At 50.2% G+C, this 139,860-nt stretch overlaps 6 protein-coding genes across 11 annotated transcripts; 4 read left to right on the plus strand and 2 right to left on the minus strand.

The window, feature by feature from the left end:
* Positions 1-10,239: 10,239 nt before the first annotated feature.
* DEFB124 (defensin beta 124) lies at positions 10,240-48,465 on the minus strand. Its single transcript, XM_084776084.1, has 3 exons — positions 48,444-48,465; positions 10,841-11,114; positions 10,240-10,442 (listed from the first exon to the last, which is right to left on the minus strand). Exons 2-3 carry the CDS (start codon positions 10,896-10,898, stop codon positions 10,285-10,287), a joined length of 216 nt encoding a protein of 71 aa, XP_084632210.1. The 5' UTR covers positions 10,899-11,114; positions 48,444-48,465; the 3' UTR covers positions 10,240-10,284.
* On the plus strand, positions 15,082-23,350 carry REM1 (RRAD and GEM like GTPase 1). Its single transcript, XM_084776039.1, has 5 exons — positions 15,082-15,191; positions 16,035-16,574; positions 17,528-17,607; positions 21,480-21,681; positions 22,457-23,350. The coding sequence occupies exons 2-5, from the start codon at positions 16,232-16,234 to the stop codon at positions 22,726-22,728; spliced, it is 897 nt and encodes a 298-aa protein (XP_084632165.1). The 5' UTR covers positions 15,082-15,191; positions 16,035-16,231; the 3' UTR covers positions 22,729-23,350.
* Positions 48,025-86,252, plus strand: HM13 (histocompatibility minor 13). Of its 4 annotated transcripts, none has more exons than XM_084776035.1 (13): positions 48,027-48,341; positions 55,387-55,485; positions 60,996-61,078; positions 66,389-66,477; positions 69,110-69,195; positions 69,289-69,414; positions 70,264-70,321; positions 72,250-72,333; positions 75,361-75,397; positions 76,301-76,403; positions 81,863-81,948; positions 84,942-85,141; positions 85,853-86,252. In XM_084776035.1, the coding sequence occupies exons 1-12, from the start codon at positions 48,159-48,161 to the stop codon at positions 85,090-85,092; spliced, it is 1,185 nt and encodes a 394-aa protein (XP_084632161.1). In that variant the 5' UTR covers positions 48,027-48,158; the 3' UTR covers positions 85,093-85,141; positions 85,853-86,252. The 4 variants fall into 4 exon arrangements, with proteins under 4 accessions (XP_084632164.1, XP_084632161.1, XP_084632162.1 ...); XM_084776037.1 differs by having other exon boundaries at positions 48,071-48,341; positions 84,942-85,088; XM_084776036.1 differs by lacking the exon at positions 84,942-85,141 and having other exon boundaries at positions 48,029-48,341.
* Positions 67,201-68,367, plus strand: MCTS2 (MCTS family member 2). The gene has a single exon (XM_084776080.1). The coding sequence runs from the start codon at positions 67,677-67,679 to the stop codon at positions 68,220-68,222; it is 546 nt and encodes a 181-aa protein (XP_084632206.1). The 5' UTR covers positions 67,201-67,676; the 3' UTR covers positions 68,223-68,367.
* Positions 86,253-123,256: 37,004 nt separating the features above from the next.
* Positions 123,257-124,545, plus strand: ID1 (inhibitor of DNA binding 1). Of its 2 annotated transcripts, none has more exons than XM_084775988.1 (2): positions 123,257-123,777; positions 124,114-124,545. In XM_084775988.1, the coding sequence occupies exons 1-2, from the start codon at positions 123,365-123,367 to the stop codon at positions 124,166-124,168; spliced, it is 468 nt and encodes a 155-aa protein (XP_084632114.1). In that variant the 5' UTR covers positions 123,257-123,364; the 3' UTR covers positions 124,169-124,545. The 2 variants fall into 2 exon arrangements, with proteins under 2 accessions (XP_084632114.1, XP_084632113.1); XM_084775987.1 differs by having other exon boundaries at positions 123,258-123,772.
* A 7,460-nt stretch (positions 124,546-132,005) lies between these two features.
* Positions 132,006-132,726, minus strand: LOC311594018 (elongin-B-like). Of its 2 annotated transcripts, none has more exons than XM_084775451.1 (2): positions 132,568-132,726; positions 132,006-132,410 (listed from the first exon to the last, which is right to left on the minus strand). In XM_084775451.1, exons 1-2 carry the CDS (start codon positions 132,694-132,696, stop codon positions 132,087-132,089), a joined length of 453 nt encoding a protein of 150 aa, XP_084631577.1. In that variant the 5' UTR covers positions 132,697-132,726; the 3' UTR covers positions 132,006-132,086. The 2 variants fall into 2 exon arrangements, with proteins under 2 accessions (XP_084631577.1, XP_084631578.1); XM_084775452.1 differs by having other exon boundaries at positions 132,560-132,643.
* Between the last annotated feature and the right edge of the window lie 7,134 nt (positions 132,727-139,860).

The following is a 139,860-nucleotide window of genomic DNA, read 5'->3' on the forward strand; positions in this document are numbered from 1 at the left end:
GGAACTATCATAAATATATGTTCAGGAAATGAGAATAAAAGATTGATAAAATGGGTGAAAGGACGGAGAATCTAAACTAAAGCATCAAATCAGGCCCAGTGTACATGCCTGTAATCTTGGCAGCTGGGAAGTATTAGCAGGAGGGTCACGAGTTCAAGGTCAGCTTCAGCTATACTGTCAGCGTTAGGCGAGCCTAGAAACTACACAGGAACTGACTTTAAAAAAAAAAAACCTAACAGTTGAGAGTAGCAGCTCATGCCTGTAATCCCAGCACTTGGGAGGCAGAAGAAAGCAAGGAATCGCCAAGAGTCTGAGGCCACTCTAAGACAAGCCAGGGCTACTGAGAAAGACCTTCTCCTAATGATAATAAGCAGATGCATTCCCAAGGGGCCGCTCTCCCACTGCTCCGTTACTAACGTGATCTAAAGCATGATACAATAAGATAGCCACTGTGTGCTACTTGACCTATAGCTCTGGACACTCACTGAGAAGTTCCCCTGCTACTCCCGAGCGACTGCATTGCTTGGCTTCCTCCATAGTGGCTTGGGTATCTCCAAGAGGCTATGCCCCAATGTACAGCACTTCTCAGACTTCTATTGCGTTTGCTAAAGTCCTGTTGGCCACAGCCAGGCAAATGACCCAGGATCGTTGTGAGAAAAAAAAAAAGCGCAGGACAGGAATGGGGGAGACACGATTCACTGGAGATTGCCACGTATCGACAGCATCCTCCGATGGAGCCCCTGAAGATAAATTAGGCAGTCTAAACCAGAGCTACAGTGTCTGAAGCAAGACTGCGGTAGGTGTGCTCAAGAGCACCCTGGATGTGCAGTAAAAGAAAGGATTCGTGAGCCCCAAGACAGATAAGTAGGAAATATACAAATTAGACACAGAGACACAGGGAGTGAAAGTGAGCACAGCCAAGCAATTGTGTGCTCAAGCGAAGTCCCAGAAGAAGAGACCATAGGGAAGGGAAAAATAACAGCTGAAAGAAAGCGGTCAGTCTACTGATTGCTCTGGAAGTTCGGTGAGCTGAAAGGCAGCAAGACACAGCGAAAACCAAACACAAGAGTCACAGTGAAACCCGAGCTTCGGACCCTGTCTCCAACCACAGACAGCTCCTGAGAAACGACACCTGAGGGTGACCTCTGACCTCCACACACCTAGGCAATGCACCTGCACACACGTGTGTGCTCATGCACGGGCACGTGCGCGCACACACACAAACACAGAAAATGAAAATCGAAGAACAAATCAATACCCATGGCCCATGCAGCCGGGTCCTGGAACACTGACTCGGGTGTGAAGGGAGTGGAGAAAGAACAGACGCACAGACACATACAGAAAAGCTGGGCGCCCTGGTGAGGCGTGTGCTCTAATGGAGCTACAGCTACCGCCAGCCTTCCTGGCGCTTCCAGCACAGGGGGAGGATCTTGCTAGTCAGGAGGCCTCTGCAGGCCAGCAGTCCCAGGCTCCCAGCAAGGAGGAAACTACGGCGGCTAGATTTTGTACCCGCTGATCAACTGTAAACACGCGTACTTGGACCAGAGGAAGGAAGCTTTGCCAATTTTGAGCCTTGGCGGTGCCGGTGCCAACAATACACATTCACTCAGGGCTTCCTGGGATCCCGACGATCAATAGCAAGAGAAATTATTCTATGCATGGGGGTTGAACCACTCTTCAGTGGTCAGTTTGGTCACTGAAAAAATAAATTAAGGGAGAAAAGAATTCTTCATCCTAGAACCAAATGAAAGCGTGACATAGCAGAACCTTTACAGGACAGCTAAGATAGTTCTGAGAGAGGAGTTCCTCATTTGGAGAACATACATTTAAGGATCAGAGTGGTGCCGGGCGGTGGTGGCACACGGCTTTAAGCCCAGCACTCTGGAGGCAGAGGCAGGCAGATCGCTGTGAGTTCGAGGCCAGCCTGGTCTACAAATCGAGTCCAGGAAGGCTAACACAAAGAGACCTTGTCTTGAAAAACCAAAAAAAAAAAAGAAAAGAAAAGAAAAAGAAAAAGAAAGAAAAAAGAATCAGAGTGGTTTCAAATAAATACCTTAATGATGTGCCTCAGGGTCATAAAAATACAAGAATGGGCCAAAACTCAAAGTTGGTAGATGGAAAACATAAAAGAACAAGACAAAGACTTAATCACACAGAGCTGGTTCTTTGAAAAAAAATAAAGAGGAGGCCTGGGGGCGGGGGTGACTCATTTGCTGCACAACTGTGGGAGCCCGAGTTCAAATCCCCAGAACCCATGTAAACGCTGGATGCAGAGCAAGAGCCTCTGTGATCCCAGCACTCTACAGAGAGATGGGAGGCAGGCGGGAGGATTCTCCAGAAGCACATGGGCTACCTAGTCCTGTGTGCGCAGTTGAAAAATAACCAAGATCTTGTCTCAGGCGAGGTGAAAGGTGAGGCGCCACACATAAAGTCGCCCTCTGACCTCCACACACACACACCAGGGGATTGTCAGACGTGAACATGCACACGCACACGAAAAGAAAAGATAAACAAGGTTGACCAATTGTCAGCCAAACTACCCAAGAGGAAAAACAGAAGACTCTGGTTAGAGGACCTCTGAGATGGCTCGGCGGGTGGAGGTGCTGGCCACAGAAGCATGGTGACTGACTCAATACCCGGAGCCCACATAAAGGCTGAAGGAGAAGAGCCAGGCGTGGTGGCACACACCTGTAATCCCAGCACTCGGGAGGCAGAGGCAGATGGATCTCTGTGAGTTCGAGACCAGCCTGGTCTACAAAGGGAGTCCAGGACAGCCAGGGCTCAGTTACACAGAGAAACCCTGTCTTTAAAAAAAAAACAAAAAAACAAAACAAAAAACAAAAAGAAGAGGAGGAGGAAGAGGAGGAGGAAAAAGAGGAAGAGGATAAGAAATCGTTTGAGCATCCAGGGAGATCTCTTATCAGCTAAGGGCGCTTGTTGCCAAATTTGGTCATCTGAGTCCAATCCTCAGGCCCCACCTGGTGGTAGAAAGAGAACCAGCTTTCTCTAGTTTTTTTCTCTGACTCCACAGATGTGTCATGGCATATATGTGCAGGGGGTGGTGACAGTGCAGGAGGGTAAAATTTAATAATTTGAAATGTTATATGCCAGTACTTTTTTTTACCAGTACATTCTAAAGTTGAGAGAAAAATTAATAAATTTCTAGGCACGTAGCATTTGTTTAAAAAAAAGTTAAGTCAAGAGGAAAAAAACTAAATCGATCTATAAGCAGCAAGGAGGGGCCAGACAGTTTCTCAATGGTGAATATTTTCCCAGCATTACACAGTCCTAGATCTGACCCCCGGAAACACAGAAAAGGAGGGGGGAGGAAGCAGCAGCAGGGGCAGCGGGAGCTAGAGAGATGGCCCGACGGTTGAAGAGCACTTGCTGTTCTTGCAAAGGACCCGGGTTCAGTTCCCAGCACCCACGTGGTGGCTCGTATCTGTCTCCACCTCCAGCCCCAGGGGTCTGATGCCCGTTTCCAACCTCTGCAGGAACCAGGTACAGATGTGGAGAAAACATTCCTAGAGGTAAAATAAAAATAAGTGAATCTTTTTTAGAATAGTGAATAGTAATAATAAAGACTCTCCCAGTGGCTGGAGAGATTACTCCAGCACTTGACAGCAGACGGCCGAGAACATTCGCTGTTCTTGCAAAGCGCCTGAGTTTCAGGTCCCAGCACCCCCATGGCAGCTCACAGAGAGCCTGTAAGTTCAGTTCAGGGAACACAAAGCCATTCTTCTGGGTCTGTAGGTGCACAGATACTCATGCAAGCAAACACTCAAATATATATATATATATTTTTTTTAAAAAGATATTTTAAAAAGAATCTCCCAGAACAGAGTATAGTGGTCCCTTGATTTGCACACTATTTTTGTTCCTGGAAAATACAGTTGGCAAGAAATACTTGCATCTGTATCTCTCACCTACAAGTCTTTGAAATAAGGGACTATTTCATTCTCCTGGACAGTCACACATAATTGCTTACCAATCCCTTCCATGCCAGTAGGGAGTCAACCGTCCAAAATGTGCCTAGTAGATTCCCCAAAGCACCACAAGGGGGCAGTATCTGCCTGTGAGACTCATTGATCTGGCCATTGACTGACGTCTAAAGCTCAGCCGGTTGTCTCCCGTGGAGCTGCCCAGGCTGGCCTAGAACCGGTGACCCTTCGGCTTCAGCTGTCCGGGCGTTGACCTTACGGAGTGCATGCTGCAATGAGCTCAAAGTGTCTTTGCCATACTACTGGAATTATAAAAAGTGAAAGATTTTATAATAACTTTGGAAGGTATTTTAGGTCTAAAACATCTTTTTTTTTTTTTTAACAATTTTACAGCCAGCCATGGTGGTGCATGCACCAACACTCAGGTGGGGGGTGGGTCAGGGCAGAGGCAGGTGGATCGCTGTGAGTTCAAGGCCAGCCTGGTCTACAAAACAAGTACAGGACAGCCAAGGCTAACACAGAAAAAAAAATCCTGTCTAAAACATAAAAAGAGATAATATGTAAGTATGCCTAGAAATATTCTGGAGTGACAAAAGCACAAGGACACCAAGTAAGTACCCACAGCTTGACTCCATTTTGTTTTTAAACTACATTTTACACATTTTTATTTGCTTTGATTTTCTGCACAACAAACATAGTGTGGGTTTCATTCTCTCGCTTGGGCTGTTTCGTAACTTCTCTCAGTGAGCTTGTTCTGTTTTACAGTTAGGAACAAATGCTGTTTCTGAGGCACTACGGGGAGCTAGAGAGAGGTGCAGCGGTTGGCAGCACGTGCTGCTCTTGCAGAGGACCAGGGCTCACTCTCAGGGCCCACATCAGGCAGCTCACACTGCATGGAACTCCAGCTCCAGAGAATCCAATGTCTTTGACCTCCAAAGGCTTTCACACATTCGTGTACACATAACCACATACGCACACTTACACATCATACACATAACACACACACACACACACATATTTTTTAAATAACTTTGAAAAGAAACATTTTAAAAGGTCTAGAAAAACCATATAATCTGTCGCCACGGCTTCATACATTGGAAGGCCAGTGGCTTTCTCTGATATGACCCATTAAGAGAGGCACAGCGTCACTTCTGGAATATTCTGACCTAGAATACGTGTGGCGTCTAATCCAGTCATAAGTAAACACCAGCAACTCAAACTAAGGGGCACCCCATAAAACAACCTGTTGGGGAGCTGGAGAGACGGCTCAGCAGTTAAGAGCACTGGCTGCTCTTCCAGAGATCCTGAGTTCAATTCCCAGCAGCCAAATGGTGCCTCCCAACCATCTGTGATAGGATCTGATGCCCTCTTCTAGTATTCATGAAGACAGAGCATTTACGTAGATTAAAATATAAATCTTGAAGGAAAAAAAAACCTGCTAGATGAGTGACAAATCAGTGCCTCAAAAGCACAGTGAACCCTCTTCCTCTTCCTCGTGTGCCCAGGCCGGAGTTGGCCTTTCTGTGTAGCTGATCCTGGCCACCGGCCGCCACCTTGCGCAGTGCTGGTGATCAAACCCAGGGCTTCACGCACAGTCGACAAGACGCTGTCCACTGAGCTGGCCACTGGCCCTGGCACTGCTAGCCTCGGGTCAAAGATAGCAAACAATCACTACAACTGAGACCTGGTGTTTTCTATATAGATAAGCTCTGAGGATTAAATAAAGAGATTTTTTTTTCATTGTTAACAGCTGGCTTTAATCATATACTATGTGGTTACATTTTTTTTAAAAAAGTACCTTTGCATTAGGAAAACAAAAAGGTGAAACAAACAACAAACTACCACACCTGAAACTTACCTGCGAGGGTCTCACAAAAGATGCACATGAGGAGCATTGTCTCAACTGAGGTCCCCTGCTCTAAGATGACTTTAACTTGTTTCAGGTTGACATATAACTGTCATAAAGCACAACTGATGCCTTGTCAGCTTGACACACAAATCACTGTTAAGCCACAACCTTTCCATTCTTGCCCATCCTCAAGACTACACATTAATATTGACATCACAATATAAATTATTACAGAAAAGTCCTACAAATTCAAACACTAAAAATTCAGTCTCTTGGGCTGGAGAGATGGCTCAGAGGTTAAGAGCACTGGCTGTTCTTCCAGAAGTTATGAGTTCAAGTCCCAGCAACCACATGGTGGCTCACAACCATCTGTAATGAGATCTGGTGCCCTCTTCTGGCAGCAGGCACACATGCAGGCAGAACATTGTATACATAATAAATAAATAAATCTTTTTTTTTTTAATTGGTCCCTTTAAAAAAAAAAGCAGGTATCTTTTAAAATCCAAAGTCTCACAACTGTGGGCTTCAATTTTTAAAAAATTAATTAATTACTTTCTTACTTCAGAATGAAAGAGCCAAGGAATAATCACAATCTGAACAAAGCAAAACCAAACGCCAGCTGTATAAATAACTTAGTATCTAATGTCTGGACTCAACTCACAGAGTCTTCTGGCCTCCTCCAAAGGGCTTGGGTCCCTTCTCTGGCACACACAGCTTGTCCTCTAGGCCCCCAGCCGGCTCCGCGCCACCACTGCCGCTGTTCCTCAATCAGGAGGTGCTGGCATCTCCAAAATGCTGGGGTCTCTTGCTGCAACTGGGCTGCACCTTCACCAATAGCTTCTCCTGGGCTCTCTTCGGGGACTCCGCCACACAGTGCCAAGCCCCCCAAAGCCTTCAAAGCCAGTACCACCTGGGTGACTCTTACACTGCCGAGCTCAGCTGCCAGCAGGAGGCACAAACGCTGGCGGCCTCTGGACCACAGCTTTAGTGGGTCGACTCTCAGGAAACACATTCCAGAAGGTTTCACCTTAGTGGTACTTAATCATAGCTTCATCCCAGCCGATTCTTCAGGCCCGACTGACCAGCATCCCAGTGTCCCAGCAAAGTACAAGTTTTACTTTAGTGACTTTGGTTTTGTGTTAATCACGGCCAATTCTTCACACAAAAGGCCTGGGAGAGTCTTTGCTTCCCTCTGAAACGTGACAAGCCGGGCCTCCGTCCTCTGCGCTGCTCTCAGCGTTCTTCTCCTCCAGGCTCCCACAGAGTGGCCCACTGAGCTCTCAGCACTCAAAGGCTTTTCTAGCCCAGAGTTCCAAAGTCCGTCCCCAATCCTCACCAAAACAACATAGCCAGGTCTGTCACAGCAATACCCCTGGTAACAACCTGCCTTAGGTAGGGTTTCTACTGCTGTGATGATACACCATGACCAAAAGCAGGTGGAGAAAGGGAACTTGTGTCAAGTTGACATAAAACTACTCAACACAGCATCTAAAGACACCATAGGAACTCTTTGTAGTGTACCTGAGGTTTACCTGTGAAAGAACTCCTCAGAGAAGGTGGCCAGGCCATGCCTTTTGCTCAGTATCAGTGACAGATCGCAGTGGCTTGTATTACTGGGTACTTTTAAAGCGCTGAGCCACCTGCTCTGACTCCTGCACCCTCCACAAGACACCCCATTGCAGGCTGTGGTTATTTCCACTTGACAACCAAGACACGTGACAATCAGGTTCAGGAAGTGACTGGCTCTGGGTCGCACAGCCTGTGGCATAACCAGGGTGAGAGCCTGAGTCTATCTGACCCCCACTCACAGAGGTCATCACCCATTCAACATAGGAGGCAGCTCGGGCGGAGCGTTGGCCTCGCCGAGCATTGGCTGCTCTGTTCTTTCTGACACACTGGGGGGAGTGAGGTCAGGGCACAGGGCTAAACTTAGTTAGGCCAAGTCCAGCTACTGTTTTAAGCCCGTGACTAAACACCTGTTCTAGTGTTGTTTCTGTCGCTGTGGCAGATGCTTTCACAGTGGGAAGCAGCTCGGGGAAGGAAGGGTTTACAAGGTTTACAGTTCCAGGCTGCAGCCTCATGCTGAGAAGTCGAGGCAGGAACTCAAGCAGCTGGTCACACGGTGTCCACAAATCGAGGGCACAGGTGACTGCACCCTCGCTGCCAGATTACTTGCTGCATCTCCTCAACTATTTTCTTCACCCTTATATAGTTCAGGGTCCAGGCCACCTACGTTCATGGTGAAGCCTCCTCACCTAAGACCCTCCCACAGGCCAACCTGGTCTAGGTAAGTCGTCACTGAGGGTCTCTTTCCAGATGATTCTATGCTGTGACAGGCAGACATTTCAAACTATCACAGCATCCCTTTGGGGTTTCTTTTTGGTTTTTTGTTTGTTTGTTTGTTTTGTTTTGTCTTTTCGAGACAGGGTCTCTCTCTCTCTCTCTCTCTCTCTCTCTCTCTCTCTCTCTCTCTCTCTCTCTCTGTGTGTGTGTGTGTGTGTGTAGCCTTGCCTGTCCTAGACTCACTTTGTAGACCAGGCTGGCTTCAAACTCACAGCGATTCACCTGCCTCTGCCTCCTGAGTGCTGGGATTAAAGGCGTGCGCCACCACGCCTGGCTTCCCTTTGGGGTTTCTTAAATGCAGAGGTGTCGTCTCAGTGAGAACTCAGTCTACCAGGGCCCCGTCTCCTCACGTTACCTCAGCCATGTGGGACAAGGCAATGAGAAAGACCAACGCTGCCTGGAACCCACTAAGGAAAGGCTGGTGTGGTCTCCCTCTGATTCTGCATGGCTGTCCCAGGCTAATGGCACCTCTGCGTCACTGCTGTGGCTCAACTGCCCTCCTGGAGTTCTTAGTGCTCCTGTTTCTAAGCTCTTCCGCCTTGACTCCACCACAGTGTGCCATGCCCTTGAGCAACCTGTCAACCCTCAGTTTCCCCTGTAGACCACACAGGAACAGAGGGGGGAGCCAGGTCACAGACCTCCATGCAGTTTGCTTTGCGACAGAAATGAATCAGCATTGGAGAGCTGTTCCTGAGCTCCATGGGCATGTCTGTCTGTCTGTCTGTCTGTCTTCCTCCCCAGGGGCCTTGTTACATCCACAAGTACCAAGGGGCCAGAAACTAAAGGTGTCACACTCGGCAGGACAGGTGTCCTCCAGGACTGGCCCTCCTTCACACCAGCACCTTTCACTGACACAGACTTCTCTTGGTCTGACCACTAAGAATCCACTCATGGCTCTCACCCGCCTTGCTGGGCCACCGCCACCCAGGCAATCTCAGGAACAATGGACACAAACCTCTGCTCTCGACACTGCGTTAAGTCGTTGTATACCACCGTGCCTCCCTCCGTGGCCTCAATCCCAGAGAAAAGACTGCAGACAGGGAGCTCCCTAACCCCCTTTCTCAAACGCTCACCTCTCCTCAGGAACTGAAAGGCAGAACTCTTCTTTTCCAGGCATCAAAGGCAGGAACTGCCCATGAGACAGTGCGGTAGCACAGCGGATGCAAGCAGAAGTGAGTCAGGAAGGTTCCAGAGAAAGAGTTACACTGCCAATGCTACTGCCAACGTTAGTTACTGATAGATCCCGGTGCTGTGTTATTGTTAAGAGCTGTGACTGTTATTACCTCTGATTACCAGCCCACCCTCCACCAGCCAGTCCCTTATGCCTTCTCTAAACAGGGCATGAGAGCCTCAAGTCTTCTTGGTGGTCATATAGTTAACAGAGGTGTGGGGGCAGGTGCACGCGCGCGCGCACATGCTACTGGGGATTGCACATACATCTGCATGTATGCTAGACAAGCACTCCACCACAAAACCCCATCCCCACACCTCCAGGTTTCCTTTATAGTGAGGAGGGAACCCTGCAAGGTAAGTGCCCTGTCTCCCATCCTAACACACCTCTAACAGGCCGAGAGGAACTGAACCCTGAGCCTCTCTCTGTACCTGTCTGACTGTGCCGGGGTTGCTTCCCCCACCTCCCTGCATCATCGGTCCTCATCCCAGAAGGGATGGACTTTCTCCTGTGCTCTCTTCCTATGCATATAAAAACTGCTTAATCTGCTTCTCAGTGCCCCACTCACCTGAGAGGATTCAGGAAATATTGGATAGAAAAAGAGGAAGGAGAAAGCCTTCCCCGCCCAGCCAGGTTGCCTTGCCTTTCAAGCCAAACTCCCCACCTCATCTGGAATGTTGTTGACCGTGTTATCCTTAACCCTTATTGGTTCATCGTGAGCTCCACCTTGCTTTTGGCGTTCTTCAAAGTCCTAACCATCCTATCTCATTATCATTTTTCCGGAGTTATAAGCCCGGAACATTTAAAATGACCATGAACACCCACTCTCCGCCGGCATCTCTTCCTCCAACCATCCCTCCCATATCTCTGACGTCATACCCCTCCCTGTCGGGAAATGAACTCAATCACGCAAGCAGAATACAGAGATAGCTGGCAGCATGGATTTTATTGGGGAGCAAGGGTGCCAGCCCCAGGGTGAGCTATTCTTCCTCAATCTTGGGGCGTGGTGGAGGCTTTAATGAGTAGGAAAGGCAGCACAGGGAGGCGTCTGGACACAGGTGCATGAAGGACTCCTGCCTCGTGCAGTAAGTTCGGCAGGCCCCTTGGCCGTTCCAGCACCGCTTGAATTCAGTGCTTCCTGTGTGGAAGAAGACCACAGATCACAGAGCAGTCTGTGGGTCTCAGGTTAGACCGCTGGTCACAAGTTGGACTACAGATTAAGCCACGCTGGTAATAGGTTAGCTCTTTGGCCATTGGTTTGACCACGTATTAAATGAGAGCACCGGGTTATAACGCAGGTTACAGGTCTCATCCTAGGTGAGCCCATATGTCACAGACTAGGCCACTGGTTAAGAGAATAATTTAGTGTCCAAGTCAAACCACCCACCAGGTACACTCTTAACACTTTTCTTAACTACACTCTATGATTGCAATTGGTCTTATTTCAGGGGTTAATAACCTTAATGAAATTATTATAGTTATGCTGGTGCTCACACACACACACACACACACACACACACACACACACGTGATTACCTGGTGGCACATGACCCAGGACCAGAAGGACCACAATAAGCAGAAGCCACTGTGCCATGGCCACTGCGCTCCTGGGGAGGCCACTGGGCAGAAGTCAGGAAAGGAACCCAGCATGTAGCCTTGCTCAATACCCAGCTTTTATGGGCTGCAGAGCCATGGGCAGCAAGCCCAGGTGGGAGGATGAGGTCACGTGGCTCCAAAGTTGTTTAACTCTCTTTAATAGCCAGCTCTACGTGTACTAGTCAGCCACATCCTCCAGAGGCTGTGCAAGGCCCTGGAGTCAGAGAGAGAGAGAAAGAGAGAGAGAGAGAGAGAAAGAGAGAGAGAGAGAGAGAGAGAGAGAGAACATGAATCCTCTCAGCCTGTGAGAGCAAGAAGATACTTGAGAAAGGCCTGCTTCTATCCAGTGGCTTCCCACACAATGGCCAATGCCGACTGTCAACTTGACAGCATCTGGGATCACCTAGGAAGCCACCATGTAGGTATGTCTGTGAGCCATTTCCAGGCTGGGTTAATGGAGATGGGGAGACACACCCTAAATGTGGACAACCATTCCATGGGCCAGAATAACCCCGGGCTGGAGAGAAAAAGAGAAAAGGAGCGGAGCGCGGCTATTTTTCTCTCTCTTTCTCTCCCCACCCCCCCCCCACCACACACACACACACAAAGCTGCAACATGACCAGCTGCCTCACATTCCTGCTGCCTACACTGATGGACTGTGCACCCTCAAACCACGAGCCAAGTAGACCCTTCCTCCCTTTAGCTTTTGTCAGGTACTCTGTCACAACAACGACAAAAGTCATCAACTCGCTCCCTAGTCACTGTGAGAGCTTTAGAAAGTCACCTAACTGCAGAGAGACCCAAGCTGCCATCTACAAAATGAAGACAAGAGTCCTTTTCTCTCTCTTTTAAAATTAATTTCTTTTTATTAGGTTTATTCATATTACTTTATGTGGTTTTTTTTTCTGCATGAGTGTGTGTGTGCACCGGGTGTGTTCGTGGTGCCCTCAGAGGTCAGAAGGTGAAACAGATTTTCTGGAACTGGAGGTAGGGATGGTTGTGAACCACCCTGTGGTCTCTAGGGACCGCCTGGGTCTTCTGCAAGAGCAGCCAGTGCTTTTTAACCACTGAGCTGTCTTTCCAGTGCCTGGGCCTACTCTGAAACTGAAAGAACACTTTCCTCACAGAAACCAATAACCACCTTTGGAGCAACTAAATGAGACAAGGTTTTCAGAGGGTGGTCCCCGCAGCAGCAGACCCTTATTCCTACCTGAGAGAAATGCAAACTCCCCAGCCCTACCCTAAATTTCTGAATCAAAGAGCCTTGGATGTCTTCCACTAAGACACCACTCCAGGCCACGCCCCCAAGAGGGACACATGCACAGGGTTTAACATTCCATCTGGCACATAAGCAGCTAGGTGACATCATGAAAGATGAGTAGGGAACAGGTATCCCTGACACAGGGAGCAGAATGGGCCTGAAAGGGCAGGTCACAGCACCAAGGCCTACGGGCAGGTCACAGCATCAAGGCCTCCTTGGAAGAGGCTGAAACGACTACTGACCATAATGTCTTAAATGCCAAGTTCACACTTTTACGTCACAGCCTGAAACATCTTCATTCGTTTGTATGTTTTAGCGAGGTCACCTCCAGTTACTTTTTCCTTGGGAGTTAAGATAGGGCCATGCTATACAGCTAGGCTGGCCTACAACTTACCATGTAGCCCAGGTTGGCCTGGACCTCAAAATCCTCCTGCCTCAACCCTCAAGTGCTAGAATTCATATGTGTGCCCCACCACATCTAGCAGATTATAATTTTTAAATCAAGAAACTGAAACCCAAAGAAGGGAGTTGACTTGCCTACGGTCACACGGTGACTGAGTCACAGGACTAGCTCTGGAAGGCAGGTCACCACACTCTCAGACAGTAGAGGGTGCTTGTCCATCCTGCACAGCTCATCCTGCAGGAGAACGTGGAGGTCGGCGCAGCCAAGCCTCATGTAAGAAACATGATCACATTTCTGTCTTTCCCCGGTGCTGGGATTTACTGAAAAAACAATCAATCCACAAGCTATGTCCAGCTCGTTAGCTGCAACTTACCAAGCAGTCCTAACTTGATAATTGGTCCTTGGCAGTCTCGGAGTCTTTTATTCTGATCTTAATTATTAATATTACCCTTCACACGGCTTTCTGCATGTATCTGTCTATACAGGTCTCTGTGTGTGTGTGCACGTGTGTGTGCAAGCACAGGTGCTCATGCATATGCATAGCACACAATATCTACAACAAGGGATTAAAGCCACCACACAGTTCAATTGATAGTACGGCAGGCAGAAGGCCATAGGACTGTAGGCGTCACTGCCAGTGGTTAGACAGGATATGAACACCACAAGTGGAGGAGAGCTGCTAGAAGCTCACAGAACCCAGACACAGGGTCGAGCCCTGAGCCAGAGAGGTGGGCAGGACCAGATAAGTATATGGGTGGATGACTCGTAATTCAAGCAGGCCGTGTCAAATAGTAGAGACTCTGCTGTGCTGAAGCCCTAAAATAACTGGGAGATCTGTTTGTCCCTTGACACACACAGCTGGTGATCACATGACAGGTCTGTGGGGGCACTGCCATGGCTGCATTACTTGTCCTTTTTTATGGGGTCCAGGTGAGGGTGCTGTGCCCTTTATTGATCTGATGTCCCGTGAGTCCCCCCTGTCTGTTTTCTGCCTGCAGTTTTCATACACCAATGACCCTAAATGTTCCCAGTCTGATTTGATAAGCCAATAAAGGGTGCTTTTTCCCTTCTAAAACTAAGTTGTCCTTTGCTCTCTGCTGGACGGGAGGTAGTGTCCACTTGCCACTCTGCATGTACAATCAAAATCTGATGCTTTGTAAAACAGGATCACCCAAGGCCAGGCACACTCTGGAGGCCACTGCTCGGCCAGCCGTGTACTGAAACCTGGGGCTGAGCGCAGCCTGATCTGCAGGCTCCGGAAGGAAGTCAGACCAGAGGGAGGTTGCCATTGTCCCAAGCCCTGCGGGGGCTGAGCCAGCCTACTCTGCAGCCTACCCTGGATCTGTTCCAAACCGGGAGCCCCTCAGCCATGACCGGGAGCCCCGCCCACAGGTACCACCTGACCTCCGTGCCCTCCATTCCCACCACCACACAAACATCTGAACCTCTCAAAAGCCAAAGGGGCTCTCCGCTCAAAGAGCTTGAATTCTGGCCTTGCGGCCAGCTTCTTTCTCCTTTACCAAGATCAGTATCTTTCCTGCTTCTGCACGCCTACGACAGTTTAAATGGTTAAATTACTGATGGGTAGACAGGGCCAGTGCGGTGGCTCAGTAAGTAAAGGCACTTGCTGCCAAGCCTGACAGCCTAAGTTTAATCCTCCAAACCCAAAGGGAGGAAAAGGAACAACTCCAGCCAGCCGGTGGTGATGGTGGTGGTGGTGGTGGTGGTGGTGACAACTTCTGCTGGCCGATGGTGGTGGTGGTGGTGGTGGTGGTGATGGTGGTGGTGGTGATGATGGCGGCCCATGCCTTTAATCCCAGCACTCGGAAGGCAGAGGCAAGTGGGTCGCTGTGAGTTCGAGGCCAGCTTGGTCTACAAAGCGAGTCCAGGACAGCTAATGCTACATAGAAAAACCCTGTCCCGGAAGAAAAAAAAAAAACAGAAAAGGACCAATTCCTGCAAGTTGTTCTCTGACCTCTACCTAGGTGCTAAGGCACGCTCTCCCCGCTTTTCCGTATTCGTTTTTTTAAGGGGACAGTAAACTAAAGGACAGATACTTTAGTCCCTACTTATGAGCAAACGGATGAGTGAATTTATGATAGCAGAACCAGACATTCTGAACCCTTTACTACAGACTACACACGCTCTCTCTTCTTCCAAGCCCTTTTCCAAAATTAACCCTTCACCCAGAGCTTTCTGAAAGTGTGTTGCGTGAGTTATCTGCATCTCTTGGGCATTTGTTTAAAACGCAGACTCCTTAGCCCAGAGCCCAGTCCTGCAGAATCGCCTCCCTTGGAAGGTGGAACCCGGGACTCTGAACGCTAAGTTCCCCCAGAGGCTTCCGTCCAGGGCTGAAGTTGGTGTGGTCAAAGGTGGACACAGCGACCAAGGAATAAACTCCCGCTCCAGCACCCACTTCCTACATGTCCACCCCCACCTCACAGGGAGGATTGGAGGAGGTCTTACAGGGCGGGAACCCGGCTGTCTTGACAGGGCGGGGCAGCACGGGGCGGGGTGGCGCTGGAACGGGGCGGGACCGGCCAGAGGGGCTGCATGCCGGAGGCCGGGGGACAGCGGAGTACGCAACAACTGGGGCGGCGGGGACTTGGAGCTCCGGAGCATCAAGGTAAACTTGCCTGTCCGGACAGAGTTCTCCCCACCCCTGTAAGCAGTGTGGTCATAGGACCGGGAGACTGGGAGCCTCGAACCCGCGTACCAGAGGGTGCGGGGCGGCGCGGAGCGGGGGTGGGGGTGGGGGTAGAGTGGGGGAAAGGGTGAGAGAGAGCCTGGCACAAGGGAAGCCACCGCCACCACCACCACCACCCCGCGTGCCCCAGGACTAGGGACTCACATCCAGGACCATGAGTCGGGAAAGTTCCAACCCGGAGACCCCGAAAGGGTTCTTGGGTCCCGAGCCTTGTGTACGCCTCTCCTGCACCCAGTTCTGTCACCAAACCTGTTGTCGGATCCCTCGCGGCCCCCACCGCTCCCCCGCCCCCCAACAACAGCTGGAGGCCATGGTGCCAGCGACTCCTGAATTTTTCACACAGGGGCGGGCCGGGCACGCCGTTCCCATGGTACCAAGGCACTCGGGTTACAGGCAGAGAGATCCAGGGAGCCCCTCGCCCTTGTGGGGCACTAACACATCCTCTACAGGCTGCGGGGAATAAAACTCCCCCGAGGCCTCAACTCTCCCCAGTGTCCCCAAACCCAGAACACCTTAAGGAGACTAGTGGGGAAGGGGGGAATAAGGCAGTCCGACGCTTTCTGTAGGGAGAGTCTCAAATACTGAAAGGTAGGGACTGGTCTGGGTAGGCAGGATGTGTGAGCTATGCTTTAGATGTCCCGACTTGCTGTAGGCCTCCCTCTTTGCCTGTCTGTGTCATGGGAAGGGGGGGGGGTCATCCTCGGAACTTGGGAATCTGCTTCTGGGTGCGCGCATCACAGCCTGTGCCCTCGGCTCTTCTAGGCGGACTCCGGTGGATTCTAGGCCTGAAACCAGCAACCCAACCCCAAGAAGCTGAAAAGCCTCTTCCCAGTTGAACCAGAGAGGACTCGGGAGGAAATCGGTTCCACAGTTTATCAGGACACAGAGAAGGTACTCCGGGCCCCAGACTTACTTCTTTTGGAAGGAAAGAGCCAAAGAAGGAAGAGATCTCCCTGAGGATGACCCTTAACTCCCAGCAGGAAGCAAAGACCACGCTGCGTCGTCGAGCCAGCACCCCACTGCCCTTGTCGGCCAGGGTCCACCAGCCTGGCCGCCTGTGCACAGCACCCCCTGCGCAATCCCAGCATCCACGACTGGGTCAGTCAGCCTCCCTCAACCCTCCCGTTCGGAAACCCTCCCCTGCCCAGGATGGGTGGTCCTCTGAATCCAGTGACTCTGAAGGCTCATGGGAGGCCCTCTACCGGGTGGTGCTGCTTGGAGACTCCGGTGTTGGCAAGACCAGCCTGGCCAGCCTCTTCGCAGGGAAACAAGAACCACGGGACCTTCATCAACAGCTGGGAGGTAGGAGCCCTGTGGGACACACCGGGTGTGGCCACAGGACTGGAGAGCCTGTGACTAGGGGCACAGGATTACAGGTCACACTGTTCAGCTCAAAGGGGCATCATTCATTCACACACACACACTACAAAGTAAACGATGCTGACCTAGGGCTGTGCAGGACACAGCCTGGATAGGGCCTAGAGGAGGGAAATTGGATAAAAGGTACATGATTTAAGGGGAGAAAAATCTGAAGCTATGGGTGTCAGGAAAAGATGGGCTTCCACCCAGCTCGGAAACTCCCCGCCCCAAATCCTCCTGACTCTCAGCCTCCCTCCCCCTCCCACCCCTGAGGCACCAAGGCCAAAACAAAACTAACATTCTTCCCAAATGGAGGCGTGCAGGCCTCCAGTTCCGAGCTCTGGATTGCTTAGCACAAAGGGTCAGGTGCCACAGGACCACAGGACCATAGGACCACAGGACAGTCAGACGCACAGGAGTAAGAGCTAAAGATAGGCCTCCACGGGACTGGCTTTGAAGACACAGGGTACACAGGGAGAGAAGATGGGAACCATCTGGCCAGGCCCGTTCTCCAGTCTTGATTTTCCTGAGAGTGACGCCCATTATGCAGACCTGTGTGTTACAGATGGGGACATTGAGGCTCAAAATAACACCATCTGCTTAAGCACACACTACGCTACAGTCAGAACAGCGTGGGGAGGATTCCCCGGGCTACCTCAGCAACCCACATTCATTCACCTGACAAGACCCAGTTCGCAGCACCTGCCTGCCACCTGCCAAGTGCTATGCTTACAGCTGGTGAGACACCTAATGGGGCTTTTGACTACCAGGAAGGACAGGATCTCCTACCCCAAAGAAATGTGAAGAAGTGACTGACAAGAAAGGGGAGGTAAGGGAAAACTGCGTCGTCCATGGCCTGCTCCACACTCAGACTCGCCCCTCCCACTTGATTGCAGATGTGTACGAGAGAACACTCTCAGTGGATGGAGAGGACACCACACTGGTGGTTATGGACACCTGGGAGGCTGAGAAACTGGTACGGCACTGTAAGCATGGTTAGGGTGATGGATGCTAAAACTAATACTATTAGATGCCTGGCTCCTCCTGGGGCACACAAAGCAGGGATTAGGGCAGGGACTGCCTCAGCATCCCTCCCCAAACCTATAGCTTTTTCAAAGGCCGAAGAACCTTCCAGCAGACATCCCAGAATGCACTTCTCCCTTTGCATGCTTCCTCATCCTTATGACCATGCCCACATTTTAAAGAAAGAAAGAAAACAAACAAACAACCACTACAATGAAACAAGAAAACAAACAAAACCACCAGTGGTACCATCTTTCCCGTAAACTTAAACCCCATAAAGGAAGTTTAGAGCATAGTGTTGGGCCAGGCCTATTGGCTCACATCTTTTTTTTTTCTTTTTTTAATTATGATACAGTGTTCAGCCTACATGTAGGCCTGCATGCCAGAAGAGGGCACTAGATCTCATTTGTAGATGGTTGTGAACCATCATGTGGTTGCTGGGAATTGAACTCAGGTCCTTTAGAAGAGCAGCCAGTGCTCTTAACCTCTGAGCCATCTCTCCAGCCCCCGCCCCCCCTCATGTCTTTCACTCCAGCACTTGGGAGGCAGAGGCAGGTGGATCTCTGTGAGTTTGAGGCCAGCCTGGGCAACATAATGAGTTCCAGGGCAAATGGGGCTGTGTAGAGAGACCCTGTTTCAAAACAATAAGTGGGCAGTGTTCAGTGGCTGAAGTGCTGCTGATAGAACCAAAGAATCAAATAAATGGCCTATGTGGACAGTTCCTTTTTATTCTTTTAGATAGGTCCTCATGATGTATACCTTTTTTTTTTTTTTAATTCTGTGGTTGGGGGAGGTGCAAGCACATGCAGAAGGCAGAAGACAATCTGCTGGAATCAGATTGAACTTGGATCCTCAGGCATGGTAGCAGGCACCTTTCCCTACTGAGCCATCTCACCAGCCCTGGCATCAAATTCTTGATCCTTCTGCCTCAGCCTCCCCAGTGCTGCAATTACATGCGTGCATCCCCATGTCTGGATTGGCCAATTCCTTTCAGCAAGTATAAAAGGAGGTCCAGATGGGAGTATGCCTAAGGATGATCATAAAAAGCAACTGGGGTTTATGGTGCACCCTTTTACCCTGATGCTGGAAAGCAATGGGCACATTATGATGTGCAGTTGATGCTGGAAAGCAATGGGCACACGTTATGATGTGCAGTTAAAGCTACACAGCTGCTTTTCCACTTCCCTTTCTGTCAGTGAGGAAACAGATGCTCTGAGGGTTGTGTCCAAAGCTCTTCAAGAGCAGGCAAGTCATGCCCAGATCTGTAAATTCCATAGCTTATACTGGGACTATGTCCCATCTGCCCTGGGAGCATCACTTTCTGAACCTTCAGCTTAAGCCTCATGTTGGTGTTTTTAGTCACAGGGGGTGGGTCGGAGAAGGAGAGATTACAGAATGTATTACAGCTTCCTCAGCAGCAGGGTGGAACAGGCTCTGATGGACTGAACTCTGAACTACCTTGCAGAAGGCTCTTTATTGATAAACAAAAGGCGCTTTTAAACAGTAAACTTCAAGCACCAAAACCTCTTATCTGATCTAGGGGTTGTCTTGTAGGATGCACCACCTAAGCAGTTCTCAACCGTACGAGACTTCCCGGTTTGCCTAGTATGTCTCGGGAATAAATCACACAGAGGCTCTGAGAATCCTTCAGGAAAAGCAGCTCCTCCATAAAGCCCAGATAATAACCACTATTTACTTCAAAGCCTTGGTGCCGTCACTCCAGAATTCGGGCCAGATACAATGGCGCTCTCTCTCGCTCTCTCGCTCTCTCTCTCTCTCTCTCTCTCTCTCTCTCTCTCTCTCTCTCTCTCGCTCTCTCTCTCTCTCTCTCTCTGGTAAATTCCCCGGTCTCACATCTTCACTCATTCACTCATTAGGAACGGTTGCTGGGCATCTGTAGTGAGGCAGGAGTGAATGAGTCAGCCCGCAAGATGACGAAGCCTAGCAAACGAGCCTGTCCCAAGCCTGACAACCAGAGATTTACCCCGCGCACGCACTGTAGAAGGAGAAAATCGACTCCTGAAAGCTGTCCTCTGACCTCACCACTGCACCTAAGCTTAGGGGTTGTTGTTGTTGTTGTTGTTGTTGTTGTTGTTGTTGTTGTTGTTGTTGTAATGTAGGTTCTAGGAATCAAATTCAGCCAAACTCAGACCCTCATGTCTGTGCAGCAAGGACTTTACCTGGTGAGCTCTCCTCTAGGCCCTGACTCTACACCTTCTGATTCTGCTCAAAGGTCATTTGACCCAAGAAATGATGGATGCAGCTGTTGAGCATACGTTCCCCCACCCCCACCGAGGACCTAGCTAACACCTGTCTGTTCATCTAGGCACTTGCCAGCATCGTCCTCCCTTTCTATACACGCAGCCTTTCCCTCCCTTCCCCTGGACCGCCTCCGCCCCTGCTGGGGCTGTTCCTCCTGTCAAACCCTGCCCATGGGCTCACAGGGGCTTCAGGCTCTGTCTCACACCCCACACCGACTCTCCCTCCTCCACCGCCATTGCAGTCCCTCCTGACGGCCCTCCCTACCCCGTGCAGAACATGAGCCTTGAGGACTGGAACTAGACCTCATTAAAGCCCTGAAATCTACACTCCAGGAGGGCTGTCTCTGTCCTTCTCGTTCTTTCCTTTACTTTGTCAGACAACTAGAAAGAGCTCTGCTTCTTAAGTGTCCCTTTCTGTCCTCACCCCCCGCCCCCCCCCTACACACACACACAGGTGACCTTTCAGCTCTCTCCAAAACTGTGCTGAGAAAAGCCTCGAGTGAATTCAGTTCTCTGTCTCTTTCTGTCTCCCTCTCTGTCTCTGTCTCTCTCTCTCTGACACAGACACACACACTTTGTCTTATTACCACCTTTTTCTTTCTTTCTTCTTCTTTTTCTTTCTTTCTTTCTTTTTTTTTTTTTCTTTTCTTTTTTTGGTTTTTCAAGACAGGGTTTCTCTGTGTAGCCCTGGCTGTCCTGGACTCACTTTGTAGACCAAGCTGGCCTCGAACTCACAGCAATTCTCCTGCCTCTGCCTCCCAAGAGCTGGGATTAAAGGCATGTCCCACCACGCCCTGCTTATTACCACTTTTGTAGCTTTGAATGAGTGTGTATTGTGCGGTGATGTGTGTGTATGAATGCAAGTGTGAGGACAACCTTCGGCGATGGTGTCCCCTCCCCCCGAGGTGTGAGGACAACCCTCAGCAATGGTGTCCCCTCCCCCCGCGGTGTGAGGACAACCCTCAGCAATGGTGTCCCCCCCTCCTCCCGCGCTGGGGTCCAGGCATCACGTTCAGGGAGTGCAGAAACACTAAAGAACTGTATCCCCAACTCTCCTCACAAACTAAATAGAGCAAAATGAGCCAGGTCTTATGGGGGACACACACAGTCCCAGCACCCCAGGAGCTGAGGCAGGAGAATTGCTTCAAGATCAAAACCACCTTGGGCTACAGTGTTTGATCTTGTCAGAAAGAAGAAAAGGAGGAAAATGGGGAAGAGGAAGAAGAGGGAGTAGAACAGACAAAGCTAGACCCTTCTTTAAGGAAAGAGCTCCCTACTCAGTTTCTGCCTCAAATCCCCAACTTGAAGCAGTCAGTGGAAGAGAGGGGGAACAAGGGAGTGTCTGTCAGTTTTTTCCCAGGAAAGAAACTGAGGCTCCGGGAACCAATGATTTTCCCAAGGGCGTTATGATAGAATTTGTCCCCGCCCCCAAAACTATTCAGAGTAGAACCTCTACCTGCTCTGCCCTTTAGACCAACAAAGCCTCTTTCTCAGCCAGGGCTAGGCAGCCTCTGAGGATGGGCCTGGGGTCTCCCCTCCCCCCAACCCCCCCCCCCCCCCGCAGGGTGAAAGCTGGAGCCAGGAGTCGTGCCTGCAGGCCGGCAGCGCCTACGTCATTGTGTACTCCATCGCTGATCGCAGCAGCTTCGAGAGCGCCTCGGAGCTCCGGATCCAGCTGAGGCGCACGCATCAGGCTGACCACGTGCCCATCATCCTGGTGGGCAACAAGGCCGACCTGGCCCGCTGCCGGGAAGTCTCAGTGGAAGGTGGGTCCCTTGCCCGATCCCCGCCTCTCCTTCAGCCTTACTGCCTCTCCTTCAATGCTCATCTCAGAGAAGGTCTGTGCCCTGCAGCCTAGCCTAATCCTGCAGCTGCCTACCTACCTGGCCTTTCCTCTCTCACCTGCAGGCCCCTCCTCTTCACCCCGCACCCCAAGCCTCTGTCCTCTCCTGGCACCCCCACTTTGTCCTTATATTTCTCTAACCCTATTCAGTCACTCCTCCTTGACTGCTGGCAGAGATTTCCAGAACCACAGCTTACCTTGTGACCTTTGCTTAAAATCCTTGCCCCGCAGTTCCCCAAGCTGATAATCAGCCATTCTACCCACACCATACGTCCACCAGCTTCTCTCAAAGATTGAAAATGGCCACTAGTGGCTCCAGTGTAAACAGGGGAGACTATAAATTCAGGTTTTGTATGAAGCACTTAGCGTGTTGGCCAGGACCTACAAACCAAAACGTTTAAAGCTAGGTATAAATTATATTTACAGTGGTAGAGGAATATTTTAATAAGTTTTATATGTCTAGTGGGGCCCGTAAAGATCTTAACTGGCCATAGTCATGAGATCAAATCTTCCCACCTTTATTCTTCCTGAGTATCAGTCCCTCGACTGAGCTGATGTCTCAAACCTCGGTATGATTTGCTCCTGGGTCCCCTGACACTTGCACTAAGTAGGCACCTGAGAAATTGTTTCCTGAGAGTCTGAACCGACCTCTTTCAACCTTTATCTCTGCCTTCTGGCTTTGTTTTCGCCCCACTCAGAGGGCCGCGCCTGCGCAGTGGTGTTTGACTGCAAGTTCATCGAGACTTCAGCCACTCTGCAACACAATGTGACAGAGCTCTTCGAGGGCGTGGTGCGCCAACTGCGCCTGCGCCGCCAGGACAGCGCGACCAGGGAGCCACCTTCCCCACGAAGACGGGCCAGCTTGGGCCAGCGTGCCCGCCGCTTCCTGGCACGCCTGACGGCACGCAGTGCACAACGCCGGGCACTCAAGGCCCGCTCCAAGTCCTGCCACAACCTGGCTGTGCTATGAGACCAGCACCTCTCTGGGGTGACGGAACACTTTGGTGCCACCAAGGACCAAAGGTGCATCTCCTGGAGTCCTCGTAGTGGACCTTACCGCTTACCAGGATGGCCAGAGCACTGTCAGGAGCCAGAGCATCTCCAGGAGCCGGGGCTTTGAGGACCTTTCCGGCCTAGGGAAGTGATGAATAGATTAAACCAGGCACAAGCAGGGGTTTTCTAGGTTTTTTGTTTTGGGGTGGGTGTCTTTTTGTTTAAAAAAAAAAGCAGGGCGGTGGTGGTGCACGCCTTTAATCCCAGCACTATGGAGGCAGAGGCAGGTGGACTGCTGTGATTTAGAGGCCAGCCTGATGTACAAAGTGAGTCCAGGACAGCCAAGGCTACACAGAAAAACCCTGTCTCGATAAAAACAAAACAAAACAAAATCTTTCTTGTCCCTGGGCTGTGACCAGCTCTCAGAATGTTCTACCATAAGCCAGTCCAGGACGGCATGTCTTATGCACGGGCCGCCCTCGCTGAACTTTTTCCAGGCAACTCCACCTCCTCAAACGTCTGACTTAACTGTTGACTGGTTTGACCTGCTGGCCTAGATGTCTTGGACAATCAATAATAAAGTCGGTGAATTAATTATATGCTCAGACCCTCCTCCCAACTGCTAGGTTTGGCCTACCCCAGGCCTTTGAGACAGACACACTGTGGACCACATGCATACAACCATTCGGAATGATCTGCTATTTTCTCCTTAATTCGTTTTTTTAGATTCTAGAACCACAACGTGTTGTCTGTCTGGACTCATCCTGGCACTGTAATCGCTGCTGATTGTGTGAGCTGACTGTGCCAAGCTGTCGCTCTGTCACACGTGCTAGGAAGCTCTCCCATGGAGCTGCACACCTAGCCCCTGGTGTGTGTGTGTGTGTGTGTGTGTGTGTGTGTGTGTGTGTGTGTGTTCTGTCTGCACAACACCTAAGACTGTGACCCCTAACCTCCTCTGGCTACTTAGGAAAAGGAGGTTCCGGGAGGGAAGGCGGGAGGCCACAATCACAGGCGCTCTGAGAGAGGCCATGGAGATTCCAGGGCCTATGAGCTCCTTGTCAGAGTTCTCTTTAGGAGGGGGTGGGGTGAACAGCTCAGCTAAGGAGAGGTCCTGAGTCCCACTCCCAAAACTCAAGCAAAGAGCCAACCTGCTGCTACAACCATATAATCCCAGCACCTAGGAGACAGGGACTAGGGGGTCCCTGGAACTCACAGGGCAGCCAGCCTGCTTTATTTGGTGAGCTCCAGGACAGTCAGGGGCTTTGTCTTTGCGGGGTGGGGAGGTGATGGGTAGATGACTCTGGTCTACACACACACATACACACACACACACACACACACACACACACACAGTGACAGGAGGTAGAGGTGTGACTGAGGGGCGGAGCTTCCTAACATATGTGCATCATAGATTTGATTCCAGCACTGAAAAAGAAGAAAAGAAGAAGAAGAAGAAGAAGAAGAAGAAGAAGAAGAAGAAGAAGAAGAAGAAGGAGAAGAAGGAGAAGAAGGAGAAGAAGAAGAAGAAAAGAGGTTAAAATTCTATGAGGGAGGTGGAGTAGTGGCACATGCCCAGAACCCCAGAACTCAGGAGGTTGAGTCAGAAGATGCCAGAGTTCAAGGCCAGTCTAGCCTATCAGGAAAGCAGGGTGGAAGGTAGGTGCATGGCCATAATCCTAACACTCGGGGAATGCAGAGGCAGGAGGAGCCGCTGGAACCTCAGAGCCAGCCTGGTCTACACAGCAAGTCCCAGGCCAGCGAGGTCTACACAGCCACATGCTATCTTACAACTAATGGGAGGACACACATTTTCTAACCCGATTTTGCATATAACTTAAGGGCGGGGGCATGAATTCCATGAAACACGGTCCGTTAGTCCCAGGATAGACACTAATTTAGTCCAGTGCACTCAGTTTCCAAATGTGGAATGCGAAGTCCTGAGAGAAACCGAGAGCACTCCAGGGTCACCGTCGTCAGTGAGCTCCAGGCCCCCAGGCCCCAGCTCCCTCCTCCGACCTCCCTTGGCTGTGAGGGATGGAGAATGTAGTGAGGCTTCCCCCGTGGCTGGGGACCCGGCTGGGTGTAGGGTCAGGTCAGGAGTTTCCATCTCGGGAGGATGGAGGAAGAGGACTGTCATTACTTTGAGAAGAGAACAAGATGCAAACTGTTTGGACCATCCTGTCTCAGACGCCTGACATCGCTGCCTCCAACCAACTGCCCTCCCGCCCCGCCCCGCCCCAGACTCCTGGACCTCACACAGGAGTCACCTGTGACCCCGGCCAGAGGAGGCGGTGCAGGAAAAAATAAAAATAAAACGTGCCCTGGGGTGCCCAGTTCCCCCAGGCTCACCAACTCACTGGTCACCAGTCATGCCCAGGAAGTGGAGGAGGGTCTCCCCACCCCCAAAGTTGTCTCCGGCCTGTGGTGGAGAGTGGGGGTGGGAGGCTGTAACTGTGGAAAGTTGGCAGAGGCTGCCGGCAGCAGCCGGGAGAGTGGAAAAAATGATATCAAACCCGGAAAAAATGCAGGCCGGATGGAAGGCCGGGTGCGAGGGCGGGAGGAGGGGAAGACAGCTGCCTGGACCGAGAACCAAAGGGGAAGGCGGACCAGAGGTTCCCAGCGGGAACCGTGGGCAAGCGCTGTCCTTCCCTCCGTTCTTGCACCACGGGTTTTATTGAGGCTTTACTACCAGCCAAGACAGAAAGCCAGGCCCAGGGGAGACAGCGCACCCCCCATCTCCCCCACCCCAGGTGGCAGGAAGGTACTAGAGAACAACCCAGTGGCTAAAGGGGTCACAGGGATAAGGGGCCGTCGGGGAGGGCTCCTCGATTCACCCATGAGGAAAGTGGAAAGGAAGCCAGGATGGGGACAGGGCATGTGGACAGCTGGGAGCCTCCCTCTCCCTCTTCTGTGACATTCCCCCCCCCCCATTATAAAATCATGCATGACAGTTGCCCACCCCAGACTTGATGCAAGGATTAGACGTTTTGTTTTGCTTGTTTGTTTATTTGTTTGTTTTGAGACAGGGTTTCTCTGTGTAGCCCTGGCTGTCCTGGACTAACTTTGTAGACCAAGCTGGCTTCGAACTCACAGAGAGCCACCTGCCTCTGCCTCCCTGAGTGCTGGAATTGAAGGCGAGAGCCACAACCGCCTGAAGGATTAGGTGTTTTGAGAAGTATAAAATGGGGCTGGGGAGACGGCTCAGTGTTACACAGGCTCAAGGACCCAGGTTCCAGCAGAACCCATGCAAAACAGCAGGCACCAGAGACAGAGACGAGCAGATCGCTGACCTTGCTAGCCCGCCATCCTAGGCTGCTTTGTGAGCCTTAGGTCCCAATGACAGACCCTAATCTCAAAACTACAAGGTAAACCGAGGTGGAACACACCTTTAGTCCCAGCACTTGAGAGGCAGAGGGAGGTGGCTCTATCTCAGGTCTAGGCCAGTCTAATCTACATAGCAAGTTCCAGGAGAGCCAGGACTACACAGAGAAATCCTGTCGTGAAAAACAAAACAAAAAAGGTGGAACGGACCAAAAGAGACTTGATACCCTATGAGCATATACAGGGGGAGGAGGTCCCCCTCAGTCACAGTCATAGGGGAGGGGAGTAAGGGGAAAATGGGAGGGAGGGGAAATGGGAGGATACAAGGTATGGGATAACAATTTAGATGTAATATGAATAAATTAATAAAAAACATGTGTGTGTGTGTGTGTGTGTGTGTGTGTGTGTGAAACGGATGTCCGCTGAGACCCAATACCTGACATTGACCTGTAGCCTCCTTGCATGTGTGTACTGCATTTTTAAGACCTTGGAGAAGTCCAGTGTTAAGGATAAGCGACTCAAACTGTGAGGAATTGCCTGGAAGTTTCTGTCTGGATATGCCACTGGAGGACTTCAGGAAATTTTCCTTAGGCCTCAGTTTCCCCATTCTGAGCCTGAGTTGTATTTATGTCCTCCCCATGTTGAGGTGCCTTTTATTGCCAGCCCAAGAAATGGAGGCCATTCTGGGTGTACAACACCAGAGGCTGTAACAGTGGCTGGCTCCTACAGACGCTCAGTGCGTGCTGACAGGATTGCCCCCACCAACCTGTAAAGTGTCCTTCTGAGACAGCATGGAAGAAAACCACAGCGCAGAGCAGACCCTGACTCAGGAAGGCCCTCCCCACCAAAACAACCCAGATGTGTCAGGGACGACGAGCCCTGTGCCTTGGTCCCTGTTTTCTTGCGTCATCACTGTTCCCACCCGCTTCTCAGCAGCTCCATTTACAGTCGATCACTGAGGCTAAAAGAACCTAAGAAATGGACCCAAGGCCAGTTCAACTCAGCCACTGTCAAGAGGCATCCTGGAGGGGCTGCCTTAATTATGTGGTTGAAGAAAAACTAAAGATAGCGAGAGGACAGGATCCAAGTTCAAGATAATGTGGTAATAACAGCAAATATCACTTTTGCTATGTGCAAGGTGCTACTTAATATTCTAGGTGTTTCCTATACAAAACTTATTAAGTCCTCAAGATGGGTGGGTGGTCACCACGCCAGGTGTGTTTGGATGGTTTCATTTGGGTTTTTTTTGTTTTGTTTTGTTTTTGTCTGTTTGTTTGTTTGTTTGTTTGTTTGTTCCGAAACAGGGTTTCTCTGTGTATCCTTGGCTGTCCTGGTCTCACTTTGTAGATCAAGCTGGCCTCAAACTCACAGATATCCTCCTGTCTCTGCCTCCCGAGTGCTGGGATTATAGGTGTGGGCCACCACGTCTGCCTACCATACTAGGCTTTTGTTTTGTTTTGTTTTTTGATACAGGATTTCTCTGTGTAGTCTTGCCTGTCCTGGACTTGCCTTGTAAACCAGGCTGGCCTCGAACTCACAGGGATCCACCTGCCTCTGCCTCCCGAGTGCTGGGATTAAAGATGTGCACCACCACACCCAGCATAACATGCTAGTTTTAAGGTGGAGAAATTGTAGCACGGAGAAGTTAGGTACCTAGCCAAGGTTGCACAGTTAGCAAATAGCACCAATATCCAAACTAATGCAGTCTTGTCTCCCAGTGGCTAGGGCTCACCTACATCCCACCATTGGCTGAGGAACGGCTAGCCTTCAGCCTCAAGCTGGGCCGCTGTCCCTCAAAAGGAAAGTACTGTTTTGGGAAAAAAATGATAAAGGGCTGGGAAGATGAATGTCTCCCCAGGGGCACCAAGGCTCCTCAGAGTCCCCATTTTGCTGTGGAGGAGGGTCACGCACTGTGCTGGCCTGATCCAGGAGATAAAGGCCACCTGGCCCCTGAGACAACCCAGCCGCTGTGCAGAATACAGAGGCTGCCTGTTGGTAAACCGGTTGGGTTTCTCAGCACAAATCATGAGGCTTCTGCCTGGAGCCCCCAAAGGGATCAAGTTCCTGTCTGTGGGTGGTGGGAAACACAGGGTCTCACAGACCCAGCTTGCCTTCATCTGTGCTGTGCAGAAAGGCCAGGGCCACAGAGGGCATCACAGGCAGACATAGAAATGTGCAAGTGCCTGGCTCTGGAGGGTAAGGGAAGGGGAGCTGTGGGGAAAAACAACTCCCAGGCGGCTCCTTCAGAGCGATTAAGTGTCTCTAGACTTGGGCCACTCATGTGACCTTAGACAAATCAAAATACACAGAAGGAAGAGATTCTGGTGGAATTTGTCATGTGGTGGATTCTGTCTCAAAAACTACTTGAACATTCAATTTTAACAGCTTGAAAAAATATACAAGTTCCATCTCAATTTAAGCCCTGTCCCCTTCAGTTCAGAGTTCAGTTAAAAATAACACTAATGATGGGATGCAAGCTCTGGGTTCACCAAAGTGTGTGGTTTCCCTCACTTCCATCTGGTCCAAGTTCAAGGCGAGGGGCGTGTGTGCATGTGTGTGCATGTGTGTGTGTGTGTGTGCATGTGTGTGCATGTGTGTGTGAGTGTGTGTGCGTGTGTGTGTGTGCATGTGTGTGCGCATGTGTGTGCATGTGTGTGTGTGTGCATGTGTGTGCGCGTGTGTGTGCATGTGTGTGTGTGTGCGCGCGTGTGCATGTGTGTGTGAGTGTGTGTGAGTGTGTGTGTGTGTGTGCATGTGTGTGTGTGTGTGTGTGTACGTGTGCATGTGTGTGTGAGTGTGTGTGAGTGTGTGTGTGTGTGTGACATTCCCATGCTTTGTGGATGAGATCAGTTGGTAGAGAGTACAGGCTTTAGAACCAGGAGAAATCAACACTGATTCCATCTCAGAAGCTTGGTCTCTTGCACCCCGAGGCCTCACTCAGCCTGTCTTTTTTTTTTTTTAAGATTTATTTATTTATTATTATGTATACAGTACTTTGCCTGCATGTACACCTGCAGGCCAGAAGAGGGCATCAGATCACATTATAGATGGTTGTGAGCCACCATGTAGTTGCTGGGATTTGAACTCATAACCTCTGGAAGAGCAGTCAGTGCTCTTAACCTCTGAGCTACCTCTCCAGCCCCCTGTCTTTTTTTTTTTTTAAGCGATAATTCCAATCCATAAAAATGAATGGGGTGCCAGGTGTGGTGGTGCAAACCTTTAGTCCCAGTACTCAGGAAGCAGAGACAAGAGGATCTCTGAGTTTGAGGCCAGCGTGGGCTACCTAGAGAGTTCCTGAACAGCCAGAACTACATGAAGACATCTCAAAAGATAAAAATTTCAATAGATGGAATGAGCTTTAAGTATTTGGAACCACTGGGTAATTTCCTTCGTCTCTCAGAACTGTTTTCTCTCCTGGAAAATGTGGGCACTGGCCTCCCTTCTCCCTCCCTCTTTTTGGGGTGGGGGTGAGGAGGCTTACTCAGCTTTATGGGTAACACAGACATCGTGCTGGCTACTGTTTTTGTCAGTTTGACACAAACTACAGTCAGCTGGGAAGAGGACCCTGGATGAGGAACTGCCTCCATCAGGCAACTTGTGTGTGTCCGCGGGGCGTTCACTTTTGTTTGTTGGTTGGTTGGTTGGGTTTATTATTTACTTATTTAGGATTTCCTACAATACATTTCCAGATCCCTCTCCCATCTACCCAACTTCATGCTCTTTCTCTCTCTCTTGAAAAAAAAGAAAAGAAAAGGACAAGCTGGGCAGTGGTGGCGCACACCTTTAATCCCAGCACTTGGGAGGCAGAAGCAGGCCGATCTCTCTGAGTTCAAGGCCAGCCTGGTCTACAGAGCGAGTTCCAGGACCTCGAGAGCTGTTACACAGAGAAACCCTCTCTCAAAAAAACCAAAAAAGAAAAAAGAAAAAAAGAAAAAAAGGGCAGGGGTGAGGGGAGCTGGAAGGTTGAGAGCACATGTTGCTGTTGCAGAGAACCCAAGTGTCACTCCTCACACCCACATGGTAACTTACAACCATCAGTAATTACAGTCCCAGGGGAACTAATGTCCTCTTCCAGGCATGCGTGTGGAGCACAGACATACACACATGCAGGCAAACCCTCAGACATATAAAATAATAATAAATAAATCTAAATTGTTTTCTAAACACACACACATACATATACATACACACACATACACACACACACATACACACACACATACACACACACACATACACACACACACATACACACACACATACACACACACACATACACACACACATACACACACACACACAGAGTCTGACTTGTGTTGTCTGACTATTACTAAGCATGGAGGCTGCCCTGGAGTATGACTGGGCATACTGATTTTTCCTTTTCTAGCAGCTACTAATTAAAAGTAGCTTCCTGTCTAGCGGTGAAGCTCTGTGTCACTTCTCCTTCTCCACGCTGGGATTGCGGGTTGTGTGCAGGTTGGTGGGGCTGTTTAGGAGGTGTGGCCCTGTTGGAGGAAGTACATCACTGGGGCATGCTTTGAGAGTGTATACCCTGCCCCACCGGCAGTCGGCTCTCTCTGAACCTCAGCTTGAGGTTCAGGATGTGAGAGCTCTGCTTCCTGCTCCAGCCACCGTGCCTGCCTGACACCGTGCTTCCCTGGCATAATGGACCCACACTCATCTGAGACTGTAAGCCCAAATAAACCTTCTCTACTGTGCCTTGGTCATGGTGTGAAACCACAGCTACGAAAAGTAACTGATCCACCCGCTCACAGGGAAGAGAGGATTGAGCAAAACACCCAAACACATAAAATAAAATAATACGAGTCCAACATCACAGATATTTCCATTTTACAAACAAACAAATACAACAAAACCTACACACATACCCCCCAAAAATAGCCAGATCTTTTTCTGAAATATCTCAAAACTTTTAATGTATTTATTTTACTTTATGTGTACGGGTGTTTTGCCTATATGTGTGTGTCTGTGCACCACATGTAAGCTGCCATGAGGCTGTATACTTAGTCAGGTCACATGAATCATGGGGTTCAACTCCATGTGGGGGTTGAACACTGGTCCTCTAGAAAAGCAACCTGTGTTCTTAACCACTGAGCTATCTCTCCAACCCTCGGGGCTTTTTTTTTTTTTTTAATTTTTGTTTTGTTTTGTTTTGTGTTTTGAGACAGAGTCTCAATGTGTATCTCCAGTTGGCCTGGAATTCACAATGTAGACCAGGCTAGACTTGAACTCACCAGAATCTTCCTGCCTCTGTCCTTTAAATGCTGGGATTAAAGATGTGTGTCACCATGTCTCTGTGGGCACCAGGCACACACACGATGCACAGACATACATGCAGGCAAAACACCCATAGCTATAAAGTAAAATTAAAATAAAAATTAAAAAAAAAACAAAACTGGACAAGACATGTCTACCAGCCACCAGTTAAACACATCCTTCATCTCACGTCTAACCAGAGGCTAGCATTTTACAACCTTTGATGAAAACCCAAACAGAGATGAGAAATGGATTCCCAGCTGCTCCCCCCACCCCCAAGTCTGCAAGGCCGCTCCTCACAAGTTAGGACATAATTACAAAGAACAGTATGTTCCTTTTATTCACTCCTCACTTGCTCTTCTCTTCCTGCCACTTGGAATACCAAGGATGCCCTATGCCAGGAGGTATATATTTCAAACTGGACTTGGAATTACAGCAATAATACGTTTTCATTCAAAGGATAAATCAAAACAGCAGGGAACATATGGTATGAAATTTCAAAGAGATGCCTTTATCTACGAAGCTGCCTATAGTCATTCATGACGGGAACCCTTCAAAGAACATTTTCTACCTACATGTTCTGAGGTGGGCAATTTCAGGATGATTTGTCAGCCCTAAAAAGTGATGACCCTGGTCTGCAACTCGGCAATTTTGCCGGGCTTTTCTCACAGCTGTAGTATGACTACCACAATTCCAAGCATCCCGTCCTTAGCCTGGTGTCCCAAACAACTAGTGGAAAAGAAGAAAGTCAGAAATCTCTGTCTCTCTCTCTCTCTCTCTCTCTCTCTCTCTGTCTCTCTCTGTCTCTGTCTCTGTCTCTGTGTCTCTCTCCCTCTCTGTCTCTCCCTGTCTCTCTCAGTCTCTGTCTGTCTCTCTCTCTGTCTCTCTGTCTCTGTGTGTGTGTGTGTGTGTGTGTGTGTCTGTCTGTCTGTCTGTCTCCTCCTCCTCTCCCTCCTTTCTTTCTCCTCTTTCTTTCTTTCTTTCTTTTTTTTTTTTTTCAAGAGAGGCTTTCTCTGTGTTGGCCTGGGCTGTCCTGGACTCACTTTGTAGACCAGGCTGGCCTTGAACTCACAGCGATCAGCCTGCTTCTGCCTCTCGAGTGCTGGGCTCTGCTGTTTTTTTTTTAATCAAGGAGGAAATTGTTTGCCAAGAGACTTTTATTTAGAGCTCACTAAGCAAAATGAATTTACTACCTCTAGCTGCAAGGGAAGCGGGAAAAACCACTATAGGGCAGAAAGGAATGGGAATAATGTTGTCACACCTGCTTTGGGCCGATCCTGCCTCATCCCCACTGTTCCAAACAAGATGGTTTCTGTAAGGAAGCGAAGGCCAGATACCTACTGTGGTAGTGTCCGCCACTAGCACTGATGCTCGTCCTTTCCCACACCCTCCATACATCCTTTAGAAGATGTTTGGCTTTCCCCCCACCCCCATTTCTTCGACATTACCAGCCGTGCAGTGTTGTTCTCCTCTGTGGGTCAAGAAGAAATTCTGATTACACCTTAAGGGGAAATCTACCCAGTTAGGTAGATGAGAAATGTGCAGAAAGGTTTTCTGGACAATGGTCTGGGGGGGCGGGGGGGCAGCTGACTACAAAACACTTGCTTGCTCTAAGAATTTCAAGCTGGAATCAAATTGACAATAATAATTTTGTGGTAAGAATAAATAAAACAGAAAATATATGGTAAAAAAATTGTAAAGGTGCTTTCATCACGAGGCTGCCTGCAGCTTCACGGAGAGCTACAACTGAAAGCCAGGGCCTCCTTCCCTCAACTGGTCCCCGGAGTATACGGATGTGATGCTGAGACCTGAACCCAGGGGTTAAGTCTACTTACTGCTCTTCCGGAGGACCCAAGCTCGGTTCCCAGCACCCATGTCAGGCAGCTAACAACCTCCTGTAATTCCAGTTCCAGGGGATCCAGTGCCTCTGGAGTCTGTAGGCAGCTATACGTGCATACACATACCGATGCCCCATATACATAATTAAAAATAATTTAAAAATTAATATCTTTAAAGTGGAGGAGAGAGCTGGCTTCATAAAGCTGTCTTCTGGCCTCCACATGGGCACTGTGGCATGCTGGCTAAGTCTTCCATGTGCCTAGTAATTACATACCTTCTTTTAAAATTCATGCTGTGGCGTGTTGAAATCTCCAACTGTAACTGTGGATATGTCTGTTTCTCCTTTCAGTTTGCCAGTGTTTTTCTTCACCGTGTTCTTTTTCATGACTGAGAAATACTTCACAGTATGGATGCACTATAACATACATCATTCACTATGGACTTTCCGGGCTGGTGAAAATGTGTGTTGCCTGACTGCGATTATTTTAGCATGCAGCTACGCCCACCTTACACAGCACCAGGTTCTTTCCCTTTTTCTTCCTTCCTTTCTTTCTTTCTTTCTTCCTTTCTTCCTTTCTTTCTTTCTTTTTTCCATCCTGTTGGAGAACAGGTTAAGAGATGAGAGTGGCTAGGAGGAAATGTCCCATTGCAACAACTGGGTAATATCCCTCTCAGTGGCTGTGCCCCTCGGCTACCCAAAAGCCCAGTAAAGTTTTGAAAGGACAGCTTCTAAAAGCTGGTTTGCACTTTATTGGGACAATTGCACTCTGTTCTCTGCCTAGCTAAAGAAGTGCTCTCCTACTTACCAGAGCCTCGGCCAGAGCAAGAAGCCTGCAGTCACCCAGTTTGGCCTGTGAGGACCTCTTACTTAGCCAAGTGCCAGACAAGAGATTAGGGGAGACTCTTTGCCTCTACAACGTGGGATCTGCTCAGTTTTACAAAGGAATGGAAACAGCGTGTGCCACTGTGTTTTAGTGGTGGCGCACGCCTTTAATCCCAGCACCCGGGAGGCAGAGGCAGGTGGATCGCTGTGAGTTCGAGGCCAGCCTGGTCTACAAAGTAAGTCTAGGACAGCCAGGGCTACACAGAGAAACCCTGTCTCGAAAAAACAAAAACAAAATAAATAAATAAATAAATAATTTAAAAAGGGAACAGAAGTTGGTTGTGATGGCGCATGCCTTTAATCCCAGCACACAGAAGACAGAGGCAGGTGGATCTCTCTGAGTTTGAGGTCAGCCCAGTCTATAAAGCTAGTTCCAAGACAGCCAGGACAGTTACCCAGAGAAACCCTTTATCAAAGAGAGAAGGAGAAAAGAGAAATGGATCAGTGGTCAAGAGCATTTGCTGCTCTTGTGGAAGACCTGGGTTCAGTTCCCAGCAATCACATGACAGCTTACAAACATCCTCAACTCCTGTTCCAGAGGATCAGGACCTTCTTCTGGCCTCCATGGACATGGGTACCATGTACACAGGCAGTGCACATACATGCATGCAGGCAAAACACTCATACACATAAATTAAAATGATAAGTCTTTTAAAAATTAAATGGCCAGACATGATGGCATGTCTAAATCCAGCACTGAGATAGGCAGATGAAGAGTTTGAGGCCAGCCTGCACTACATAGAACATTCCAGCCTAGTTAACCTCTCTAGTGAGACCCTGCCTCAAACATAGAGCTGAACGTGGTGGCACAAACGTGGAAGCCCACCAGCAGGAGGCAGAAGGCTCCTGAGCTCGAAGGCTAGCAACAACAGTTTGAAGCAGATGCCATTGAGCCCTGAGATGTGCACAACACAGCTATTTCATCAACTCCTACAGCAGTAAGAGATATGGATTTTTACAGATGAGGAGCGTGAAGACTCCACCCTTGTGCAAAGTCACAGGCAACATATAAAATGAAATACAAAATACAAAATGCCTGAGTTCTTGCCAGGTGTGGTGGTGCACACCTTTAATCCCAGCACTGGGGAGGCAGAGGCGGGTAGATCTTTGTGAGTTTGAGGCCAGCCTGGTCTACAGAGTTCCAGGACAGTTGGGGCTACATAGATAAACCCTGTCTCAACTGCTCCCCCAAAAAGAAATGTCTGAGTTCTAACTAGCCGCTTTCCCAGATAGCTCTCTCTCTCTCTCTCTCTCTCTCTCTCTCTCTCTCTCTCTCTCTCTCTCTCTCTCTGTCTCTCTCTGTGTGTGTGTGTGTGTGTGTGTGTGTGTGTGTGTGTGTGTGTGTGATATCTGTGTGTATGTACGTGGTAAGTGCGTGTCATATGCACATATTGTATATGTGATGTGTGCATGTGTACGGTGTATGTGGTATGTGTGTGTGTGACATGTGCATGTGTGTGGTGTGTGGCATATACGCAGGTATACATGAGCATGTGTGCCCAGGAATATGATGATCCAGATATCCTTCCTCTGTCACTCTCCACCTTTGTTTGTTTGTTTGTTTGTTTGTTTGAGAGAGGGTATCTCTCCACGGCCCTGGCTGTCCTGGAACTCACTCTGTGGACCAGGCTGGCCTCAAACTCACAGAGATCCACCTGCCTCTGCTTCTAGAGTGCTAGGATTAAAGGTGTGAGCCACCACGCCTGGCTTCACCTTTACTTTTTGAGGCAGAGTCTTTCACTGAACCTGCAGGTGTTTTTGTTTTTGTTTTTGTTTTTTCCTGAATTGTCCAGCCTATGAGCTTCAGGGTCTGTTCATCCCTGTGCCCTACCGCATGACTAGAGGTTCCAGGCCTGCGTCCTTGTGCCCAGCTTCTTATATACCTTCTGGAGATCTGAACTCAGTTCCTTGTACTTATGTAGCAGATACTTTACCAACTAAGCCCTTTCCCCAGCCCCGCTTCTTACGTGAATGTGTGTGTGTGTGTGTGTGTGTGTGTGTGTGTGTGTGTGTGTGTGTTGCTGTTGTTGTTGGTTGGTTCGTTGGTTGGTTAGTTGGATTTGATGAGTTCTTTTTTTCTTTTTTTTCCATGAATGTACCTGTGTGTATACCCATTCACAAACGTAGGGACAGATGCATGTGTGTGCTGGTGTGTCTGTGGCACAAGCTTATGAAGGCGAGAGGTTGACTTCAGAGGTTGGCTCCTGCAATCTCTCTCCACTTTATATGCTGAGGCAGGGTCCTGTCTCCATCCCCCTGAGTGCTGGAATCCTGGTGTGCTGTCAATGATGAAGGTCCAAATCTGGTCCTCGTGCGTGCACAGTAAGCGCTTTTCTGATACCCAGGCTAGCTAGTCTCAACTTGCTCTTCTTCTGCATCCTTCTCTCAAGTGCGGGGAGCACCACAGGCAGGCTGAATAGCTTACTCATGGATTAGAACACTGAGGCCCAGGGAGACGAAATGACTTCAAGCTAAGTAGTGGATGAATAATAGCAGGTTGACCAAACAGCACCCCCTCTTCCTGGGTGTGGGTCACTAGGGGGAGAAGAGTCTGGAGAGCGCCAACACAGCCAGAGGAGTCAAGAGCGTGGAAAATGTCTCTTCCAGCCAATTTTCCTGAGGAACCCTGGCTGAGGCTCAGTCTGGGAATGGAAAGTGTGCAGGGAGGAGGCGCAGCCGTGTCCAGTGTCCATCCGGGAGACTGTTTGTGAAGCCCTGCTATGAAAGGCAAGGGGCGGGGCCAGTGGAGCTGGAAGTGGGGAGGGCAGATCCTGGAGGCTACAGATCTGGCATCTGCCCAGCGAGAAGCATCCAAACTCCTTGCTTCTTCCTTGGGTTCCTCTGCCATTTCATGCTGTGTTCTGCCTGTTTCTCAAACTGCCAGCCATGCCTGGAAGCCAGACCGGCAAACCCAGGGTGGGTGGGGGAGACCAGAAAGAAGAACGGTGCATATGCTAGCATCTAGACCAAGGCTAGGCCTGAGAACCATCAGCTAAGCCAGATGCAACCTGATCTCTCTGACATCAGACAGTGCAGTGCCTGTAAATTCCCCACAACAGACATGAGCAAGGCTGTGTTAGCTTCGTGCTAGGATGCAAGCAAGGGATCACACTACGGGCTGGGGATGTGGCTAAGCTGACAGAGTGCTCACCTAGCATTCATGAAGCCCTGGTTTTGATTCCCAGCACCATATAAACTAGGTGTGACATACACCTGGACTGAGTAGGCTAAAACAGGAGGATCATGTTCGAGGCCAACCATGTCTATATAAACAGAGGATTCTCGAAAGAACACTTATAGGCAGTCCTGATGACGTTAATGTCTCTATCTGGAGTGCCTATTGCCTCTTACCTGAAACACATTGAACACTCCAGACTCTGAAAGGACCCCACTCCCAGGCCTCCTCCCAGCCCCAAAGAGGGCACTACCTGACACGTCAGTGCCATTGGGCCAGTACGGATCATCCTTAAGGGCCCTTAGAACAGCTGTCTCATTACTTTTGTAACAACGCTTTGGTTTCCAATTTGTTTTCCCAATCAAAAGCAAGCTTGATCTACAACTGGAGGGACCCTGTACAGTCTTTGAAAATATCCAGATAAGGAAACCAAAGCACAGACAATAGCCGTGGTTTTTACCCTGTTACACAGAATGCCAGCCTACACCCAGGTGTTAGTGCACCGGCTCCCTGGGTGCCTGACACCTCAGCTAAGCATCCCTGTATCCGGCCCCACACACACTCAGCTTTAGCTGACGGCCAGCTTTAGTTGGTGGCAGGAGGAGGAGGAGGGGAGGAAGAATCTGTCTCAAGGTGGAACGGATAGCCAATCACTTGTTTCTTGTACCTGGCAGCCATAGTCATGGCAACAGTCTCCTTGGTCCCTAGTGCGTAGAAATAGTTGCCATGGTAACCACCGCCCAGCACTGGGCAATGTCCTAACATGTAAGATCCTTAATAAAAAAAAAAATAATAATAATAATAAAATAAACCCAGAAGCAAATCAGCACAACAGCACTGACCTAAAGCCAGTTGGTGGTAAATCCAGGCTCCCTACATCCTCACCCCAGGCTCTCACAGCTGCCTGACCTTCCGAGGCCAACACACCCTCCCCGCCCTGCTGTTCTGCCTGCCTGGTGCTTCCCACACTCCTCAGGCCCCCAGTGGGGATCTTCTTCCCACGGCATCTCGCCCTTGGCTGCTGGTCAACCAGCTCATCCTCCTGGGAACAGGCTGACGTGGCTTATCAGAGGACTCATCACAGAAGTCTTCAGCACGACCTAGTTCTCCCTGAAGACTGAGAGGCCTACAGTTAGGTCCCTTTGCCCTCCAAAGGAAATGGCTTCCAATGCAGGAATTCCAAGCAATATGCTCAGAACCAGGAAGTTATTTGGGGCGGTCAGGCATACACACTGTGGTTGGTGGAACTGGGGGGGGGGGCTGGGAGGACAGAAGCTGAGAGCCTAACCCCTTCTCCCCACCGAGCCTGATCTCCTGTTTGGGTTTGAGGTTTTTTTTTTGTTTTGGTTTGGTTTTTGGTTTCTCGAGACAGGGTTTCTCTGTGTAGCCTTGGCTGTCCTGGACTCACTTTTGTAGACCAGGCTGGCCTCGAACTCACAGCAATCCGCCTGCCTCTGCCTCCCCAGAGCTGGGATTAAAGGCGTGCGCCACCACCACCCGGCTTCCTGTTTGGGTTTTTACCAAGCCCCTTCTATCTTGTGCTCCACCATCTCTCCACCAGAAACCTACAGATGAGGACAGCGGAAGACCAGTTGCGGTCTCCCGAACACTAGTATTATCAAATAAGAGCTGGCCTGCCGTCCTGGGTTCATTTAAAAAACTGAAACCACCCCTCGTGGCACATGCGAACAATCTCATGAGTTTAAGGCCAGCCTGGGCTACATAGCAAGAGCCTGTCTTTAAAGTTAAAAGTAACTAAACAGAGTGGGAGGCACCGCAGCCATTATGAGCACTCACTGCTCTGCCGGGGGATCTGAGTTTGGTTCCTAAGATCGCGTGGCTCACAGCCGCCTGTAGTTATAGCTCCAGGGGATCCAACGCCATCTTCTGGCTTCCACAGGCTACGTGCATGTGCTGCACAAATATGTACTAGGGTTCTCTAGAGGAATGGAACTTACAGAATATATATATATATTCTGTGTGCATGCACACGCACACATATGAAGGAAAGTTATTAGAATCGCCTTCAGGCTATGGTCTAGCTAGCCCAGCAATGGCTGCCTATAAACAGAAGGCCCAAGAATCCAGTAGTGGTCAGTCTACAGCTGGTTTTCAGAATATGCCAGAATACTGAAAAAGTAGGCTCTCATGCCAGTGAAGAATGGACTTGCCAGCAAGAGCAAGAGCTGCCAGCAGAAGGTGTGACCCAGATTAAACTTTGTTTTTTGTCGTCGTTGTTGTTGTTGTTTCCCAAGACAGGGTTTCTCTGTGTAGCCTTGGCTGTCCTGGACTCACTATGTAGACCAGGCTGGCCTCGAACTCACAGAGATCCTCCTGCCTCTGCCTCCCAAGTGCTGGGATTAAAGGCCTGCGCCACAACGCCCGGCTTGGCTTTTCCCACTTCTAATGCTTTAATTAAGAAAAAAGTCTCTCACTGATGTACTCAGGGACTTAGGTTTTAATTAAGTTGCAGATGTAGTCAGGTTGACAACGAAGAGTAGGTATCACCCCGTGTAAAGGTAAAAAGAGGAAACTGACTCCAAAGACTTTTCCTGTGGCCTCCACAGAGGCACCATGGTATAGTATACATCACACACACACACATACACACACACACACACACACACACACAAAACACACACAAGCTAAAAACTCTGGGGACAAGAGAGATCAGGCTAGAGAAGCCAAAGGTGGCATAAAAAGATCAACTACCTGACCAAAGGATGAGGACACTGTCCTGTGGACCTCAGAGACTCACCAAAAGTCTCTTGCCACCTCTAACCTGTACGAATTCTGTACCCTGAGACACAGCTGTGTAAGATGAGGAACCGAGGGAGGGATACGGAGACCGCGGTGCATTCTGGGAAATCGCCCTTTCATCATTTCATTTAATAATTATTAGAGGTAGAGAATATTTTAGTGGTTAAAAACCACGTGATACTCTTGCAGAGGCCTGAGGTCAGTTCCCAGCATGCCCCACAGCAGCTCAAACCATCCATAGCTCCAGTTCCAGGGGGGTTGATGCCCTCTTTCGACCTCTCCAGGCACCACGTATGAACATGCAGGGCAGGATCAAGATTGCTGGGTCTTTCAAATTCTCAGAGAAATTAAATGTTCCCGTTTTCACCCAGATCTGGCTAGACAAACAAAAACACCCTGAAGGTAAAGATGAGGCACACGCAGCCATCTTGCAGGCACACAGAATCACAGAAGGATTTGTAACAGCACTGCAGGCACCCTGAGAGAGAACTCTGGGAGAGGAATTAAGAAGCTGTTGAAATACCCCAGAGGAGTTCATGGGGCTTGAAATTCAGCCGCAGCACGGGGCTTGATCAGGCCCTGATTTCTCTGGCTAGATTCAGCCTAGCGTCTATAGTCTTAGAGCTGAATTCTCCATAGCCGAGTGTGGCCTTCCTTAGGGTCCGCGGTGCAAACAGCCACCCACCCCTCCGAGGCCAAAGCTGTCAACTGGCCTAGACTGCCCCCTGCTGGTGGGAGAGGACACTAACCAAGGGGCGCCTCTGCCTCCCAGAGACAGCCAGCCAGCCGTTTAGAAGGACTTCCCACTTCACTCCCAGCTAGTTGATTGTCACTTCAGAAGCCCATAGCCCAGCCAGGTAGGATGACATGCACCTGCCGTTCCAACACCCAAGAGGGTGAAGCAAGAGATCAAGGCTTCAAGGCTAGCCAGAAACCACACAGCAAGACCCCAGCCAGGCAGTGGTGGCGCTCACAGGGGCAGGTGAATCTCTGTGAGTTCAAGGCCAGCCTGGTCTACAGAGCAAGCCACAGCACAGGCAAGGCTACCCAGAGAAACCCTGTCTTAAAACAAAACAAAACAAGACCCTGGAGGGTGAAGAGAGTCTGCCAACACATTCCATTCACACACACACACACACACACACACACACACACACACACACACACACACCCAGGGGACCCGTTTCATTTTATTTCTTTTTTATTTTATATGTTTTAATCTTTTTGTATTTTATTTTGTGTATGTGAGTGCTTTGCTTGCATGTACGTATGCGCCCAGCATGGATGCCAGTGACCACAGAAGCCAGAAGTCAGATCTTTACAACTGGAGTTACAGAAAGCTTTGAGCCATCAGCTGAGCACAGGGAATTGAACCCAGTTCCTCTGTAAGAGCAGCAAGTGACCTTACTGCTAATCCACCTCTCCAGCCCCGAGATTCTTTTTTATTCACATGTATTTATGTGTGCGCGCCTGCATGAGTTTAGGAGCACCACATGTGTGCAGGTGCCCGCAGAAGCCGGAAGAGGGCACCAGATTCCCTAGAGCTGGAGTTACAGCTGTGAGGCATCATGTGAGTGCAAGGTTCCAATCCTGGCTAAGCACTGATACTCTTTTTTTTTTTTTTTTTTAAGAATTTATTTGAGGGGCTGGGCGTGGTGGCGCACGCCTTTAATCCCATCGCTCGGGAGGCAGAGGCAGGCGGATCGCTGTGAGTTCGAGGCCAGCCTGGTCTACAGAGTGAGTCCAGGACAGCCAGGGTAGTTATACAGAGAAACCCTGTCTCAGAAACAAAAAAAAAAAAAAAACGAACAAAACCAAAAAAAAAAAAAAAATTGAAAAAAAAAATTGAAAAAAAAAATTGAAAAAAAAAAAAAAAAAAAAAAAAGAATTTATTTGATTTTATATGCATTGGTGTAAGGGTGGCAGATCACCTGGAACTGGAGTTACAGACAGTTGTGATCCGCCACGTGGTTGCTGGGAATTGAACTCAGGTCCTTTGGAAGAACAGACAGTGCTCTTAATCACTGAGCCATTTCTCTAGCTCCAGCACTGATACTCTTGTCTGCTGAGCCATCTCTCCAGCCCTCGCTCTACTTTCTACGTAGGACTCTAGCAGAAAATTTCACCTACGTTTTCCCCCTACCTGTGTCTGTGTCCATTCTGCTTTCTATCTGGCCCGGCCACCACATCTTCCTCGTTTTCTTTCATTCATTCATTAATTCATTCATTCATTCACTTTCACTCTGATCCTGGCCAATGCATTTGCCACTGGACAAAACATGCATAGCTCCCTCTCGTTCCAAAATCCTTTCTCCTCTGTGTCTAGCTCCTTATACCACTTAAGCGAAAGGAAGCACTGTGGTTCTCAGGTGCCTCCCCCCCAACCCCCCCCAGGGAACTGGTGATGTGGAGGAAGCTGTAAAAAAATCTTACAATGAGGGTGTCATGAGCAAGTCATCCCTTCACCCCCTACACACACACACACACACACACACACACACACACACACACACACACGAACTCCCCCTCTCTCAGTGAAGTTCCTGCCTGCCTCGGGTCATCACACTGGTTCCTTTCTGCCTCTCTGTCTTTTCTCCCCTCCCTTCCCCCCTCCTTCCACTAATTCCTGTTTGCCTCTACTGCAAGGCAGAGTTGCCATTTCAGCACTGCCAGACAATGCACTCAGGGTCTTCCTTCCCGCCAGCAGGTTACCAAAGACACAATTCCCACACACAAGTCACTCCCTAGGAGACACACCAGCGCCGGGAGAATGTTTGCAACCTGGTGCATGTTTGCAACCTGGTGCGTGGGAGGCCAACAGTACATGACTAACACACTGTCACTCTGAGGCAGCATAGCGAGATGGGGGAAAATTAAAGGAACATAGGAAGGAAAAATATCCCCTCGGTCCAGAGGCTGGTGAAGCCTTTCACCGGCCGAGAAGCAAGAATTCCCAAGCAATTAGCACTTGCTGGGAAGGCTGACAATATAGACAATATTACATGGGGAGATATGGCAAATAAGAATAATAAAATAAAGATCATGCCTTCAATCCCTGCACCCGGGAGGCCAGAGCAGAAAGATCTCTGTGAATTCAAGGCTATCCTAGTCTACAAGAGAGTTCTAGGCTGTTCAGGGCTACATAGTGAGACTCAGTCCCAAAACAAACAAAACAAAACAAAACAAAAAACACTTTTTTAAAAGTTAAAATAGCAGTGGACCATGCTTAAGGCCTAAGTGTATATGACCAAGTATAGCCGTTCTCTTTTCCCAGCTACAAACCTGAAGCCTTGGAATCTGACTAGTAAGACTATAAACTCCACTCACAGTAAAAAGGCATGCTCTCGCTCCTTTGCAAACTTCCTGACTTGTGGTTTTGAGGCAAGACAGAAAGGCAGAAAGGCAATAAAGGGGACATGGGGAAGCAGAGAGGCCTTTCACCCTGTGCTCCGGTCTGCCTCTCCTGCTGCCAGGCGTGGGGCTCCAGACACCACTGAGAAAGCCAACCGCCAGCAGAAACGATGCTTTCCTCATGTCTTCCTAAAGACAGACATCTCAAACAAAACGTCGAAGACAAAGAACTGCCTTTCCTAGGGTCAAGAGGAGTATAACCCCCTTTCAAAATCCAAACCCCAGCCCCGGGCATCTACTTAAAACTTCGTTTACAAAAGGAAATCCTTTAACCTTTGACACTTGTTGCAAATGAAGAGAACTTAAAAGCCTGGCGGTCACCTGCACCTCTATCTCACCCACACCCATGGGGGAAACAACTGCAGGCTCCTTTCTCACATTTGGGTAAATCTCACTGGGCCCTCCACCTTGGAATCTAAGCTGTCACCTCTTTTAATAAACTCCAACTGTGTCTCACACTGCCTTGTTCTGAAATCCTTTCTGCAGTGAGCGTGGGCAGGAATCCACTTTCCACGAGTAGAGGTTTCTGAAAAGAACTGTTTAGGCAGCTGCCAGGGACACCCCTGGAGCTGTGTCTCCGAAACCCACCACTGCTAAGATCATTTCATCACCTTAGCTGTTTGTAATCCTACCCTCTGAGCTCATTACCAAAAAGATGAATGTTTTCACTAAAGTTTTGTTTTATTGTTTAATTTTGCGTATGCGGTAGGGGTGTATGTATATAAGTGCAGGTGCCAGAGGAGGCCAGAAGAGGGCATCAGAGCTCATGTATCTGAGTTACAGGTGGTTATAAGCTACCAAATCTTGGTGCTGGAATAGAATGTGGGTCCTCTGCAAGAACGGTGTGTGCTCTTAACCACTGATCCATCTCTTCAGATGCTAAAGGAGGAGGTCGGTTTTTTAAATTTTATTAATTTATTCAGATTACAACTCAATTGTTATCCCATCACTTGTATCCTCCCATTCCTCCCTCCCTCCCACTTTCACCCTATTCCCCTCCCCTAGGTCTATGACCGAGGGTGACCTCCTCCCCCACTCTGTGGTCGCAGGCTATGAAGTCTCATCTTGGTAGCCTGCTTATTCTTTCTTTGAATGCCACCAGGCCTCCCCACCAAGGGGAGGTGGTCAAATACGGGGCACCAGAGTTCATGTTAGAGTCAGTCCCCACTCTCCACATAACTGTGGAGAACGTCCTGTCCATTGGGTAGATCAGAGTAGGGGTTCGATGTTTACTATTTGTATTGTCCTTGGTTAGTGCAATAGTTTGAGAAGAACCCCCTGGGTCCCGATGCACCCTATCAGGGAAAAGTCTTTTTTAAGGGTTCCTTGGAGATCCTTTGTGCAATGTAACTTTAGATGCCACCAAACTTGTACGTATAGCTACTGCTGTGACACTAGGCAAGACTCTCTCTAGAAGTCATTACCCACACCTGGTCTTGTACCTCTTCCTGTTAACTCCCATACTTAAATCTAAGCTCAAAGTCTCCCATAATAAGCTCAAAGTCTGCTTCCTGCTGACTTGTCCTATCTGTATCGAACCAAGAATTCTAGTAAAAGAATGCCCGCAGCTGCTGGTGGTAGCAACATGGAGCTGTCTCTGGCTGCTACCCAACTGCAGCTGACAATTCCAGCATCTTACATTGGACCCACCCTCAATCTCAGCCCTGTAAGGAGACTTGCTCATCCCAAAGGACTTCCAAGTGAGGGGCATCCTGGAAACTCCCCTGACCCCTCAACTCAAATCACAGGGTCTGAAATTTGTAGCCCACAGGTTTTTCGTGAAGGAGAATAAATAGAGTAAGCAGACAAGGAATGCAGGTGTGCAGTCCTGGCATCACGGACACCCTGGCACCTGGGTGCTGCTGAGGCCCAGCTCCAGCTCTGCCCATTCTGAGTGAGAGTTTGACTCTTCACCTCTTCTTAGGAATTTACGTGCCAGCGCACTCCTGCCTCTGCTAAAATGCTTCCCTTTTCATGGCTTCTAGGCCTTTTGGACCAAAGCCCTGGCTCCCCACTTGCCATCACTGGCCTCTCAGAGAACAAAGTGTGTTGCTTAGCTTAGATTGTGGATTCGATTGGATTTAGAATCACCAGGAAAGTACCTCTCTGGAAAAGTATGTGAGGTCATCTCCAGTGAGGTTTCACTGGGAAGGGAAGAGCCTCCCGTATGTGGGTGGCACCATCTTGTAGCCAGACCCAGCCTAACTAAAAAAAAGAAGGTGAGTTGAGCATCCATCTCTTGTGGGGACAGCAGTCTCGAATCCTGTGGCCATGCCTTCCCCAGCAGTACCTGAGAACTGTGAGCAAGAACAGACCCATCCTTCCCTAAGTTGCGTCCTGCCCAGCATTTTGTCATAATATCCAAAAAAAAATTAAAAATAATCCAAAAGGGAACTCCTCTTTTGGGGTTTTGTTGTTGTTATTGTTGTTTTGTTTTGTTTTTTCAAGACAGGGCTTCTCTGTGTAGCCCTGGCTGTCCTGGAACTCACTATGTAGACTGAGTTGGCCTCAAACTCACAGAGATCCCCCTGCCTCTGCCTCCCAGGTGCCAGGATTAAAGGTGTGCGCCACCACTGCCAGTTTCAGGAAGTTTCATTGTTTCTCTTATATCATTCCAGTGACAATGCTGGCTCCACTCTGCTAGAAAAGGCTGTGGAAATAAAAAACATGTCACTAGAAGGAAAAATAGATTCATCCATTTGTACACAAATACTTGTCAAGCACCTTTAAAGGTCCTATGGACTTGGCAGATAGAACAGCAAACGCCTGTATGGAAATTTACAGTCATCCAGCCTGGCCTCACAGAATCAAGACCACCAGGTTTTCTGGGGTCTTAATGATGGCTCTACCTGCAAGACTAACTCCTGGCACAACCAAGGAAACCATCCCTGAGGAAGGAGCAGGCTGCCTACAGTCGGGAGTGCTCTTCTGTCTTCTCAGGAGCCACCTGAAGAAGGCTCTGCCAGAGATGAACACCTGGAAACAGAGCCTGCACCTTCATGAAGCCCAAATCACCCTGGAACTCCAGAGTGAAGCCAATTCAGCTCAGCTGGGAACTCTGCTGTGAACCTCAGGGTCCTAACAACCACAACACTGTTATCACATAGGAGGGTCCACCTTGATGCAGGAGTGCTGTTTCTAATTCCTGTAATCCATGACAAATTCTTCTATTTTATCTATTTCTTTGGGAGCCACATCTTTTTAAAACTCTAACTCTGCCGGGCACGGTGACGCATGCCTGTAATCCCAGCACTCAGGGAGGCAGAGGCAAGTGGATCTTTGTGAGTTCAAGGCCAGCCTGGTCTACAAAATGAGACCAGCCTGGTCTACACAGAGAAACCCTGTCTCAAACAAAAACAAAGGCAAAAACAAAAAACAAAAAACAAAAAACCTCAAGGGGCTAGAGATCTGGCTCAGCGGTTAAGAACACTGGTTCTTCTTCCGGAGGACCCAGGTTCAACTCCCAGGTCCCACATGACAGCTCACAACTGTCTGTAACCCCAATTCCAGGGCATCCAACAGCCTCACATAGACATATAGGCAAAACCACCAATGTACATGAAATACAAATCCTAATTTAAAGAAAGTGAAAAACCAAAATAAATAAATAAAACTCTTAACTCCAGGGTATCTGACACCCTCTTCTGGCACATAGGACACCCAAATACATGTAGCATACAGACACACAAAGCCATTCATAGATAGAAGTTTTAATCAAAAATTGACTGTTAAAGACATCCATCAATGGGCTGGAGAGATGGCTCAGAGGTTCAGGGCTCCTCCAGAGGTCCTGAGTTCAATTCCCAGGAACCACATGGTGCCTCACAACCATCTATAATGTGATCGATGCCCTCTTCTGGCCCACAGGTGTATTGCAGGGAGAGCACTGTATACATAATAATAATTTTAAAAGTTAAAAAAAAATCCAACAAACTTTACTCAACATTCTATCTTTGCACCACTTTCTGAAAAATAAAGAGATTAACTTTAATAAGACTGACTCTCATGTTTGCTGGTTTAAGATAGAGTCTTGCTATGTAGCCCTTACTAGCCCAGAATCCTCTATGTAGACCAGGCTGACTGGGGAATCACAGTCCTGGAACTAGCCTTATTGTTGGAAGCCACTAACGTGGGTGCTGAGAATCAAACATCAGCTTTCTATGAGAGCATGCTCTTAGTATCCTGTTCTTCAACTATCAGCCCCCAAAGGTTTTTATATGAACTGATGATCCTTGCTAGTTATTATATGAAACAAAAGTACATTTAAATACATTAAACAGGTCATGAAAGTGCCCATGTCTATGTAGATGAATACGTATAAGGAAGAAGGAGAATGAGGTCTGTTCATAGAGAAATGAAGTGTGGTTGTGCCTTTCTTTGCATGAAGGATGAGGATTTGTGGAGAGCTTTATAGCCTGGCACTGAAAAAATAGCCTACGACTAAGGGATGGGTCCTCAAATTTCAGGATGGATTACAGCCAGAGTGGTCCAGAGATCTTTTACTGTCGGCCGCAAGTTGCTTAGCAACAAGCCGCCCCCTCCCTCGGCGCCACTAGAGGGCGATCGGGCGCGGGTTAGCGTGAACGCGCGCGCGTTCACAGCGAGGCGCGGAAAGGCAAGGGAGGCGCGTCACTTCCTGTTTCTTTAGGGGAACGTGGCTTTCCCCGCAGTGCCTCGCCTTCCATCTGCGTTCGTGCTGCGGCGGCCGAAGCTGGAGTCGGAGCCCGAGCACAGCCTCGCCATGGATTCGGCCCTCAGCGACCCGCACAACGGCAGCGCCGAGGCAGGCAGCACGACCAACGGCACGACGCGGCCGCCCTCAACGCCCGAGGGCATCGCGCTGGCCTACGGCAGCCTTCTGCTCATGGCGCTGCTGCCCATCTTCTTCGGCGCCCTGCGCTCAGTGCGCTGCGCCCGCGGCAAGGTAGGGTCATGGTGAAAGCTGGCGCCTTCCACCCCCGTCCCGACCACCGCCCCCAATGACCTGTCCCCTCAGTCCCGATAGCCGCCCTCTCTCCCGTGTCACTCACCCGGGGCATCGATCCATTCCCTCCACCTGCGTTCACTTCTGTGTCTAGCCTTTGGGGGGGTCCCAGGATCTGGCCACTCCCAGAAGCGGGGATTAGCATTGTCCTCAGCGGCCCTCAGACAAATCCAACCACATCCCCTCCCCCAGAGCCCCCTCCTTCATGTCACAGCTGGGAACACTGTCGGCCAGATCCCAGACACAAAGGCAGGCACTGCCTCCTCTGAGCCAGCCGAGCCCAGCCCCACCTGATGCTATGGCTGTCAGCGGCCAGCTTTTTGCATCTCACCAGGGGTAATCGATCATACCATTCGATGGCTTGGGTCCTTTGAAACACAGCCCCAGTGTTCCTTACAGGTATGGCTCTGAAAAGGCACCATCTTTTGTCATCCTTCTGCCAAGAGCCATGCCTGGCCACACCCACAGTTAATTGTAGCATCCTGATCCATCCCTAGGCCCTGATTTCTGTCTCCCTGAAATCACAGCTGCGTGTGTACCCGCCAGGAACTCGTCTCGATCAAGACCCTTCTCTGGCCTTAAAAACAAAGCCCAGAGGCGGGGATGTGGCGCAGCCGTTAAAGGCTCTTGCCGCCAAGCCTGATGACTTGAGTTAAATTTCAGGGACTTCAATGGTGGAAGGAGAAACTCCAACTACTGCATGTTTTTTCTGACCTCACATGATCACACTAAATAGGTAAATGTAAAGTCCTTTTTTTTTTTTTTTAATAAAATGGAAACCTGGCATTATGGCACACATTTGTAAACCAGGGAGCTGAGGCAGGAGAATCAAATATTCTAGGGCAGCTAGGCTACAGAGACCCATTTGCCCAGGGGGATAGAGGGGGTGGGGGTCGGGGGGTAGAGCAGCAGCGCTGGCTTCTTTTGTTCATTATGGCAAGTGGAACCAATTCTAGCCATCCAGTGTTTTTGGAATGTAGTACCTTGGTCTAGACATCTTTGGTTGATTTCTTTTCCCTACTTAACACCCAGCCCTGGATCTACCCAGGCTAAAGCCCAGACTCTGACTGCCTCAAAGTAGCCTTCCTCTCAGGCCCCGTTAAGCCAAGTCCCTTTGCAAATTGAGCCTACTTGGCTGAATGATGGCCTCTGTTGGACGGTTAGTGAGACTGAAGTGGACCCTATCCTTGGCCTTTTGTGACATCTAACTCTGGATATCCAGGGTGACTCCAGAACCTTCCACCTCCCTCTCTCCCAAATCTCCCTGCCCTATATTGAGCCACTGTAGCCCTGTCATCCTCTTTCCAAATGCCTCATAACGTACAATTCCCCACTGCTCCTCCCCCACCAAACCTGAAGGTGGCCTGGAGAGGAAGCTGCCTTACCCTGAGGAGGGCCGACTCACAGGGCAGCTGGCACTCGTGAAACAGTTAAGATTCTCAGAACACAGAGAGGCTGAGGGCATACCACCTTCCTCTCTGAGAATAGGAAAGCTACTGGTGGCTCCTTCTGGGCACATAGAGCACTCAGTCTGGACTCAGGCTGAAAGCCTGGGTGTGACCCATTTTCTTTGCTCCTCTGCCTTTTCTAGGCAGATTTCTGGTGTCCTTAGCCTCTCCCAGTACAATCAGGCAGATGCTTGATGCCAGGGGAAATTCTGAAACACAGAACAAGACAAAAGAGAAACAGGACAGCATGGCATAAGGCTGAGCAGCCTCTAGACGTAGTGGTTCTCCTTGGTGCCTTCTGCACATGGATCACTCTCTGCAGAAAATACCTTCTAGGTAGCAGTGGTTTTTTGGATTGAAGCTATTATCGAAGATGAGGGATGCCACCTAGATGAGCCAATCAGAGCCTTGTTACCAAGGAGTTCGGGAAGAGAGGTAAGGCGGCGAGCATAGCAAAGTCGGTGATTTAAATGCAGCAGAGGCGCCTCGGTGGGCTAGAGAGACAGCACAGCGCATCTGTAACAGAGCAGGGCGGCATCCTGCCTGGATGAAATGTACAGTTCCAGCCAGGAGAGGGCATTCTTAAGCTGGGGAAAGCAGGAGTAGTAGCAAAGCAGGAAGAAAGGAGGCACTTCAGGAAACAGCAGGTGACTTGGTGTAGCTGGAGCAGAGGATGTAGATAGAAGAAAGGGAGCCATAATGGCTATTGTCGGTTCCAAGCATCCCACAAGGAGGCTTCCTTAGAAAGATTGCGACTACAAAGGACCTGCGCATTCACAAGTGGCTTCCCAGCCCCAGTAGCTAGGACACCTGCCTTGATGCTCATGCAGCAGGCAGAGCCAATTTATCGTGTCTGTTTGGAAAAAGAACTGAAAGTCTTTCTGCAATTAAGAGAATGCGTCAGGTGGGCCCCCTTCTAGACCAGGCCGCCATCCTTGGTGCAGATGCCTCTGAATACACACAAGTAGTGTTTTGTCCTGAGATACGAGCCAAATGACTCTTTTGTCCACCTTGCTCATTTGACAAGAGAAGACCCAGAAGCTTGGCACTTGCAACTGATACTCGACACCAAGGCCTACTGAGAAAGAGCACTCCAGGACAGTTCCCCTGGGGTCAGCAGCGTCCATAAAAGGCAGAACGTGTTGTGAAATCCTGGGCAAAAGGTGAAATGTGTAGGAGTATCAGAAGCCCGTGTCCCCCCCCCCCAAGGGGTCAATTCCTGCCAAGCAGGAGCTGCCTTGTACAGGCTCACTGGACTTTCACCTGTAGCAGAGAGGGATCTCTTAGCCACCAGGACTGGGCATCGGTTGTCAGGTCCTGGGCGAGGTGCCAGGGCTGCTGGGATAAGACACAGAATGTCCCATCAGCCAACTCGAGTGAATTCTGCTGTGTCTCCTGGAAGAGGCAGCAGGTGTCTTTGCACACGTGATTGAGAATTCAGCAGACTGAGGATCGTAAACAGTAAAAAAAAAAAAAAAGATAGCAAGAGTCCAGGAGAGGGACTCGGTGCTGTGACAGGATGCACAGGACCCTACAACCTTTCTGAGGAACAGACTCCAGAAAGTAACGTAACACCTAAAATGGGTAATTTGCCGCTCATGTGCAGCAGTCAAGTGGTTGCTGAAGCATAGAGGAAAGCCACCTCAGAACTGCTCCTTGGAAGTGACACACACCCAGCTACTTGTGCAACCTAGAGCTTTTTTGTTGTGACACTCCTGATCCAACCCAGGGCCTCACACATACTAAACATATGCTATCCCACCTGAATAGGCTATATCTCAGCCTGTGTTTTCTATGTGTATACGAATATATGCTTTTTGTATATACACACAGGTAAGTCTGTTACTATAAAGGGAGTTAGTTGTTCAGTACCTACTGCTCTGCACCCTGTTTTTCTTCAGCAGTGTAAATTAGTCATTTTCTATGTTGCAGCTGCCTCAGCCTTTTTGAAGTGAGGTAGCTCCCTGGTGCATGATGCAAAAGGCCATGGGCACATATGGACATCTCCCTCCCACCGTAGCTGCCCAACTTGGGACTTGTTTATCCATCCATAGAAAGTGTGTTTCTTTAGACATCCAACCGTATGGGTGCATCTGGAATGGTCCTTTTGGGGAAGTGGGGAGGGGGTTGGGTCTTGGTTTTGCTTTTGTCTTGATGGGGCTGGATCCTGCTGTGTTGCTCTGCCTGACTGTGCTCAGTCGGCAGCCCAGTGTGTCCTCTAACTCAGCACTCTTCCTGCCTCAACTTTCCCGGTGCTGAAACTGCAGGTGTGAGCAGGTGCCCAGGGTACCCGCAGTTTGTTCAGGGCACCAGTTCTGAAAGGGCGGAACTTGAACTTTCAGGAAATGCAGATCCAGAATCAGAAAATGAAGATGGGCCCTGAAGAATGTTTAGCAAGCCCTCCTGTTGATTCTGGTGCACACGCAAAAGTTGAGAGCCACTAATTTAGAGACCTCCGCAATTTGATTTAGTCTTTATCCACTACAAACCATGCTGAAATCAATATCCTTACACAAGGCAAGTTTCTTGAAATTGGTTTATTGAGTCAAACTCTGCCTTAATCTCGTCTTAGTGTCTACAAAAATGGCCTGCCCTAGAGGTTGTAGCCATTCACTGGCCCTGCAGGCAGGTGCAGGCGACAGAGAGTGTGCCCTGTCAGTAGGAAGGAGACACAAAATGGCCAGTGCAGTTGATGAAGCCAGCTTGGAGGGTGGGGGGCGACAGATGGGGAGAAGGTAAGCTCAGGGCATTGGCCAGGAGGGTGAGTGTGGGTGAGTGCAGGAGACCCCAGGGCCTCAGTCTGGATAGACAGTAGTAAAGTGGCCCAGGAATTCCAGGCTGTCTCTGGGGTGTGGTCAGGAATAAGTCCTTCTGGGGCTCTTGGCGATGCCAGTGGCCCAGAACTGGGCATTGGACTCCGTCTGTTGCTTTGGCTTCCACCCTGGTATCTGAATACCCAGGATGCTGAAAGCTAAATCTGTCTCAGCTGTTTGTGAAGCATTTTTCCCCATTAATTTTTTTCATTGCGTTTGGCTTAAAAAGCCAAATCAAATTGGTAGTGAATCTTAATAAGTTGTAGTATTTTTTTGTAACTACAAAGATGTTCAGCCTGGCAGTGGTGACACACGCCTTTGATCCCAGCACTCAGGAGACAGCGAGAAGCAGATAAATCTCTTGAATTTGAGGCCAGACTAGCCTACAGAGGGAGTTCCAGGATAGTCAGGGCTTCCCAGAGACACCCTGTTTCTAAAAACAAACAAAGAAGGAACTGTTCTAGCCGGCCGTGGTGGCGCACGCCTTTAATCCCAGCCCTCGGGAGGCCGAGGCAGGTGGATCACTGTGAGTTCGAGGCCAGCCTGATCTACAAAGAGAGTCCAGGACAGCCAAGGCTACACAGAGAAACCCTGTCTCGAAAAAACAAAACAACAAAAGAAAAGGAATTGTTCTTTTCTTCAGGATTCTGAGTCTTTGGAAGACCACAAGCCTTCTTAGCGTGACCATCAGTCTTCAAGCAGAACTCTGCAGAGAGGAAGGTAGAGGTCGCTAGTCAGGAGCAGCACGGCCACCACCTTGGCCTGGGCTTGATCCCTGGCTTGCTTATTCACTGTCTGTTTTACACTAAGCAAGAATCTCGTGTGTTAAAAGTATTTGCTGGGTGGCACTTTCCATAAGAAAGAACTCTCCTTATTTAAATTTTTAAAAAGTCCCTGTTGGGGACAGGGGCTTTGCACAAAGCTCCTGGGACACTCCTGGCTCATAGAAAGGGCTTAGTAAATGCTCTCCTTCTGTTACTACCAGTCAGATCGCAAGGCTCCCACTCTGACTCAACACTGCAGCATGAGGTATTTATAACCGGCACCCACAGAGGAGACCAGATTCCTCTGTTTGGTGAAGCATCTGTCCAACCTTGGTTTGTCATCGAATAACATGAAGCCTCTTCCTGCCCTGGGACGGGGCTGAACTGAAAGGCATTTGTGGAAATGAAGCCATAGCCCTGGTTTGCAGGGAAGCCACAAAGGCCTGAATGTGCTTTCGAGCTCCAGGCAGGCCTCTCTGTGCAGTCTGCCTGAGAACTGGCCCCCTGTGTACACAGAGCAAATGCCCCCACACAGATGGCCTTTATTGGGCCTCTGTTGCATTCCAGACCCTGTGTCTGGCTCTCAAGGCTTTAAAAGGCATCTGTTGTAACCACCTGTGGCACTTGCTTCCCTGCAGAAAGTGTTGGCTTACCCGCATATGTAGTGATAGAAATAGCAGATAGGCTTGAAGAATGACTTGCGGCTCTATGCTGAGTACTTCCACTGCAGGCACTGGAGCCCTGGTGTTGCAGGCAAGGGCAGTGAAGGCTCTGAGAGAGAGTCACCATCAAAATGCAGCTAGGAGGCTGCTGGGCCTCCTGGCCTTAGGACAGAACCATTTGGCGTTCATACCACGTTATCAGCACATGTATCCACACAGCATTGTACCAGTCTATTTAAGCTGTCAAGACTATAGCCCACTTGCCTGGGGATTCACTAGGGGGCGCTGTATAGCTGATTATGTACCCACACTGCTGCTATACAGGAAATGTATTCAAGGTGTGGAGGAGGTACACAGAGGCAAGGTCCTGCCCAGGTGTCACTGCACTGCTGACAAGAACAGAACAGAAGCCACGAGCTGGCAGGAAAGGTCCTCCCTATTGAGAGTGCCCATGTTTCCCCCATCCTGGTAAACTATGGGGAGATTCATAGGGCGATGGTTGCCTTTTAGCCTTGACAGCTTCCCGGCCCTGCGGGTGGGCGTGGGGCACATGTTCACTTCACAGGGTGACGGTTTGACTTTTTCCCCATGCTCTGTATGTGTCCTAGTCTCCACTCAGCCTCTTAGCGGGCGCACGCGCGCGCACATACACACACACACACACACACACACACATCACTCTGAGCTAAGTAAAGCCAAAGATTGTCACTGTTTTCAACAGAGGAGTAAATGGAGACTGAGCCACACATATCTGTAGGGATTCCCAGTCTCACTAATGTAGGCCAGGCTGGCCTTGAATTCACAGAGAATCAATCATCTGCCTCCGCTTTGCCTCTGCCTCCGCCTCGCCTCTGCCTCCTGAGTGCTAGGTGTACCACCAGCCCTGTGTTGAAAGTTCTTTAGTGTAAATGTAAACTAAAATTGTACTACTACTAGACTTTGACTTAAATTCTATAAAACTGATTTAATCCTTATGCTACACTATTACTCCATTTTCATTTATTTTCCATATTTACAATTCTAAAATGTTTTTTGTCTTATTTTCAGTCCTTTTGTGTGTAAATATTTATCTTTTGTCAGCTCCTTATTGGTGCCATATTTTTGCTAACTATAACATCTGTCATTATAAACCTCTGTGGTGGAGGGAATAACATTAGCAAAAGCCTTGAGATGGGGATTGTGGGGCCCCTTGAGACACCAGAGTGAACCAGCATGAAGGGAGACAGGGACTGCTGAAGCCTTGTGTTCCAGCAGTGCACGGCCATGGTGGCTCAGCTGCACCCTTCCTCTCTCTCTAGAGCTCTTCAGACATGCCAGAAACCATCACCAGCCGGGACGCCGCCCGCTTCCCCATCATCGCCAGCTGCACTCTCTTGGGACTCTACCTCTTTTTCAAAGTAAGTCTTTTGCTGCCTAGATGACTTTATTGAATGCATGGTCATTTATAGAGAACAGCAGAGATAACAAACAATCCAGACAGAAGTCCCCAACCACACCTGGCTTTTGCTCTTTCCCCCCAGCCAGCCCTTTGTGGTCTTGTTCTACAACCATGGCCGTATTTGGGTGGGTTGGTTGCCTGTATCAGCAGAGTCAAGTTGCCCAGTTGTTTCAGGTGCCATCAGGGTGTTTGGGTGTGCCCAGTGTTAGGGTTCACAGCATTGCGTTCTGTTCCCTTGCGTTTGTGCTGGAGTGTAGATTTTTATTGCAGGCATACCTCTACCATAATAATCGCTTTTTTGTTTTTTGTTTTTGTTTTTTGTTTTGTTGTTGAGGTTTATTTTCCCAATAAAAGTTAAACAGGCTAAGTGTTGAAATCTTGGAAAATGGGGTTGGAGAGATGGCTCAGAGGTTAAGAGCACTGACTGCTCTTCCAGAGGTCCTGAGTTCAATTCCCAGCAACCACAAGGTGGCTCCCAACCATCTATAATGGGATCTGATGCCCTCTTCTGTGTGCATGAAAAGCAGAGCACTCATATATATAAAATAGATAAATCTTTTAAAAAGAAAGAAAATGTGGAAGACACAGAAAAGTAAAAAGGAAGAAACAGCAGCCATTCAAAACCCAACTTCCAGATAGACTGCCCGCTCCCCTTCAGAGGTGTGTCTGCCATGGTCCTCCCTGGGCGTGCTCTCTCCATAGCTGTGGCCACACGTGACGCCCATCTGTAGCTGCCCGCTGGAAATGTCGTGAACACTTTCTCATGTAGCTAAATGCTCCTTAAACCTGTTCTGCTTCATGTACAGCTTTCCGAGTGTGAAAGTAATGTACATGAGCCACTTAACATTGCTCAGAGGAGTCTGGTGAGAGATCCCATGACAGGGTAGTCTCTGTCACCAACTAATGTGGCACCCTTTCAGGTTTTTGGTAAGCATACCTTAGTATCAGAAGGAAAATAATAAACTCTTGATATATCACAAGCTCTTTTTTTATATTTGTTGAAAATTAGTCAAGAGTAGCTTTAATTTGCAATTGCAAAGTACTTTTAAATGATTTTCCCCCCAAGGGTGGGAGTGTAGCTCAGTCATAAAATGCTTACCTAGTTGCCTGTCGTGTACGAGGCCTTGGATTATGTGTGTGTTCTTCAACCTAAGGAAAGGTAAAGCAAGCTGAGCCCTCTCCTGCAGTTTCTTGAGACTCTGTAATGACAGAGCTGGTTGTGTTAGGTGTTTGAGGAGTTAGAAGGGTTTATTTGGGCTGGTTGGTTGCCTGTATCAGCACAGTCAAATTGCCCAGTTGTTTGCAGGTGCCATCAGGGTGTTTAGGTGTGCCCAGTGTTAGGGTATCACAGCATTGCTGCTATGAATATGTTCACTCCACACTGGCACAGAAGGCTTCGGTGCCCAGATATATCTTCCTTGAGTATTTGCCGTAAGGTTCCAGGTCAAGGGCTGGAGAGATGGCTCAGAGGTTAAGAGCACTGACTGCTCTTCAAAAGGTCATGAGTTCAATTCCCAGCAACCACATGTTGGCTCACAACCACCTATAATGAGATTTGTATACATAATAAATAAATAAATCTTTAAAAAAAAAAAAAAGATTCCAGGTCAAACAGGGTCTCCATTGCAATTGGACAGACAATGCCAAATTCCTTTGTGGAAGTGGTAGTGGTGGCAGGAGTGGGGCTGCTGAGAGCCAAGGCTTTCTGCGTGCCAAGCACATTTTTGTGCCTCTGAGCTGCACCCTCACCCTGTACCGGACTGCACTGTTTTACCTTCCCGCTGTCTTCCTCCCCTGCACCAGCCATCACCAAAACTTAATTTTACCAGTATGAGTCAGGGAAAAGCCCAACTTTTAATACCTGTTTCATGGTTTTAAATTTTTATTTTGTTTAGTGTATATGAATGTTTTGCCTGCATGTATGTGTGTGTGCCACATGCATGCCTGGTTCCTGAGGAGGTGGTGAGCCTTCATGTGGGCATGAGAATCGAACCCTTGTCCTTTGCAAGAACAACAAGTGCTCCTAATCACTGAGCCAACTTTCCAGCCCACTTTTTAAAACATTTAATTTACTTTGGTGGGTTATATATGCTATGTCATATGTGCTAAGGCATGAAGAACACTTGCAGGGGTTGGTTCTTTCTATCCACTTGCTGCTGAATTTCAGGACTCAAACTCGGGTCTTCAGGCTTGACAGTAAGCTCCACTGCTCATGGAGCCATCCCAGGAGCCCTGCCTCAGTTCTGACATGAATATTCGTTCCTGGTTTCAGAATACCCCACAAGCAAATACACCACACTTGACTGATTGGATCTCTCTCCCTCTCTTTAAGCAGAATGGCACTGATTTTTACTCTTAAAACCTCAGGATATATTCCTGGTTATTCTTGAGTGTTCTCTGGTTTTGAGTTCTGGTTTTCCTTTGTTTCCTGGACCTCAGATGAAAACTGTACCTATCAAAGGCCTTGATTTAGAGCCCGCTCTGCTCAAAGCCCTGGCTTTTTGTTTCTCCCTTTGCCCCTAATGCTCACTTCCATTTTCCACCTTCATTTCCCTCTCTCCCAGAAGCCCTTGCTCTACAGTCCCCCTGGTTTATCTGTGTGATCGGAGTTGACCTGTCAGGTGGCAGTATGAAGTGGGCTCTCTCGGCTCCCCCCCCAGTCCCACGTTGTCATCCACTGTCCTGCCGTGACTGCTGCCTCTGTCTAGGCTGCAGCCATGTCTCCAGTCTCTTGCACTGAGGACACATCTAGCCTCTTGCCTCCAGACCTTCTCACATTTTTAAAAATATTTAGTTTAGTTCTTAATTCATTTAATGTTTAATTCTTCACTTAGGCCAGTTGCTGCCCCCTTCCCCCCAAGGATTTCTAAGATCAAAAGGTGTGAGCTTGTCTAAGGTTTTGCATTGCTTAGTCTGTTCTCTCTGGGCAGGTGGGCCCAGCACAAGCTCTTCCCGTGTCCCTAGAGTGTCCCTTGTGGAACAGTGTGGCCACCACGCCCCATTGGAACTCTAGCCATATGGTTCTGTGGTTTGTGTGACAAGAAAAGGCCACCTTGGTGGCATTTATTCAGCTCCCTTTCCTTCCTGCTTTCTAGCTTCCTGTCCTCAGGCTCTAAGTCGCCTAGGTGACTAGGTGCCACCAGTGTAATAAGACTGCTCTCTGCGGTGACTTCCTTCTTCTGTGTCCTCATAACTGTGACTTGACAGCATCCAGAGATGCCAATGAAATCCCTTCCATCTTCGCTTGTGTATTCCATCCTAACCCCAGAATGCCTGTGGGTCTCCCTGTCTCCTCTCCCTGCAGCTCCCACAAGTACAAGTCCTTTCTTCTCATGGTCCTTTCTGGGGGGCCTCCCATCTTTCTTTGGCCACCAGTTATCTTGTAAATGAGAAGTGAGTTCCCATTACCTGACATGGCTTGCTGGCTAGTCAGTCATTCTGAATTTAGGTCTTGTGCTAGTCACTGAGCAGTAATACACCAGATTGTGAAGCGTGGAACCAGACCGTGGTAAGCTCCTCCTGCCAGAGCCCATAGGACATAGTGTATACACACACACACACACACACACACACACACACACACACACACACACACACACACACACACACAACACACACACACACACACACACACACACACACACACACACACACACACACACACACACACACACCCTGCTCAGCCAGGAACAGCGGGAGTCCTTTTGCCCTGCCCCTTTTCTCTGCCCTCTGAGTATCCAGCGCCTCTGCACATCTGCTGGTCCAGGACAGACTGGACTCTGCTTCTCCTCAGCTCCCCTCTAGTCTAGGGCACAGCGCTCTCTGCTGGCTTATGCAGCACCTCTTCTCCCTGGGCACTCTGCCTCCACTCTTGCTATGTATGCACAGCAGCAGTAGGGTCCCCTCGGGCCTGGAAATCATGCCACTACCCTGCCTGCGACCTTCAGTTGTGCTTGGAGAATCTGAACTCTGTCATGGTACTGCAGAGCCTGGCACCCTTTGGCTCCCAGTGTCCTTTGAGATTCTTTCTTTCCCATCAGCGTGTGAACCCTGACGATGCCTTATTCCTCTAGTTGTGGCACAGTGCCCTGCATACAGTAGACAGGAAGTGCAGCCAAATTGCCGGCTGGGGGTCATTCACTTTCCTGCGCAAAACTGCTCAGTGCTGAAAGCTGATGAAAGAAGAGTTGGGGTGGCTTAGGTAAGGGGAAAAGAGAGACATCTCAGCAGCCCAAGAGCACACACCCAGGCTGCCTGGGAGTGAGGCTGCCACATGTGAATCACACCCAGTGTGTGGCAGGACAGTGATTTACAGCCTCCATTGGGAGGGCCTACAAAGCCTTCCCACTCATGGGAACAGCATGCAAACAAAGGGAAACAGTGGCAAGGCTTGAAGTGGGAGAGTGATATGATGTTTCACCAGGTAACTCAAGTCTTACTCAAGCAGTGTGGTCTACATACATCACAAGAAAAGCACATCCCGGGCTGGAGAGATGGCTCAGAGGTTAAGGGTACTGACTGCTCTTCCAAAGGTCATGAGTTCAATTCCCAGCAACCACATATTGGCTTACAACCATCTATAATGAGATCTATATAGACAATAAATAAATAAATTTAAAAAAAGAAAGAAAGAAAAGCACATCCCTTCCTCCCACTTAAGAGAACATGGTGGTCAGTGTAGTAGAGGCTGCAGCAGCACAGGTCAATTCAGTACAGCCTTCCCAGGTTCCAGCTAGCTTGGGAGCACTGTGCCAGAAGATTTCTGTTTCCCTGCAGATGGTAAGGCAAGGACGTAGCAGTTAGGGCCTGGTACCCCACCTCCCGGCTGCCATCACAGGCTCAGGGCAGCAGTCCCCAGAAGGCCTGGTACCCCACCTCCCGGCTGCCATCACAGGCTCAGGGCAGCAGTGCCCGGAAGGCCTGGTACCCCACCTCCCGGCTGCCATCACAGGCTCGGGGCAGCAGTGCCCGGAAGGCCTGGTACCCCACCTCCCGGCTGCCATCACAGGCTCGGGGCGGCCATGCCGGAAGGGCTGGTGTGACGAGTGCAGCAGGAGAACTTTGAGATCTTGGAACAAGCATGCTCGGGGCCTAGTGGCCACTTTGAAAGGGCTCCCGGATTTTTGAGCGGGAAGAAGGAACCACTGAAGAATGAATTCTGTGGGTCTGACACTGCTCTTGGGTTTGATTTCAGCTAGGACTGCCATCAAAGACCCTGGGCACATAATTGCCCTTCTTTCTCTAGGTGGTAAAATCACATGTAAGCATCTAGGCACCATTGTGGGTGCAGAGCCTCTGGGTGGGACCTGAGGTACTGCCCTCCCCACAGCTGTGAAATGGAAGTCCTGGTGTCTGAGAGCCTTCCTGACTATCCCCCGACAGCACAGGGGTAGGATGTGCCCAAGCCGTGCAGTATTCCTCGTGACTTCTGGCAACCCTGACTTGTTTCTTTTTATGTTTCCTTTTCAGATCTTCTCCCAGGAGTACATCAACCTCTTGCTGTCCATGTATTTCTTCGTGCTGGGGATCCTGGCCCTGTCCCACACCATCAGGTCAGAAGGCATCTCTCATCTCAAAGGCATCTCAAAGGCAGCCTTTGAAGCTACCTTCTCAGGAGCCAGTACAGGGTCTTGAATGGGAACATGATCTTTTGTGTCTTTCAGAGCTGGGTATAAATCCTGGCTATAAAATCCCTTGTGTCACACTGTACATGGTCTGGGATAGAACCTGGGCCAGTCTCCCTATAGGGACTTAGAAGCCTAGCCAAGTTACGGTGGCCACCACATAGGAGTATCAGAGTCATCACAAAGCAGAGAAGTGTCACATTAGTGTCCCTTGCCCAGGATTAGACGCAACTGTCCATGGGACGCACTCCTAACAGCGGAGGGTTGGCAGTGCAGGCTCTGAACTTGACCACCTGTCCTTAAGTCCAGCCTCTACACTCCAAGTTAATCTCCCTGACTTCAGTCTCCTTATGGGTGTGTTTAAAAAAACAAAACAAAACAAAGTAGTGCCTTTCGTGTAAAAGACATCTTACAGTCAATAGGAACCACGGTCACCTTTGTTAGGACTGTTGTGATTGCCTTGCTAGACACCCTTGACTGGCCAGCTCTTGTTGCTGACCCTGGGTCACAGTTAGAGAAGCTGAAGTTAGTGAGACTAAAACATTCGCTAGGATCACACGGCTGGTAAACAGCAAGCCCAAACACAGACCACTCTGCTCAGACCCGTTGCTCACATCAGGGCATCAGGCATGAATGATTTTGGACAGTGTCATCGGAACTTCAAACTGCAGAGCTAGCTTGTACACTTAGAATCACTTGGCATCCTTTCTCATTCACTGAGAGTCTCATCCCCAATATGGACAACAGAGACAGCCCAGTGCCATTGTGTCCGCCTGTTTGCAGTAGTCGACAGACAGGCTGCGAACTAGCCAGGAAAAGTTGCCCAAAGAAAGGAATTCAGCTTGAACTCAGGTTTGAAAGGTAGGAAGCCTGGAAGAGGTGTAAGGACAGAGGTACCAGGCCAGGAGCTAGACGGCCTCTGCACAGCCACAGGCCAGTGTCAGGCTCTTCCAGAGTGTTCAGATCTAGGCAGAGCAGAATCTGCCCCAAAGACAGTGGTGGGCACAGAATGTAGCACAGAACATTGTGGCTGCTTCCTCTAGGCACTGGCAGGGTGGAGGCCGTCACGGTGCAGACTCAAAAGGCAGCCTTGGCCTCTCCCAGTATCATTTTCCCCTGTAGACAGAGAGCATACAGAATCCTATAACAGCCAGGAAATATCGAATGGGCTGCTGTCTGCAGCACACCTTGAACCTTGCCAGGCACACAGCGAGCTCAGGACTGGCCTAGCGTTACATAGCGGGGACTTTGGCTATAGGCTTTTTACTAACCCAGCACCATCTTCACCTGCAAAATCTTGTACTTACTGTGTTGAGAGTACTGTGGTGCTTCTCAGAGAATGCGGGCAACCTGGACCTGGCAAGCAAGAATAACAGCAGGTCTAACACTCCTGGGGTGTCGTCACTTTGAAACTTAGGGTTTCCTTCTTTTCCATGCTGATGAGGATGCCTCCGAGTCTATCTAGTCCCATCCAAGTGGCTACAGGTTCGAGACCTCCCAGTTCTTCCTGTAGCCTAGCTTTACCACATGGTGAGAATGAGCTCTAAAAGGAACATTTCCATCATATGCTTGAGAACTGGTTATTTCACAGTATCTCAGCATCCCTGGATCTAACTGCCCACAGATGTTTGTGTCCCACATGTCTCAGGTTAACCAGCTGCATCTCTACCATCTAGCCAATTCATAAATGCTGCTGGTAGATATCATCAGCAGAAAATAAAGCCAGCAGCGCCTGGGACTACAGCTTAGTGGTAGCACTTGCCCTGGGTTTCATCCTAGCACCACAAACAAGCAGAAGTCAGCAGTGAGCTACATGGGAAGCCAGGTGGTACAACATGCCTTTCATCCCAGCAGAGAAGGCAAATCTCTGAGCGCAAGGCCAGCCTGTTGTACATTGTTCCATACCGACCAAGGCTATACTGTGAGACTCTGTCTCAAAAAAGAGACAGGTGGAGGCTTAGTGTGTCAGCTCAGGCCTCTGGGATGCAGAGGCGGGAGAAGCAGGAGCTCAAGGCCATCCTCGGCTATACAGCTAGAAACAGCAAATAAACAGTGCATAGTAAAATTTGTTAGCTAGAAACTAGTTTGGTAGGTTGAATATTTGCATGTTAAACTCATGGCCTTCTACATTCCTAGGCAGTCTCTTCTACCTAGCTACAGCCCGGCCCTGAGTTTGTTTTTTTGGATGTTTTGTTTTGTTTTGTGCTCTCCCTCTCCCTCTCTCTCTGCATTAGGAATTGAACCAAGGGCCTCCCATATGCTAGTCATGTGTTCTAGCGCTGAGCCACATCACCAGCCATGAATCATTTTCTTATTAAAATCCAGAGCTCTAGTAATCTGCTGTGACACCCATGTAGAGGGCCAGGAACTTGGGAGACTAGCTCATGAGAAAGAACTAAAACCAACAAAAAGCAATATTGTTATGGGAGGGGGTGGTATTTTTGAGTGTTGATCTAAAAATTAAACTGACTCTTACTCGCTGGAGTTGTGTTTTCTGGAGTCCTTTGGTTAAGAAAACTGCAGTGTTAAGAGTTTCCATGAGCTGCTGGTAGCCACAAGTCAGACCCTTCCTCTGGATTTGTACTCTAAGGTCTGAAGGTGTGAGACAAGGAAGTTGAGGTTCAAAAGAGTTGTTATGGCTGCCAGTACTCACAGCTGATAAAAGCAGAGGGACTTGATCCCATGTCTGTCTGGTCCCAGTGCTAGAATTCTTTATTGCTTTGACAGACGTTAAGGAGAAAGGAGAAGTTGGAGAGAGCAGGCCCACCTCTCCACACCCCCCTCTAAAGTGCCATCGCATGCCCACCTCAGCCCTCTCAGAACAGACCGCAGCTCGCAGTACTGGAGCTGGAGGGGGGGGGGTGGTCACATCCTGCCTTCACCTGCTACAATCACCAAAACCCCAGCCCAGCCAGATTCCACACATTCTGCCAAGGCAGCCTTGGACTATTTTTATCACCTGTGGCTCGGCTCCTGCCTTACTCAAGTGGCCCACAGAGAGAAAGCCCCAGTCTTCACCTCCAGAGAACAAGGGCACATCACCAGTTTCATTAACCCTCACCATTTCCCCCTGGAGAGGATGTTTCTCAGCAAGCAGCAGTGGAGTTTTAAGTGTCTTATGAGCTGTGGAGGGTCATAATAACATTCTGCCCATGGTAAAAGTACATTCAGCACTGTGCCTGGCATAGGGAGAAGAGATGAGGCAGGGCCCCGCCCCTCAAGTTCACAGACTCACACCAGTTGCATCACAGGAGTCATCCTTTGTGATGTGTTATTCAGACAGACTTTTCTCAGTGTTTGCCTGTAATCCCAACTGTTTAGACGGATGAGACAAGGAGGATCGAAAATTGGAGGCTAGCCTAGGCAACTTAGAATTTATCTCGCAGTGATTAAGGGCTGGCTGTGTAGTTCCCTGGTGTAGCACGCAGGCAGAAATCAGTCCAGACATTTAACACTTCAGTGGAAGCTGCAGCCAGACTCACAGAATACCAGACATCATTAGCCTAATTCTCTCAATAGCCCTCGAGAGGATCAGACTTGGATTGATCCTAGAGTTCCAGCACTCAAGAGGCAAAGGAGGAGGAGTGCTGCAAGCTTGAGGCTGAACCCATCTTAGAATGAACAATAATCCTTTGAGAAAGGCATTCTAATGTTCACATATGGCAAGAGCCGCAAGGAGCAGTTGAGTGACTTCCCCAAGATCACACCTCTAAGAGGGGCAGAGATAGGACTTGAACCTCCGGTGTCCTCTGCTGCCTAAGATGCAGAATGGCTTGGGGTGTGGCAGTGTACACTTTTAATCCCAGCACTTGGGAGGCAGAGGCAGGTGGACTGCTGTAAGTTCGAGGCCAGCCTGGTCTACAAAGTGAGTCCAAGACAGCCAAGGCTACACAGAGAGACCCTGTCTCAAGGAAAGAGGAAAAGAAGAAAAAAAGAAAGAAAAAAAACACATAATGTCAGGCTCCTAAGAGGCTAGGCCAGGTACGAGCTTCAGCTCCTCACTTGCTTTCTGCCTCTGCCTTATCTGCACATGCACTGTGGCTTCACCCTCCCCGTAAAAGAGATTCAGCAAACTGAGCCCCCAGCCTTGGCCATCCTGGCTGCCTCTGCCTTCCATCTCATCAGAGATCTTCCGTGGATGCCCACTCCAGATTCCAGCCCTGTGCCTGCCACTTCTCTGCCTATGATGCCATCTTGTCATCAACTACTTCACACAGTCTAAGGCTGCAAAGGATCAGTTGTTTGACAAGTAGAGAAACTGAGGCCCAGAGATAGTTCTTAAATTCATAGTCACCAAGCCACCAGAATTTTAAAATTTTTTTTAATTTTTTTAAGAAGGCCTCTCTTATCCATTGTGATCTAGATGTTTCCAGCCTGCCTTGCTTTACTTTTTAGTTGGGAAACCATACTGGGATGTCTTCTTAAACATCCCTGCCACAGGCCAGCACTGAGCTGGGGGCATCCTTCCTGCTTTATTTCATCTTCACACACCTCTTTTGAGACAGGCAATAAGCTTCTCACACAGGTAAGGAAACCAGAGCCCAGGGAGACTGCCACTGCTGTGGTCCCTACAGGACTGCACTACTGCCACACCAACAACCAAGAAGTCTTGGTTTGCTTAGTCTGGCTCTAACATAGTCTATGAAAGAACATCTCTGTTCCCTGCCTGGCCAGGATATGGAGCATTCTGGGTAACAACAGTTTCAAAGTTAGACTTGTCTTGAGTAACAGTAGGCATGAAAATGAGGGTGTCCCTACCCAGGAGGCTGTGATTCGTCTACCTGGTAGGTTTCAACTACATTTGTAAAAGCCCAGTTTTGTCACCAGATCAATAGCATGGGACTTGATGGAGTCTGGGAGGACATTTTTTGATAAAAGACTGATAGATACAGAAAGCACATTGGCTAGACTTGGAAATTCTGACTCTTTGCGCCCCTCCCCCCAACTTTTCATACCAAGTCTTCTTGGGTCCACTTTGCCAAAAGCAAAACAAGTCACTAGGAGTTCAGAAACTTCAGTTTGAATCTCAGCTCAGATCCTGGTTTCCTGTGCGATGCTGGCAAGTTACCCTGTTAATTGACTACAAATCTATAGAAAAAGGGACAGAAACAGGTGCCTACCAGGGCCCATGAGAAGGGATCTGGGGGTAGCAGCCGCAGGTAGGTAGGTATTGGTGGGAACTGTTGGAGCTGTGGTGTCTGTGGGGCTGTTTGCCGACTGCTTTGTCTTTCTTTCCAGCCCCTTCATGAATAAGTTTTTTCCAGCCAACTTCCCCAATCGACAGTATCAGCTGCTCTTCACACAGGGCTCTGGGGAAAACAAGGAAGGTCAGTGCTGCCCCTTCCCCCTGGGCTGTTTTCCCCTCTTCTTTTTTCCTATACTGGGTTCTCCAAAGAAACTAGTAATAAAGGAGAAGCTCAAATCCTATGGCCCTGGTTCATATCCCGGCTCTGCCATTACCAAGACATGGGAATCTGGGTGATTCCATTATTTCTGAGCACTGGGTGTTTTTATTGGAAGTTTGTTACCCCATCTGTAAAATAAAAATTATATCCTGTACTTTTCCCGTTGGGGAGTAAATGATAAGCAGAAAGCATTCAGCACAGTGCCTGGCTCATAAAAGGCCTCAGTAAACGCTGTAACAGACAGTTGGTTCCTAGCGTGTCTGTTGAGTGATTGTTTCACCTAAGCTTTGAAAAAGAAAATTAGGAGGATGTGTTATCATAATGGATACAAGCACGGTGACAAGAGTTAACAATGGCGTGAGCCAAGCGGAAGATAATTCTCGTACATGAAATGAACAGCCTGTGGAACGGATTCCATTCTCTCCTGGTTGCCAAGCACATTCTGCCTTGTCCCCGGAAACGGCCATGTGATGCTTCGTCTCTGCCTCAAGTACATCTGTTCCAAATAAATGATTATTGGATTTTTTTTTCAAGGCTAAGCCTGTTTTTGTTTGTTTTTTTAACCGACCATAGAGCCTTCAGAGTTCCAATGTCTCACCTACCTCCAGCTCCGTAATATCACGGGACCCAGGGGTGGGGAGGTACAGAGTGACAACCACTGCGCAGCCGGAAGGAAGGCTGGAACATCCCTATTGGTGGGTTAGCTCCAAGGGGAGCTGGGAAATGAGCCCCCGGGGGGGGGGGCGGATGACGCACCTCGGCGCATGTCCAGTCCGCACCCGAAGTGACTGTCCATACCTAGACGTGGATACTCTGACGTATTTTCCGGTCTGAGCTCCGCCCGTTCTGCGATCGGAAGTCCGGAGAAGAGCCGGAAATCCGGAGAGGAGCCCGTGGGGCGACCACGTAGGGGTCAGAGCCAACGTGGGGGTCAGAAGAGCGGAAGTAATCAGATTTTGCACAGCCGTAAAGCGCAATCTGTCGGACCACCTTCCGGTTAGCGACAACGGCCGGCTGGGACGCCGGTGCCATCCTTCCTGTACACTACGCCTCGGTCGGACCTTCGGCGATCCACGGTTCGCCTCGGCTCTTCCTCGTTGGTGCGCCCTTTCGCCAAGATCATGTTCAAGAAATTTGACGAGAAGGATTGTGTGTCCAACTGCATCCAGCTGAAAACTTCTGTCATTAAGGGTATTAAGAGCCAGCTGACTGAACAGTTTCCAGGTATCGAGCCGTGGCTTAATCAAATCATGCCTAAGAAAGATCCCGTCAAAATAGTGAGATGCCATGAACACATGGAAATCCTTACGGTCAATGGAGAATTGCTGTTTTTCAGGCAGAGAAAAGGACCTTTTTATCCAACGCTAAGATTACTTCACAAATACCCGTTTATCCTGCCACGCCAGCAGGTCGACAAAGGAGCCATCAAATTTGTCCTCGGTGGTGCAAATATCATGTGTCCGGGTCTAACATCTCCGGGAGCGAAGCTCTACACTGCCGCAGAAGATACGATAGTGGCGGTCATGGCCGAAGGCAAAGAGCACGCCCTGTGCGTTGGTGTTATGAAGATGGCTGCAGCGGACATTGAGAAAGTCAACAAGGGGATCGGCATTGAGAATATCCATTATCTAAATGACGGGCTGTGGCACATGAAGACGTATAAGTGAGCCTTAGATGCAATACACTTGAGCCAAATATAAAGACTGTGTTGTATCTGTGTGTGTGTGTGTGTGTGTGTCTGTATGTGACATCATGAAGACAATGCCTCTGTGGTTATGATGAATAAATTCAACAGATGCCTTTAAAAACCGATATCGGGGTGTTGTAACCACAGGAGCGAGCAGAAATTGGGGAACGAACAGTGGCTTGCCGCACTGCCGAATCTGACAAAAGCGGCCGCGCCCTTTGGCCTGGGGAAGGCTCAAGCACCTCTCTGGGCTTCCTTATTAGGAAATTTGGAAGCGTCTACTGTGGGTCAGACGTCAGGGTCTCTACCAAAGTTCTCCCAAGAGCAGCCTTTGAGATTATCTTGTCTCTTTTCTCCATCTGTCTCTTTCCTCCTTCCTTTGCTTGTGAAGGGTTACCCGCAATCCCCTTGATTTCCTAAAAGTCTGAACTTGGTAGGAATAGCATTGACTGGGAACCCACTGTGTTCCAGGCACTGTGCTGAGGGCATTGTAAGAACAGCTGTACTTCTCACAACAGCCCTTGAGGAAGGCGCTGCTGACCTTTTACAGATAAGGAAACAAACTCTTAGGAGGCCGTGGCCCTCCCCAGGGACACCCAGCTTCGCTTGGCAGAGCTTATGTCTCCCAACACCCGCATTTCATCTGGCCCCAAGTCCTTCCTCTAGAATTACGAGGGTTGGGGATGGTCCCCGTAAGCTTTCTCCAGCCTGACGCCCCTGCCCGTCTGACAGACCAAGGCTGAGCCCATGGGCCTGTCCATGCCGACAGCCATGCCCTCTCCCATCCAGGGACTGACAGGTTGGGGTGGGGGCGCGGGGAGACCAGTCTTACTCCAGGGAGTGGACTTACCTGGCCTCTCTGCCCAGAGATCATCAACTATGAGTTTGACACCAAGGACCTGGTGTGCCTGGGCCTAAGCAGTGTCGTTGGTGTCTGGTACCTGCTGAGGAAGGTAAGTAAGTAGTCAGCCTGTACAGCAGGGGAGGTGGGGGTGACAGGGCAGGATGGGGCACAGAGAGCTAGTCTCACTACCACCTTTCTTCAGCACTGGATTGCCAACAACCTGTTTGGCCTGGCCTTCTCCCTTAATGGGGTAGAGCTCCTGCATCTGAACAACGTGAGCACTGGCTGCATCCTGCTTGGCGGACTCTTCATCTATGACATCTTCTGGGTGAGTCAGGCAGGGACATGATGTTCAACTCTGAGGATGCTCCTCTGCCTCCTGGCTTGCCTGCATCTTGGGTCCATGTGGCCTTCTGATGGGAGTGTGTGCCCCAGAGTAGGTCTATTTTAGTCCATCTATAAATCCAGAGGACCCTTACCAAGAGCCCAATGTCCCCAGTGCCTTCAGATCCCCCCAGGTGGTCCCTACAGGGGCACCACTTAATCCTGTGTGTCTAGGGCAATTGAGTTGAGACTTGGGGACATTTGGACAGGAGCAGTGAATGATGGGGAATGGCCCCATCTGACAACTGAGGTTAGCTGTGCTCTGGCTGCAGACTTTCTTAAGGCACTGCTAAGGGGTCTGAGCATTGCCTGACTGGAACATCCTTTCCCTGGCTCCAGAAGACCTCTTGTCTTTGAATGAATGCTGCCTAGGGTCTTTGTTTGCCTGTCTGTTTCTCTTTGGTTTTTCAAGACAAGGTTTCTCTGTGTGGTCCTGGCTGTCCTGGAACTTGCTCTGTAGACCACACTGACCTTAAACTCGGGCATCCACCTGCCTCTGCCTCCCAAGTACTAGTATTAAAGGCGTGTGCCATTTGTCCTTTGTCTCTCAAGAGGGATAGAAGCTTGAACAACAGGCTGCCTGGCTTGGGTCAGTTAGAATCTCTGTCAAACTCCTTCCATTTTCTTTTGCCCAGAACCACATGAGTGGCCACTTCAACTCAATGTCGGGTCACCTCTCCCAGTTCCCTGTTCGGCTCTCTGTAACACCTCAGGCAACACTGTATCTAGTAGGCTAGGGATAGCCTTTTCTTACCCACCCACCTCCCTTTAGACTCCTGTCTTCTCCTTCCAGGTGTTTGGCACCAATGTGATGGTGACTGTGGCCAAGTCCTTTGAGGCACCAATAAAATGTAAGTGAACCACCTCCCACAACCGTGCACCCTCTCTGCCCCCCCACCACTTCATCGTCTCTGGTGTGAGGACCTCTCTATTTCCTCCTCCTCGACTCCTCTGTATCTGTGTTCTTGAGCTCAGTCTCTCACAGACCCTGGCCTTTGTCCACTTGGCCATGACATGGTATGGCATGAGATGCGTAGGAATTGTATTAAACATAGAGGAGAGGTGCTTAGCAGTTTGATATTGTAGGGACTTCAGTGGCTTCCTAGAACTAGAGACCTCCACGTAACTGGGCTGGCCTTGTCACCTGACTACCAAGGTGCTCTCGTCAACCAACTCTCACCTTGGGTTTGTTTTTTAGAATGACCACTGCTGGGGGCTGGAGAGATGGCTCAGCGGTTAAGAGCACTGACTGCTCTTCCAGAGGTCATGAGTTCAATTCCCAGCAACCACATGGTGGCTCACAACCATCTATAATGTGATCTGATGTGTACTGTATACATAATAAATAAGTCTTAAAAAAAAAAAAAAGAAAGAAAGAAACTCTAGAATAACCACTGCTTATAAAAAGTATTAGAAAATCCAGCTGTGAGGCCCGGTGGTGGTGGCGCACACCTTTAATCCCAGCACTTGGGAGGCAGAGGCAGGCGGATCTCTGTGAGTTGGAGGCCAGCCTGGTCTACAAAGTGACTGACTCCAGGACAGTCAAGGCTACACAGAGAAACCCTGTCTCGGAAAAAAAAAAAGAAAAAAGAAAAAGAAACTCTGGCCAGGTTGCAGTGGCGCAGGCTTTTAATCCCAGCACTTAAGAAGCAGAGGCAGGCGGACCTCTGAGTTCAAGAATAGCCTGATCTACAGGACAAGTTCCAGGACAGCCAGGGCTACACAGAGAAACCCTGTCTCAACCTCCATTCCCCATGTAGATGGGCAGGAACTCAGATAACCAATGTCTTCAGGGAGAGTGTTTGGGTGTTAGTTGAGATAGATTTCAGGTAGCCGAAGCCAGCCTGGAACTCACGGTGTCACTAAAGGTGGCTCTGAGCCTCAGATGCTTCTGCCTCTGCCTTCAAAGCACTGGGACTGTAGGGCCTGACTAAGCAAGGGGAAATTTGTGCTATCTCCAACTACAGCAAGCCTGGGTAGGACAGCTTAAGGATGGGTTCCTGCCCCTCAGTGGAATCCCAGAAACCAAGGTTATTCCTGTCCTCCCAGCCCACCGTTCTCAGCACTCTTGTCACCTGTCCTTAAGCTCACCTTTGCAAGGTCCCTGGAGGGGAACTACAGTTCTAGATGGACTCCTCACCCAGACGTGTCCAGAGGCACAGAAGGAGTGCTCCCCTACCATGCTGCCCCCAAGTCCACCAGGGAAGCTTCCTTATGTGTCATGGGACAGATCCTATGTTCTAGAGCTGCAGGTGTAGACAGTGGTGAGGTGCTCACATGCCATAAAGACCTGGGTTCAAATCTCCAGCCCCCCCAAGAGGACAGAGAAATAAGAACATACGGGGTTCTTTGACGGAGCATGGTGACACGTGCCGTCCTCATACTTGACTGAAAATTCAAGGCCAACTTGGACCACATAGCTAAATCCTGTCTCAGAAACAGCTACCATGCTTGAGCAAGGTAGATGGGGGAAAAGAGATTACCGTGGTAGTCTCTGCTCTAGATGATGCTGAGTCCCCTGGGGTCACCAGGCTCGGAGACTCTACTGGATAGGGTGCCAGGAAGAGGAGGGCGAGGTGACCTTGAGAGATGCTGGTTTGTAGCAGTAAGCAGTTGGGGGTGACATCAGCTTAGGGCTTGTCATCTCCCCCCCCCCCACCCTCCCGTACACCCGAAGCATAGCTGGGTGTGAGTCGCATTTCACGGGGCTGGAGACTGCAGCCAGAGTAAACAGGCCTCCCTCTGACCCTTCCCGTCTCGCCCCTGCCTCTCCCTGCAGTGGTGTTCCCCCAGGACCTGCTGGAGAAGGGCCTCGAAGCGGACAACTTTGCCATGCTGGGACTCGGTGACATCGTCATTCCAGGTGCTTGCTGGGAGAGGGGGCGGGGGGGGGGGGGCGGGGGAGCCGACGGCAGCGACACTTGCTCCTCAGGGTGTTACTATGAAGTGGGTAGCTAGTCTTACCTATTGGGAATAGGCAGGGTCATGAGGATTTGGCAGAGTCTCCCTCAGTACACGTTTGTGGTTTGGTGGCAAAGGGCAGGTCTCTTCCCTCTGAGTTTGAACTTGAAGAGAAGCTCATATCCTTAGAGAGCTTCAGTGGCCGTGAACATATCTGGCCAACTTGTGCTGCTCGGCCAGAAGGAGGAGCCCTGCTGATGGAGGAGAGGCCGCCAGGGCTTTGTCTGGTCAGGGGGTCAGGATGGTGAAGAGGCGGTGCCGTCTGACCGTGCAGGGGAGGGAATGTGGCTCGGTGGCGTGGGAGACCTCAGCACGCAGGGCCCTGGCTTCATGGCGGCAGCGTACCACACGCAGATAAAGGCCGACATTCTCCATTTCTAGGACAGTAACAACAAGAGAAGGACGGTGACAGCGCCTGCCACTCACCACGCCCAGTAGTGGTAGTGGTGCTTCGGGCAACCCCAGGGAGTAGAGGGAACTTCCGTATCGCCTCAGGCTACAGAAACAGGCTCAGAGAAATGGTTCAGCTTGTCTCATTGGCTTGACGTACCCCAAATATCCCCGTAATGTACAGCCTCAGGGTCAGTAAGGACTTGCTTCCCAGGTGGCTAACGTGGGAAAGATAGGAGCCCTGTAAGAGAAAGTGGTGACACATGACCGGACACAGAGACAGGGGGATCGTGAGTTCAAGGCCAGCCTGGTTAACTGGTCAACATAGGGCTGCGTTGTTGTTGTTGTTGTTGTTGTTGTTGTTGTTGTTGTTGGCGGCGGCTTTTCGAGACAGGGTTTCTCTGTGTATTTCTGACTGTTTTGTTTGGTTTGGTTTGGTTTGGTTTGGTTTTTTCGAGACAGGGTCTCTCTGTGTTAGGCTTGGCTGTCCTGGACTCGCTTTGTAGACCAAGCTGACCTCGAGCTCACATGGATCTGCCTGCCTCTGCCTCCCGAGCACTGGAATTAAAGGCATGCGCCACCACACCCAGTGCAGCATGGAGCTCTTAATGGGGAAAAAAAAATGAATTCCAAGCCCCTGGTAATGGGTAGAGACACCCCATTTGTGGTGGCAGTCAGTCAGGGGAGAACAGATTGTGGTCCTGTGTTCATCCCAGCTCGGTGCCTGGCTTGGTGGCCAGAGCTTTTTTTTTTTTTTTTTTTTTGTTTTTCAAGACAAGATTTCTCTGTGTAACCTTGGCTGTCCTAGACTCGCTTTGTAGACCAGGCTGGCCTCAAACTCACAAAGATCCGCCTGCCTCTGCCTCCTGAGTGCTGGGATTAAAGGCGTGTGCCACGACATCTGGGACTCAAAGCAAATGTCTTACATCAGTGGTTCTCAACTTATCTAATGCTGTGACCCTTTAATACAGTTCCGCATCCATAAAAGTATTCTCCTTTTTGTTTTTAATTTTTATAATTTATTCACCATGAAATTATTTCCATTTCTACTTCATAACTGTAATTTTGCTACTGTTATGGATGGTAAATATCTGTATTTTCCGATGGTCTTAGGTGGCCCTGTGAGAGGGTCATTTTCCATGAAAGGGTTGGGACTGATAGGTCGAGAGCCAGTGTCTAGCTTCCCCGGGCTGGTTCTGAGCTTAGGAGTGCACACAGTTTTTTCTGTATTAGTCCCTCCGGGATCCAAATGTGGCTTCAAGTCACCCAGGCCAGAGAGCAGTGTGTTGAAACCGCCATCAGCTGCCAGGCGTTAACACTAGCCGAGCTGTTACAAGTGTCAGTCACCAGGGGGCGCTGAGGTCCAAACACTGTAGAAAAGGCAGCTCTGGTCAGCTTTCTCCACCCATCTCTCATCTCGCAGGCCTCACTGAGGACTCATTTCCCTCTTTAAAATTAGTGACATAGGGTGGGGAGTTGAGCTCAGTGGTGGAGCCCTTGCCAGGCATGCACAGTTGTGGGCCCGGGTTCCAAACAACACCGCAAAACTATCCGTTGATTGTGCTTGCTAGATGATGCTTTTTTTTTTTTTAGATTTATTTATTTTATTTATTGCATATGAGTGCTTTATCTGCAGAAGAGGGTATCAGATTATATTATAGATGGTTGTGAGCCACCATGTGGTTGCTGGGAATTGAACTCAGGACCTCTGGAAGAGCAGGCGGCGCTCTTAACCACTGAGCCATCTCTCCAGCCCTAGATGATGCTTTTGATGGACACAGAGTGCTTCAGCTCTTGAGGCAGTCCTCAGTGAAGTGAGATTTTGTCTCTGTCCTGTGTGAGCCCAGAGGCCAGTGACAAGGGAAACTCATAAAGGCTGTGGTGTGTGAGGCGAGCAGGGTTGGCCTGACTGGCTGCGTCTCAGGGACTCGGGATTCTGGGGCATCTGGACATGGTTTTGAAGTGTGGCTCATGTGCTAAGTAAGGGACAGAGTCAGCGTCCTGGGCCCCTGTGGTACCTCCCAGTGGCCTGCTTCTTGCTGCAGCCAGGCAGCAGCCCCAGGGCTCTTTTGAGGCCTGTTTGGGCGGATTTCCTGCCCAGAGCTCTTCAAGCATGTTGTGTTTCTTCCTCAGAATGCAAACCCGGGGAGGGCCTGCCACGCGGCCGTTCTGTGCCATGTCCCCTCAGAACATGTGTTCACTCTCCCTGGCCAGTGTCACTGGGATGAAGTGCTCTTCAGACCAGGTCCCACCCCAGTCCACCTTGTATGGCACAGGAAGTCCATCTTGTCAGTAAGAACAGGCCTAGATTTGGTGTCCTGTTGAAATCTGTCACAACCGGTGTCACTCTCCCTACCATCTTGCCCCTTTCACTTGATGTGCACTCTGCCTGGTCAGTGGGACACTAGCTGGAAGGCCCGTTGTGATACAGTGTGTTGCTTGGGGGGCGTGGGGGGGCCGCTGGCCGTCCCCTCCACCCCCCACCCCACCCCAACCCCCCCCCCAGCCCTGGCCTTCTAACCCTGCCCTCTCCCCTCAGGCATCTTCATTGCCCTGCTGCTTCGTTTTGACATCAGGTAAGCGAAGAAGGAGGGTGAGGCGTGCCCTGTCCGCCTCTCCCAGCATTCTCCAGCTCTCGGGAGCACAGAGAAGACCCCCTCCTCCACCACCCACATGCAGCCAGTGACGCTCTCACTTTACCTGCGTTCTGAAGTTTTTAGTAGCCCCCCACCCCACCACCCCTAGCGATGCCAGTTTGGGGAGAGTGCTGAGCACAGGCTGGCCCCTGGGGCTTTGGGAGAGCCAGCTGCAGTATCGGGGCTGTACTTGTGTCACTGTGCTCAGCTCTAGCTGTCCCCGGGGCTCTCCCTCCGCAGCCTTCTTCCTGACTAAACATAAAGCTGGGCTGGAGCTCAGAAGAGCCCTTGCCAAGCATGCACAGGGCCGAACTCAGTCCCCACAGACTCCTGGGCCCTGCCCCAGACTCACATGCTGTGGGGATAACCTCGGACCCAGCTTCCCCTGCCCCCCAAGAGGTTTTATGCTGGCTACAAATCTTACAGTCAGTTCTAGATCATAACATTTGTTACTTACAAACAGGCTTACTGTTTGTGCATTTTGCAAAGATAGAAACTGAGCACGAAAGGAGAGAAGTCACTATCTAAAGAGATGTAGCTCAGCCGGGCGTGGTGGCGCACGCCTTTTATCCCAGCACTCGGAAGGCAGACGCAGGCAGATCGCTGTGAGTTCGAGGCCAGCCTGGTCTACAAAGCGAGTCCAGGACAGCCAAGGCTACACAGAGAAACCCTGTCTCGAAAAACAAAAAAGAGAGAGAGAGACGTAGCTGAGGGAAAGTCAGGGTATTGGCCCTGCAGGCTCCCAGCAGAGAGCCTCCCTCCCTCACGCCCATGCAGCCGCCGCCTTCTCAGAGAAGGATGTTCCTGCTCTAACCTCCTCCTTTCCTTCCCCTCCGCCTGCAGCTTGAAGAAGAACACCCACACCTACTTCTACACCAGCTTCGCCGCCTACATCTTCGGCCTGGGCCTCACCATCTTCATCATGCACGTCTTCAAGCATGCCCAGGTGAGCGGAGCAGCCCTCGGGCTGGCCGGCGTTCTTCCCTGACAGTCCAGAACGTACGTGCATTTGCACAAGCAGCCCCGAGGTCAGCACCCCTGCAGCGGCAGCAAAACGCTGCCAGGTCGTGGTTTTGGTTGTCCTTGTGGCAATATGGGAGCTGCTGCTCCAGGCAGTCGGTGCACATTTCCAGCTCATTATGGTCTTTACCAGGAAAGGCAAGCTCTCTGTCTGGCTTCTGCCTGTAACCCATAAGCAGATAGTATGTCATGCGGCTGGGGAAGAGAAGATGGCTTCCCAGACAAGCTAGCCTAGGCAAACGAAGAGCACGAGAATTGAGTGCCTCAGCCAAGTGGCAGCCAGCTACCCAACCCCAGGAAAGCCAAGGCTCTGCTGCCTCCACCCACCAAGGCGGGCAGCAGGTGCTGAGCCACCACAGTGGACAGCGTGCGTGAAGGCTGGGATCTCAGTGATCTGAGAGAGGAAGCCAGTGGGGGCCGAGCAGGCAGGACTGCCTCTTGTCTTGCCTGACAACACAAGGCCTGTGCCAGTCTCTGGACACCTGAGAGTCCTAGAGAGCTCAGGAGCCCAGTGAGAGGGCAGGAGAGCTGGGACTTGGCCCTGGGGCAGTATAAAAACCAGGCCCATTACACATGTAAGCCAGGCAGTTGTTGGTGTACATCTTGAATCCCAACACTCAGGAGACAGAGGCAGGTGGATGGATCTCTTGACTTCAAGGCCAGCCTGGTCTACAGAGTAAGATCCAGGACAGCTGGGGTTTCACAGAAAAACTCTGCCTCAGAAAAAAACAAAAACAAAAAACAGGCCGAAGCTGCAGGGACAGCGTGAGTTGCAGAGGCCGAGGAAGCCCCAGTGGGAATCCACCAGACTCCTCTCTGGGACTCAGGCCAGATTACAGGAGTTACGAGCTCAAGTTTCCTCGTTCATTAATAAAAGCAAAAAAGGGAGTGGCTTGAGGATGGGACAGATCACAAGAAGGTACTCAGAACTACACCAGGATAGCCTGCCTCCAGCACAGCTTTGCCATCCGTGAAGTTAGTCACCCTCAGCTCAAAAACATTGAATCAAAAACTCCAGGGGTTTTTTTTTGTTTTTTTTTTTTTTAAGATTTATTTATTGTCACATTCTAGATGGTTGTGAGCCACCATGTGGTTGCTGGGAATTGAACTCAGGACCTCTGAAAGAGCAGGTGGTGTTCTTAATGACTGAGCCATCTCTCCAGTCCTCAAAACTCCAGTTTTAAATGCCATGCGCTCTGAATACCAGCATGCGCTCTGACTGCCTCACGAAGTGTTCTTGATGCAGCACGTCATGGCGCACGCTGCTCACCGTTAGCGATGTAGGCACAGCGTGCCACACGGTACAGCTTTGAGGTGCCCCAAGGATAAATTAGAGGTGGCTACTGATGCTGCTGCTCCTCACTCCTCCCCTCTGGGAGCCGCCTTTGAATTCACTGCAAGATCAGATTGTTGAGCCTGGTGCTGGTGCTAACCCTTCACAAAGGCCCAAGGGTGTGGCTCGCAAGCAGAGAAACCCAGAATGCTCACAGGCTTTCTCATTCATTTATTTATGTTCGTCACAGCCTCTGCTGTGCCAGCGAAGCATGACAGGCGCTTGGTGAGAGGATTACACAGTGCCAGATCCCCCGCGAGCCTAGAGGCCTTTTCAAGGCCTGTACTACAGCTCCCAGGCCTGTGCTGGAGTAGGCCAGAGCCATTCCCCCGGCGGCCACCAGGTGGCAGGCTTGCCTTCTCCGCTGGGGAGACTTGCTCATGCAGGATACAGGGCCCAAAGGTGCGCAGTCCTCCATTGTGGAGAGACTCTGAAGGCCTAGGCCGACCTAGCCAGGTAATCCAGCCAGCTGGGCTGGGCCTGGGCCTGTGCTACTCCTGGCTTTCATCCAGGTGGCCATGTCCAGAAGTCCTTGAAGAGGGGCTCCAATAGGAAGGGCCTGTTGAATAGGATCCCCTTCTCCAAGAAGGCATAGTCCTTTTGCCAGCATTGCCTTAAGTAGAAGTCTCCTGTGTGCCCTTCAGTTCACTTAGCCTTTAAAAAACCTTCCCAGCCAGGCATGGTGGCGCATGCCTGTGATCCCAGCGCTTGGGAGGGAGGAGCAGGAGCCCAAAGCCATGCTCAGCTACACAGCTAATATCAGGGGAGCCTGGGGTACATATGTGAGAAGCTGTCTCGAAAAGCTCACTGCCCTGAGTGATGTGTCTCTTTCTCCTTCACACTCACATTGAAAAGGTCCCCGGTGGGGCTGGAGAAGTGGCTCAGTGGTTAAAGAGCCCTGGCTGCTCTTCCAGAGGTCCCGAGTTCAATTCCCAGCACAGTGGCTCAGAACCATCTGTAATGTGATCTGATGCCCTGGTCTAGCAAGCAGATGTACATGTGATAGAGCACTCCTATGCATAAAATAGATAAATATTAAAAGAAAAGAGCAGGTCCCCGGTGCCTTGAGAAGAGAGAAGAGAAGGCAGGCTCGTATCCCTGTGATAGTAGCAAACTTGCTGTTTGTTTGTTTGTTGAGACAGGGTTTCTCTGTGTAGCCTTGCCTGTCCTGGACCCTGCTTTGTAGACCAGGCTGGCCTCGAACTCACAGTGATCGGCCTGTCTCTGCCTCCCAAATGCTAGGCTTAAAGGCGTGTGCCACCACGCCTGGCTAAACTTGCTCTCTATTAAAGGGACCATCACATGAGTCTAAGGCCACTATCTCCCTGGTAAGGAGGTCACAGGTGAAGAGTGAAGTCCACACCCCTCCCGGAAAGTCCTACCCACGACTGTCTTCACAGGAGAGTGCCCTGGGCTGTAGAGAGTGCCCTGGGCTGTAGAGAGTGCCCTGGGCTGTAGAGAGTGCCCTGGGCTGTAGAGAGTGCCCTGGGCTGTAGAGAGTGCCCTGGGCTGTAGAGAGTGCCCTGGGCTGTAGAGAGTGCCCTGGGCTGTAGAGAGTGCCCTGGGCTGTAGAGAGTGGCCTGGGCTGTAGAGAGTGGCCTGGGCTGTAGAGAGTGCCTGGGCTGTAGAGAGTGCCTGGGCTGTAGAGAGTGCCTGGGCTGTAGAGAGTGGCCTGGCTCCAGATCCTTACCAGCACTTCTCCATCTTGAGTCCCCAGTTTGCTCATCTGACTTAGTTTATTGTTACTGGGGGGGGGGGGGGGGAGAAGCTGGGTTTGCGTACATGGATGTAGGTGCCTGCAGAAGCCAGCAAGGCAGTCAGAGTCCCAGGAGCTGGAGTTCCAGGCAACAGAACAAAAGCCGTGTGCCTTCTTCCCCGCTCCCTCCAGCCCCACAGATCAAAAGTTAATGTTTGAGTCTGATCCTCCGTTCCTGCATCTGCTCGCGTTATTTCCTTCCTCCTTATAGGAGCCTATGTGGTCTGGTTGGTGGTTGTTTGAGACAGGGTCTCGTTGTGTTTCCTTGGCTGGCCTGGAACTCCGCATGTCCCAGTAGCCTAGCACCCATGAGGTCTGCTGCCTCTGCTTCCCAAGTGCTTGGCTTAAAGGTGCACCCTGGAGTGTTTGTTTGTTGGACTGGTTGGTTTTTGTTTATTTTGCTTTGCCTTGAGGCAAGCTCCCTTGTGGACTTGGACTTTCTTTCTACTTTAAGGATATTTTATTCTTTCTCCAGCCTCCCCACCCACTGCACCTGTGGCAATGCTGGGAATCCAGCCCCAGCACTGCCTAACTGTTCGGTGAGCACTCTGCCACTGAGCTAGACCCCTGCCCATTTTTCTAATTTTGTAACCTGGAAACTTAAGCCACTTCACGTGTCTTGTTTCTCGTGAGTTCACTTAGGGCTCAGAGTGCCTCCAGCTGCTTCTCACAGCTTGGGTCATGTACCTCAAAAACCCACAGCAAGGACCCAATGCCAGTGGAAGAAGCCCAGCTCCCCGCGTCCCCTCCCAGCTTGGCCTCACTCGCCCTCTGTGAACTTGGGCAAGTCGGTCCGTTTCTCTGAGCCTCAGGAACTCCATCTTTAGAGCTCAGGTCTGGATTCTAGGCGATCAATATGAAGTATTGTGGTTCACTGCTCACCCAGCCCAGGGCCAAGGGATGGTCCCTTGAAGCTTGGGTCATACTCGGGCTTTATCCTGAGAATGGTGCCCTTTACTCTTATCCCGTCCGACTCCAAGACCCCTCTTAACTTGTTGAGCATGGCGAAGACGCCACTGGTAGGGTACACCTCCTGTCCCCAGGGCACACCTCCTGTCCCCAGGGTACACCTCCTGTCCCCAGGGCACACCTCCTGTCCCCAGGGTACACCTCCTGTCCCCAGGGTACACCTCCTGTCCCCAGGGCACACCTCCTGTCCCCAGGGTACACCTCCTGTCCCCAGGGTACACCTCCTGTCCCCAGGGCACACCTCCTGTCCCCAGGGTACACCTCCTGTCCCCAGGGCACACCTCCTGTCCCCCAGGCACACAGACCCAACAGGGAAGCAGATGCTTGCTCCCTCCCCAAGTTTACAATCCAGCAGGAGAGAGACTCCATTCTGCCTCAGATGCACACTTAGACCTGCCAGGCGCCTGATGCCATGCAAGGGGGTGCTTCTCCACAGAGGTGGGGTCTAGGGAGGAGGAGTTAAGCAGAGGGAAGGAAGAACAACCGAGGCAGCTGAGGTGACACATGCCAAGGTCCCGCCTGGGGCTGTGGCCAGGTGGGACGGGAGATGGCAAGGGTCACATCTCACGGGGCCTTCAGGCTGCTGGCAACATTGGGGACTTCAGAGTATCCAACAGCAGTGGTGTGACATCTGCCTTTCAGAGGAAATAGGCAAGAAATGGCTTCAGGGTCTAGTATGTGAACTGAGACCTGGACAGTCCCCTCCCTCTAGAACAGTAGCCCTCTCTCCCCAAAGAGAGCGATCACTGCCATGGAGGGGAGCTGCTGGAACCGCCAGGGAAAAACTTCACGCCTTGAAACCGTCAGTCTTCCTTTTCTCCCGGCCCAGCTTTTCCCAGAGGCTCACAGATTTGGGAGATGGAGAAAGGGAGGCCAGAGCACATGAGTGTGAAAGCCAGTGAGCAGGAGTCACATCAACGCTGGCTCCAGCCACATATGGCTGCTGTCTCTGCTGTCACTGTCCTTACAGTGTCTCGCAGATGCAAGGCGCTGGCCCAGCCTAGGCTGCAGGCCTCTAGGAAGAAAGCGAGCCCAAGCAGCAGCAGCAGCAGCAGCAGCAGCAGCATTGAGCTGGTATCTGTAAGTCAGATAGTGCGGGGCAGGTTCCTGGGGAGCCTGGGAGCTCCGTGCCCAGTTTCTTATAGTGTGCTTTCCCTCCCTGGGAGGAGCAACCCTGGGCTCTAGCCCTGTGTTTAGGGCACAGCCATTGACTCACTCTGAAAACCTGGGTCTGAGCTGTCCCTCAGTCAAGTCCAGAAGACAGTTGGGGTGCTGGGCGTGGTCCTGAGTTGGGTGCCTTACCTTACCAGCCTCTGTCTTCTCCTAGCCGGCTCTCCTGTACCTGGTCCCTGCGTGTATCGGCTTTCCTGTCCTGGTGGCACTGGCCAAGGGAGAAGTGGCAGAGATGTTCAGGTAAGGCAAAGTGGAACAGACATTCAGATGATTCCTAGCACACCTGCACACAGCCTGCCAGATCACGTGAGCCTTTGTCTCCAAGGGAGTGTTGCCACCACCTGCACCTTCCTGCCTGAGACTAGGTATCTGGCCTGTGGTCACCAGTGGGACTTTCCCTGGGAGGCAGCGGGGTCTAGTGTAGGACACCCTGTATGCCTACAGTGTCTTAAAGGAACGGCTGGCGAGTGTTCTCTCCAGGCTGCCCCCTGTCCAGGGCCCTGGATCATGGCTGGCTCTGCCCCCAGGTGACTTGAAGCATTGTCCTCCCCACCCCACCCCCAGCGTCAGTTCGCATAGAACAGGGCAAGAAGCCATAGGTCCATTCCTGTCCAGTTACCCCGGAAGCTGTAACGTACAGCCTGCTCTTTTCTCATACACAGCCCCCTTCCCCATGGCCGCTACCACATCTGCCACACCTTGTGTGCAGCCCCACCCCTAAGCCAGGGCCTGCACGACTCCCAGCAGGTGTCTGCTCCCAGGCACCACCAACCCTGCCTGCCAGAGACCTAGAAATAGCTGCTGGGTACTATTAAAGCTGCCCACTCAGGGGCCTTCACTCAACTCCACCCCCTTGGCCTCCAATTGTCCTCCAGGTGCCTGCCAGGGCCTCCTGTGCACCTGGCTGCCTCAGGGCCACAGATGACTCACCCTTCCCCGCGCCTGGCCTGCCTGGAATCCCCAGCTCCCGGCTTGGCCTGCCCGTTGGAAGCCCGCCCACTTCCCTCTTCTGGCACGGTGGCTGGTCCTTGAGGTCAGGGCTTCTCATCCCTCTGGGCATCCATGCTTGGGAAGACTTCCAGACCAGTCCCCTGTATCCTCAGCGGCTTGAGCTCTCCGCACCCAGCCAGGGCAGAAGGTGCCTCCTTCCACCCCACTGAGGCCTGGTTTCCCTAAATGCGCTTCTGTATAAGCCCCATGCTACCCAGAAGGTCCTTAGGGAAAGGCAGGAAAGCAGGCGGTCTTCCTCTCCTGTGTACTCCATCCTGTTCTCAACCTGATCTTTTGCTTTGTTCTCTTTCACTGCCGCTCTCCTTTTGAAAAACTCCTTCAAGCCCGGCGGTAGTGGCACACGCCTTTAATCCCAGCAGGCCGACCTCTGTGAGTTCAAGGCCATCCTGGTCTACAAATAGAGTCCAGGACAGCCAAGGCTACACAGAGAAACCCTGTCTTGAAAAACCAAAAGAAAAAGAAAGAAAAACTCATCCAGTGACTCGTTCTTGAAGCGATCACACGTTTACATGGTTCTGAGTTTCATTGCTGGTGCTAAGAGACGATTCCCCAGTTAAGAGTTGCCTGCTGCCCTCTCGAGGTCTCTAGTTTGGTTCCCAGCACCCACCCTGGGCAGCTCACAACCAATCCTGGGTATGTTAGAGGCCAGGGTTCAAACCTAGGGCCTCCCTTAGGCCAACACACACAGACACACACACACACACACACCCCAAATCCCCGTAAGTTGTCCTCCGACCTCCTCACAAGCACCATGACACACACAGATAAGCATGTATCTCTCTTACTCATAATTCTATTGCTGTGAAGAGACGCCATGGCCAAGGCACCTCTTCTGAAGGAAAGCATATAAATGGAGCCTTGCTGACCTTCAGAACCTTCGTCCACCATCATCATGGCGGGGTGCATGGTGGCGTGCGTGCTGCTCAGGCAGGGCTGAGAGCCGAGAGCCCCATCCTGATCCACAGGCTGAGGGCGAGACGCTGAGCAGGCACAAACTTCTGAAACCTCACAGCCCATCTCCTGTGACACACAAACAGTGCTACCCCTGAATACTAAGCATTCAAATATATGAGCCTATGGGGCCATTCTTTTTCAAACTACCACAGGATATTTAAAAACAAACTAGGAAGAAAGCTCAGCCAGTAAGTGCCTGCTGTACAAGAAGAAAGACCTGTGTTTGGATACTCAGCACTGAGCTGGGTATAAAAATAGATTATTTTGCTGGGCGAAACTTGGGAGGCAGAGGCAGGCAGATCTCTGGGTTGTCAGTTCCAGGCCAACTGGCTCTACGATTGACAGCCAGGGCTACACAGAGAAACCCTGTCTCAAAAAAACAAAAACAAAAACAAATGGCTAAGTGAGATGGCTCAGGAGGTAACATTGCTGGCTGCCAAGTCTAAGACCCTGAGTTTAATCCCCAGAATCTACATTATAGAAGAGAGCATCAACTCCCATTAGTTGTCCCTTGACCTCCTCACAAGCACCATGACACATACAAATAGATTTAAAAACAAAAAACAACAAAAAGCTGGGGAGATGGCTCAGTTCTTAAAGTGCCTACTGCCCAAGCATGAAGGTCTATGTTTGGAATACCCAGCACCCAGCTGGGTGGAGTGGCTGTGACCCTGGCTTTGGGTGGGAACAGACATACAGATTCTTAGGGTTCACTGGACATCCAGTCTACCCAGTAGATGATCTGTGGGTTCAATAAGAGACCCTGTCTCAAAAGATAATGTATAGAGGTGTAGAGGAAAACAGCATCAACCTCTCACACTGACACACACACACACACGACACAGATGTGAGGAGGGAGGCTATCCTAAGGCCCATCCTTACAGACCTTCAGAGACATCTGCACCGACACGTTATCTTTCTCCAGCATCTTCTCTGCACTTTGGTGCTTCTCCTGCGTGCCATGTGTTAGAGGCCAAGCACGTGCTCTCCTGCTGAGCTACACTGTGACACTGGCTGTGTAGCAGAACAGCATATGTTAAAGACACTGGTTTGGTAGCACACTCAACCCTGCACACCACGCCCTCCTTTCTTGTCTTCGTGATGCACTTTGCAGGGGTGCTTCTTCCCCCAAAACAATAGCGGCTGCTTTACACACGGCAAAGTGTAAGCCAGGTAACCAAGACAGTGGTGCTCTGTGCCGTCCGTGCTGCCCTGACCTTCTCCTCTCCAGCTCCTTGTTCTGTCTTCTCTGTCTGTCTCTCACACAGCTACGAGTCCTCGGCCGTAATCCTGCCTCATACCCCGAGGCTCACTCACTTTCCCACAGTCTCGGGCTCCCCTGCCAGCCTGGCCGACTCCATGCAGCAGAAGCTAGCTGGCCCTCGTCGCCGGCGCCCGCAGAATCCCAGCGCCATGTAATGCCCAGCGGGTGCCTACCTGCCCGCTCCCCCACTGTCCTGGGCCTAAGGTAGGGCAGATATTCCAGCCCTAGTGTAAAGCCAGGGAGTGTCACTGGGGCTGGTGGCAGGAGGCAGCTTTTCACAACCATCAACACTTGGTGCCCAGCCCCAAGGCAAGCGGGTAGCTCAGAACCTTGGGGCACTCACCCTCAGTGGGGAAGTCACATGCGATGGGCCTGAGTGGCCCCGTCACACTGTACTTGACGATGTGTCTGCTTGCTTATGTGCTATGACCGCGGACACACCCTCGGTGAAGCTGGCACCTGCTGCCCACCTAACCAGCCAGGAAATATGCATTGTGCTTGAACGGACATTACTCAGTTAGAAGAAACCCCTGATAAGAGCTAGCGTGTCCACCCTAAAGAGTGGCACTGTGCTATTCACCAGAACAGTCCCTACCCAGGGCAGAGCTCTTGACTCTGCCATGTACCCCCAGGAGACAGCCTACCTCCCAGAGTCTCGTCCCTGCCACTCTTTCTGCTGTCCAGCAGAAGGTTTTAAAGTTGTCCACACAAGTCCAGGACAGCCTTTCCCGCTTGCTGCTGCCCTTGTAGGCCCTTGGCCAAGCAGGGTGCCCATGAGGGTTGGGGCCAGGTACTGACAGAGGCTAGGCTTCAGACACAGTGACCCTGTCATTCCCTGAAACTGCAAAAAGAGAGAGGACAACAGAAACTCTGCCCTCAGCATCCTCCAAGTGTGTCCCTTTGTTTTCTGGTCAGTTACGAGGAGTCCAACCCTAAAGATGCAGCAGGCGCCACTGAGTCCAAAGAGGCATCAGCATCGAAGAATCTAGAGAAGAAGGAGAAGTGAGGCAGCGCTACCTGACCTGGAAGCCAGACCAGACAGGCAGGGGGAAGGCCGATAGGCCACGCGGACAGAGGACACCTGTGGGAGGCGAAGGTGGCTCCAGGACTGAGTGGGCCTCTGCTGCCTGTTCCCCTCTTCCCCTCTTCCCCTTTTCCCCTTTCTCTGGCTTCCTCTGCTCCTCCTCATCCCCTGCAGGCAAAGGAAACAAAGCCTCTGCTGCTGCTTCCCCGGAGCCAGGTGGGAACTGAATGTGGTTTTAGCCTTTTGTATTGTGGACTGACTTTGCCTCACATTAAAAACTCATCCCATGGCGATGGGCTGCTGTGCTCCTGGAGGGTTCTCAGCAACTTTACCAAGTATCCTGTGCTAAACTCACTAGGCCTCTGAGCCCCTTCTTGGGTGCCCACCCATTGCCAGGCCAGAAGAGAGTGCCCAGGAGCCACCTTCCCCAGCCAGGAGTTTTCCTCACTACCCTCTCCCAAACACTTGGGGACAGTGAAGGTGGTAAGCAGGTGCTCGCTGTGCCCCACTGGCCTTGGCATGAGAAGATGGAGAGTGTCGTAGGGCAGCGTGCCGCAGAAAAGGGACCTGTAACCATAGACAGGCTGTCCCCAGGCCTGCTGTCCATCTCTCCCGTTCTGCCCATTCCCGGGCTTCTACCCAAAATCAAGCCTGTGTTGGGAGGGGAGCAGTCCCCAGAGAATAGAAGAGGTCATCCAGTGTCAGGAGCTAGAGATCCCAAAGCCCAAGTTTTCCTTCACCCCTGACCTTCAGGAGCGTCCCCGAAGGACAAGGAGAGGGCAGCTCATCCCTTGTCCACCTGCCCAGGTGGGGAACTAAGAATATGAGCCAGGTTTCTAGTTGTCAGCCCCTGGCCATCCCTGACCCTCCCTGTCCAGGGTTCAGGTTTAGTCCAACAGATCGGAAGGTGGCCAGAGAACAAAGCATGTCGGGAGCCTGGGCAGTGAGAATATGGGGGTCTCCCCTGGGTTCTGATGCAGACCAAGGGTGATGACGGAGGATCCACTGCGCATCTACAGCCCTAAGCTATGTGTGTTGTTAGCCTCATATACAGAAGAGGGAATTGGGCGGCTCCCTGGCCGACAGTGATGTGACCTCAAGCAGTTGACGCCATTCAATATACTAAGCACTATGCTGTTGTGGCTGGTGTGCTGGGCCCCTCTGAGTCAGCCAGCCAACTTCTCTGGGTCTAGATTTCCATGGAGAGGGAAACCTGAACAGCTTCTTCAGCCAGGGGGTCCCTTCAGGGGCTTCTTGGATCTTTGCAGGCTTGTACTGCCTTTAGGGGGAGGCCGTGTGGTCCTGGAACAAAGCCGCTCTGAGGGTGGCAGATGGGGGCAGGCAGCCCAGGCACACAGTGTGGGTTGGCTCTACAGCCCACAGCCCACAAAGGCCTCATTGAGTCACTGCCGACCCCCAGCAGAGGCTGAGGTGGCAGTGGCGCCGGGCGCCCGCCACCTAATGACCATCCTGGCCCGGCCAGATGTTCCACAGACCTTGCAGCAGCGATCAGGGCCTGCCTGGCCAGCCAGCCACAGAGGCCACTCCAGTTCCAATTAACCAGCTTCAGCTGAGCAAACAGCGGGCAGCGGGGCCCAGCCTGGGCGGTAGGCCCGGCCAGCAGAGCCTCTGAGTCTAGACTCCAGATGTGAACTGCCACCGCCTGAGCCCCATGGAAAAATGGCACCAGGCCGGGCACGCATTGGGCCTGCATACTGGGAGGTGGGGTGGGTGGTTGGGCAGGGCCTCAAGTGGGCCTGGTGCCAGGCTCACCCTGGGGTGGGGGTGGATTCTTTGGAAGCTGGTTTCAAACAGATCTCCCCTGATTTGTGGTATCCTCTGTATGCCTTGGTTTCTCCTGCTTCGAGGAAGAGGAGGGTGTAAGGGACCCCCATCCCTGCAAGAGACCCCGTACTCCATACTTAACCAGGTTAGCATGTGGCCAGCATTGTTAGTGTCCTAGAGATACGGGATTATATCCCTGTGTGGTATATGCCTGCCGTCCCAGCACTCGTGGAGGCAGCAAGCTGAGATAAGGCTAGTCTCCTCAGCAAGTCCCAGGCCAGCCAGAGCTGCATGACGACAGCCAGCACAAATATAAATGAGAAAAGAAAGATTGATCATGCTGCTGCGTGGGTGATCAGAGTGATCAGTTCAAAGTCTCCCTTGGCTCCAAAGAGTCTAAGGCCAGACCCTGGCTCATAAGGCCTTAGGGGGTAGATTAATTGTAACAATCCTATATGGCACCTACCATCATCTTAACAGATAAGGAAACTGAGGCAGTGAGCAAGGCCTGAGAGGCTTAGTGTGGGACTAGTAAGCTCATGTGCTGGATTTCTGATAGTTTTCCTTGGGGACAGCATAGGGATGTGGGGACAGGGAGAAGTACAATGTCAGAGACTTCCCAAGACTAGCTGTCACGATGGGATGGCGGTGTCCTGACATCTGACATCTGACCCCTTTCTTCAGCTAAGGGGTGAGAGCTTCCTCTCAGGGAAGTCGGGTGGGGGGAGGGGGGCTGCTGTTTCCACACAGTGTGTCAGACACCAGCTATTTCGCTGAGGACTTAGCAGGGAACACAAATAGTGGCTCCCCAGAGCTGACATCCTACAAGATGACATTCCTCTTGGGGACACTGACTTAAATAAATGACTGAGTGGATATGCCAAGAGATGACGCCACAGGAGAGGGGCCTTCTGCTCCGGTCCTGGTGGGCAAAGCAAAGGGCTGCGCCATCCAGCTGTCCTGCCCAAGGCGGCAAAAGGGCCACACGTGGGGGGAGGGGGCGTGAAAAGGCCAGGCTGGCTGGGGTCTCAGCGGCCTTCTGCGCCTCCTTCCTGTTCTCCGACATTGGACTCCCCGCCTGACTACCGACCACGGGAGAAGCAGCATCCTGCCGGGTGCGCCAGGAAGGGCCGTGCAAGCGGGAAGGAAAGCGCCACCTCTCCCGCCCCCGCCAAGGCCACACCTGGGCTCCGCAGGCGGTAGGGCCGGGCCAGCACCCGGCTCCAGCGAGTCTGGGCCGCCTCCCTACGCACGGCGGGGGCCGCCAGCTGGGCTGCTCGCCTGCACAGCTCTGCGGCCGGAAGACGTTCGTCCTGGGGGTGTGGTCTGGGTTAGTCCCACCCAGGAGGGCGGGGTCACTGGCCCAAGGACAAGCCTTGGAATTTCGGCTGGCTTTATTGTTTTTCTTATTCCCTAGTCCTAAGGGACTGAAACATGCTAGACGAGCGCTTTATCACTGAGCTATGGCCTGAAACCCTGTGCTTTGGTGTTCTAACCTAGAAAATAAGCAATTGTACCCCACAACACCTGGCCCAGTGCGAAATCATGCAGACACTTAAATGATGGATGGATGCAAAGGTCTAGAATGGCTGGACCATGGTATTGGGCAAACGCTTCTCACAGATGAGGCATTCTTCGATTCATCCCCAAGCTGCGTTTTTCTCTACTTCAAAGGTGGCTGAGGATTAAACAATCCTTGGAAACGTGAGACACCTAGAATAATCCTCAGTAAAGATATGGCAGAATCTCCAAGATGTGAAAAAACAGTATTAAGGCAGATTGATGTGAATTTGAAGCCATCCTGGTCTACAAAGCGAATCCAGGGCAACCAAGGTTACACAGAGAAACCATGTCTGGAGAAAACCAAAAAGAAAAAGAAAAAACAGTATTAAGTAAAAGCTAAGTGTGGCAGCCCACTCCTGTAATCCTAGAGTGCGGCAGAAAGATTTGTTTTTCAGAGCCAGTTTCTGCTGCAGAATCTGAGGCTAGTTTGGGCTACGTAAGATCTGTTGTTGACTCTAAACAAATATTAGATTAATCTGAAGGTAAAAAATATACACAAGAATTCTACCTGGGCTGGGTGTAGTGGCGCCCGCCTTTAATCGCAGCACTTGGGAGGCAGATCGCTGTAATTCGAGGCCAGCCTGGTCTACAAAGCAAGTCCAAGGCAGCCAAGGCTACACATTGAACCCCTGTCTCAAAAATCCAGAAATAAGAATTCTACTTGGAGATGTTCCTTTTTGGAGGACAGGAGGGTTTGGGGTGAGGGGATTGTTTGGTTTTGACATAGGGTCTTGCCATGTAACCCAGGTTGGCCCTGATGGAACTCTATGCATAGCAGACTAGGATTACACGAAATTTCCTAGGTATGCAGTCTATTCATTTATTTATTATTTCTTATGTATACAATTTTCTGCCTGCATGTGTAGCTGCCCACCAGATCTCAGTGTAGATGGTCGTGAGCCACCACGTGGTTGCTGGGAGTTGAACTCAGGACCTCTGGAAGAACAGAGTGCTCTTAACCTCTGAGTCATCTCTCCAGCCCCACAATCTCTTATTATTTGTGTTTTTGAAGATTTTGATCCAAGGCTGGAGAGTTGGCTCAGCGGTCAAGAGTACTTGTTGCCTTTGTAGAGGACTTGGGTTTAATTCTGAAAACCCATACGGTGGCTCATGATTGGCTGTAACCCCAGTTCCAGGGAATCTGACACCACCCACCTCTGACCACCACAGGCACCATGCACAGACAGACAGACAAAATAATCTTAAAAAGAGGACTGAATCAATCCATAGGGTACCTACAGATTTAGATTCTAGAAAGTAATTTGTCAAATTTCGTAGTTAGGGGTTTTAATCCAGAGGCTTGAGCTCAGTTAGCAGAGCATTAACCTAGAACAGGAAGGGCCTTGGGCTCAGTCCCCAGCACCAAACCCAACCGGTAACCAGAACCTGACAGCGAAGCTGTAGAGATGATGAGACACGAGGGAAAATGTGTTAGACTCCAAATTAAATACACAGAAAGGTGCGAGGAGGAAGCTCATCTCCCTCCCCGGCCTCTCATCATTTCCTCAAAGAGTGAGTCCTAGTCCAAAAGAGAGAGAGAGTCCAGCAGAGAGGGAGAGGAGCCAGAAGCTCTGCAGATGACATGGTGGAGCAGCAAACAGCCCTTGCACAAAGCCAGACCAGGGAAGGACTTGGGAATGTGTTGTAAAAGCAATGGGGAGCCAAGAGAGAACTCTGAACAGAGAAATGTCCTCATCCTTAACAGTATTACAATAAAGGAGGAAAGACCAGAGACTAGGATGGTTAGAAAGGCGTGACTGAGGAAGGTGGTGGTGGTGGTACACACCTTTAATCCCAGCATTTGGGAGGCAGAGGCCAGCCTGGTCTACTCAGGCACACTGTAGCGTGGACCCCAGGGTCACCCAGCATGTCCTGACAATTTTCTCACGGCCTCACTCATGTGAGTAATCTTCAGGTTCCTACGGCTCACCAGAAGTTGGTAGAAAGAAACAGGTTTTCTTGGAGGCACCCTGAGGCCTGGGTGTGGTGGGACATGCCTATAATTCCAGCCAGAGGTTCAGAAGTTTAAGGCCGCCAGCCAGGCAAGAACTCAGTCGTCAGGCAAGACAGCTCAGTGGGTAAAGGCACCTGCTTCCAAGCATGATGGCTGGGGGCCACATGCGGTGGTTGTTGTCCTCTGACTTACACATGTGCCAGAGCACACATTCATCCCAGCACACAAAAGCACAAAGAGTATGGAGGTCAAGACTAGTTTTGGCTACGAAAAACTCTCAAGAGATAGAGATCCAGCAAGATGACTCTGGGGCCTGGCAAGGGTGGCTCACGCCTGTAATCCCAGCACTCGGGAGGCAGAGGCAGGCGGATCTCTGTGAGTTCGAGGCCAGCCTGGTCTACAGAGGTAGTTCAAGAGAAACCCTGTCTCAAAAAACAAAAAACAAAAAAACTAATACTGAGCGAGGGGTGGTGGCCCACAGCCTTTAATCCCAACACTTGGGAGGCAGAGGCAGGCGGGTCGCTGTGAGTTCCAGGCCAGCTCCAGGACAGTCAAGGCCACATAGAGAAACCTTGTCTCAAAAAAACCAAAAGACAAACTTAAAAAAAAAAAAAGGTGGAGGACTGGGGAAAGAAGTCAACCTTGCAGGAGGACGAGGAAATTCTCCGCCTTGAGTCTCCATCTCAAGGAGACTTAATGTCATAGAAACGCATGGACCAAACTACAGAGAATCATCACCCTTCATCAGCCTTCATCACCCAGGAGTGTTTTCCTTCATTTTACAGTAGACTGTTCTTTAGCTAGCTACTCAGAATTGAGTAACTTTAGCCTGGTTTGAGAGCCTGGGGAGCAGCAGGCAGTTTCGAGTGAGCTTGTCACATTCCTACCCTCTCACCTCGAAAAGTCCTAAGACAAAGGCCGGGGGACTATGGCTCTGTGGAACAGCACTGGCCTACCATGTAAGGCCAGAGTGTTTGACCCTCCATAATGCAAAAGAAAAAGGTTCCTGGCCAGGCGTGGTAGCGCACGCCTTTAATCCCAGCACTTAGGAGGCAGAGGCAGGCGGATCTCTGAGTTCGAGGCCAGCCTGGTCTACAAAGCCACCACGCCCAGCCTCAGCCTGCTTTCTTATAGAATCCAGTCCCACCAGCCTAGGGATGACCTCACCCACCATGGACTGGGCCCTTTCCCAACTATTACTAGTTAAGAAAATGTTCTAAATAGCCACAGCATGGAAACAGCCTAAGTGTCCCTCAGTAGAAGAATGGATAAAGAAACTATGGTACATTTACACTATGGAATACTACTCAGCTGTTAAAAACAAGGAATTCCCGCAATTTGTGGACAAATGGATTGAACTAGAAATGATCACAATGAGTGAGTTAACCCAGAAGCAGAAAGAGTCAAATGGTATATACTCACTTATATCTGGACACTAGCCCAAGGGGCATGTCCCATGAAAGTCTTCACTCACCAGGAAAGTGGGACAGAAGGGAGGACATCCTATTAGGACTCTAGGTGAGAGAAGCATGGGAGAATGGGGAAATAGAAGGATCCAGAGGGTCCTAGAAACCTACAAGGAGAACATTATGATGGGCGGATCTGGACCCAGGGGTCCTGCTCAAACTGTGGCACCAGCCAAGGACAATGCATGCAGTAAACTTTGAACCCCTACCCAGATCTAGCCAATGGACAGGACATCCTCCACAGTTGAGTGGAGAATGGGGACTGACTTTCACACAGACTCTGGTGCCCCATATTTGACCATATCCCCTTGATGGGGAGGCCTAGTGGCACTCAGAGGAAGGATAGCAGGCTACCAAGAAGAGACTTGATACCCTATGAGCATATATGGGGGGGGGGGAAGTCCCCCTCAGTCACAGTCATAGGGGAGGTGAGTAAGGGGAAAATGGGATGGCGGGAGGAATGGAAGGATACAAGGGATGGGATAACAATTTAGATATAATATGAATAAATTAATAAAATATATATTAAAAATATTTAGGAAATAAAAAAGAAAGAAAATGTTCCGTAGCCCAGCCAGGCGTGGTGGTGCACACCTTTAATCCCAGCACTTGGGAGGCAGAGGAAGCTCTCAAAGACAAGAAAGACTGTATCACAAACATTAGCACCTCAGATCGAAGACATCCAGGCCTGAAGACTAGGACCTCGTACTGCAAGAGGGATGATGTGTGGCTTAGAACAATTAGTCTAATCTCTGTGAGTTCAAGGCCAGCCTGGTCTACAAGTGAGTCCAGGACAGACAGAGCTACACAGAGAAACTCTGTCTCTAAAAACCAAAAATAAAATAAATTTTACAAAACAAAAAAGAAAGAAAGAAAGAAAGAAAAAATGTTCTGCAGGTTTGCCTACAATCCTATTTTATGAAGGCATTTTCTCAGTTAAAGTTCCCTCTTCTCAGATGACTCTAGCATGTGTCGACATAAAAATTAGGACAACAGATGTGCACGCGAAGACTGTGTGTGTGAACCTGCATGTGCCTTCATGCATGGCCTCATCGAGGAGGCAACAGTATGAACTGGGCAACGCAGACTTGAACCTTCATGTAAGAAATATACCAACTGCCAGGCCTTTAATCCCAGCACTCAGGGAGACAGAGGCAGGAGAATTGCTGTGAGTTCAAGGCCAGGCTTATTTACAAAGCAAATCCAAACAGCAATTTAGGGGCCTAGAGAGAACCCAGACTGAATAAGTCAGCTGAGAGGAGTTTGAGCCAGAACAACTGAGTTGAACCAGCCAGCCCAGTGCTCAGGAAGAACAAGAAAGGGTGAGTTTATTAAGCAGTAAGTCCCAGAGGCTAAAAACATTCTAGGCCTAGGAAGGCCAGGAGATTCCATGGACTAGGCCTAGGTTAGCAGACAGAGGCAGTAATCCTCCAAGACAATTTATAAACTTTAAAGAAGTTCCTCTTTCAGGGGCACTAAGGAGATGGTCCGGTGGGTAAGAGCACTTGCTGCTCTTGAGAGGACCTTTGGTTCACAGCATCTGTATGGTAACTTACAACCATCTGTAACCCCATTTTTAACTCCAGTAACACCCAGGGGGCTGTGATACCCTCTGACTTCTGCAGGCACAGAAATACCTTCAGGCAAAACATACGTATAAAATGATATTGTTTGTCTTTGTTATCTCATTTTTTTTTTTACCAGTTCTTTGGGAATGTCACATAATATATTTTTATCATATTCACTCTTTCCTCCTAACTCTAGACCCAGCCCACCTTCCTAATTTTTTTTTTTTTTTTAATTTAGCCCATCTAGTCCAGCGTGTGTTGCTTATAAACACTGGGTGTGTGGCCTATGCCTGGACCCACCACCGACCAGGGATCATTGAAGAAAACCGGCTTGTCCTCCCCCTGCAGCTATCAGCTGTAAATACCGTCTTAGCTAGGGGCTAGGGCTCGGTGCCCCTCACCCGTCTTTACTGAGATTTCGTCTGGGTTGAGTGCTTGCTGTGAGTTCTTTTTTTTTTTTTTTTTTTTTTTTTTTTGGTTTTTCGAGACAGGGTTTCTCTGTGTGTAGCCTTGGCTGTCCTGGACTCACTTTGTAGACCAGGCTGGCCTCGAACTCACAGCGATCCGCCTGCCTCTGCCTCCAGAGTGCTGGGATTAAAGGCGTGCGCCACCACGCCCGGCTTGCTGTGAGTTCTTATGTGCAGCTGCCTTGCTGTGTCTGGGAAACACTTACCTTGTAGTCATCCTTCACGGCTGGCTCTTGGGACCTTGCGCCACAATCATCTCTGAGCCTTAGGAGGAGGAGAGCTGTGGAAAAGACGTCCCACTTAGGGCTGAGCACTCCGCCATCTCTTTACTCCTTGTACCTTGACCAGTTAGTTGTGTTAATTGCCATCTACTGTGAATAAAAGCTGCTCCGATGAGGGCTGAGAGATGCGCTAGCCTATGGGCCTAACAAGTCATTAGGAGTCAATTTACCCTCGTGCCTTTTCAGCAGTGTGTAGTAGTAGGGTTTCCCTAGGGTCCATGGCCTATCTAGCTCAGGTTCTTAGCCTGAAAATGGTCTCAGGTCTCAGGTATGGACTTCATCTTGCAGATCAGGACTTAAATCTAATCCGAAAGTGGTTGGTTCTTCCCATGATGTTTGTGCCACTGTTGCATCATTGGGATTCACAGCTGAATACGATGGATGGTTGCTTTCCTCCCTTGGTAGCATAGATAGCAACTTTCAGAACTGTGAAACTAGCCAGTAGGGATGACACTTCCAGGTCAGTACCAGCTTGATTTCTCCACAGTCTTTATTTTTTATTTATTTATTTATTTAAGATTTACTTATTTAAGAAGCCGGGTGTGGTAGCACACGCCTTTAATCCCAGTGCTCGGGAGGCAGAGGCAGGTGGATCGCTGTGAGTTCGAGGCCAGCCTGGACTACAAAGCGAGTCCAGGACAGTCAAGGCTACACAGAGAAACCCTGTCTCGAAAAACCACCACCACCAACAACAACAACAAAAGAAAAAGATTTACTTATTTAAGTATACAGTGTTTCACCTTCATGTGTGCCTGCCCACCAGAAGAGGGCGCCAGATCTCACTGTAGATGATTGTGAGCCACCATGTGGTTGCTGGGAATTGAACTCAGGACCTTTGGAAGAGCGGGCAGCGCTCTTAACCACTGAGCCATCTCTCCAGCCCCTCATTTTTTACTTTTTAAAGACAGGGTTTCCCTGTGTATCTCTGGCTGTGCTAGAACTCACTCTCTAGACCACACTGGCCTCGAACTCAGATCCACATGCCTCCTCCTCCCAAGTGCTGGCATTAAAGGTGTTCACTGCCACCTGGCAATTTCTCCACATTCTATGACAAAGGATGTAGTGTCTGCAGCAATGAGTGTCTTAGTTAGGGTTTCTGTTGCTGTTGAAAGACACCATGATCGCCGGGCGTGGTGGCGCACGCCTTTAATCCCAGCACTCAGGAGGCAGAGGCAGGCAGATCGCTGTGAGTTCGAGGCCAGCCTGGTCTACAAAGTGAGTCCAGGACAGCCAAGGCTACATAGAGAAACCCTGTCTCGGAAAAAAAAAAAAAAAAAAAAAAGAAAGACACCATGATCATGGCACCTTTTTTTTTCTTTTTTTCTTTTTTTTTTTCATGGCAACTCTTATAAAGAAAAATATTTAATTGGGGCTGGCCTACAGTTTCAGAGGTTTAATCCATTATGGCCATGTGGAAAGCACGGCACCATACAGGCAGGCATGGTGCTGGAGAAGGAGCTGAGAGTTCTACATCTAGATCCATAGGCAGCAGAAGGAGACTGTGCCACACTAGGTGTAGCGTGGTGACCCCAAAGCCACCCCCACAGTGACACATTTCCTCCAAAAAGTCACAGCTCCTCCAACAAGGCCATACCTCCTACTGGGCCAAGTATTCGAACACAAGAGTCTATGGGGGCCGCCATTCCTATTGAAACCACCACATGGTGACTTACTGTCAAGTTCTCATAACATTGCAATAGACTGTAATGTCTGAGTGTCTATGGAACATCATTGACCAACTTCAAAAGAGGTAACCCATTCCTGGCCTAGGCTTTTTAACTTGTTAGCTTGTAGTGTCTATAGGGACATTGTTGTCCCATTATAGGGTAATTCCATTTTAATCCTGTGTGTGTGTTTTGGAAGCATCTTTGGTAGTAAGTTTCTAAAGGGAAGGCGGGTTAGAGCAGCTACTATGAAGAGGAATAAATAACATTAAAGATCTTTTTAAAATTATAATAGCCAGTCATGGTAGTACACGCCTTTAATCCCAGCACTCAGGAGGCAGAGGCAGGCAGGTCACTGTGAGTTTGAGGCCAGCCTGTTCTACCAAGCGAGTCCAGGACATCCAAGGCTATACAAAGAAACCCTGTCTCAAAAATCCAAAAACAAAACCAAATATTGCTTCTTTATTTGTTTATTTTAGACACAGTCTCTCTACATAGCCCTGGCTGCCCTGGAGCTCATTGTTTTGTTTGTTTGTTTGTTTGTTTGTTTTTCAAGACAGGGTCTCTCTGTGTTGCCTTGGTTGTCCTGGACTCACTTTGTAGAACAGGCTGGCCTCAAACTCACAGCGATCCGCCTGCCTCTGCCTCCTGAGTGCTGGGATTAAAGGCGTGCGCCACCACACCCAGCTTCCTGGAACTCATTGTATAGACCACCAGACTGACTTCAAACTCACAGTGGCTCACCTGCCTCTGCCTTCCAAGTTCTGGGATTAAAGGCATGGGCCACCAAACCTGGCTACTTCTTATATATGTTCTTTTTTTTCTTTTTAAAGATTTATTTATTTTATGTATCTGAGTGCTCTGTCTTCATGCACACCAGAAGAGAGATTCAGATCCCATTACGGATGGTTGTGAGCCACCATGTGGTTGCTGGGAATTGAACTCAGGACCTCTAGAAGAACAGCCAGTGCTCTTAACCGTTGAGCCATCTCTCCAGCCCATATTCTTATATATATATTTTAGGCCAGATCTAATCCACGGTGTGTATTGTTTCCCATCAGTTCTGGCATCATTTACACCAGCCGGGATCTAACCTCCGTCACTTTGAGGCAGTTAGTGGTGATATAAAAGGCTGCAAGTGAAGGCCAAGCAGCGCCTTGGGAGTGAGGCCCTAGCTACCCTCGCCTCCCTTCTGTGTCTCCAGTGTGTGGAGTAATTCCGTCCTGTGCCACCCACGTGGCATGCAGAGAGAAGGAGCCCTGTATCGTCGTGTCGGCCTGCCTACGATCATTGCCCTTGGGAGGTGGAAGGAAGGAGATGAGGAGCTCAGGGTCCTCCTCAGCCTCAACTCTATGTCTAGGTTCAGTCTAGCCTGGTCTACATGAGAGCACGTTAAAGAAGATTCCGGGGTCGGGGCAGGAGGAGCTGGGCCATAGTATTCCATGTCTATGATCCAAAGACCCAGGGGGTGGAAGTCTTATGACCAAAGAGGTCCAGGACAGCCTTAGCAACATGAGGCTTTGTCTCAAAGTAAACAAACAAGCAAATAAAGAAATGAAACAGCTGGGTGCAGGGGTGTGTGTCTTTAATCCCAGCACTCAGGAAGGAGAGGCAGGGGATCTTTTAGTTTGAGGCCAGTCTAGTCTACATAGTGAGTTCCAAGTCAGTCAGCATAGACCCTGTCTCAAAAAACAAAAAGAAAGAGAAAGGAAGAAACGGGGGAAGAAAAAAAAAAAGATAAATGTACAAGTGTATTGGCTGGGCGTGGTGGCACACACCTTTAATCCCAGCACTTGGAAGGCAGGGGCAGGTGGATCACTATGAGTTCGAGGCCAGCCTGGTCTACAAAGTAAGCCCAGGATAGCCAAGGCTACACAGAGAAACCCTGTCTCGAAAAACATCAACAACAACAAAAAACAAAAAACAAAATTAAAAAAAGAATCAGTCCTAAGGCAGCAAGCAAGCTGCTATTGCTACTTTTGTTGCTGCTGTTGCTACTTCTGTTGCTGCTGTTGTTATTGTTATTGTTTTGAGACAGGGTCTCGCTCTTCAGCCCTACATAGACCTGGCTGGCCTCGATTCACAAGAGATCTGCCTACCTCAGCCTCCTGAGTTTAAGGCTGCGTTTAAGGTGTGGACTACCACACCTGGCCAACCGTGTGCTTCAGATCTTAGTTGGCTTTTATGTGTGGCTCTGTAATCGGGCAACACCTGTTCCATGAAATGGACTGACTGTTCAGGCTGCTTGTGATGGTCCAAAACCATTCTAGCCCTTAGAAGGCAGAGACAGGAGGGTAACTTCAAATTTGATGCCAGCCTGGCCTACATAGCAAGTTCCAGGCCAGCCAGGGAGACACAGGGAGATTCTGTCTCACAAGGAGGGGGGCTGGAGGGTGGGGTGGAGGGTTGGGGGGATGAGGTGGGGTGCCGTAGGGAGTAGGGGACAGGGGGGTGGGGTAGGGGACAGGGGGAAGTGGGGGGGAATGAAAGAGCTCAAATGCATGGATGGAGATGATGGAAAGGAGGGAGGTGGAGACTGAAAACAGTAAATTAGTCATTTCAAAGGGACTTTCCTCAGTGGATGCAGAGGCTGAGGCAGAAAGGTAGTGGCATTGTAGGTTAGCCTGAGCTATAAAAGGGAGGCGTGTCTTCAAAAAATAAAATAAGGCCGGGCGTGGTGGCGCACGCCTTTAATCCCAGCACTCGGGAGGCAGAGGCAGGCGGGTTTGCTGTGAGTTCCAGGCCAGCCTGGCCTACAAAGTGAGTCCAGGACAGCCAGGGCTACACAGAGAAACCCTGTCTTGAAAAACATAAAATAAAATAAAATAAAATAAAATAAAATAAAATAAAATAAAATAAATCCAAGTTACTTTCGATCATAAAGGTCACCACCGGCGTAGTGGAGGGGACTTCCCAGCACACTTGGCTCACCTGGCCTGCTGAGCGGGGCTGGCTTTCATCTCTCTCTCTCTCCTCATTTCTTGGACAGTCAGATAAGCATCTTGATTTGGGTTTTGCCAAGTGAGCTTTCACCATCAGAGACCGTTTTGGTCTGGTGCCAGAGCTCAGGCCAAGCCAGTGGCTGCCTGTACTTTTCACTCCTCATTGCGCGTGCCCCTGCCTTTGTGCTTCTGGTACACTTAGAGGCGTGTGAGTTTATGAGAATGTTTGTGGCAGGACTCTTGGTGGGGAGAAAGAGTGTGCCAGCTGAGAGTGGGCTTATGAACGCTTTCAAGCTTGTTTGTATCAAATTGTGAACCTGTGCCCTTCTGCTTTCTTTCTGCTCTGTGGTGTGGGTGTGTGTCTATGTGGTATGTGTATCATCTATGTGTGTGTGTCTGTGTGTGTGTGTCTGTGTGTGTCTCTGAGTCATCTGTGTGTGTCATCTGTGTGTGTGTCTGTGTGTGTGTGTGTGGTGTGTGTATCATCTACATGTGTGTGTGTGTGTCTGTGTGGTGTGTGTATCATCTATGTGTGTGTGTGTGTGTCTGTGTGTGTCTGTGTGTGTGGTCTGGCTATTTGGGTCCTTATTTCTCTTTACCTCTCCAGCGTCGTAGTTTTCTGTGTCCCCTCACCCACCGCATCTCCCAAGAAGCCTTCCTCTTTTCTACCCTCAAGGGAAAACTCCCCAAAGAAACTCTGGCTGAGAGAAACAGGATTTGGGATTCTGAGCCTGCTGCAGTTCTCTCCTTGTGTGGATTCTACTCAACAGATCCAGGTTCATCATCGATTGGTAAAGTGGGGGATACATGGTCCCCGGACATCGATGATCCTCAGTCTAGTGTCACTCTCTCTCTTCCTTGCTTCCTTTCCCACCATCAGACGGCTCTTTCTTTCCACTCTGAACAGACTGACCACATCTAGTGTCTAAGACCAAACCCTGGCTCTACCAGTTTGCTCACAAACTAGTCGCTAATCACTCTGGAGTTACCTAGGACCTATTTGAGGAGCAGTTAGCAAGAGCCCTGCTGGGAGATGCCCCACTGAGGTGCAGGGCCACAGCGTGCTGTGGTCGGTGGTTGGTGGGCCAGAGCCAGCGGTGGGAAACTGCAGCTGAGGCAGTAAGGGTGGGAAACAGGTGTCTCTCCCTTTAAAAAAAAAAGTCTTGTTTCAGTCTGTGTCCTGCTTAAGCTTCTCAGGATGGAAATGTTCTAAAAATGAGGAATTAAACAAGAGGAGGAATCCCATTACCTGGGACTTTAAAAGGCGCTCTCAGGGTTCACAGGGACCCCTTTCCCAGCCGCTGTGTGGTCTGGCCAAGGCCAGCCAAGTCTCCCATCCACCCACCCCAGCCCAGCGCTTTCCCAGGATTCACATGGTAATGAAGGCATCCATCTTTCCACACACACACACTCACTACCCCCTAGGCCACACAATGGCCCCAGCATAGTGGCCCCACCACCTGTTGGATTTTCCCAGGGAAGCGGGGGAACTGACTGAGGAGAGGAGGAGCCTGGCTCCCAGCCCCCAGCTCCCATAGACTCTGATCCTGGGAGTCAACCAGCTCGAGCCTGCAGCCACCCTCCTCAGGACCGTTTCCTCCTCAGCAAATGAAAGCAATGGTGCTAGCAATGATGTTAGCAAGTTAATGTGGCAGACCAAGTTACTCATGCCATGGTGGTGGCAGGCTAGTGAGTAAATACCAGGCTAGGGCTGGGCTCCCATAATCTTTTTTTTTTTCCCCTTTGGTTTTTCAAGACAGGGTTTCTCTGTGTAGCCTTGGCTGTCCTGGACTCGCTTTGTAGACCAGGCTGGCCTCGAACTCACAGTGATCCACCTTCCTCTGCCTCCTGAGTGCTGGGATTAAAGGCGTGCACACCATGCCCAGCTCATAATCTTTTAAAAGTTTTACTAATTAAAAAAATTTTTTCCTGATAGACTTCTTGCTCAACATGCAGGAAACCCTGGGTTCCAGCCCCAAGAAAAACTCCAGTCCTCTTGAGGACTTAGCTGGACTAAACTGGGCACGAGGACATTCTAAGTTTGCCATCGTCCTGTACATCCCCACCACAACCCTGTCAGCGACACGGTTAGCATCACATTTGCAAAGGGGGGCACCTAGACCCAAGAAGACACAACGTCCTTCAAGCAGCAGAGCCAGGAGATGAGAGTAGTTTTGCTATTTCAGCCTAAATTTGGAAACACATTAAGTCATTATTATCATCGTTAATATCAGTTAGTGAGTTAGGTCATGACCCTAGTCATGTGGAAAAACCTCAAGGAAGCTAAGAAGGGAAAGAGAGCAAATGCTACCCACCACAGTGTTTCCGGGACTTGGCCAGAGCATGACACACAGTAGGTGCTTAATAGCTGAAGATCAAAGCCAAGTGTGATGGTCCCTGCCCAGAATTCCCGCTCTCACTCCAGATGCTAAGGCATAGGGATTGCAATTTCTTTTCTTTTGAAAACAACAACTTTGTTATATTTTTGAAATAGGATCTTAGGTGCCCAGGCTGACCTTGAATTTGCTGTGCAGCTAAAGATGACCCTGAATTGTGATCCTCCTGCATCTGCCTCCCGAGTAGAGCACAGGACTTCCTGCATGCTAGGACTGAGCCACATGCCTGCCCGGGACCAAAATTTTAAGTTCAGCCAGAATTATATAACAAGACCCCACCTAGGGGAAAACAAGAAACAAAAAAGAAAAGAAAAGAAAAAAACAAAAACCCAACAACAACGAGAAGCCAAAGCATGAAAGGGTGGAATGACCATGAGCGCACATCTTCAATCTGCAGGTGCCATGTCTTAGATGATGATGTGCGCTGGCTGCTTCCGGGCTTCCTCTGCCAAGGCTGTATGTGACATCAGAGACGTTACTCCTATCTGGCTTATAGTCGCCAAGAATTCAAATGCTCCTGAACTAAATGACTCCTCAAGCATGCAATTCCATCTCAACGTGAAGGAAGGACATTCTGACGAGTCGGGGGCATTCCGCCAGCGACAGCTAGAAACACATCAGAACCTGTGTCCATCCCATGGGATCTTGGGAGTCATCGGCTCCCGGCTCTCTATTCCTCACATGAAGCACCATCTTCCCAGGTTCATCGCCTTCTGCCCACATGCAAACATTCAAGCTGGTTATCTTGGGGTGTTCAGGAGATAGAACTGAGAAAGACTTCCATTCTACATAAAACCAAACCATGAAGCCCGGCGTGGTGGCATACACCTTTAATCCCAGCACTCGAGAGGCAGAGGTAGGCGGATCGTTGTGAGTTCGAGGCCAGCCTGGTCTATAAAGCAAGTCCAGGACTGCCAAGGCAACACAGAGAAACCCTGTCTCCAAGTTTTCCACTGTGAATGTGTCAGCATTTCAGTCATCACAATACAAGCGGTGCAGCACCATGGACAACACAACGAAAGGTCCACCGAGTTGCCCATATAATCCCCATCCCAGTCCCTACTTAAACTGTTTGCCAAGCCTGAGATTGTGGCGCATGCGCCTTTAATCCCATCCTCAGGAGGCAGAGGCAGGTGGGTCTCTGAGTTTGCGTTCCAGCCTGATCTACAGGGCAAGTTTCAGGACAATCCAAGCTACACAGAGAAACCCTGTATAGAAAACATAAAAACAGCTTGTCAGTGTCTCCATGCTCTTTCTGTTTTTTAGATAGGGGTCTTAGTCTGGCCTTAACCTCCCTCTGAAGGAAAAGGCGGCTTCAAATCCCGGATTCAGCTGCCTCTACTTCTCAAGTGTTGGGTGACAAGTGTACACCACCAATGCCCATCTGTGCTCTTAAAAACTATGTTCTACCAGCCTTGATGGCGCACACTTTCAATGCCCGCAGGCTGGAAATGTAGCTCACTTGGTAAAGTGCTTACCTAGCTAGCTCACACAAAGCCCTAGGTTCGGTCCCCAGCACTGTATAAACCAGGTATAGTGGCACACACCTGTGATCTCAGTACAACAAAGACAGAGACAGAAAAGGCCACCCTGAGCTACACAGCAAACTCAAGGCCTGCTGGAGCTACATAAGACCTTGTCAAAGAAAGGACCTGGCTGGAGAGACGATTCAGTGGTTCAGAGTACGTGTTGCTCTTCTTGAGGACCCAGCACCTGCAAGGTGCCTCACAACGGCCTGCCACTCCCGCTCCAGGAGATCTGACGTCTCTGGCTTCCACCGGGCACCCACATACACATGGAATACACACGCGCATGTACACGCACAATTTATTTTAATCTAAATATAAATAAGAAAGAAAATTAGTTTTTGGTTGGGTGTGCAGCTGGCAGTTCAGTGATGAAGGCCTGACTTAGAAAGCATGCACATGGAGGGTCCTGCATTAGCCTTGCTTGGTAAAAGAGAGAGGTGGGAGGGCAAACAGGAGAGAGAGAGAGGCGGGGTTGGAGAGAGAGGCAGGGGAGGGAGGAGTCTTGAAAACTTTATTGCTATTAAAAAAAAATTGCATGCTCGTACAGTCCAGGCATGGTGGCACACACCTTTAATCCTAGCATGTGAGAAGCAGAGGCAGGTGGATCGCCAGGAGTTTGAGGCAACTGATCTAATGAGTTTCTGGACAGCCAGAGCTCTGTGAAAAGACCCTGTCCCAAGGGGGCGGGTGTTCCTGAAGTCTTCTCTGAAGCAGTGGGCATGCTCTAGAACTGGCTGCGGTGATAGCTGTACACCTATGCCAGGACACCAAACACCACCGAGCAGCAAGCCGTTGTCCTGACTTCTTTACTTTTTTGTTCTGTTTTTTCGAGACAGGTTTTCTTTGTGTAACAGCCCTGGCTGTCCTGGACTCCCTTTGTAGACCAGGCTGGCCTTGAACCCACAGTGATCTGCCTGCCTTAGCCTCCTAAGTGCTGGGTTAAAGGTGTGCTCCACCATGCCTGGCCCTCCGGATGGTTTTGTTATTGTTGTTTTTCCGAGATAAGGTTTCTCTGTGTTGCCCTGGCTGTCCTGGACTCACTTTGTAGACCAGGCTGGCCTCGTCAAACTCACAGCGATCCTCCTGCCTCTGCCTCCCGAGCGCTGGGATTAAAGGCGTGCATCATCATGCCCGGCTGGATGTTTTACTTTTTAAAAGATTTATCTTTTATTTTAAATTGTGTATGCAGCTGACCTGGTGGCCCATGCCTTTAATCCCAGGACTCGGGAGGCAGAGGCAGGTGAGTCTCTGTGAGTTTGAGGCCGGCCTGGTCTACAAAGCAAGTCTAAGACAGCCAAGGCTACACAAAGAAACCCCGTCTCAAAAAAACCAATAAATAGAAAATTAAAAAAAGAAAAACAAAAAAATAAAAATAAGAATTGTGTGTATGTATGTGTATGCGTGTGGGTATGCGCACATATGAACACACGTGGGTATGTGCACATATGAACACACGTGGGTATGTGCACATATGAACATGTGGGTATGTGCACATATGAACACACGTGGGTATGTGCACATATGAACACACGTGGGTATGTGCACATATGAACACACGTGGGTATGTGCACATATGAACACATGTGGGTATGTGCACATATGAACACATGTGGGTATGTGCACATATGAACACATGTGGGTGTGTGCACATATGAACACATGTGGGTATGTGCACATATGAACACACGTGGGTATGTGCACATATGAACACACGTGGGTATGTGCACATATGAACACACGTGGGTATGTGCACATATGAACATGTGGGTATGTGCACATATGAACACACGTGGGTATGCGCACATATGAACACATGTGGGTATGCGCACATATGAACACATGTGGGTATGTGCGCATATGAACACACGTGGGTATGTGCACATATGAACACATGTGGGTATGTGCACATATGAACACACGTGGGTATGTGCACATATGAACACACGTGGGTATGTGCACATATGAACACATGTGGGTATGCGCACATATGAACATGTGGGTATGTGCACATATGAACACATGTGGGTATGTGCACATATGAACATGTGGGTATGTGCACATATGAACATGTGGGTATGTGTACATATGAACATATGCCCATGTAAGAGGCCAGAACACATGTGAACCCTGGAACTGGAGTGACCGATAGCTCCGAGCTGCCATGGGTGCTGCAAACCAAACCTGGGTCCTTTGCAAGAACAGCAGAAGCTTTTTACCAGCGAGATGCCTCTCCAACCTCCATGGCTTTCTCTTTTAAAGACAGGGAGGGTGTTATGTAGTCCATGCTGGCCTGGAACACGCTGTGTAGCGTGGGTAAGCCCAGTTTTCCATCCTCTTGCTTCGGCCTCCCGAGGGCTGAAGTCGCAGGCGGACATTCCACCCCTCCCCTATTCCCAACACCACGACCCAAGCCATGCCCTGCTGGGGGCTGTGCGGCCCCTTCCGATTGGCTGCCTTCTCATATGTACGTATTTGTTTGAGGACCTCCTCGGGACAAATTCCTGAAAGAAAAGTGCTGTCTCATGCTGTCCCAGAGCCACAAGGAATTCATAGTTTATTCAGCCGTTCTTTAGCACTTTTTCTGGTTGCTCTTTCAAACAAGCTGATACAAGCACTGGGGGCAACCCTCCCTGAGCCCTGCCTGCCTGTCAGCAGCTGTGGGCTTCCTCTCCCCAAGAAACATAACAAAGTGTGTGTGTGTGTGTGTGTGTGTGTGTAAGTTTGAAAGTCAGAAGACAATTTCAGAGAGTCAGTTCTCTTCCTCCATTAAGTGAGCCCCTGGGACTGAGAGATTGACTTCAGCAGTGCATCAGGCTTGGTGGCAGGTACCCATACCAACTGAGCCATGTCACAGGCCCTTTGTTTGTTTGTTTCCAGACAGGGTTTCTCTGTGTAGCCTTGGCTGTCCTGGACTCGCTTTGTAGACCAGGCTGGCCTCAAACTCACAACGATCCGCCCGCCTATGTCTCCCTGAGTGTTGGGATTACAGGCTCTCACAGGCCTCTTTAAACTGACTCGAGACAGAGGCTCATGCAACCCAATCTGGCTCCAGACTTGCTACTTAACTAAGGATGACCTCAAGCTTCTGGTCTTCCTCACTCTACCTCACCAGTGCAGACAGGCAGGCAGACAGACAGACAGATAGGCAGGCAGGCAGGCAGGCAGGCAGGCAGACAGGCAGGCAGGCAGGCGGACAGGCAGGCAGGCAGGCAGGCGGACAGACAGGCAGGCTGGCAGGCAGACAGACAGGCAGGCAGGCAGGCAGACAGACAGACAGGCAGGCAGACAGGCAGACAGGCAGGCAGGCAGACAGGCAGGCAGGCAGGCAGACAGACAGGCAGGCAGATGACAGACAGACAGGCAGGCAGACAGGCAAACAGACAAGCAGGCAGACAGACAGGCAGGCAGGCAGGCAGACAGATAGACAGGCAGGCAGGCAGGCAGGCAGGCAGACAGACAGACAGGCAGGCAGACAGACAGACAGGCAGGCAGACAGGCAGACAGACAGGCAGGCAGACAGGCAGGCAGGCAGACAGACAGGCAGGCAGACAGGCAGGCAGGCAGACAGACAGACAGACAGGCAGGCAGGCAGGCAGGCACAGACAGACAGACAGGCAGACAGACAGACAGACAGAACTGAAGTGATTGAAGGAGGCTTGGCTTAGCAGTTAAGAACATTTATTGCTTACAGAGTACCTGGAGTTTGGTTCCCAGTACTTAAATGGTGGCTTATAACCATTGTTAACTCCAGCCCTTTCATGGCCTCTTCGGGCACCATGTACGCACAGTACACTTACATATATGCAAGAGAGACTCATGCACAGAAATGCAAATAAAATTTTTTTTAAATAAAAAAGATTACCTTTTGCACCTCACACAGTGGTGTTTACTTATTATCCTAGAATGGAGATTGGGGTAACCAGGCAGGGGTGTTCTGAGTTCAAGGCCAGCCTGGGCTTCATAGCAAAACTGTCTCAAAAGGAGTAGTAGTAGTAACAAGTGTTCTCACATAAGATAACGTTACGCATTTATACTGCATGTGTCCTTGTCCCTACCTCCAAAATAAAAGCTGCCCAGGACGAAGACAAACACTTGAGTTGGTTCTGTTCCCTATATCTCAGGACTGGCCAAAACCTGACACATGGGTCTTCTGCAACCCTTTGACACACAGTTTCATATAGCCCAGGACAAGAGGACAGGCGATTCTTAGCTGAGAGCACCTTTAACGCCAACCCTCCTGCCAAGTACTGAGATTATAGCTTTGTCTCCACATCACCCACTCAGGGCTCCCCCACCAATGCCTGGGAAAGGTTTTTAAGGTCTTCAGCTTCTTGTCTGTCTCTGCTGTTCCATATTCTAGCAGCAGTGCCTACGTACTATCAGCTGTGCCTTTGGACCAGTGGCTGCTGTTGAAGACCTCCCACTCGTAGATCCTCAAGGGAGGCGATTCCTGGACCAGCTTCTGCACAGATGGCGGTCAGAGAGTACGGGAGGAGGTTTTTGGGGCCCCGCTATAGCCATGATGGTGCCTTTGCACGACAGACTCCTGTGCGCCCCTGTATCAGGGTGGAACCGTTAGTGCTGAGTGCAGGGCAGAAGACCCACGTTGAGACACAGGATCACATCAGCCCTGAGACCCAGACCTCCATCCCTGGCTTCCCAGGCCCTCCCTGGCGAGGGAAGGATGCAGGAAACTGGCCTGATGGTTTTTCCCAGGCCCCCGCCTCACTCTCGCAAACATCTGGTCACAAACATCTGCCCTTAGCCTTTGTCACACAGCCGGGGCCATCCTCGCACCCATCTGCTGCCGCCCCCGGCGCCTGCCCCATCTGTACCCTGCCTCGCCCCCAGCCGCCGGCCGGTTCCCACGGTCCAGCGTGCGCAGTCCCGGAGCCCATCTGCCCTAGAGGGGGATGCTTTCGGGGAAGTACGCGCCCTGAACAAAATTCAAGTAAGTCCTACTCAGCCCCAAGTCGCCGCAGCTCTGTTTCTGTTTTGAACGCCATAGGCCTGGACCAGGAGACATTAGCCTTGGTTTGTAGAGTTTTTGCTGTTTTTTTGAAGGGTGCCATTAGCTTGTCCTGTGCTGAGTCTCTCTCCTGCTGTTGGATTCAGACCCTGAGCGAGGCTGGCACGGTGGCGCACGCCTTTAATCCCAGGCAGAGGCAGGCAGATAGCTGTGAGGTGAAGGCCAGCCTGGTTTACAAACTGAGTCCAGGCCAGCCAAGGTTACACAGAGAAACCCTGTCTCAAAAATCCAAGGGGGGGGGGGGGAAACCCAAAAACAAACAAACAAACAAAAAAACCAGATCCTGGGCAAGAGGCTGAGGTGCCTATTTAACAAGGCAAAGTGGACCTAGCTTCCGGGTTCTCCCAGCATCCTTCAGTCCCTACCTTCCTATACCCTGCCTTCTACCCTGAACTTCCCAGCCCAGGGGCAGGGCTCCTCACTATATAATACAGACATATTCCCTCTCTCTCTCTCTCTCTCTCTCTCTCTCTCTCTCTCTCTCTCTCTTTCTCTCTCTCTCTCTCTGCCTCCCTTTTTCTGTCTCCCCTTCCCCCCTGACCTGCTCCTGTGAGATCAGTGAACCCACCTGTGAGATGGCCCCAATAAACCTGCCTTTATACACTCTTAATTTGGCTTGAATTAGTTTATTTCTTTGGCGGATAAAACCTATCACCCACCCTTCCCCTAGAGCTTAGGCATAGGTAAGTACTTGCTCCCTTAGTAGTCTGGAATGATGTGGGTTTTTTTTGGGGGGGGGGGGAGCAGGGTTTCCAAGACAGGGTTTCTCTGTGTAGCCTTGGCTGTCCTGGACTCACTTTGTAGACCAGGCTGGCCTCGAACTCACAGAAGTCTGCCTGCATCTGCCCCCCCCATCCCCCCACCCCCTCCCAGTGCTGGAATTAAAGGCATGGGCCACCACCATGATGAGGTTTCTATGTGTTTGTTTTTTTCTGTCATTCTACGTTTGCCCTCAGCAAGAGCCTGTCGCGTATCTGCTGAGAGCTGTTGTCCTTCCAGCTCACCCAGATGAAATGTTGCACCGTTGGCCATCGTCACTTTATTTCTGATCTGTGGAGGACAAGGAACTTTCTTTCTGAGGCTGATGGGCAAGCACTGTGGGTTCCAGCCCACGTCTTCAGCCAGTTGTATGCGAGACGCTCTGGGTTTGTCCGTGGGAGTGAGAGAGAGCAAGCCTCTGGGTCACAGGGTGTTTGAATGTTCACTTTTACTCCTCGTTGCCACACAGAGCGCTGAGCAATCCGCCAGTTTCCACACCCACCCGCAGAGGACAAGAGGGTTCCTCCCACAGCAGCAGCAGCTTTGTAAATTACCTGACTTGAAAGAGCTTTTGCCGTGTGTGCGGTGTGACTGTTGTCTCCTGCAGGCATTCCGGGTCAGTAGATGGCAGAGCTGGAACATCTGCCTCTGAGAAGCGGTAGGCTCCTCTGACAGGAAGTCTTTAGTGGGCTGTCTCCCGCAGTTCTCTGTGTAGTCTCCCTCACAGCCCTGGGAACTTGGGAGATGATGGCCTCATTACAATCTGTCTCTCACACCAGCGTATCTGATCCCTAGGCCGGCACCAAAGTTTCAGGGCTACTGAATCAGCTAGGAAGGGTACACAGTGTAAATTATCTTTTTTTTTTTTTTTTTTCCAAGACAGGGTCTCTCTATGTTAGCCTTGGCTGTCCTGGACTCACTTTTGTAGACCAGGCTGGCCTCAAACTCACAGTGATCTGCCTGCCTCTGCCTCCCCAGTGCTGGGATTAAAGTCCTGTGCTACCATGCCTGAGATAAAAGTATCTTTTATTCACCTGTTTAAATTGTCTTAGAAAGGGCTGGAGAGATGGCTCAGTGGTTAAGAGCACTGCCTGTTCTTCCAAAGGACCGGGGTTCAATTCCCAGCACCCACATGGCAGCTCACAACTGTCTGTAACACCAAGATCTGACACTCCCACACAATCAGATATAAATTAAAATTAAATAAGATATTTAAAAAAGAGTCAAATAGTTTTGTAAAAATAAATAAATTAATTAATTAATTAATTGTCTTAGAAAGGGCTGGAGAGATGGCTCAGAGGTTAAGAGCATTGTCTGTTCCTCCAAAGGTCTTGAGTTCAATTCCCAGCAACCATATGGTGGCTCACAACCATCTATAATGAGATCTAGTGCCCTCTTCTGGCATGCGGGCACAGACGTGGGCAGAGCACTGTATACAATAATAAATCTGCCTTTAATCCCAGAGAGACCTTGTCTCAAAAAAGCATAAATAAATAAATCTTTAAAAATAAATAAATAATTGGGAGGCAGAGGCAGGCAGACCACTGTGAGTTCGAGGCCAGCCTGGCCAACAAAGCGAGTCCAGGACAGCCAAGGCTAATACAGAGAGACCCTGTCTCAAAAAACCAAATAATAATAATAATAATAATAACAACAACAACAATAACAATAATAATAATAAAATAAATAAGCAGAGTGGTGGTGGCAAAAATAAATAAATAAGCCGGGCCGTAGTGGTACATGCCTTTAATCCCAGCACTCAGGAGTCAGAGGCGGGCAGATCGCTGTGAGTTCGGGGCCAGCCTGGTCTACAAAGTGATTGCAGGACAGCCAAGGCTACACAGAGAAACCCTGTCTCGAAAAACAAAAAAACAATAAACAAATAAATAAATAGTCTCAGAGGATTACTGACTCTGTCCTCTAACCTAGGCCTAGTCCTGGAAGCTTCTAGCCTCCGTATAATCTAACCTAGGCCTAAAATGTTTTCAGCCTCTGAGACTTACTGCTTAATAAGCTCACCCTTTCTTGTTCTTACTGAGCTCTAGGCTGGCTGGTTCAACTCCGCTTTTCTGGCTCAAACTCCTCTCCCAGCTGACTTATTCAATTTGGCTTTCCTCTTGGCCTCTAAATTGCTCTGTTTGGCTTCAAACTAACTCCAGCCTCCTGCTCTAATTTCCTGGCTCCTTCTCATTCTCTGGCTCATTCTATCTTCACCTGAGTCTAGATTATTCTCTCATTCACTCTCTATAAAACCCTCCAGGCAAAACTGACTGTCTCTCTGTCTCTGTCTCTGTCTCTGTCTGTCTGTCTGTCTCTCTCTGTCTCTCTGTCTCTCTGTCTCTGTCTCTGTCTCTCTCTGTCTCTGTCTCTCTCTCTCTCTCTCTCTCTCTCTCTCTCTCTCCATTGCCCCTTTAAGTAGCCTCCCTTCCCTCTCTCTTCTCATAAGAGTTGGGCGTATCCTATTCTCTCAAATCTTCTCTGATTTGTCACTTTTCCTGCCACTCAATTAGACATTACCTTCAACCATGGGTGTTCCCTTCTACAAACTAGCTTTACCTTCACTGTTTGGGATTAAAGGCAGGTACCACCACTCCTAGACCTAAGCTTTTCTCTACCTGATACTTGCTCTATACCAGACTGGCCTTGAACTCAGATTAAAGGTGTGTCTGTATTCCAGCCAGATCACATAGACCTAGAAGGTCTTTGGATGTGATTTCTCTGAATTAACTTTCTTCTACACATGGGCACTACAGAAAGTGTTCTTGCACAAGTCTCCCCTACCCAGAATCTAGAACTTTCTTTCTTTTCTTTTCTTTTTTTTTTTTTTTTTTTTTTTTTTTTTTGGTTTTTTGAGACAGGGTTTCTCTGTGTAGCCTTGGCTGTCCTGGACTTGCTTTGTAGACCAGGCTGGCCTCAAACTCACAGCGATCCGCCTGCCTCTGCCTCCCAAGTGCTGGGATTAAAGGCGTGCTCCACCACGCCCGGCCTTTCTTTCTTTCTTTTTTTTTTTTTTTTAAAGATTTATTTTATTATGTATACAGTGTTCTGCCTCCATGTATGCCTTACACGCCAGAAGAGGGCACCAGATCTCATTGTAGATGGTTGTGAGCCACCATGTGGTTGCTGGGAATTGAACTCAGGACCTCTGGAAGAGCAGCCAGTGCTCTTAACCACTGAGCCATCTCACCAGCTCAGATCTAGAACTTTCACTCTTCTATGAAGTGTGCCCTTGGGGTGACTGTGGCCAACTTCAGATAGCATCTGTGTGTCCCAAGCAAAGTGTACCTATTTGGTCACTCCCAGATGAAAGATTAGGGTTCCCTAAAGTCATTAGGCTAAGTCAGTCCTTGTGGTACAGGGGTGAGCCATTCAGTTACCAAGGAATGAGGCCATAGCAGAGCCTCTGAGACACTTATGGGAACAATTAAAAAGGAGTCACTACTGCCAGGGTGTGGTGGCACACACCTTTAATCCCAGCACTCAGGAGGCAGAGGCAGGTGGATCTCTATAAGTTTGAGGCCAGCCTGGTCTACAAAGCGTCCAGGACAGCCAGTGTGACACAGAGAAACCCTGTGTGGGGGTAGAGGGTGGGAGTGGGGCGGGAAGCAGTGTCTACAGAAGGCTGACTTTGCTGGAGCCTGTTCCAAGCTATGTGACTGGCCGAATCAACTCACCCTCACAGATAGTGATGATACAGAAACAGGAAGAAATGAAGTGGCTCAGTCACTTGGCTTGTAAGAAGCGGAGCCAAAGCGGGGCGTGGTGGTGCACGCCTTTAATCCCAGCACTTGGGAGGTGTAAGGCCCAAGTTGTGAAAGCCCCAAAGACCACCAGGAATCAGCCAGATGCAAATCACACAAGGTCTTGTTTATTAGTCAAGCTCAGAGCCTGGACCATCAGCCCCCTCCTGAGGAGGAAAGATGGTGGCCCCCGGTGTTAGGGGAACAGGGTTTTTAAAGGAAAAAAGCTTCACATGGGGGGGGGGGGAGTGAGGGGGTTTCTAAGCTGTTTCCAAGCCTTGCTGTGACATGATAGGTCAGAGGGGTACAGAAATGTTGCCCTTTGGGGCTGGAGAGATGGCTCAGAGGTTAAGAGTGCCACCTACTCTTCTAGATATCCTGAGTTCAATTCCCAGCAACCACTTGGTGGCTCACAGCCATCTATAATGTGATCTGATGCCCTCTTCTGCAGATAAAGCATTCATATACAATAAATAAATAAATAAATCTTAAAAAAGAAAGAATGAAATGTTGCCCTTTAAGCTGATTGGCTAGGGACCAGGGCCACTGTGACCTGTAGCTCTGATTGGTTGGCCCAAAGGTGCAAGCTCCTAGGACCTGTTACTAGTTGTTTGTTTGTGGCTCTCCCTAAAAACTCTGGGGGGGGGGGGTCGAGAAGGGGGAGGAAAGGTGGGGGAGGTCAAGGACTCAGGCCCTGAACACAAAATGGCATTGGTTTGGTCTCTACAGAGGCAGAGGCAGGCAGATCACTGTGAGTTTGAGGCCAGCCTGGTCAACAAAGTGAGTCCAAGACAGCCAAGACTACACAGAGAAACCCTGTCTTGAAAAAACAAAACAAACAAACAAAAAACATGAAGTGGAGCCAAACAGCCTTTTGGGGCCTCTGAGACACTCAGAAGATGGTCCCTTCCATCCTTAAGTGTACTGGATGACCTTTTTTATTGTGTTTGTTTGTTTGTTTGTTTGTTTCGGGTTTGGGTGTTGTTGCTGTTTGTGGTGGTGGTGTTTGAGGCAAGTTCTCCCATGGTTGCCCAGGCTGCCTGGAACTCACTAGGTAGCCCAGGCTAGCCTTGAACTAAAGGTAACCCTTTTGACTCAGCTTCCCCAGTGGCAGGAGTACAGGTGTGAGCCATCAAGCGCAGCTTCCTGGATGTCTGAACTTCCTTTCAACTAGCACATCACTGCTTTGGCCTCGGTAAAAATGATAATGATACTTTTAAAAAGAAAAGTCGGAAAGGCAATGTGGTGAGTCACACATTGTGTCTAAATCCAGCTGTCCTTCCTTGGGGCCTGAGGTAAGGGAGTAGCTCATCTCAGGAGGTGCCACCCCTAGTGACAGGATACTCAGGGTTGGGTGGGAACAAGCCAGGAAGGGGGTGCTCAAAGCTCTGAAAGGATGGGCAGGGAGCTGGGCGGGGTCCTATGAGAGCCTCGATCTCAGCTACTTCCCTGGTTCCAGGCCCTGGAGCAGTAGGCGGGGGAACCCAGGTGCATGGGAGATAGGTGAGTCAAAGGGAAGCCAGGTCATGTGCCAGGGAGGGAAGGGTACTGCTCCCAGGATGGGATTTCTGGAGTCTCCTGTCAGTCCACAGTGGGAGCATGCAAAATCTACTGAGGCCCCACCCAGAGGTCTCTTGTGCAATCTCCTGGTCCCACCCTCCCTCCTCTGCTGGGCTTTGCTTAGGCTGTGTTCTGCCAGCCTCAGAGTATGCCAGGGTCAGGCTAAGTCCTACAGCACAGTCCTGGGAAAGGGCTAGGCCTGTGTGCGTGGGTGTGGGGTTCCTGGGGTCTGGATAGGTATGGTTGTGTGTCTGTGGGGCTTTGTAGCCTTCTGAAGTATTGAAGGTCAAGGGGCTGTGTACAACTAAAAATACGTGGGGTAGGGTGGCAGTGGGGTCTTGGTGACACTTCTGCTTGTTTTGATTTTAAACTCCATAGAGTCTATAGATCTATAGAATCTATAGATTATTTGTTGTTGTTTTGTTTTTCGTTTTTCGAGACGGGGTTTCTCTGTGTAGCCCTGGCTGTCCTGGACTCCCTTTGTAGACCAGGTTGGCCTTGAACTCACGGAGATCCACCTGCCTCTGCCTCCCGAGTACTGGGACTAAAGGTGTGAGCCACCGAGTCCAGTGTTTATTGTTGTTTTGAGACAGAGAGTCTGTCTTGAGTCCGGTCTTGAACTTGTGGACCCTTTTGCTTCTGCCTTCCAAGTAGTTGGGATCCTGGTTGCATGGTAACACCCAGCCAATGTACAATTTTCATCCTGGCAGGGGTTGGCAGTGGCTGGGCATCAGCACTGTGAAGGATGCCTAGAAGAGGAGTTTTTGTTAAAGCTATGGGCCTTGGTGTAGCTGGGAGGTTCTGGGAGTTTTCTGTTTTTGCTTTGGCCTTTCTTTCTTTTTTCTGAGACAGGATCTCAATTTGCATGTAGCCCCTGTTGGCTGGGGACTTCCTGGGTGGACCAAACAGGTCTCCAATTTTCAGTGATCTTTTAGAAACCTTCCCCTCACTGGGATGTGAGGCCTTAGCTCCAGGTTTCTTTTGTGTTTGGTTTGGTTTTGCAGTGTTGGCGATGAGTCCAGTGCCTTCCGGTGTGCTCCAGCTCTGTGCTCCAGCTCTGCGCTCCAGCTCTGCGCTCCAGCTCTGTGCTCCAGCTCTGTGCTCCAGCTCTGTGCTCCAGCTCTGTGCTCCAGCTCTGTGCTCCAGCTCTGCGCTCCCCCAAGCCACACTCGGATCTGTGGGCGGTGCTTTGGTATGACCAGTACTGCACAGTTGCAAGTGTCCTAGTCAGTGCAGGAGAGGGAAGGTATGTGCATCTGTGTTCCTGGCATGGCTGCGTGTACTGTGTGAGTGGCTGGGGTGAGGACAGCCATCCCATGATTTGATGGTTTGATGTGTCGCCTCCTTAGTGTCTTTCCCAGTGTGTTGGCTTTGTGCAGATCTGCTATTTGTGTTTGTATATGCATGATAATGTATGTTAATGTGCATCTTGGCAGGTTACTCTTCTGGTTGTATGTATGAGTGTGCCGCTGCCGTGCTGGCAGTGTCTGTTGCACACTCAAGTGGTGCTGGATCAGTGTATCTATATTCTGCTATGGGGGTGTGTACAGCTGTGAGCTGCCTTAAGATCTGTTAACTTAACATGGGAGCTCCCTGGCAGGGGCTCTGCCCTTTCTCTGGGCCACTGGAGAGACACTGGGGGACGGGGAGGGTGGGGGGGGGCAGCAACCCTTTGTCCAACCACAGGAAGGCCCCACCCCCTTCATCTGCAGGGACCCTGGGAGTGCCCAGACTGCCAGGCTCCAAATTCCCTCCCATTGTTCTAGGGCCTCTTTGAAAACTGGGTGGAAGGCAAAAGGTGGGTCCAAGGCCAGGATATCACACTCCCTACAACCACCAGGAACAGAGCCCCAGAACCTTTAGGGCAAAGCTGGCTGTGGACCCATTGTGCAGGTAGATAAGTTGAGTCCCAAGCAGAAATGGATGAGTGCATGAGTGGTAAAGCCAGGGAGGTCACAGTCTTTGCACCCCTCATGTGACCCCCCCCCCAACAGTCTCCTGTTGGATCTGGAGCGGAGATCAATGAGACTCCAGAAAAGATACAAAAATATCCTGGCTCCCATTTTGGTTTTTGTTTTGTTTTTTTTGTTTTGTTTTGTTTTGTTTTAGTTTTTGTTTTTTTTGAGACAGGGTCTCTTTGTGTAGCCTTGACTGTCCTGGGCTTGCTTTATAGACCAGGCTGGCCTTGAACTCATAGCGATCCATCTGCCTCTGCCTCCCAAGTGCTGGGATTAAAGGCGTGCGCCACCACCACCCAGCTAAGCTCAGTTTTTATAATCTATCTTGTTATTATTTTATACCTATTTCTTTAGTGGGTATGTGGCGACATGGAGGGGTCATTGTGGGAAAGATTAAGCTTTGTAGCACTCATGTGGAAGGCAGAGGACCACTTGTAAGAGATGGCTCTCTCCTTCTATTGAGAGGGTAGGTCCCTAGACTAGATCCCAAGCATCATATAGGCCCAAATTCAACTTTTGGCCTCATTTTGCAAATGAGGAAACTGAGGACTTAGAGGAACAATTCATTATTTAGCTGAAATGATCTAAAAACTATTCAACTCCGAGTATTATGCTGTGTGACTCTGAGCAAATGGGGCACCTTTTCCGACCTTTTTCAGTATGGTTGTACCTTGCAATCCAGGATGACCTCAGACTTTCAGCTCTGCAGCTGCTTCTACCTGATTGCTGAGATTACAGGTTCAGCATGCCTGGTGAGTCCTTCATGCTTTCCGGAGCTCACATCCCCACAGGGGCAAGGATGGGGTATAGGAAGCAGACAGCCAGAGCACAAGACAAAGATCACTTTAGATTGTAAAAGAAAATAGCCAAGGGTGTTCTGAAGTCTCCAATGCGGAGGGGACCTTTGACCTGAGACCTCAGGGTGACAAACTTGCAGAGATCTGGCTGGTAAGTGCTCTAGGCTGGGGGCACATCCAGGGCCTTGAGGCCGAGGCCGGATGGAACTGGTTAGAAGAAGTCAAGGACTGGAGAAAGAAACGGGAGGACAGGACGTGGGGTTGGTGGGGGCGAATGAAGTGGGGGCGCTGGGTTCTGTTCTCAGTAAGATGGCCACAGATACAGTGTCGCCTGGGCCAGAATCCTGGGGTGGGATGGGGGCTCTGCAGTCTCTGGTTACAAGCAGGGGTGAGGACAGCCAGAGCCCAAGGTCTTTCCCCAAAACTCCCTAGGTCCCAGCCCAGAGGCGCCGGCCTGGCTGCTGGAAGACTTCGCTGTGGGCACATCTGGGGAGCAGCTGCAGGGCCAGGACCAGAGTAGGTCACATGGCACGGAACAGTCCCCGCCCTAGAGCCTGCAGAGCCAAGACTCTGGGAAAGGGCAGTTGGGGAATATCTGGAAGTGCACGCGTCCATGGAAGACACTCCGCAACGGGGGCCTTGTGTGCAGAGTCTTCCCACCCCCACACAGGGAGTCAGTGGCACCTCCACACTGTGACCGGAAGCTAGTCACTCTGCAGAGTGGACATGAAGTGACTGCTTACTCCAGGGGCTGTTGATTTCTCATCCAGTGACTATTCCCTGTGCCTCTGTGATGTGACAGGCCCTGCAAAGCACCCTGAGCTACAGGGCTGGATGGAGCAGCTGGGCCCTTGCCTTGTGGAGCTGAGACTTAAGCTGATTCTTAGAAGGATGCCTGACACTGACAGGGCACTAAGTTACTCTGAGCTATTTGCATGACAGGACCTGGGACAGAACTCCTACGGAAGCATTGCTCCCTAGCAGGTGTGATGGCACCCCTGCAGCCCGACCTCAGGGTGCCCTGCCTTCATTCAGTACCTTTCATTTTCTTTCTTTCTTTCTTTTTTAAGATTTATCTATTATGTATACAGTGTTCTGCCCACATGTACACCTCACACTAAAAGAGGGTACCTTATCTCATCATAGATGGTTGTGAGCCACCATGTGGTTGCTGGGAATTGAACTCAGGACCTTTGAAAGAACAGCCAGCGCTCCTAACCACTGAGCCATCTCTCCAGCCCCATTCAGTACATTTCTTGTGTGCCGTTCCATAGAGTACACAGTTTCCTCTTGATTGCCAACTTGACTAGATTTAGAATTGCTTCAAAGACACACCTCTGGGCATGTGCTTGAGAGCTATTTCAAAACACTTGAGCTGAGGAGACCCGTGATCCCAGACTGAAAAAGAAGAAAGTGAGAGATGGAGCTCCGCACCAGCATTGTTTCTCTGTGCCTCAGATACAGTGTAATCGCTTCCTTCAGTTTCACACTGCCCTGTCTTTCCCACTCTGATAGACTGTCTCCTCTAACCGCAGGCCAAAAGAAAAGGGGGGGGGGGGGGGACATGTAGGCACACACCTTTAATCCCAGCACTCGGGAGGCAGAGGCAGGCGTATTGCTGTGAGTTCCAGGCCAGCCTGGTCTACAAAGTGAGTCCAGAACAGGCAAGGCTACACAGAGAAAGCCTGTCTTGAAAAACAAAAAAATAAAATAAAATAAATTTTAAAAAAGGTGGGGGGGGGGTGGTCTGGAGAGATGGCTTGGTGGTTAAGCGCACTGTCTGCTCTTCCAAAGGACCCAGGTTCAATTCCCAGGACCCACATGGCAGTTAACAACTGTCTGTAACTCCGGTTCCAAGAGATCTGACACCTTCACACTAATGCACATAAAAAATAAAATTAAAAAGAAAGAAAGAAGAGAAGAAGAAAAAGAAACCGGTTCTTCCCTGCGTTGCTTTGTTGGGTACTAATGGTAATTGAGTAACTGATCCAATAAATCACCTCAGCCAGGCAGCTCCAACCATGTCAGCCACAGTGACACACACCTATAGTCCCAGCATGAGCCACTCTGATAGTCTCTGTAGTGACAGTCACCCGCAGTCCCAGCTACTCCAAAAGGATGGCTGGGGCCCAGAAGTTTGAGACCAGCCTGGATCAGACAGGTGTTAAGACTGTTTAGGGACCTGCGAGAGAACGCAGCAGGTAGGAGCACGTGACCTGCAACACTGACAATTTGAGTTGAGTCCCCAGAAGCTGCAGTGGAAGAGACCACGGTGGAAGAAAAGAACCTACAAGTTGTCCTCTGGCCGCCACGGGCACGGGGCACGAGCACACCTGCACTTCTGCACCTCCACTTGGAGATTCTAATTATTGTTTCATTTGTTTCCCCTACCGTGTGCAAGCACCCTTGGCCTTGACCTCATCTCAGCAAGCAGTCAGGCCCAGAGGCAGGAACTAAGCCTGTGAGGTGGATATAGAAACCCACCGCAACCCCATTTCTTTCTTCTTTCTCTCCATTCATAGTGAGATTGAGCCCAGGGACCATGACACAGTAAACACTTGCTACATGGCACGGCCACCCCCACCCCCACCCCCCAGCCTTACACACACTTTTGTTCAAAAGTACATTCAGAGCCAGGCATGGTGGGTATATGCCTTTAATGTCAGCATTCCAACCTATGTGTTTGAGGCCAGCCTGCTTCAAGAGTTCCAGGCCACTCAGGGCTACGCACAAACGCACGCATGCTGAACCTAGTATAGTGGCTCACACCTGCAATCCCGGTACTGGAGGGGATGTGGAGGCAACGGGTCAGGAGTTCGTGGCTGGACTTTGGCTAGGTGGTATGGTGGTGTGCTTGGGGCTGGTATGAGCCAAACGAGGCCGAGGAGGAGGAAGGGGGAGGAGGAGGAGGAGGAAGAAGGGAGGAGAAGAAGAAAAAGAAAAGAAAGAAGAAGAAGGTGTTGCCCGTTATGTCATCTTACACCTTTTCACAGTAGCAATCAATCCTTATTAGCAATATAACTTTTCTCCTCCCCTTTTGGTCACACTGGGAATTGAATCTAGGTCATTGCAGATGTTAGAGAAGCATTCCACCACCGAGTTACAGCTCCGCCCTTTTATTTACACACACACACACACACACACACACACACACACACACCCTCCCCTCCCTGAGACTGGCCTGGACCTCAGTACATATTTGAAATCAGCCTCCTGGCTGCAGTGATCTTTCTGCCTCTGCCTGCTGGCTGCTTGGGATTACATGTGTCAATCATCAGGCCTGACCTTTGAAACCAGGGATGGTGGTACATGCATTTAAAGACAGCACTTGGAAGGCAGAGTTCAAGACCAGCCTGGGCTACCTAGTTTCTCTGTTTAGCCTTGGCTGTCCTGGACTCAATTTATAGACCAAGGCTGGCCTTGTACTCACAGAGATCCTCCTGCCTCTGCCTCCCAAGTGCTGGGATTAAAGGCATGCACCACTACTGCCTGGCTTGGGCTATTTGTTGTTTCACCAAGTGTTGGCGTGAATTCTTTGTTGTGAGGTAGAGGGACCATAATGTCATCTCTTCTAGCATATAGTATTTTACTTCTGATTCTCTTGAGTGACAAGTTAGAGCTCCCGTTTCCTGTGTCTGGTTGTCTAAGGCTCTGGAGTCAGTCTTTGGGAGGCAGAGTGAGGGGACAGGCCCTCACTTGCCTGGTATACCAGGCTGGTCTGGAGGATGTGTAGTTTAAGATAAACTATTTGTTGGTTGGTTGGTTGGGTTTCTGAGACAGGGTTTCTCTGTGTAACAGCCATGGCTGTCTTGAAACTCCACCTTGGGGGGGAGGGGACAGGGTTTCTCTGTGTAGCCTTGGCTGTCCTAGACTTACTTTGTAGACCAGGCTGGCCTCGAACTCACAGCGATCCACCTGCCTCTCGCCTCCCGAGTGCTGGGATTAAAGGTGTGCGCCACCGCACTCGGCTCTCACACCAGGTTTTATCAGGGGACAGAATCCGAGGCTTCCTGCTAGCTAGGCAAACTATCTGCCAACTAAGCTGTATCTCGAGTGACACTGTCCTTGATATAACAATGCTTTTTTTTTTTTGGTAAATAAACTAAACAAGTCGGTCTTTAGCGTTGTGACAAGAACAATAGACGAACAATAGACGGTAAACCTCACACAATTCTGGCTCTGTGTGAGAGAGCGTCGCGAATGGTCGTGGCTATTAAAGAAAAGCAGGCAGAGTGCAGAGAAGAGCTCAGAGTGGACACAATCTGCAGCTACACCTCGACCCTTCTTAGCCAGTCCAGGTTTCAGACTCCGTCCTCCATGTCACACACACACCCCCCCCGCTTCAACCCTCCCCCCACTGGTGTCACCCCCACTTCAACCCACCCACGTCCTGGTTCTAGGGACTTCACAGTTCACTTTTCTGGAAATTCAGTCAGCCTCGGGGTCCAGAATAAAAGAGAGCCTGCCTTAAAATGTGTCTCGGAACGAGGTGTTGCGGGGCATACCTGCAATCTCAGTTAGGGATCCAACTCAGATAGGGAGGGGCCTCAGTCGTGAGGGGTTTGGGTTGGCAGGGTGTGAGAAAAACCTCCCTAACCGCCCGAGCTGTGGGGCTGGGTGGGAGAGACTCGGCAGGTGTGGGGCGGGGAGGTAAGTTGACCCTTGGTCAGCAACCGCGCCCAGGAGGAAAAGCATTCCCAGGCTTTCCGCCCTAGGTCTGCAGGTGACGGGCTCAGGGGCGGGGGTTGGGGGGTGTGGGGAGCGGAGAATGCTCCAGCCCAGTTTGCCGTCTCCATGGCGACCGCCCGCGCGGCGCCAGCTTGACAGCCCGTCCGGGTTTTATGAATGGGTGACGTCACGGGCCTGGCGTCTAACGGTCTGAGCCGCTTGTTCAGACGCTGACACAGACCAGCCCGGGAAAGGAAAGGGAGGGGGCATCTCCGCAGCTGCTGCGCCGTGGGAGGGAGAGCTTGCTCGGAGGCCTTCTAGAAAAAAAAAAAATCTAGAAAAAAGAAGAAGAAGAAGAAAAAGAAAATATAAAGAAAGAAAGAAAATCACCAGCTGCTGCAGATTTGGAACCTTTCTGCAAGAGGCTGTAGAATTGGGAGCTGTAGACCGACTCTATCGCGACCCTTCTGTGTATGTAGCTCAGGTCTCAGACTCTGTCCACTTTAAAGACGATCCTAGTATGCTAGGGTCAACGGACCTAGGGGCATTCCCATTCATTTTCTGGGAATTGAGTCAGGCTTGGAATTCAGAGTAAAAGAGGGCCTGCTTTCAAAATCTGTCTCAGAACATGTAGCGAAGCACACCTCTAATCACAGCACCTAGGAGTCAGAGAGTTCCGAGCACAGCCTGGGTTACATAAGACTGCCTAAAAAAAGCAGCAACAACAAGCCCTCAAAAGTAAATAAACATAAAAAAATAAAGTTCTGCTTTTATAAGTAGAGTTTATAGCCCAGTCTTACGACAGCATCTGGGAATCCTGGGCTAGTCCTGAGCCACTGGCCAGAGCCAGCCGCTTCTCTGTTGATGTTTATCTGTAAAATGGACCCGGAGAAGTGAGAAAGATACCATGAGAAGCTGATTCCGGGGGGGGGGGGGGCGGGGTGGTGGGGAATGGTTACTGGCTTAGCCTCTTTGCTTCCTTACAGCCGCTCTGCCGATGCCCTCCCACCCTCTTCTGTTCTTGAGCCCCACCGCCTTTCCATCATCCTAAGGGTGCACTAGTAGATCCAGAGGTGGGACCCGAGGGCGGGCTAAGCCAGGCCTCCAGCAGCCCATTGGTTGCTTTTGAACGTTCTGAACCCGCCCTGGGTCCGATCTTATAAAAGACTGGCTCCAGCGCTCAGCCCTCTCATTGTACAACCTTCTTCCAACTTCTCAGTCTCTTCCTATTCACCCTTCACGGGCTCCTCCGCTCTCTTCTGCCTGTCCTCAGGATCATGAAGGTCGCCAGTGTTAGCGCCTCGGCTGCCGCGGGCCCCAGCTGCTCGCTGAAGGCGGGCAGGACAGCGGGCGAGGTGGTGCTCGGTCTGTCGGAGCAGAGCGTGGCCATCTCCCGCTGCGCCGGGACGCGCCTCCCCGCCTTGCTGGACGAACAGCAGCAGGTGAACGTCCTGCTCTACGACATGAACGGCTGCTACTCACGCCTTAAGGAGCTGGTGCCCACTCTGCCTCAGAACCGCAAAGTGAGCAAGGTGGAGATCCTGCAGCATGTCATCGACTACATCAGGGACCTGCAGCTGGAGCTGAACTCGGAATCCGAAGTCGGGACCCCCGGAGGCCGGGGACTACCCGTCCGGGCCCCGCTCAGCACCCTGAATGGCGAGATCAGTGCCTTGGCTGCCGAGGTGAGGTCCTAGTCAGAGCATTGGGAAACTGAGGCCATGAAAGACTGTGTGTGTGTGTGTGTGTGTGTGTGTGTGTGTGTGTGTGTCCGTCCGCCCGCCCGCCCGCCTGTCCGCCCGCCCGCCCGCCCGCCCGCCCGTCCGCCCGCCCGTCCGTCCGTCCGTCCGTCCGTCCGTCCGTCCGTCTGTCTGCCTTAACTTTGGAGCACATAGCTACTTATGGGCGCCTAACAGGAAAAAGTTCGTGCCATCATCGAGTCTCCTGAAGTGCAGAAATGGGAACGCCTCTGCCCTTCTGGCCCCTTCTAGCTTGTCTTATCCTTATCTCGCTCTGGTGTTCACAGGCCGCATGTGTTCCAGCTGACGATCGCATCTTGTGTCGCTGAGCCGGCTCACTGAAGGACAAGACAGGAGGCCAGAGGAATAAGATGCTCTCGGTTCCCCCAGGGGAGCCCGGGGAAAAGACTCCACGGAGGTCACCGGACTTTCGGCGGATCTGGCCAAGGGGGTAGAGGGCTGACCAGCAGTGGAGGCTCACCCTCTCTCTACCTTTCAGCCCTCAGAGACTTTGGGGAGGGGGTTAGCCAACCCCGTGTGTTTCTATTTTTTGAAAAGCAGACATTTTTTTAAATGGTCACATTTCGTACTTCTCAGATTTCTGAGGAAAATGTTTTTGTATTGTATATTACAATGATCACTGGGTGCGAATATTGTTTTACAATAGTTCTGTGGGAGTGGGGCTTTTTTGTTGTTATTAAACAAATACTTTAGATAAACGTTGCAGTGACTTCTTGGATGGGGGAGGGGCCTGGGGTAAGAGTGACCTCTGACCATTTTCACAGCCAGTGTTAAGAATCAAGGGATTGGAGGGCCACATCTGGACCATCATTCTTACCGACCTGAATGAGTGTTTCCAGTGTCTTTAATGTCTTTTCCCTCATCCCTGGCCATTTCGCTGTTCCCTAGTGTCATAAAATTAAATCCTCGAGACCTCTTGGAGGGATTTCTCTCAAAGTGATCCCCGGGCCATCTGGATCATCCAGGGAGGTTGTTAAAATGCAGATGGACCTGCTGGGTCGCCCGCTCTGGGCTGGGTGGTACTCAAGCCATTCAGGTTGGAAAAGGGGGTTGCTGGACCATTTCCTTGCCAAGAGCAGGGGTTTATGTGGTGAGATCCTGTCTCTAGGGTCATAGTTTGCCTCAAGCAGGACTTTGGTGTCCCCTGTACCCTGCTGAGCCACTTTTCTCTGGGTGCCAGCAGGCTGCCCTAGGGCTCCCGGCTTGTCCAAGTGGGTGATGAAATTGGCAGGGTTAGGCTGTGCACAGCTGCAAGGCCACCTGCTCTGGGTCTGGACTCAGCCCCCTCACCCTGGCCTGACTCTGCTAACCTCAACATTTCCCCTGAGGCTACTGTGTAGGCTAGTCATGTCCCCAACTCCTTAGAAGGAAAAAGGTTTTACTTAGGGTCTGTCTACCTGGACACGAAGCTCTGTGCTCACAAAGAGAGTGCACAATTATCTGGGCTTGCCAGTGTATTTGACCTGAGTGACTCATAAGAGTCTGGGGCATCTTTCTCCTGTGCAGGCTTGGAGTGGGGTGGTGTACGGGTGTAGCAAGGCACACGTGGGTTCTGCAGACTAGTGTGTGCCCTCCAGCCCTTGAGAGTTCACCTGGGTGCACTGTGCTTACACACCTGCCTACCTCTGGGTTGGTGGTATCGTCTACATAGCCACACTGGGCTCCTTTGTAACTGGAGATTGCTTAGCATTCCTAGGCTTGGCGCAGGGATGGGGCAGCTGTATTCAGGCAAACCATTTCTCAAAAAGTACAATTCCTACCTCCTGGCCAATTGTGAGTTAGATCTTGGGGACATCCTTCAAGTATCCCTACCTGGTTAATTCCCAGGGAGAAATGAAGTTCCAGAAAGGGCAAAGACCTTGTCCCCAATAGTAACTACTATTGGTACAGCTTATCACTAAATAAAACAAGCCAGTTATACTAAAAAACATGTTCCCAGCCACTCCAGTCTGTATAGCAAGATCCAGGCAACCTAGGGCTACAATCGGGAGACCCTGTTTCAAAATAAAGAAGTAATGATTAAAACCCAAATAAATAACACCCAGTACCACAATCCCCATTGGGGCTAGCAGTAGGATTCTGAGACCAGTTTTGCAACAGAAACAAACTGAACAAAAATAAATAAAATTTGGAATTGTTTATCGAGCACTTATATTAAGTTTGACTGTTTCCTTAACTTTAATTAATACTAAACCAGCTACATAAAATGATCTCAAGCATTTGATGGACTTTACCAAACAGTGAAGTATTTGTAGGTGATTAAACTCTTTGCTGTGCCCTCTCCACCTGGCAGTTTTATAGTACTAACCTCATAGAACTGTCCAGAATAACTGAAATCCAGTTCGGAGTTTAGCACACAGTCTGGTACATAAGACAGTTAGAAATTATTAAACAGAGGCACGCGTGTGCGCCTACTTCCTCACCATGTGTGAGTACCCCCCCCCCGCCCCCGCACCCCTCCGCAAGCCCACCCATTGGGACGTGGGCGTGTCCTCGCGTGCACATCTACTCTGCAGAGCCTTCTTCCAGCCCAGGAAGGGGCCACTGCTCCCCTGGCCACTTCCCCCGCCATCCAGGCACACTCTGGCTTCCACATTTCCCTCTCTTCCTCTTTGGCCCGAACCCAGCCCATCTGGAGGCCGGCTCCACAGCGGCCTGGGAGCGTTTCCATCAGCTGGGCCCGAGGAATGCGGAGCTATTTAACCTGAGCATCCCCAGGTGTACGGAGGCGCCTTGCTGTCTGGGCCCGCCGACTTTGGCACGGCCGCGCTAGACAAACAGCGGCCGCCCCCGCCCTGCCCCTCCGCCCGCAGCTGCAGCCCGGCCTGGGAACGGGGCGGGGGCCGGCAGCTTGCATAAGAGGCACCAAGGAGGGGGCCAGAGGCCACCAATATGTGTACATATCCCAATTGTGTGTGTACCCCAGACCAAGAACCAGAGGCCTCCAATATGTGTGTGTGTGTGTGTGTGTGTGGTAGTGTAAAAGAGAGAACCTCAAACCCAAGGCCAGAGGCCACCAACGTGTGTGCATATGTATGTGTGTGTGTGCACAAGCCAACCCCTTCTCTTTTGGAAATCATTAACATCTCAGCCCCTCCCAGACATTGTGCTGCTGGGAGCAGAGCATAGAGTGAACAGGAAGCCCAGGACAAGCTCCTTGGGTGCTGGACTCAGGGTCCCCTTTATCTTATTTAACAAACACACAGTGCTGAGCATTTGCCAGACCTTATCCTATCTTGGGTCTTAGACAAAAGGCCAAGAAGTGATTAGGCACTACACTAAACTTTTTAAAACATCAATTTATTTAACCCTTTAGTAGCCCAATTCAATCCTATGTTCATTTTGGTTACGCTTAGCCTTGAGTGCTGAGCCATCTCTCCAGCTCCTTAAGCTCATTTTAATAGCAACAAGAGTAATGATTGGCTAACCTTTTTGTCAATACTGGAGAACCAAACCCGGAGCCTTGAGCACACTAGATAAACACCCTGAGACCAGCCACATCCCTTTTTTTTTTTTTAGACAGCATCTCACTCTGTAGCCTGCCCTGAAATTACATCCTCTGCCTCTGGGATTGCAAACTGAGCAGGAGAACAGGAGTTCAAGGCAATCCTCACCTACATAGCAAATATGAAGCCAGCCTGGACTCAAACAAGAACAAAATCTGACAGGAAAGGTAGAAATAGCCCAGGCTCTCTCAGTATCTAAGATGTCCTGGGTTGCTGGGCGTTGGTGGCACAGGCCTTTAATCCCAGCATTTGGGAGGCAGAGGCAGGCAGATTGCCAGTTCGAGGCCAGACTGGACAGCCAAGACTACACAGAGAAACCCTGTCTCAAAAAAAAAAAAAAAAAAAAAAAAAGACGTCCTGGGTCAGGTTCGGTGTGACCTGCCTTTAGGAGGACACAGGTCACATAGCTAGACATAGGTCTTAAAACCAGGTGAAACCCAACTAAATTCTATGGGCAATCTGGTTCCGTCTGGAGAGTGAGACATCATGAAGCTCTGATGTGTACATGCACCCTTACCCCTGCTGCTTACACACGTACAAGCCCACTCCTGTCTGGGCGCTGAGCAAATCATCCAGGCACAGTGTTGCTGCAACGCTGGCTCAATGCAGGTGCTGCTGTACCCCTTCCCCCAGCAGGTGCTGTGCCTCTGAGTGTTAGCCTAGCTCCTCCTACCCTCTTCAAATGCTTCTGACGCTGAGGCCCAACCTTAGACCTTGTTTGTTTGTTTGCTTGTGTTGTTCTGTTCTGTTCTGTTCTGTTTTTTAGAGACAGGGCTTCTCTGTCTAATAGCCCTGGCTGCCCTGGACTTGCATTGTAGGCCAGGCTGGCCTTGAACTCACAGAGATCCACCTGCCTCTGCATAGCAAGTGCTGGGATTAAAGCTTGCTTGATTTTTCTTTTCTTTTCTTTTCTTTTTTTTTCAGACGTCTCACTTTGTAGCCCCAGCTGGTTCTGGAACTCACTATGTAGATCAAGCTGGCCTCGAACTTAACAGAGATCCACTTGCCTCTGCATGCAGGGTCCTAGGATCAAAAGCATGTGCCACCACACCTGGCTTGTTTTGGTTTTGAGACAAGGTTTTACTCCGTAGCCCAGGCTGGCTTTGAACTCAAGGTAGTTCTGCCTTAGCGTCTCATTGCTAGACTGTAAGTGTGTGGCAGCCAATGCATCCAGCAAGAGCATGTACTCTTACTAAACAGAACTACCAACCAAGGAGGATTACCTAATGCCCAGGGTCACATAGCTGGGTTCCCAAGTGGTAGGCAGACCTCAGAGCCTGCCCGGCTGGTGAGTCACAGGGCCAGGCAAGAGCTGGGTGAGGCTGGGGTGAGGACCAGGCACCTACTTTCCTGGAAAAGGAAGGGAAGAGGAAACCAGGGCTAGGAGGAACCATGGGGGGGGGGCGGGGCTGGGAGGAGCGCCGGGCGGGGGAAGGAAGGGAGAGCGGGGAGAGGGAGACGAGGAGGAGCAGGGGAGCAGGGGAGGAGCAGGCATGGCTCCCTTATCTCTCTGACCCCACCCTGGCTGGCTCTGCTTCCTGCCCCCGACTCTTGCAAAACCTCCTTCCCAGAGCTGCCCCCAAGAGAGGTGCCCCAGGCCCCTACAGGGTTGCATCAGGGCCTTGTGCAAGGAGCGGTTAGGAGAGGATGAGAGCGTGAACGTGGGCCAAGAGGGAAGCAGGAAAGCCAGCCCCGGTGCCGCTTCTGACGGGGCCGTTTGCTTCTTCCGCTCGCCTTCCAAGCATCCTAAGCTTTCTCTCCACTGCTCCGAGCTTCCAGCAAAGCCAAATCGATACACTCTGAGGTCCAGGCTACGCTATAGTCACTTCTCCCTGGAAATCCTGAGAAGTCCCAACTGTTACTCATGCTGTAGTTAGAAAGCTCTTCCCATGCGCAGGGGACAAGCTTCAGGAACTAGGAATTCCGACGAGACCTAGTCTGGGAGTTCCATTCTTAGCTGGAGACTGACAGTGAATGAATATGCTCACACACAGCCAGAGATTTGTTTACTCTGCAATTACCCAAGAAGCTTGCATTTCAAGGCTCCTCATTCTCCACCCCCTCCCGCAACCCCCAAATTTCTCCAGCTTTGTCCTCAGCCTCAGAGATCCACCTTTCTCTACCTCCCAAATGCCACCACTGGCAAGGCTCCTTTTTTCATTTCGGTTTTTTGAGAGAGGGTTTCTCTGTGTAGCCTTGGCTGTCCTGGACTTTGTAGTCCAGGCTGACCTCGAACTCACAGAGATCCACCTGCCTCTGCCTCCCGAGTGCTGGGATTCCAGGTGTGCACCACCACGCCCAGCCGCTCCTCACGCTTAAGAGTTTGAATTTCACAGGTTTCTTTATGGGGCTTGTAAAATTTGTGTGTTGTGTTCTTGTCAGAGGAGGCTCCACAAACCTAGGTTGTGCCCTGAAGTCGAGGAGAGGAAAACAAAAGAATCACGCTTTTGTGTCTGTTGTATTTGTATTCCATTCTTGGGTTTGAGACCCTCAGGATCTCTAAGCCCGGAGTGGGATGGGGAAATTTCCTGAGAGATAAAGGAGTGAACCCTCCCTCCCTCCCTCCCTCCCTCAGCAGCCTTCACGACACAAGCATGGGCTGTGTGGACTCAGGCTTTTCTCTGGCCACTCGCGCCCCCTTTCGGAAGAACTGGAACTGCGCCCGTAGGGGCATGAAACCTGCCTGGGTCCCGCAGTTAGAGAGAGCCTGAACCGTGGCGGCCTCTAATGGACTGTGAGAGTATTAAATTATTAAATGCGTGCGTGCGTGCGTGCGTGCGTGCGTGCGTGCGTGCGTGCGTGCGTGTGTGCGTGTGTGTGTGTGTGTGTGTGTTCCTCTGCCTGGTTTATATGCAGCCTTGGCTGTCCTGAACTCCCTTTGTAGATCAAGTTGGCCTCGAACTCACAGAAATCTGCCTGCCTCTGCCTTCACTGGGTGCTTGGGTTACAGGCATGCACCACCACACCTGGCAGGGGGACACTTTCTCTTCAAATCATAACACAGACTGTGCAGGGCTAATGGTGTGTGTTGGGGTGGAGCACATGCTTTTACATGTTCTAAGCCCTAGATTGGAGTGAGGTTCCGCACAGAAATGAGGCAAAACAAAGTTAGAACCGTTTTGTTGTTGTTGTTGTTGTTTGGGTTTTTTGTTTGTTTTTTCAAGACAGGGTTTCTCTGTGTAGCCTTGGCTGTCCTGGACTCACTCTAGACCAGACTGGCCTCGAACTCCCAAGTGCTGGGATTATTGTTGTTTGTTTGTTGAGAGTAGGTCTCACCATGTAGCCCTGGGTAGCCTGGAACTTGCTATGTAGACTTGCAGAGATACACTTGCCTCTGCTCCCAGGCCCTGATCCAAAGTTTTGTTTTTTGTTTTTTGAGACAGGGTTTCTCTGTGTAGCCTTGGCTGACCTGAACTCACTTTGTAGACCAGGCTGGCCTTGAACTCACAGCAATCCGCCTGCCTCTGCCTCCTGAGTGCTGGAATTAAAGGCGTGCACCACCACGCCCAGCCTAAAGTTTTGTTTTGTTGTTGAGGTAGGGTCTCAGTCTGGCCTCGATGACCTGGAATTGACACTATAGTCCAGTGGCCTTGAACTTGAGATGACTCCCCTGCCTCAGCATCCTGAGTTGGCTCAGGGCACTAAGTTTGGGGTTGGTTGTGAGAGACCATAGCTAAGGTGACCTGTTCATTTGTTCACTGTGTTTCTGTGCCTAAAGTAAGGACTCCCGACTGTTCTGCCTGCTGCCCTGTGTCCACTGACTGACACAAAGTCTCTGCTCTATAAACGTGTTCTGCGAAAGAAGGCAGACCCGGGGCTGGAGAGATGGCTCAAGAGATTCAGAGCACTGGCTGCTCTTCCAAAGGTCCTGAGTTCAATTCCCAACTCCCAGCAACCATATGGTGGTTCACAACCATCTATAGTAAGATCTGGTGCCCTCTTCTGTACATGCAGACAGAACACACTGTATACATAATAAATTGGTTTCTCTAAAATCTTTTTTTTTTTTTTTTTTTGTCTGTAGACTTTTTGCTCATATGGCAAGACTTAACAGTTAGAAAAGCCAGGCGGTGGTGGCACACACTTTATCTCAGCACATGGGTTGGGGCAGACAGATCTCTGTCAGGCCAGCCTGGTCAACAGAGCTGAGTTCCAGGGCAGCCAAAGCTATACACCCCTTTAATCCCAGTACTTGGGAGGCAGAGGTAGGTGGATCGCTGTGAGTTGGAGGCCAGCTTGGTCTACAAAGTGAGTTCAGGACAGCCAAGGCTACGCAGAGAAACTCTGTCTCGAAAAACAAAACAAACAAACAAAGAAACCCTGTCTTGAGTCTCTTGGCCAAAAGACTGGCCCATGTGGGACCATGTGGGTTTTTTGTTTTGTTTTGTTTTTTTGGCTTTGAGACAAGGTTTCTCTATGTAGCCTTGGCTGTCCTAGACTTGCTTTCTACACCAGGCTGGCCTCGATCTCACAGCGATCCACCCGCCTCTGCCTCCCGAGGGCTGGGACTAAAGGCGTGCACCACCACCGCCCCCGCAGGACTGGGTTTTCAATCCTAATTGATAAGTGTTCAGTTTGGCCAAACAACAGGACGGTCTTGTAAGCTTTCTGAAAAGTGAGCAAGAGAAAATCAGCCAGGTAGACAAGCTAAAAAATCTTTTTTTATTGGGGGAATGGGTCTCTAGGGGCTGGGCCTGGGGCCCTCACTGCACAGCTTGTTCATTGGCACTGTTTCAAGAGTCCAATTGCTTCCTCATATCTGGACGCTCTTGAGGGCTGGAGAAGGGTTCAATGCGCAGGTCTTCAAAGGCATCATCTGCTCGGAAGGCCAGGCCCACTGTGGCTGGGGCCTGTGGCCGTGCTGTCTGGCTGGTGAAGCCACACTCGCCCAGAGTTTTCCTGTCATCAAGGAGCTGGTTGTCCTTGTACAGTCGCTGCTCGTCTGGTGGCCGCTTGAGGATGCCCTCGATGATGCGCTTCAGCTCCAACACGGTGCTCGCCTCCTTGGCGTCCGTGAAGATGGTGGTTTTGTGGTGCCGGATCATGAGAAACACGTCCTGAGGACGACGAGCCCTTGTCAATGCTATTTCCCCGGCCCCCGGGCCGGCCCCGGAGCCCCCGCCGGCCCCAGCCCCATGTCGCCCCACCAACACCCCCCGCAGCCCCACGCCCCAACCCCCCACTGCATTCCCTCACCCCCGCGCACCCTCTCACCATCAGGGTTTCTCTTGTAGTCCTGGCTGTCCTGGGACTCTCTTTGTAGACCAGACTGGCCTCCAACTCGCAGAGATCGGTCTGCTGCTGCCTCCCAAGTGTTGGGATTAATGGTTTGTGCCACCACATGCCGCCAGACCTGTCTATTTAAGACGCAGACCTGAGCTGGGCGTGGTGGCACAAGCCTTTAATCCCAGCACTCAGGAGGAGAGGCAGGTGGATCACTGTGAGTTCAAGGCCAGCCTGGTCTACAAAGTGAGTCTGGGACAGCCAGGACTACAAGAGAAACCCTGTCTCCAAAAGCCAAAAAAAAAAGCCGGGCGTGGTGGTGCACACCTTTAATCCCAGCACTCGGGAGGCAGAAGCCAGCAGATCGCTGTGAGTTCAAGGCCAGCCTGGTCTACAAAGCAAGTCTAGGACAGGCAAGGCTACACAGAGAAACCCTGTCTCCAAAAACTAAAATAGAAGGAAAAAAAAAAAAAGAAAGAAAGAAAGAAAAAAAGAAAGAAAGAAAGAAAAGAAGATGCAGACCTGCCACACAAGTGTCCAGCTCCTTATCCAGCTAGGTGGAGTTTTGGACAGTCCTGAAGAGATCCTGGCATTGAGGAGAGGGGAAAGTAAACTGTGAACATCTGCAGCCCACGAACCGTGGACGAGGGCACTGAAAACAGTGCTGCTTCCAACGTGCTGTGTAGACCCTCACGACGTGCTCACCTGCACCCTCCTCTTCATGTTTTGACCTGCAGACTTTGGAGAAAAAAAAAAACACCAAACCTCAATGTTTGCCAAACCTCCTTTTTGTGAATTCACCTCCTCTGGGAACCAGGTCCAGTTTGGGGGTGCTCACTCACAGGCACCCCTGAGGCTATGTTTGGGTTTGACGTAGCCTTCCAAAAGCTTCCCCTATCCAGGGTTTGGTCTTCAGCACAGCTGGTACCTTAAACTACTGCCACCACACCTGGCTTAGATTCATAGTTTGATGATATCATTACAAGGTGATATAAAAATAGTAGGTACTTGGCCAGGCATGAGGCAAACACCTTTAATCCCAGCACTCGGGAGGCAGAGGCAGGCGGAGCTCTGTGAGTTCAAGGCCAGCCAGGTCTACAAAGTGAGTAAAGGACAGCCAAGACTACACAGAGAAACCTTGTCTGGAAAAACAAATTAAAAAAAAATAGTAGGTGCTGCCTGGTTGGAGAAAATATGTCACCGAAGGATGTGACACTGAATGGCATATCTTGGCCCCGATCTCTTCTTCTGTCTGTCTGTCTCTTCTTACTGGTTGCTATGCACTGAGGGCATCTCTAGCCTGACACTGTATTCTGCTGCACCATGGGCCTATAATAGTGGAGCCAGCCACCATGGGCTGAAATCTCTGAAACTATAAGCTACCTTTACATTGTTTCTCTGTTGTTGCTAATTAATTAATTATGTTATTTTATTTATTTACTTATTTATTTTTGGTGTTTTGAGGCAGGGTTTCTCTGTGTTGGCTGTCCTGAACTCACTCTGTAGACCAGGTTGGCCTCGAACTCACAGAGATCTGCCTGCCTCTGCCTCCCAAGTGCTGAGACTAAAGGTGTGTGCCACCACACCTGGCTTAACCTACTTGCATAATCAAAAAGACATTGGTACCTGTTGTATTTTAGAATAAGCCTTATTTTACCTGGGGCTGGGCAGATATTAACCCTCTAAACTACCTATCCTTCAGTCTCTATCCCACACCATCAATTCTAGCAATTTCTATCTGGGCTACCACCCATTCATAATCCCCAGATACTGGCTGAGGTTGTTCATCTGGGTCACTTCTTTCCTGTGGACCTTTAGAGTCCCTCCTCTGGGCCCACGTGGCTCTTATCTATCCCATGATTCTCCTCCTCCAGTCCGATCTGCTTCTCTTTCCCAAGATCCCCTCTGCCCAACAAGCCCCGGAACCTTTGCCTTGCCCACCTTCCTCCAGCCCTGCCCAGGTATTGGCTTTATTAGTCAAACAGAGTGGCAAGGTTAAACGGCAATGCTTGGGGGTACGTGACAACCTGCAGTAAGAATCCTGGGGGGCAAGCAACTAACAAATACAAAGCACCAGACTATATTCCAACATTTCTCTTAGTGCTTTTGTTGTTGTTGTTTTCTTTTTGTTTTGTTTTGTTTTGTTTTTTTTCAAGACAGGGTTTCTCTGTGTAGCTTTGATTGTCCTGGATTCCCTTTGTAGACCAGGCTGGCCTCGAACTCACAGTGATCCACCTGCCTCTGCCTCCCGAGTGCTGGGATTAAAGGCGTGCGCCACCACACCCGGCTTCTCTTAGTTTTTTGTCACAGCAATGCAAAGCGAACGTGTATGCTTCTGGGAGTAGAAGTCAGGTCTGCGGGCTACCTGGAAGCCTGGGGTGCCACCAGCCCACCTCACCCAGTCCCAGCTAGCTACAGCAGTGTGGCTTGGCCCACAGGCCCAGCTGGAGCCATGGAGCCTCGTCCACGCCACCACTGCCACTCCTGCTGCTTGCCCTGCTAGTGGGAGGAGAGGACAGGGCCTTACACTGCTGTCCCAAGGCTGCAAACAGAACGGTTGAGGCCCGGGGTCCCTGGCACAGCAGCATGGCAGCCCCCCTCCCCCCCAGGGCAAGGGGATGTACAGCAGCTTGAAGCTCGGACAGGTCCTGCCCGGGATGTTACTGCATGGTCACTTTGATTCTGGGCGGTGACAAGATACCCGAGAAGAATGGTTCATTTTCTAGGTTAAGTCTCCTAAAAAAAAAAAGCCTTCTGTGATCCATGCTTTGGCCAGCAACCATGTTGATGGCCATAACCTGTGCTACTGCTGGCAGCCATGGGCTGGGCGCTTCTTTTGTGGCGGGATTGCGGACCTTAACAATTGTGATAAAGGCTGGATGAAGGCGGCATACACCTTCAGTCTCAGCACTCAGGAGGCAGAGGCAGGCTGTGAACTCTGTGAGCTCGAGGCCAGCCTGGTCTACAGAGTGAGTTCTAGGATAGCCAGGGCTACACAGAGAAACCCTGTCTCAAAAAAACAAAATTGTGATAAAGATGCTGAAGTGTAGCCCTTCACAGTTGATGGCTTCTGGGGGGGGCTGGGGGGGAGCTGGGGGGGCTGGGGGGGTGGAGGAGGCCTCAGTTATCTTGAAGGGGCTGGACACTGGGGTAGTCTGACAATGCTCCAATGGGGATATGGCCAACACAAATGGGACTTGTCTTTTGTTTTGGTTGGGGGAGGAACAAGGGTGGGAAGGTGGACCTGGGAGGACTGAGAATGGAGTGTGATCAGGGTACATTGTATTATATTCCCAAATAATTAATACAAATATTATGGCATGGAAAAAAATATATGCCTCTGGAGTTTGAAAGGCGAGCGTCTTCCCCCACCTCTGCAGTTCATTTGTTTTGGGCTGAGGTAGGGTCTCACTAATCCCAGGCTGGCCTTGAACCCCTCTGTCTGCTTTTGCATCCCGAGTGCTGAAGTTACAGGTGACTCATAGCTGGATACCCTAGCTCCTAGAGACAGGCACTCCTCCAGGATCCTATAGACAATCCCCCGAGGTCCTTCCAACTCGGTCCCGCAAAGCAACTCCTCGCTGCACGTTACTGCCTCCCCGCAGTCACGCTGCGCTCTCACCTCCCCAGTCCAGCCCACTTGACACAAGAGACCCTCTGAGAGTCAGGTCTGTGCTGGGGACGTCAGGGCAGTATCTCACTTGACGCCTGCTCAGCTCAGTGAGGGCAGAGCTGGAACCACCCCATTTTATGAGTGAGAAAGCTGAGGTGCTGAAGGAAAAAGCAGCTCTGAGTGGTATCAGGTTAGTATGACTATGGCTTTTCTTGCCTTTTTCCTACTTTTTCACTTACGTCTGGGGGTCTGGGCACACTCTTGCCATGGTGCACTCATGTGGAAGTCAGGACAGCTTGCACAAGTCGGCCTTCTCCACTCACCACGCGGGTCCTCCGATTGGCAGAGTGCCTTTGTTCCATGAGCCATCTCCAAAGCCCTTTATCTTTTGAGACAGGGCCCTCTGTTGCCCAGCCTGGCTTCAGAGTGAGTAGTCTGGACCACTTAATGAAACCCTGTCTTAAAACAGAAAGTCCAAAAGGTCTTGGGTTGTAGCTCAGTGGAAGAACACTTGCCTAGCATGTGCAAGGCCATAGGGTCAAGCTCTAGTTAAGGAGGAAAGTCGAGGTGTGTGTGTGTATGTGCGCGCGTGTGTGTATGTGTGTGTATGTGTATGTGTGTGTGTGTATGTGTGTGTGTGTGTGTATGTGTGTGTATATGTGTGTGTATGTGTGTGTATGTGTATGTATGTGTGTGTGTATGTGTGTGTGTATGTGTATGTGTGTGTATGTGTGTGTGTGTGTGTGTGTGTGTGTGTGTGTGTGTGTGTAGTATGGAGACATGTGCCTAATGCCCCATGCCAGGGAGGCAGACACAGAAGGATCCCTGGGCTTGCTGGCCAGCCCAGCCCAGTCAACAAACGCCAAGTTCAGTGTGAGACCCTGTCTTATAAAATAAGGTGGAGAATAATGATGGAAGACACCTGCTTCCAACCTCTGGCACACATATGAGCATATGCCCACACAAATACATACATACATACATACATACATACATACATACATACACCTCACAAATTAAAGTAGTAATATTTGGGGCTGGAGAGATGGCTCAGTAGTTTTGTTTTGTTATTTTCCACTTTAAAATTTTTTTTTTACTTACAAAAAAAATTTTTTTGTTTTTCCGAGACAGGGTTTCCCTGTGTAGCCTTGGCTGTCCTGTACTCACTTTGTAGACCAGGCTGGTCTTGAACTCACAGAGATCCACCTGCTTCTGCCTCCTGAGTGCTGGGATTAAAGATGTGCCCTACCGCAGCATCTGGCTCTAGAATCAACTTTTGAAGAACAAATTGTGCTGGAGAATTTCTTCCTGATTTTCTTCTGAGTTTGTTTGAGGTAGGGAAATGCTTTTGTTTGTTTTTGAGGCAAGACCTCACTATGTAGCCCCCGTTAGAACTTGTTGATATGTAGATCAGGCTGGCCTTGAATTTACAGGGATATACCTATGTTCGCCTGCCAAGTGCTAGGATTAAAATAATTCTAGTGCCGCCTTCCTCAGCCTGGATTCAATTCACTTTTGTTTGCTTGTTTATAAGCAGGGTTTCTCAGTGTGGCTTTAGCCGTCCTGGAACTAGTTCTGTAGACCAGGCTGGCCTTGAACTCAGGGATCTGTCTATCTCTGCTTCCCAAGCGCTGGGATTAAAGGTGTGCACCACCACCACCCAGCTACAACTCACTTTTAAACGGTTCATGGGCCAGAAGGTCTCTAAAGAAATTAAAAAATAATTTGAACTGAATTAAATACATAAAATAACAACAAAATTTATAAGATGCGTCTAAAGCCAAACAATTTTATATTATCAAATGCCTATTTAACAAAAAACCCAAAACAACAACAACAAAACAAACAAACCCAAAAAACAAAGGTCGCCTGGCGTGGTGGTGCACATCTTAATCCCAGCACTTTGGAGGCAGAGGCAGGCGGATTGCTCTATAGGCCAGCTTGGTCTATAGAGCCAGTCCAGGACAGCCAAGGCTAACACAGAGAAACTCTGTCTCAAAAAACCAAAAAAAAAACCAAAAAAAAAAAAAAAAAAAAAAAAAAAAAAAAAAGAAAAGAAAAGAAAAGAAAAAAAGAAAAAGGAAAAAAGAAGGAATGATTCCAGCCCTCAGGCAAGTCAGTGTGAAATCCAGGATATCCAGGGCTACACCGAGAAACTCTGTTTCTAAAAACAATGAATAAATGAATAAATAAATAAATGAAATGAAACAAAAAAGCTTTTGCAAATATTTATTTATTATTTATATACCTGCATGTGTGGCCACACCTAGAAGAGGGTATCAGATGTTATTATAGATGGTTGTGAGCCACCATGTGGTTGCTGGGAATTGAACTCAGGACCTTTGGAAGAGTAGACAGCACTCTTAACCTCTGAGCCACCTCTCCAGCCCCCAAAAAGCTTTTTTTGGACAAGGTCTTTCTATACAGCTTTGAGTGTTCTAGAACTCACTATGTAGGGCACGCTGGCCTTGAACTCACAGAGATCCACTTGCCTTTGCTTCCTGAGTGCTGGGTAAAGACGTACCCCACCACATCAGGCTTAGCTGACTCTTTCTATAGGTGTCCCCAAGACTGAGCTTTAGTGCCCACAGAAAAAGGACAAACCCCTCCCTCCCTCATAGATACTGGCAAGAGTACAGTGCCCACATGGAGCGTTCCCTACTCTGGTGCCCAACAGGCATTTGTTGTTGCTGTTTTGTTTTGAAGTCTCATGTAGCCCAAGGATGGCCGAGAACTTGCTATGTGGCAGAGGATGACCTTTAGTTCCCTATCTTCCTGTCCCCACTCCCAAGTACCCAGGTCACAGGAGGGCACAGGACCAATCACATCAGGAATATCCCAGGCACACTCACTCCCTGGCGCAGGACCCCAGAGTGACCTGATGTACAGAGAGTCTGTCACAGGTCCAGGACTCACAGAGGATACTCTTCAATGGCCCTTCAGGCACTGTGAGCCACCTTATCTACCATGCCGGGCGGAGGGGGTTCTGTTTTCACGCTTCTCCTTGGCCCCGCACAGAGCTTCCAAACAGATGTTCCTCGTCAGAGCCTCCTTCTACATCACGGCCTGGAGTTCCCACAGAGGCTGGTGGGAAAGGACAGGGAAGAACAGAGGGTCATGTTCCACATAAGCCTTCCCTTGGGAGGCCCTATGGGAGATGGGAAACTGAGACCCAGAAATGGCACTGCTCGCCCAAGAGCCCACAAAGAAGCGCCTCTTCCTAACACAGCCGCCCACCCATCTGGGAAGGCTGAGAGCATGCTGGGTGGGGTGGCAAGGCCCTGGGTTCCATCACCCGCTGTCGGGACAGGGTTGCGGAACACTGATGCAGGGAACTGGGCTGTGGCAGCTAGGATGTGAGGTGTGCTTCATCGAGGCTGCAGAATGGAGAGTCTTCCTCTGCCTCCACCTCCAGGGCCTACTCCACACCACACCGGGTCAGTCTCCAAGAGGGAAGGCAAGCCCTTGGTGTCTCTCAAATCTAGAATTATCTTGGTTGGAGGGGGAGGAGCAGCTCCCAAAAGTAACCACTAGCATCTTGCAGGACGGCACTTGGCGCTTGGCGGAGGAAGGGGGCTATTGCAATTTCAGGTGCATCCTGCCTATATGCTCTTTCTAGCATCTTCTCCTGATGCTTTGCAAGCTTGTCTTTTCCTGAGGACTAGACCCCT

The sequence above is a fragment of the Acomys minous genome (assembly GCF_964271855.1).
Source record: "Acomys minous genome assembly, chromosome: 3".
Taxonomy (NCBI): Eukaryota; Metazoa; Chordata; class Mammalia; order Rodentia; family Muridae; genus Acomys; species Acomys minous.

Bases quoted from the DNA above. Each gene is read 5' to 3' on its own strand.
- ID1 (XM_084775988.1), top strand. From the start codon at position 123,365: ATGAAGGTCGCCAGTGTTAGCGCCTCGGCTGCCGCGGGCCCCAGCTGC. The intron at 123,778-124,113 runs GTCCTAGTCAGA...TGGTGTTCACAG, and splicing joins GCCTTGGCTGCCGAGGTGAG to GCCGCATGTGTTCCAGCTGA.
- LOC311594018 (XM_084775451.1), bottom strand. From the start codon at position 132,696: ATGTGGTGGCACAAACCATTAATCCCAACACTTGGGAGGCAGCAGCAG. The intron at 132,411-132,567 runs GTGAGAGGGTGC...CGTCGTCCTCAG, and splicing joins CTACAAGAGAAACCCTGATG to GACGTGTTTCTCATGATCCG.
- MCTS2 (XM_084776080.1), top strand. From the start codon at position 67,677: ATGTTCAAGAAATTTGACGAGAAGGATTGTGTGTCCAACTGCATCCAG.
- HM13 (XM_084776037.1), top strand. From the start codon at position 48,159: ATGGATTCGGCCCTCAGCGACCCGCACAACGGCAGCGCCGAGGCAGGC. The intron at 70,322-72,249 runs GTAAGTGAACCA...CTCTCCCTGCAG, and splicing joins CTTTGAGGCACCAATAAAAT to TGGTGTTCCCCCAGGACCTG. The intron at 76,404-81,862 runs GTGAGCGGAGCA...GTCTTCTCCTAG, and splicing joins ACGTCTTCAAGCATGCCCAG to CCGGCTCTCCTGTACCTGGT.
- DEFB124 (XM_084776084.1), bottom strand. From the start codon at position 10,898: ATGGCACAGTGGCTTCTGCTTATTGTGGTCCTTCTGGTCCTGGGTCAT. The intron at 10,443-10,840 runs GTAATCACGTGT...TCTTCCACACAG, and splicing joins CCTGGGTCATGTGCCACCAG to GAAGCACTGAATTCAAGCGG.
- REM1 (XM_084776039.1), top strand. From the start codon at position 16,232: ATGACCCTTAACTCCCAGCAGGAAGCAAAGACCACGCTGCGTCGTCGA. The intron at 16,575-17,527 runs GTAGGAGCCCTG...ACTTGATTGCAG, and splicing joins CCTTCATCAACAGCTGGGAG to ATGTGTACGAGAGAACACTC. The intron at 21,682-22,456 runs GTGGGTCCCTTG...CGCCCCACTCAG, and splicing joins CCGGGAAGTCTCAGTGGAAG to AGGGCCGCGCCTGCGCAGTG.